Here is a 139,970-nt window from a genome sequence, read left to right as displayed (position 1 = left end):
TACTTTCATAGCTTCATAGCCATCGTTCATCCACCCAGGCCTAATTACATTCTACTCACCAAATTAATCCCTATGATCTTGAAATGCTGTGACAGAGCAAAAAAAACTAACTTAACAAATATAAAACTACGACTCAAACTGGCTGCTGTAACCATCACAGTTTGACCAATTTATTTGCTCAGCCTTGACCAACTGTACTGAATACATTTGTGCATGCACACTGTTGTCCTCCTCAATTAAGGACTATTGTCGACAACTCGGGTGTGCTCACTTCGTCTAATTGCTTGTTTCTTGCCATGTCAGATTTAGTTGTAGCTATAACACCATGTTCACAGATCACACAAATTATTATTCTGATTGAAATTAAGGTCAAAAGTAATAATACCCAGATTTTAGTAACCCAGAATTGAATTTACTGAATTTAGTATATTTTCAATAGCTGCTTCATACTGATAATTGTCACTCTGTGTATACTGTACATGGTCCAGTGGCTTGTTTTCGTGTGCCTTCTCGTGCTCAAAGAACTTGTCCAGTCCGTGGGCCTTAAAAATGCGTTCGGACTCATCAGAGAAGAGGACGGCGTCGCCATCGAATGCAACACGTAGCTGAGTCTCCGACACTTCCTTCATCTTCTCTCGGGTGAACATGGTGGCTGCTGCTATACCTGATTCACACACACAGTACACACACATCTTACACTTTATGTACACTGACAGAGTTTAACCGCTGTTGAAAATCGGTTCCACATCACCAGATCTTAGCAGCACATATCACACACTATAATGGACTTCTGGTGTTACACTCACTAACAGTTTGTTAGTGAAATTTGACTCTGTACTGACCTTCCTCCAGAGCTTCTCGAACCTTTGATGCATCAGCAGACAGGTATAAGTTAGTGTGGTAAGCCTTCAGGTAACCTATGGGACTGTTTCCCCCAGTCATACAGAAGCGCTCGATGAACAACTCTGCAGACAGGAGGAAGCAAAAGTTCAGTCAACAGTCACTATGCATAAAATTGAAAATGCTGAGAAGCCAACTGATCACAGTATTCACACAAAAAGGTCAACTGTTTAGTAAAGATTTGTAAATGGGCCACGTACGTTAGTTATTGTTTAATTTCTTACTTTGTACACCACTCATATTTGCCTAGCCTGTATATTTCTGTATGAATGGCAATGTAAGTTAAAGGACCAGTGTGTAATATTTATCTATTGGCAGAAATTGGAATATAATATTCATGATTATGTTTTCATTGTTACCTAGAATGAGCCTTTTACATCTACATAGGGAGGAGGTCCTCTTCCACAGGTGACACCATGTTGCACCACCTTGTTTCTACAGAGGCCCAGAACAGACAAACCAAACATTGGCTCTAGAGAGGGCCTTTCACAAGTTTTGCGGCAACAATATGTTCTCTCTCATACTTGAAGGGGTGCAGGGGGGATATTCAGTTGGTTGGTCACCGCTAGATGCAACTAAAGCCTACACACTGGTCCTTTGAATGTTGTTCTCACAATTTTCATGAATAACATTTAAGTACCAGGTATTCTTCCATGCTTCCAACCTGAGATAGATAATGTTTCTGCAATTGTGACAACAAGGAATAAAGATTCAGGGGTACCTATTTTTACATTCATTACCATAACATAAAACACTGGTTGCCAGCAATGTGTTTTACTTTATGCAGCAGAGCAGGGAAAGGAACATTGAACCCGGTGTGATGTGAAAGCAAAGAGCCTGAGATCTTGTCTCGGGCAGTGCAGATTTTTCCGCTTGGCTTGACTACATCAGTGGGCGATGGGTGTGGGATCCCCGATTCCCATCACTTCCCCATGGGGGACATTATGTGGGTTGTGGACCATGAGAAAGATCCCATCATGACCAACGGCAGTCCCTGTTCATTGACAGGGAGGAGGATGACCCCTTATATTGAATGGGAATCGGTGGATACGCAGGGCCTCATGAAGGAAATAAACAAAATAGCTTCAGTTGAACCTTCATCACAGAACAAGAGATTCTTAGAGTACAAGCCAGTAAATTTTCCTTTCCTTTTCTCTTGGTCTTTGTCTTCTCTCTTTCTCTCACCGAGTCAACAGAGGATACTGTGATGTCTTGAGTAGATTTCATGTACACTTGCGTGTCTGTGTGACTTGGAGAGGGACACTGGGTCATAAAGTCATTCACAGTGTGGGAATAGATAGGACCAGCTGTACAGAGTCTACAACAGTCCAGCCATCCCTCAGTGTGTTTCTGTGTGTGTCAACACATGGATCTGTGCTTGGTCTTGCACTATGTCAGGAGATCACACAATGAAAACCCACAAGTTTTGTGAAATTGATACCTACAAACTGTCCAAGTAACCACATTAAACACATACAGAATGCTTAAATCCAGTTCAGTTTACAGGCTTGTTATTGATCTAAAAGGAAATAAAAAGGGTCAACCCTGCTGAGTTGATGGTTCGACAGCTTTCACTGAGCAGGTCAGAAAATCAACTGCATCAGCGAAGACTGGTTTAGAGTCCGTGACAAAAAAGGGGAATCACACATGAATGAAGTGTCTAAAATTGACATCTATTGTCAACTTAAGCTAAATAATATTATATTGAATAAATGGAGTGTGCGGATGAGTGTAGTGTGTAATGCATGCAAAGAATTTATGAAACCCTAACCAATCTGGCTTGTGGAGGCCTACAGAGAAGAGAAGAGAAAGACTCTGTTGTCCTCTTCAACTCTGTCTATTGGCTCCTGAGCCAGGATAGCAAAGCAACCACACAAGCAGCAGGCGGAGAGAGAGAGTGACATCACAGAGTAAATAATGCACTGGTTGGGGACTGCTTTCTGCTGTGGATTTGTCACACTAGTGAGTATTTGAATAGTATATGTTGGATTGACTCGCAATAAACTGTGTGCGGGAGCACTGCAGCACACTGCAAGGGGAAAAGTCACCTATGTAACAATGTGGTTCATTCATGTGTTTTTAGTTATTTTGTCTTTAACATATACAATAGTGCTGTATAGCACAGAGAAATAAACTGAATCAGATTTTGGAGTGAACACTTGCTAGTAGAAACAATTAGTTGTTGGTTTTGGTCTTTTCATTGGATATTCTAACAAAAATAAAATTATAGCACCACACTTAAACTTTAAAGCTTACATTATTTGGTATTCAATAACAAATCTCTTTGATCTTTATCCATTGGATATGAGAGATTATTGTAAAGTGATAAAAACATCACCCTTCATTAACAATTTACCAACCATTTATGACTGTAGATATGATGCCTTAATTAAAAGAGTGAGATCTTAAATAAAGAGTCCAGAGTTGCTCAGATTATATACCTTATGCTGAGCAATAATAAATCTCCCAGAGAACAAAAGAGACTGGAACAGACTGTTTGCACAATTAAATGCTGTAAATTAATTGGTGTCCTCCAGTCACCTTTTGTTCTCTGGAGGTCTGCTGTTCTCGAACTGAGAAACACTCAATTCAAAAGCAATTTGCCGGATGACTATGTTTCAACCGCAGTAATAAAGGTTAGTGACCCATTAACCAGGGGTTCTTCCACTACTGTAAAATGTTCCATTAAGTCTGCAGTTTTGTCATTGTCCAATGAAAACCAGACATCTCTAAAATGTGATCGAGAGAGAGCAGTCTTGTTTATTTAGCTTAAAGGTTCTATGTGAAATTCAGAAATTCCCTCTCATTAGTGAAAGCGGTGGCCGTTAAGTGAGCTACAGTCAGCAATAATATTATATTACATGTAAACCTTCAGTTTATCGAGAAAATTGTAAGTGCATGAACACCGTCCATCAAAAACATCTGTATAAGCATGAGTGTTTGTGTGTGTGTGTGTGTGTGTGTGTGTGTGTGTGTGTGTGTGTGTGTGTGTGTGTGTGTGTGTGTGTGTGTGTGTGTGTGTGTGTGTGTGTGTGTGTGTGTGTGTTTGTGTGTGTGTGTGTGTGTGTGTTTTCATCGTCCCTGTGTATCAGTAACTCACGGTGGTGATTAATGGTATTGATGAGTCGCAGGCCAACATATGCGTGGTTATTGGTCATGAGCACCACATCAAAGAGCTCCTCGCTCTCGGGATAAAGCTCCCTCAGTTGAGTGTTCACAGCCTCCAGAGCCTGGGAACAAGTCCAAAACAGATTTGAGCTATAAAAAAGATCATACGGAATCCCTACAGTGTGTTTGTTTGAGTGGGTTGGTGTTTAACATTAATTATCCATCCACCTCCTCCAGAGTCACATCCTAAAACATAACACTGATACCAAGGAATCACTCTAAATTTGGTTTGATGTAGTGTGTATGTGTATGAGTTTTTGAGTGTGTGCTTGGATGTGCTTGTGTATGTTTCTCCACCTCTTCCTCTCTCTGACCTTGACAAAGGAGAAGGCAGGGCCGGGGCTGAGAGGCTCCGTTTCATGTTCCACCTGATACTTGATGTACTCCTCCATGCCTTGCTGCTCGTAAATCTGCTGCTCCTTCTCCATGTTGAAGAGGACTCTCGACGACACAGCGATAGTGATGGCATTCTCCGGCTTAGGCTGGAGGATCAGAGGTTAAATATGTCTCATTTTCATCCAGCTTTGGTTCAATAAGAAGAGTTTATTGTGTCATACAACCAGGTTTCATTGTTGCAACTGTTCTTGAAATTCATTCATACCTTTTTTTACTAAGCAAAACCTTGTGGAGAACATTATTAATGTTCTCAGCAGTTGCATAAGGATAATGAAACTTTTGCTTATTTGCTGACTCTGACAGTTCCCAGTAGACAAGAATAATTGAATAAAGGCTTTATTGCCACTGCCAGCGGGTAATCTGAGTGAGCTGATGTGACAGAATAGAAGTGACAGTGTGATATGAAATACTTTCCTCTCCAAAACTCTGATAGTGCATGCACATACCAGAAATTGCTGACACCTGTTAACTCTTTGGAGGCCCAAAATATAACACAGTAATTATTGTTACTGTAAACATAAACTTTTTGATCATATTTTGACTAATAGCCATAAGAAAAGAGTGCTAACAGTAGTCATTTAGTTATGTTTAATCATTTTAGAAACGAGATTAATCAAAGTTGTCTGCCATTTACAGATGGAATCTGAGTGAAAATAATTATCTGAACATGACCAATTACTTAAATTACTTAAGAAGTATTAAATATTTGTGCTGGACTTACAACAGTGACAACTGTGTGCATCCTGCCAGGGCCTGAATCTGTAGTTGTAGTATTTGTTTTTGTATTTGGATGCATCTTCTTCAGGTAAGAAATCCAATCGAATCTTTAGGGAGAGCTATCCACCTGATCTGAAACAAGATCCCTTTATGCTCTGCTCAGTTTCCAGCTGACCCAATAAAGCCTCACTGAGCCTCTGTATCCTGTTTCTTACAAATAAATTTCCGCCTAACTTTCTGTTCACTAACTAAACTGAAGGTCTGCCACACTCACAATTACACTCTCCTACTGTAATGTGCCAGACCCGGACTCAGATAAAGTTGAAAGGCCAGTGTGTCTGTCTTCTCTCATCTGTCATTTATCACGTGGCATCAGCGGGTTCTGTGAGATAAGCCGCCTCAAATAGTGAACACAAATGTGTGTGTGCAGGGCCAAGAAAGAGCAACACAACCAGCTCCAAAGTGACGACAACAAGATTAAATTCACCCTAGATAAAAAATAAAATAATCATTATTGATTATTCTTGTCCTCATGTCAACACAACAATTTGAATAAAGACAAGAAACAAACTGTGACTGTCAATGGATGCTGCATGAGGCTGTAGGCATACTCACTGGTTTAGGTTTCCTGGTGGGGGTGGAGGGCTTCAAAACTATCCTAGCATCTTCCCAGGGGGCTCGATTGCTGCTCCTGCTGTTGCTGCCATTCCTGGTCAAGTCCTGTCCACCAACGGTCAGAGTTTGTCCGTTATTAAGATTCATCTTACCTCTTCAGCTCACCACTTTCCTAACTCTCCCAGGTCCACACTGAGTCCCAGTGTGTCCCTTGATTGCTCTCTTTATAGTCTCCCCCTCTCTGGCAGGAGTTCCCAACAAAGTCCTTACTCACTCTAGCACATTAGCAATCTGAATTCAGTCCTGGTGCACTCAGGAGACAAGATCAATCTGACTGTATCCGCAGAGCCACTCAGCTAAATGCTCTGAACAAGGCAGAGCAGGCACGAGATGTTGCGGAATAAAAAAGGGATGGAGAGTAATTCAGGGAAAGCACAATTCAAGCTGTTAGTAGTTCTTCTAATCTCTGGCATCCTGCATATTATATTCCTCGATCAGCTCCTCTGTGCTTGTCTTTCTCTGTGCGTCCCTCTCTCATACACACGACCGACTTCAAGCCATTTTGCATCCTCCCCCTTTTTAACCCTTTCTGTGTGCATTTTCCTGGAGCATCAGCAGAGCATGTGATTGAACCTATGTGACAACTGGTCGCTGCACCCTATTGGATAGAACAGGCCGGTATGTCAAAGCGCTACTGTGTCATGATGCTTGTAATGTATTCATGCTTCACTTCTCCTAATATAGAGGTGGAGTCTTACATCTTAGGAGCAACCGTATTTTCTCACACAGTGCAGTAATAGTTAATTTAATAAGAAGATGGTTATTGTTTTTATTTTAAATGTTATAACTACAATAACCGTTTAGGTACATTTTATCCCATCTGATCTCTACTCCCAACATACACTACCACTTTCCTCTTCCTGCTCAGCAGTGTGGGAAATGGAGTCCACCCTTGGTCATTTGCTTCTCACTGTGGCACTAATGATAATGTCTTCTTCCTTGTGTAAACCCCTGCAGGATCTTTCCATGGATTGAATTACAGAGCAGTGGTCCCAGTTGCCAGGCAACGGCCAGGGAGTCAGACTGGCTGGGACGCAAGGATCTGATTGGCTGTTGGGACATGAGACTGCATATAGACCCCTCTAGATATGGCATCAGTCAGAGAGACAGGTGATGCTGTGAGCAAAGATGAAAGTTTAGATCTTGTTTTGAAGGTTAGGGTTAAATATTATTAACTATGCTTTTATCACAACAAATGGGCAATTTACCAACTGCAGATGGTTTCTGGGAAGATGATATTGAGCAGAGATCCATGCAGGGACTCAAGGAACAAAAGGATATTAGAAACTCAGCCTGCTGCAGGATACATCCATTACTGCCATCATCTTTATTTACTTGTCAGCATTACAAAGGTAGCAAATACAAACTATTGACATCAGGCAACACTTTTTTAAATAAAGGTGTTAAATATTTCTCTTCACTACTTTTCAGTGTGATGCTTCATATATTTTCCAGGCACTGAAATCCAAATTGTATTAAATTACAAAGCAGCCAGGGTTGATTATTATCTGTTCAATACCTCTAGAGACAGCACACATGAAACCAACAGTGCAAAGTACCATTTGCAATTGTGCGTGTGTAACCAATATAATATTATAGCTGTCTGGCTGTGACCGCACTCTCCTCCAGTCTCTCCAGAGACCAGGCGCAAAGAGCTTTTATCGATTGACTGGAAGAAAGATTATGTGTCTTTTATTGTCTGTCACTGTACCATCTGAAAAAGCATACAATATACTGTATCTGTTCCCATGATGAGTATTAGATATGTTGGACATAATTAGAAATTAAACATACAAATTAATTAGTGTGTATAAACACTTATGTATGGATAGATTCCTGAATTAAAACCATTTAGATTAAATCTGAAAAACACTTGCTACTTTGCTTGCTTCATCATTTAAAGTCTCTAAGTCTGGTGGTATTAAAAGTACAAACATTTATTGTATTGCATGCTCATGTCCACTAGAGTGTAGTAGAGGATAAGTAAGCCTTTCAACCCTCTAGTGTGGTCACAATGGTTCATTCATTCCTCTGTGTCCTGAAGACAAAGAGGATATGAAAGAGAGACTTCTGCTTGTCTGAGAGAGGAAGTTGTTTTGAAATCCTGAGTGTTTTGTATCTTAACTCGGAATAGTAAAATATACTCCTTTCTACAAGGACTTTTAATGTGTCTGTGAGAATAAATTTGAATTACTGTGAGCCAAAAAACTTAATGTTTCAGTAATAATATAGGGAACATTGTGTTTCATGAAAGAAAAGGTTTTAATGTGTGATAATTAAACGCTTCACGTAATGTACAGAAGTGAAAAGAAGAGTAAAACATTTGCTATTTCTGAGACAAAGCTTGGCTCTGCCTTTGTGTTCTGCTTTCCTGTATGAAGCTCATAGGGGGTTAACAGGACATGGAGACAGTTGGGCCGCACCCACTGAGCTGATTTGAATAATGCCGGCATTTGGCGCGAGGCTCAGAGGAGTCGGCCTTTCTTCATACAGGCTGTGACACCACTCCCCTCCCTGTGCACCCTGGAGTGGCGGGAAATGCTTGACAGAAAGAGAAGCTGAATTATAGAGAAGTATATCTGTACTTGCTGGACTCAAGAAGCTTTTGCACATCTACTCTGTACATGCAGTCATTGGGTTGCCCTGGAAAGGTGTCAGATACAAATGATACCTTAGAAAAGGGACAGAGAAAAAGAAAGGAGGAAGAACAAGCAACACGCCCCCCTCCCTGTTTTGGCGCGAGACGGATAGAGAGATAATGCTCTCTCAGTGGTAGACTGTGGGTGGAGACAAAAGCAGGCATGAGTGGAGTGGGACAGAACAAAGAGGGTAGCAGCCTGGACTACCCCCTACCCCTTATCAAGGCCCCACCCCCCAAACACACAGCCTGAAGGCTCGAAGCAAGACTGATGACTATAACCTTAATCAGTCCTTCAAAGCAACCACTCAGGCTTGTTTGCCATCCCCAAATTCTTTGTTCTTTTGAGGTTCTACTTGATTTTGGCTTGAACCCCTACCCAGTTTCCATGCACATGTATACACACACACACACGCTATTAAACACAAGCAGAGGCCAAATCTTCCTTTTTCTCGTTGGGATAAGAGTTGGCGATTGTCCATGGTAAAGGACTCATATGAAGGTCATTTCATCACAGACCATTAACGGCATCCACACTGCACTCAAGTGACATAATTGGATTTGTTGTTATTGGCTTTCAGAGAGGCAACAGTCTAGATCCATCCCACCCTCCTAAATCTTTAGTGTAAGTGGGTGGCAGCTGACTGAGCACTAGCTTCTTTTCGTCAGCGAGCAGAAAAAGCAGAGCAGTGGTTCCTCTCACTTCCTGCCTCCAATGGCTCGACACAAAAACAGGAAGTGTGTGTTGCCTGTGTATTTCCTTATAACAGTGTCTGTCTGTCTGTCTGTGATTCACACACAGGCACATAGTGTGGTAGAGGGAAGCAGGGCACTGATTATTACATAAGCTCCACAGTGGTGGTCACTCAGGCCTTGACTACAACAGCAGTCACATTCAGAAGCAGGCTGAAAAGAAGGAATTGTAACCATGCAGAACAAACAGAGGCATCTATACACTATACATTCACCATCTGATAACAGACAATCTGATAACTGACTTTGTATGGGTGTGTATGGGTGTTAGTATCTGCATTTTAAGCATTTAAATGTATATTGATGCAAATACACTCTACATATACACTCTTACACTGCAGTAATTGCTCAATAAATTAGCTTTTGATGTGTTTGTGGTGGGGGGTGCTGATTAGTGGGGGCCTGACTGAGGTGGAGACAAAGACCACAAGCAGTAAAGTAGAGAGATCTAGAGGGGGTTATAGTGGTGGTGGGGCGACAACGATGAGGTCTGCAGGGGGTTAAAGGGGACAAGGGAGGGGTAAAGCCCCTCTCTCAGTAGCTTGGGGGGTAGAATGAGGTGGGGGTTGGTGGTTAGTGGAACTCAATGGGACTAAATTCAAAAGATGCAGCAAGTGTCCCAACTTCAACTGAAGCAACCTTACACCGCCGGGCCTAACAATGGAACATCTGCTGGCTGACAAAGCCAGCAGTTCACTGTGAGAGCAGCAGTGGCTGTGTTTTAAACTGCTACTCAGTGGATAAAACCCCCTCAGCACTAGCAACAGGTTTCAACATATTCCTTAGATCATAGATACTTGGCACCGAATTACTTCCCTAGGCACATCTGATTAGATTGCCTCACCTCATTTTGAAAGCATAAAATACTTTTTAAATGTGATGTAGAGTGTAAGTTGATTCTATTCAAAAGTAGTTTGGGATCATGCTGAATTGCATCCCTGTTTGTGCATCATGTCCTGGTTTCAGAAACCTGGATAAGTATTTTTTTCAGTTTTGAGAATGATACTCATCTCAAATAAAAATCTAGGTACTGTGTCATACAAATATCTGATCTTGCTGAAAGTATACATTGACCTGCTCCTCCCTATCGACTCCAGTGACTGTGCCACCCTCATTCTTCTTGACCTCAGTGTGGTGTTCGATACTGTGGATCATGACATTTAAATAGACCTGTACAGGGTTGGTGTTGATGGTACTGCACTGAAATTATTCCTATCCTACCTCAAAAATAGAAGCTTCTCTGTCAACATAGGCAATTTTTCCTCTTCCCTAGCTCATTTCTCCAGTGGAGTCCCAAAAGGTTTCATCCTAGGTCCCATTCTTTTCTTTATATACGTGCTTCCTTATAGTCAAATGATTTAAAAAAAAAAAAAAAAGAGAGAAAAAAAAAGAAAGAAGTAATTTCCTTCCACTGTTATCCCAATGACATTCAGCTTTATCTCCCACTGAAACCAAACAGCCTGTCCAACCTATTCAGCCTCTTGAACTGCCTTGAGGACATAACGTGTTGGATGGAACAAAACTTTATAAATTTGAATGTAGGCAAGTTTGAAGTTGTCCTATTTGGCCCTGCTGATTCCGTCAAAGTGATTATAGACTTGGCAACCTGTCCACCCTTTTGAAACCCCATGAAAAACCTAGGTGTGATATTTGATTCTGCCTTTAAGTTTGACAAGAAAGTTAATGCAGTAGTGAAAGCCATTTTTTCCACCCTCGTACTGTTGCCAGAATGTACGGAGTCCCTCTGGTGACATGGTCAAAAAAAAAATTTGATCGTGGCCACAATATAGCTATAACGTGTTAACGTACGCACGTTATACCTATTTCGTGGCCACGAATTAGTATTTTGTGCGCACGTTATACCTATTTCGTGGCCACGAATTAGTATTTTGTGTGCACGTTATACCTATTTCGTGGCCATGAATTTGTATTTCGTGCGCACGTTATACTTATTTCGTGGCCACGAATTAGTATTTCGTGCACACGTTATAGCTATATTGTGGCCACAATTTAATTTTTTTTTTGACCATGTCACCAGAGGGGCTCCATAAGAATGTGTGTCCAGTGTTCCCCTTGAAGCTTTGTTTTGGCCTCAACCAGCACCTGGGGGTAAAACCAAGCTTTTTAGATGCTAGATACACCACTCTATTTACCAGCATGTTGCTAGCCTTGCCTGTCTACCGTTTACTGACTATAAGAGTTGTGAAAATGGACCAAAACAGAAAAGTTGTGGGCTAAAAAAAACAAAAAAACAAAACAATGAGCTGAAAGTCACAAACATGCTCTGTAGAACTGAGGGGAACTGCAGTCAGTGTTAATTCTTTTGTGATTTTGCCGTCACACAACCCCATTCACATAAAAATGTTCTTTAAAGCAGCTCTAAGAATATTTTACTTGAATTTTATTGCCTGTTGCTCTTGTCTCACAGTACCAGAGAAGCCAAACTCAACAGTGAGATTAATGCAGCAAGTCCAGGCTTCCAGACACCCAAGTGACTTCATCCCCACCAACTGAAGTAAATTAGATGGTACAGAAATGACAATGAGAGGATGAAAACAGGAGTCAAAGACAGGTCTGCAAAGAACCAAACACAAACTGGATACTGTTGAATCACGTATACAGGCATATCAATGTGACCACAATATCCTGAATATAATCAAAACTAGAACACTAGTGTGCGTCTAAACATATATTGCAAGATACTGCCATCTTAAATTGTGCACACTCACCCTTTCTCACACTGTATGTGTGTTAGGAGGGGTGGGGGGGTTGCCAGGATGAGGGCAGCACAACAGTTCTCACTACTGAGGCCCTCTTACCCCCTCTCTCCTCCTGCTTATCCATTAACCAGCACCATGGTTACATCAGCACAGCTAAAGCTCCCTCTTACATCTCCAGTGGCCGAAGACCCTATAGAAACAAATTACTCATGTTTGTTTCTATAGATCCCAACACAAAATGTATGTGCCCTTTTTTCTCTTGTCACCCATTCTTAATTGCCAGCGTTACTATCAGCGGCTCATGTACAGTGTTGGCTGTGTATTCGTTTGTTTATCCAGCAACTGTTGGACAGTCCATCTTTAGCGTGGTTGTGTCATAGGTGCAGGTCAGAGAGTTTAGTGTGAGCCACTGACAGCTCACGCAGTGTGATGGTTTGAAGACCTTTTGATGGGTTCATTATAATCAGAGCTGCAGTGTGTCTGAGCCCAGATGGCAGCAGTGTTTACACTAACGGGATTAGGATTAGCTCCAGATTAGACAGGCGAGTTGAAAGGCCTGCTCCACTGACACGACATGGCAGCCTGGCCCCACGCTACCCCTCCTGAATTTATCTCAGATACTACTAAACAACAACAGACAAGATAGCTGTCAACTGTGGAGGGTAAGGAAGGTGCTGTCAGAAAGTGGCAGCCACAAAAAAAAAAGCCTGGGAGACTGTTGTGCTGCACAACAGGTGCCACACAGGAACTGACACCTAGTGTGTTTATTTGGTTTTAAGGCAGACCAATTTGTTTGACTGGCTGAGGTTTAAAGTAAAGCACTGCTTTTAGCTAGGGCCAGATGTATCCAGAGAGAGAGGAACATATACAGCCTGTTCCCACTGAATCATCACTGTTATGTAACACTGGCCTTAGGATGGGGAGGGTGAGCAACGCAGACAGTGAGAGAAACTGAGCTCAGAAGACTGACCTAGATCAGCAAATGGTGGAGATAAGTACCTGAGGGGAGGGCCAGCAAACCATTCCTGAGGGGGGCTGTCAGGGAAGAGGGGATATAAAGAGAAAGACTGGGAAACATGAAGTTAGTAGCAAAGACAGAGAGAAACAGGTAGACAGGAGGTTTTAAAAAATGTGTCTTGCATGCCAGCGTATTCATGGGTTGTTGTTTTTTTCAGTGGTAGGCTCACAGCCTCATTAGGTTCAGATGGACAGTAGCCGCACAAGCCCGGCTGAGTTCCAGTGACACAATCAGGCTGGAATGTGGGTCAGTAGGCAGAGAGATGGAGGACTGCGATCAGGGAAAGTTTCTGTAAGCTTGTCTGTGTGTATGTATGTGCCCCCACAAGCAGATGTGTGTCCCTCTGTATCTGCATCCCTTTCCGCTTATGTTTTCCACATCTTCCTTGACCGTCAGCTTGAAAATAGAATAAGGGGAAGGGTGTGTGTTGAGTGTTGAGTAAGCCTGGGATGGCAGTGATTGCACTTCTTTTCTCTCCAGCTGACTATACGACTCCCGACGAGCATGTAGCTGCATGAAATATTTTCACACAACCTGAACCAAGTCTCCTAATGGGAGATTATTCAATTCCTCTACAGCTCATTCTTACACAGCAGATCACAAGTTATCATAAGATAAGCCTATTTCTCTTCCGCCTATATTATATGTCCTATATTCATGCACATGTAGGTCAGAGATAAGCAGCCAGTTCAACCATGCTCTTAGAATCACAAACCAGTGCTGTCTGTTTATGGTCCGTTTCCTCCTCTGGCTCACTGTGTAAACATGCAATGTATACACGCCATACAAGTCAGGCCAGTCAGAACCCAACCAGTTAACATGGTGGAAATATTGCTCAATGTGCCTGTGTGTCTGTGTGTTTTTTTCTCTTTTAAAATGCAGAGGTAAGAGATTCATTACAGCGTCAGCGAACGGGATGTTAACAGTTGCGAAAATGTAGCCTCCCTCTTTCCAGTAACACTGATGTACTTTATGAGTTGCTCAATTAAATGCCTGCCAAAGTAAGTTGCAATTCACATCATATTATTCACTTTTCAAACTGCAGATTAACACTTGTTTGACCTGATTGGTGGTTTTTCAGCAAGAAATGCTGGAGGGACGAGTATGACTGGTGGTGTTCCTTTCTTATCTGCTTTCTCCTTTACTGCCAGTGTTAGCAGGTAGTCATTGTTCTGAGGTAATGCAGTGTGTGCCAAAGGTAACACATGCACAAACACACTGATTATACATTCACTCTCATACAAAAATGAGGTCATAGGAATATTATTAGGGTGAAATTAAAGTAAATTAGGGAGGGTTACACACCATCATACATACATTAATGTGTTATTTCCTAGGTTGTCAGTTTTATAGTAGCCTTCCAGGGAACATTCTTCTCTTATCTCACCTAGTTACACATCCCAGATCTACTTTGTTAAACACAATTTGAATAAATTAGCCTATTAATCATAGACGTTAAGTATTCAATTAAAGCATTTCCTGGGTATTATTGTGTGCTAAAGCAGCATGATCCTTTAAATCTAGCAAAGAGTGAGCTATAAGGTCTTCTAACCTTCCCAAGTGTCACAGCCAAGAAAAATATTTTCAGAAAAGGGAAGATCATTCAGATTGCTTTTTACACAAGTGTGTGTGGTGTGTAGACAGAAGTGGTATAATATATATGGCCACCAGCAAAGCTGTCAAATGCTGTCCTGCCGTCTTGGGAATATGTATGACGCAGCAGATCCCCTCTTACACAGCGGATATATGTATATTATAGTGGACAGAAAGGTTGAACTGTTTGGGACTAACTTTATCATGGAAAGGAAATGTAACCCTCAAATGTGGGAAAATAAAAGACATATGGGGTAAAAGAAGACACCCACGCTCTGAATATGTGTGTGAAAGTGATCACACATACACTTCAGGAGTTGATCTGTGTGGGCGTGACGTGAACTTGAGAGCAGACAATCTGGTTGAGCAAGTTTGTGGAGTTTAACCGTCAGTGCAGAGCATCCCACAAGACAAAGAGATCCTCTTACCTCATTGTTTCCTTTGGGAAAAACGTCCCCATTTTTTGAAACATAGAATCATCATAACCACTAAGTGTTTATGGTCAGCATTAGCACACACACAGCTGCTATTGAGAACCTCATACCAGTTTGAGTCATTTTTATCTTATAACTCCAAAAGAACAATCGTAATCTATGAGTCCAGAAAATGATTTGACCATATCTTTAACAATCTCTTTGGGTATTTCAAGCCTGTTTATTTTTTTCAAGCATGTTTACTTTAGTTCCCAAAAAAGTGATAACATGGAGATATGATCTTTCCCCAAACACCAGCAATATTCTCATTTGCATCCCCTGAAACACTCTGTGTACTGAACATTTTGCATATCTTTGTTGTATAATGTTATTGTCATGATTTGAACCAGCAACTAACAATTAATCTTAAGGAGAAAGTCTTTGAACCTCGACTACATTATTAAGTTAATCATTGATTTCCTATTGTGCTGCCTCACTAAAGATGAATTCATAGTTGGTAGGTAACAGGAAACGTATCAGACAAGTTACTCCTATCTGGTCCAGGACCTGATATCTGATTGCATTTTGCTTTCACTTCCTGATGTAGTATACAGTACAAACAGCCCAGCAGCTGCAGCTGAGGCCAGTCAAAGGAGTTGTCTCACTTGTTTACTGTGTCTAGACTTGATCATAAATCCACTAAATCCTGTATACTTGATATGCTGGATAAACTGCTCTCAGTTCACCAAGGGAATGTATATATATATATATATATGACAAAGCACTGAGTTCTGCAGGAATCTTATAAAGATTTCTTAATAAAAATGTACTAAAGTCAAAACTGTTGTGGTCATGTGTTGCTCTCATTATAATCTATTGTAGTTACGATCATCTAACTGAGCCTCCTGAAACAAAAAAGTTGATTTTGTAAAGGAAATATACAACCGTGCCAGGAAATAGTGCCCTCAGGGCTGAAAATGAGGCCCTGAGAGTGAACACAGGCAGGTCAAACACCAACCAATCCCAGCCATAACAAGGACCAGTGAAGTGTGAGACGGTTGGAGTTCAGGGTGTGTCTGACTCCTCTGTCAGGCTGCGCTTGAATGAAATGGTTGTTTGAGTTTATAATATAAATGACTGGAGCTCAAACTTGAATCATCCAGGCATGCAGAGACTCATCAGTGAGGTCATCAATAGGGCAGCATCATGCTCATGCAGGAACTCACTTTCTTATATAAAGAATTGCATATTATGCAAGACGTTAGTACATGCTAGTCCATTTAGTTCAGTTTTATCCAGAGTGAATTCCATAAGGGGAGCAGTGTCTTGCTTACGGACTGAACTCAAAATGCTGTAAAGCCAGGTTAGTGTTAGTTTTAGGGTGTTGGCGTGCCTGTAAAGGTAACCACAGTATACAGTATGTCCATGTGGGGATTTTGACATGACAGTTATAAATTCCACTGGGGCTGAAACAAGGAAATCATACTTTTTTGTACTCTTGGATTACTATTTAAAGTCCCTGTCTGCTAAAAACTGTGCTTTTCTTCTTGTTTCTTCACTTGGATGTTCGACCCTCATTGTCCAGAATGATGCATGTGCAGCATTTGACACTAGATAGGCTGATTTCTCATTCATCTGTTGTGCTCACCTGATATCTGAGGTTAAAGTGTGTACTTTGAAGCATGATTTTGTGACATCACATCCAGGGGGAGCTGCATCTGACCAGCATGAAAACCCACATGGAATACAAAACAAGTAATGTTAGTAAAAGGCATGTCAAATAATAAATACAATGGGGTACAAGGGAAGTCCCATCCAATAATTTAGAAATCGCTAAGGCACTTTCACTTTTTTTCATTTGCAGGCCATTTTACAGCCATGAAGCAGTACTCTTCTGACTGCATACCTGTGTGAATAGCACTGCACTGGATACAAGCAGCAGTCCACACAACCTCTGTCTCCGGACTCAGGGGACTGTTCTAAAGATACCGATTGTACTGTATGTGTGTGTGAGTGTAACCTAATTCAGAGCACATCAGGTGCCCAGCATGCAGCAGCCACTGCAGAGAGGTGGATCTACGACAGTATCACACACTCACACTTCAAGGGCAAGTCTGAAGGACAAGCTTTGTCTAACCTTCTTCAAACCAGCAGCTGGTGCATAAGACACACTAGTTTATACAACAGATACCGCAAAGTGACACAGAGGTGAGAAATTTACCAGTTGGCTAATTTTTTTATGATCTGCCCTCATTCAAAGCTGGTTTGGGGGGGGGGTTCTGGAGAGGCAGTGCCACATCAGCATGTGGTGGATCTTCCCCATGCTGTCAGTGCGAGGAGTGATGGATCAGCGTTATTTGTTACATCTGCCTGGAAACTTTAAATCAGGGTTTCACTTTGGTGTGAATTTCCTTAGTTGGACATAGAAACAAATAGACACTAGTTTTGAGATGAGCTCAAATCCAATCTGATGGCGAGGTCAAACTGTTCTGATGCAGGATTGTCACTTCAAAAAAACAAAAAACAAAACAGAGACTTGTGTTCAACAGTGTAATGTGTTTTATTTAAATAAAACACAAAGAATTCGGGTTTGTATGCAAATGTGGTATAAAATTTAATGTTGCTGTTAGCATGCTTAAAATCAACCAAAATCAGGAGAAGCATTGTAATTACAAAGTGACGTGTGAATAAAGTACAGCAGTGCTATTTATTACTTTTTTTGTGAATTTTTTCTTATTTTCTTAACAAAATAGATGCTCCTCGGTGCCTGCTGGCACGTCATCCAGGAGGAGAAAATTTCGATGCCAACTCTTGATTTTTGTCTCCTTCACCAGGAGTAATAAGCTATAATTTACTCAACATTTTGTACATCAAGCAATCAGCCATTAAACAATAAACAACCCTGTGACTGACTCACTCATTCATATGTACACAGCAAGGCCTTTTTACAATTCATTCCAATGTAAGTGTGCAACGATGAAATGAAGACATTTCAAAGCAACACACACATTCCACACAAATTTCAAAGGCTACAAATTCACTATCACACGGGTAAACTATTAACACGCTCTGCTCTCATTTCCCATCACAGCATACCAGGAAACATCTTGGTCATAGCTATAAAAATCAATTCAATTACCCCCTGTCCATGACTAAGACACTGTGCAACAATAAAAAAAAAACACAGCACACTAACTGCTCCTCCCCAATAACAGGTTCATAGGGCAGCACAGTCAATTCATAGGAAGCCCACAGCATTTTTCCAAACAAAAAAATCACAACTATTTACATGAGGCATATTGTTATATAAAAATGGTAGCTTTTCAAAAGTGACAGATAACTTGAGGGAAAAGTTCTGGTCTGTTTGAAGCAGTTTGTTTTGGAAGCAGCCTCAAGAGCGCTTCAGTTCAGATAACCTGCGGAGAAGCTGCTGCTGTCGGGCTTTGAGGCGTTTCCTCTCCTGGACCTGCCGTTTCTCCCTGGTGTGCAGCTCCGTGAGGTACTCTGTTGCCTGAGTCAGGATGGCCACCTTCGGAGTCTTGGCCGACACCAGACCAGGGATCTGATCCCGCAGGGCGAGGAAGCGGGACCTGAGGTCATTCCTCCTCTTCCTCTCCAGGAAGTTGTGGTTCCTTCTGCGGTCCGTGTCTTCTGTGTCTGAGTTCTGAGGGGACTCTGATGGGGACGATGTCTGGGAGACACAAGCTGATGAGCTCAGACGCTGACTGGACCCTGTGCATGTACGTTTGCTTTGGGGTTCTTCATCATACTCCTCTTCCTCTTCTTCCTCCTCCTCCTCATCATCATCATCATCATCATCATCTTCTTCTTCAGCTTCTGGCTCACTGTCTGGGGAGCGGGCGGCGTAGTTGTGCTGCTGCCGGTGCACAGACATGTGGAAGCGTTTCGGGCAGGGGTCTGCACGGACCGTGATGGTCACTGGTTTTCGGACATTCACCAGCCGCACCCGGTTCTGCTTGCTCTCCACAGTGACAACATCAATTTCCTCTTCATCATCTGTGATCACATAAGGAAAAACAACCATATGCCCATCAATACACATAAAGAGAAACGTGAGCGTTCTCTTACAAATTAAAATTGAACTAAAAACCAGCTATGAGGAAGTGCATTCCACAGTCAAGCATGCAAATTACTATTGCCCAGTCTGAGAAGGGCAGAGCAGGAGCTGAGGTGTTAACAGCAGTGGTCATTCATGCCAAAACTTGCAGGAATTCAAGCTTTTGTCATGGAGTAAAGAGCATTCATCAACAATTTAAATGAGGAGATCTGCGGGCAGGGGGCATTCCCTAATTTGGGTAATCTGAAAGAGTTGCTCTCATGGTGTAGTAGTAATAAATCAGCAGGACTCGGTCACCCCGCCCCTCTACCGCACTCTGACTGTAATGCAGAGCCAGTGGATGATATTGAAAGGGGGAAATTCAAGCAAAAGTGATGGGGGCGCGGTTTTTAAATGACTGCATGAGCTTTCAGAATAAGCATGCCATTGACAAAGCAAGAGTAAAATTGTGCTTTGAGGTGACTTTGCTGCACTTGATAACCTCGCTGCACCAAAGACCAGTTATTATGCAACAGCAGAGCAGCTTTCTAAATTACGCATTGTTAGAGGGCAATATAATCCCGAGGCTGGGGCAGGGTGGGGCAATTTAGAGCATGACTGCTTCCTTACCAGAGGAATCAGAGCGAGACTCGGAGCCAGACGACGCCGGCTTCCTGCAGCTGCTTGCCGGGAAGGTGAGAACAGCTGCGGGGTCGACGCAGTCTGTCGCCGAGGTGGCGAGAGGGCCACCGGGGGGCGAGACGCACTGCGCTTTGCTCTGTCTCACGGAAATGTGTGCCACCGGGGGGACGGCAGTCTGTGCCGCAGCTGACAGTCTCCCGTTGACCTTCTCAAGCTGCTTACTAGCAGAGAAACTACTCCACATGCAGTCCTGGATGATGATGGAACTGAGGTTGCCGAACAGCTCCTCAGTGTCCGGGATGAACTGACCCTCGCACTCCTCGTCCTGTCCCAACACGCTGGACAGCCAGCTCAGCTTATGTCCCGAGGAGAGGTGCAGAGCAGCACCGCTCAGAGTCCGGGTGGGAGACATGGGAGGGGTGGGAAGCAACTCGAACTTTTTCCAAATGTCCTCGCTTGGTGCCGTTGACTTGTAAAAATCCTCCTCAGTGTCAAAATCATCGAGAAAATAGTGCTGATAACAGTCGAACTCCATTTTTCAAGCTGATAAAATCCTCAAGAGTTTATCCCCAAAAATGATCAAATGACACCAATGGCCTCTGAAGAACAACCTGAGGAGAAATATCCAGTAATTAGCCTTGATCTTATTTAATTAGTTTCCACCAGATATGATCACAGTTCTAATATCCATCTAATGGACTATTAGGATAGCCCACCCCCCTCTCTACATTCTACAAATGGGACCACATTAATAATTGATTGCATCTTGCGGATGCTCTCTTTGCAGTGATGGACTGAAACTGCCCAGCCACACAAGGTTATTACATAATGTAGTTATATATAGGCGTCAACTATAATTCATTGAAGAGGAGAGAATATGGGCTGTGTGCAGACTTAGTTTTGCAGGACTATCCTGCGTTAAACTCACATGGCTGCATTTCCTGAAATGTAGACTGCGCTTTGTTCCATGTGAACCGGCAAAGCAGAAAAGTGCTTCACAGTCACAGGGAGGAATCAGCCTCTTACAAAGCCTTCTATTTCCTCAACTGAAACTTTTACAGGAACATACCAGAATAAAACTACTCACCGGCTCTTAGTTAAATCCTAATGCGAAATTCAGGGCATGGAAAATCCCTCGGCAGCCAAAGAGCAAAGTGTCCACGGTGGAGATCAAGCGGATAAAAGCTGTCCGAGTTGTAGCTGGATCCACACATGCAGTGTTTCCACCCAGTCTGTACTTTTGTTTTAGTTTAGCAGTGAGAGCAAAAAAAACATGCCGGGGCTCAAACAACAAGCACTAGTTCAGTTCCGCCCCACAATGTGTAATAGAAAGCCGCACAGTGCGTTTTTCGCGCCAGTGAGATATCCTGTTATAAGGCGATAAAAGTACAGGGAGGAGCCTCGGAAATATCTGCAGCGGTAGATCCGGGTAAGCCCCTTCATTTGCATCAGAGGCAGGGGGAGGCGCACAGCCCCGCACAGCCCCGCCCAGTCTACACCAACAATTATGGTCACATGAACTGATGAGGATCAATAGTATAGTTGTTTTATTAGCAGCAACAGTAGTAGTTATTGAAGAATCAAGCCATTAGTCATGTACACAAGTAATTGTAGCTGCTCTATACTTAAGTAGGTTATTATCATTATGTATTATACTTTAAGGAGCTTATTGTAACTTTTATTCCATTACATTACCTTTCACAGCTTTAGTTGAACAATTACTTTATTACAATTTTTACACACAAAGATACACTTGATATTAAACTGAACATAATAAAAAATAATCAAGCAACAATTCTGATAACTGTTCAAAGGCAACTATCAACAGAAAATGCCAAATATAGTCCCAGCTTCCAAAAAGTAAGGGTTTGCTGGTTTTCTTTTACTATTTTCTGACACTTTATAGATCAAACAATACTTATACTACTATAACAATAATTAAAGAAATTAATCACCAAATGTATCAATATTAAAAATAATTGTTACTTGCGGCTTTTATTATATATGATACTGTACATGTCATATACGTTCTTTGCACAATGAGTACTTTCACTTTTGATACATTAAGCACAGGTGCACATGCGTTTGAATGTAAGACTTTTGCTTGTAATGCAATATTTTTTAAATTGCGTACTTATGTAAAGGATCTGATTACATCCCTGCATTGACAAATGATACTATGCATAGCACTAAATTCATACTTTAATTTATATGCATATATCCATGCATTTGAGATTGGCTTCAGATTCAGCACTCGACAAAATGACTGTGTCCTCAGGTCTTCAGTATTAAGTCTCTGCGCTAAGAGATGTAAAGCTGTCATGCCTTAACCTTGGCGCCAAACATTAGTTTTTAGCTGATCCTCTTTCCCCTAATCCTGTTAAAATCAGCAGACCTATGAGGTTTAAAAGAGGGTCCAAGCCCCCTTTCCCAATAGCTCCAGCTGATAATATGCCCCTTTCTGTTGATTCAGGCTGTTTCTGACTCATTGAAATAGTTACAAATGCTTGCCATGATCTGGCTGTTTTAAAATGTATTAATAATCAGCTGTTGGACATTTTTTAACCAACAGTTTCACAAACTTCTATTGGTATAAAAAGTTGTTGATTTTCAGCAGCATGTCTCCCAATGTGAATGACAAAAGACAGGAATTCACTGCAGATAGACCATCAGTTCCTTGTTCAACATCTTGACATAGAAAAGGTAATGGTAATTTAAGGTTGCTTTGCCATCAGCAACACATTTTCATAGTGACGGGTGTGGTGCATTTTAACACAAAAGAGCACACAACAGTTGAGATTCAGCTGCTGGGATGTCTGCAGGTGTTGCTTAAGTGCGCAATCTTCTTCTTCAGCAGCAAACAAGTTAACTACCTAAACAAACATGAGTGTATTTGGTCTGTTTACAGGCCACAGTAACAGTTTTGCCATAGAAAAAAGGAAGGAAGGACCACCCTTTGGAACCCCAATACACTACCCAGCCTGAAACATTTAATTATTTGAACACTAAAAATGACATAGACATATTGAACCAGGCAATGATTAAGTAGAGACATGATTTGTCTACATATTGTCTGGCATGAACAAATGCTTTATGCTCACTCGCTAGCAAAAGGTCAAAGTTCACCAACATCTCATGGCTAGACAATGCTAGGTCAAAATCGTACACCACCCCTGACCTCAGCCTCTCCCTGTGGAACATATTGATCAGTTTGGTCCATAGCGTGCCCATCATCTCCTTAATTAAGCGTCTCAGTGGACAAGACAAAACCTTTAGCATCCCTGGTTGTATCAGGCCAAGTTGATGACACTGATTAGTGATGGACATCTGTTGTCAGCGACTGGCCTGAGGTCAGACACATGCCCCTGACTGCCTGACCACTCCACATCTGAAGTGTGCTGATGGCAATATCAATCAGTGTATTCAGTATCATATCAGGCATAGCAGAAGATGAAAATAATGAAAATAAAAAGAGTGTGCAGGGGAATCAAGTCTGTCCTGACAGCAACTTTACTCTGGAAGAATTCCACAGTGGCCAATCATATTGCACCAGCAGGAGGGAAATATTAATTTGGCAGCACACTCGAATACAAAAAAACTATCTAACAGCAATGTCCATTCAGTAGCATTTCTCTGGCTTTTGATCATGACACATGGTCTTCTTTTACAGGTAAACATTGCCCAGAAATGTTTACATGGAAATATTAAATGTTCTATTTGTCTTTTAAATTGAAAGTTGGTTTGAAAGTTGAGATTAAAAATCATACTTTCAAAAATAAAAGCTGACAGAACAGTCCGAAACAAAGTCAATGTAGTAGCTGTTTTGGGGCTTTTAAACTGTCTGTCCATTTACAATAAAATTATATATACCCACATTTCCTTTTTTTCCATCTCAAACTATAATCTACATTAAAACACAAACTTAATAAGAACTCAGACTTTTCTTGGAACTTACCTACATTGATCTGGAACTTGGGACTTACTTTTGACATACAAAACATTGATTTCATATCACTTCTAGCAAGATAAAAGTATTAATCATGCAAACCTCGAGGTGTGAAGTTTTAATATGATTTGAAACTGAAATAAATGTAACATTTTTAACAAAGATATATTTCAGCCAACTTCAAACGTCACCAAATGTGAATGTGAGTTCATTCGCTGAAAGAGTGATGATAACAGCCTGTCGATCCTGTAACTTCACAACCTATAATTACACTGTGGACCAACCCTCAATCTGCTATGTTAGGAATATTTCATCTCTGCCAAAGAGAGGAAAGAAAAAATGTTGTTCCCATAAAACTCAGATGAGGGCCCTTCTCCTTCTCCTCTCTTATATGTTCCCTCATTAAAACTCTGAGATCTTTTCCTCAGCAGGGACATTGTTGGGGTAACAATGCTTAACACTAACAATAGCCTGCTCCCCAAGTCTTCTCCCAGCTTAACTTCAAGTACCCGCCATTGTCCTTTATTGCTATAGTAGCATATGTGTGAGAATGGTAAAAGGGGGTGTGGGGGGGTCAGGATCCACCTCTGCAGAGTACTCATGTAGTCTCCAACGCCCACTCAGTCGCCTGAAGAATATTGGACACAATGCAATGAAGGCATTTGGATGGTTTTTGGGGGACTGTTTGTGGAATCGTCCCCATGTGCTATACAAGTGGTGTCCTCCTTTTCCCCACGGCCTTCATGACACAGGAACCCCTAACCCTGATCTCTGACCTTTTTGTCCCATCTAAAAGGGAAAAAAACAATCTGGGGCACGTTTTAAAATGGGACCAGTCAACCAGAGCTCAGAGAAAAGCAATGCAGATTAGAAAGACAACATAAATAATTCACACAAGTGTTATTGCTCCCCAGGGATGTAAAACACCATATTCAGACACCCCCCAAATACCAGGAGACTAAGAATACCAGCAGGGTGCCAGCTTTACCTGCTAACAGTTCACATACCAAACATCTGTATCTGCAGTGCATGCATTACATCAGGCTTTCACTGACAATGTTATCACTTGTCTTTTCATTTCTTCCTCAGGAAAGTCTGCACAACTAAAAAGATTACCAGCTGTGTTGAAAAGTAACTACGTACATTTACTCAAATACAGTGCTTAAGTACAATTTTGTGTTACTTCTATTTGACTTGAGTATTTCCATTTGATGCTACTTTCTACTTCCACACCACTACAGTTATTTTACAGCTTTAGTTACTTTTTAGATGAAGATTTCACTTATTGAAATGGCCACTACCACACATCTTAGATCATGATTAATAAAGGGCATTCACATGCCATACATATATTGGGTACTTACATTAGTGCTATGTTTGCCAATGAAAGTGAATTTTACATCACATTACAGTAGTGTAACTCAAAGCAAGCTGTGATTTTTTAAAGCACGTTTTTAAAAAGTTAGGAGGAGTGAGAACTGAAGTACTGAAACGATTGTAACAGCTGAAGAAATGCCACTGGACGGACAATTGTGTACATCCACTGGTTCATTGCAGCACACATGGGCTGATTTAGGCTGCCACCTGGCGTTTGCTACTTGTAAACGCACATTAACAACTAAGGGATTGCCCAGTGGCTGAAATGCTCAGATTATCTAATTAGGTAAATTACAATGTACAGTAAGTCTTTTATTAAAAATGTTAAGTAAAAGTACTGAAGTATATCAGTAAAATGTAGGCTACTTCTATTATTAAAAGCAAAAACTAATTGTGCGTAGTCATGCTGTGTGAAAACAAACTTTGTGAGAATAATATTATATTATTATATTACTAACCTATTGTTATTTATGTATGTGTAATCTATAAAAATGCAATTTTGTAAGCTTATCATATTTTATTGTAAACAATAAAGTAACTAGTATAGCTGTCTAACAAGGGTAATAGTGTAAAACAGTAAAAAGTATAAAAGTATATTTAAGTACATATAACTCAAAATTGTACTTGAATTAATGTATTAAATTGCTTTCCACCAGTGATTGTGGTCGTATTGGGGATGTCCATGAGGCTGCAAGATAAACTGAGGAGGTCATGAGATGATTAAAAAACATAAGAAAAAAACAAAATATCCGTAATATGAACAGAAAACCGGCCATCATAACTGATATGAATCACAAAGATATTTATCTAACAAGATGTTGAAGTTACAGCCTCACAGTTCATCAGTTGTTGTTTTTTTAAATGCCTACAATGAAATGTTTGGTGATGTTACATAGATGGTGCCAGTAGATGGCGCCATGGTAAAAGTTTTAACATCAGGTTATTTAAAGGTTTCAGACTACAGATATTCTTCGTTTCTGCAAAGTAACTAAGCACATTTACTCAAGTACAATTCTGTATATTTTCGTTACTTTATAATTCTACACTTTTTTACACCACTGGATTCCCTTTTTACACCTCTTAGGGAACAACTGGGGTTAAGGGAAAAAGATGAAAAAATGTGAAGTTGCACACGTGTTTCAGAATGAGGTGATCAGACAAACCAGCATCAACCACATCAAACACTTCATACCAGTATGAAAAGACTGTAAAACATCCAGACTATTACACATAAGTTACTTCTCCCTTCATTACTGTCAGCCTCTTCACTAGGTCATCCACATCATACCCTGTCTACTCTTGGTCATAATATGGTATAAAATAAACATACAGTACCAATCAAAAGTTTGGACACACTTTACCATTCACATCAATGAGAATATTTGTCCAAACTTTTGACTGGTACTGTAAATCACATCCATCCACAATTATCAGTGAAAACAGATACCAGATACCGTCACCATGAAACCAGTGAAGAGTCTGAGGGAATGTTTGACTGCAGCTTGAGAGACACAGCATCCATCCGAGCAACCAACCAAGAGCTGGAAGCCTGGCTAGCTGCAGTGGATAAGTCAGGCCTACCTGGAAAGTTTAAGGCCTGGATATACCAACATGGTATCCTCCATAGATTCTGTGGCCTCTCTTGATCTATGAGATTACGTCTCCACAGTCAAGGGCTTTGAGAAGGTTCCCACAGGCCAGTCCTGTAGGTTCCAACAGGAGTGGCTGGGACTACCTCATAGCCTGAGGGTCTACATTGGAGCCCAGCATTACCTTGTATGGGCAGAACAGCAGGCAGAAGCTCAGCATCAACAGCCTGAATGAAGAATTCATGTTTACCCATACTAGGGAGGTGTTGCAATACTAATACTGAGAGTCCTGTGACCCAAAGTTTCTCAGGCAGGCATCAAGGTCAGGACAGGATGGAAATGGAGGTCAGCAAAGGCAGTGGACGTTGCTGAGTCGTGGCTAGGGCACAGGGTGCTGGTAGGAGCAGTGTCTCATGGAAGGGCTGGCCTGGGTAGAAGCTTAACACCTCACTGACAAAAAGCGCAGGGAAACGAGATTTCCAGAAAGATAGTTCCAAATTCCAGATAGTTATGGCTTGCCAAAGAAGGCAAGCCAGACAGATAGTATGAATGCGGTGGTAGAGTGCAAAGTCTCATGGGCCGAGCTAGGTCCTATTGAATAAAACTCTTAATCCAGGTGGACTGTGACATTATACCAAGCCCATCCAACTTCCAGATAGGGAACCTAGAGCACATCTTCATTTGCTGTTTGAAAGCCCTGAATGACGGGCACTCTTTTGGTACCATATCCTGTAAGCCATAGTGGACGCAATCTGCTGTGCGATTAGCCACAGCAAGCTCCAACACCCAATAAAGAAGTCTGTCTCTATTATCAGGGCCGAGAAGAAGCTAACATCAATTGTCAGGACAACCTATAGAGCTGAAAGATGACCGGGGGAAACAACTGAAGTTCAAGGAAACTATTGCCACAACTATGCTAAGGCCAGACATGGTGCTAGTCTTGGGAGCCTCCAAGCAGGTCATTCTTTTGGAGCTCCCCATTACTTGGGAGGCCAACGAGAGGAAGAGGGCAAAGTACGTTGAGCTAGTAGAAGAATGCCAAAGCCCATTGAAGTTAAATGCAGAGGATTTGCAGGCCAGTGCCTCTGCAGGGCCTACAACACACTGGGCATCACAACAGGCCAAGTGACATCAAGTTGGCCACCCAAACAGCAGAAGTTGTGCGAAGGTGATGTGGAACAGGGAGGAGAGCAATGGGTGGGGTGATGCTACGTGGACACAAGCAACCCTGGCTTGATCAACCCTGGCTGGGTCTCATGAACCCAGGTTCGAATCCCGGTCAGAGGTCCTTTGCTGCATGTCACACCCCCCCTTTCTCTCCCATGTTTCCTGTCTAAAAAATCTAAAAATAAAAAATAAAAAAAATGCATCTAACTCAACTGTGTTACATACTAGTGTATCAGCCCCCTGCTTGAATTTGAACAAATATCAAAATTTAAATGTAATGAAAGTCAAAGTTATCCATAGGAGGGCTTCTTGTGTCTTGTGATTCAACTGTAAAAGGATGAAAGGGTCCAAGATAAAACTAGATTTTAATTTTAATTTATTTATTTATTTATTTAATGTCTTAATAATTTGGTACAATTTGGTATAATATGTACTTGGTCACTTTGCTTCGAAAACAACCTCAAACTCTTGAAGAAGGAGAAGAATCTTTTACTAATGTATTTGAAGATGTTGTTCAGGATCAGTCCAGACAGATGGTGACTGAGATGGCGAAGAGAGGAAAGTATAAAAAGAAATGATCACTTTTGATGCACTCATATGGTTTCATGCCTTGTGACACTTGTGGAGTGTTGAGTCACTTATTCTCAAAGGCTTCTCCTTGATCAACTGTGGCTTGGATTGGTCCTCATGATAACAGCAAATTAGTAAATGTAAATCTTGTTTTATGAAAACTCATTACCCTCACTCACTGTAAGATGTTTTTGTGCAAATAATTAGATGGTGTTTGTGTATATATGTAAAGTGGAAAAAACAATGAATCATATTTAGAAAGGAGGCAACAAACAAATTGAATAAAAAAGCAGTGAACAGCCAGGTGATACAAGGCTCCATGTTTAAGCTAAGAGACAAGATAATATGAGAAATGCTCCATCACCACATTTTACTGGAAAAGAAATAAAGGTGGTACTGTACCAGTAAACATTACAGTGGTATTAAACATTGTGCAACTTAAAGACTGAATTCCTATTTAACCTCCTTACATTCACTGCTTTCAGTCCAGTGTCCAAAGTGAAACACAGCTTTATTGAAATCTGTCATTACATAAAATGCTTTAATGTGACCTGTTTTTAAGCATCGCAGAAGTGAATATGTAAGCAAACAGGTGGCATCTGGTTTCAGGAAAAGCTCCCAGGTTGCACACACAAAATGTCAACTACAAGAATAGACCCAAGCCTTCTCTCTGGACTTGACTTGTTGTTGTATAATATCTGTATTGTGATATACTGAAATCACAGAAGCATGAGAAGACTTCACTGTCAACATGTGATACTTATACTGCTTTTACTACTTACCTGCAACATTGCTAAATTTGGTTATGAAGGCAGAGATAGCGTTGACACATCAGTCTTCCAATAGGAAAAATTCCATTTTGTGTCTCTTGTTTGATAACATGACTGTAGCAGATATAATAGGTTTTATTTCACTGCTGGACCACAGCAACAAGTTGCAAAATAAGGAAACCAAAGAGGAATGTTTTTTAATAGCAGGTTTTCATGCATTACGAAAAAACTGTGGATGTTAAAACTGATTTTGTGGATGCAGTTGACCATAAGCAGCACAATCTCAGCACTCTGTTTAGGAATTCTACTGCCAGAAGGAGAAAAATCCTCAGGGAAACGTTATCGTGTTTCAGAAACATTTATGTCTATCATACAGATGAATTGGCTTGTTTACAGTATTCTGCATTGTGATAATGTGTATGTACGGTGAGAAACCACTGACAGCATTACATTATCAAAGAGGACAAAGATAGCAGGACTAACAACCCCCCCCCCCCCCCCCCCTCCACAATTTGAAGTTATATCAAGGAGAACTCATGCGTGCTTCGTAATCGCCAAAGGAAGCTTATGATCTCTCATATTGCTCTTAAAAGGCCTTGAGAGTGAAAAGTAGACCATTTTTGACACAAAATTAAAACACACTCTCAACTCTGGATTTACTGGATTCTTTCTGGAACTGTCAACCATATCACTTTACCATTTTTTTCAGTTCCTAATATCAGGATAAAGTTATGTAGAAATGTGTTTTGTGGACCACCAGTCTATTGCCCACCACATTAAAAAAATCCTAAAAATAAAAGAAATCTCTCTCCACTAACTTTCAATAAAAGCAAACATTTAAAGGGAAACCTAGCTCAAACTAGATTGGTGGCTATTGGTTTGGAAGGAAGGTTGTCTTAATTTTGAGTGCACAAGTGAATGTCCAGTTTTGACATTGCATATTTTTTTCAGTCTTACAATATTGTCAATATCTTTACTTTAAATGAAAAAAAACCAAATATGTAAAACAAGGAAAATATATTAAAATACATGTTATTTATACTAAGATTTTAAACAAACTTCCTGTTTGCTGCTGTCTTAAAACAACAGTCAGGCGCCCATATGACTGTTGAAACATGTTTTGTTCTATGTAATCATTCCTTCTATTGATATTAACAATCAGAGGATCCTCTTCAAATGTGCTTACAATTATGGGGCACAAAATCTGCAGTCCTCGCTTTGAGCAAAAATGTATGAAAAAAATCGAAATATAATATGAAGTGGATATCTTCCATAGCTACAGTGAAAAAAAAGAAAAGAAAAAAAGAATCCTTTTCCGTGGACAGCATTGTCCTGTTCAGCTGCATTGACAGAGCAGTAAAAAAACAGGGAATTTAGCACTTAAAAGACTGTACTGTACTGTGAAAAAGATTAATTTGATTTGACTAATTTGACAGGCCAAAGCATCACATTAGTTTCAGATTAACTTTTAAAAGCATCTCTTAAGAACCAGTATGAACAGGAGGAATGATTACAGCAAGTACTCTGTTTCAGTTTTCATATAGGAACCTGAATTGTTTCAGGACAGACATGAAAACTGTGAATTTATCCATTAAGAGCTACTGTAGGTCCTTTTTTCTTACCTTTTCCAGTACAAAAACAACCATATGACATCCTCTTCCAGGTAAACATGGACCTACAACAGATGTATATTTGATGGGTGATGATTATTTTACAAAATCTGTGACTATACGCCTTAGCAGCATGAATTTGTTTTGAATTATTTAGTTATTAGTGTTTAAGAGTTCACTGTAAAACTTCCAATCAAGGTGATTTTAACATTGATGCCCACTGTTTAATAACACCCTCGGATCTGCCAGCAGCTCGATCCTCCTGGCCTCAAGTCAAGCCTACTAAGCTCCACACCATGCAGGGAATGAACCTACCTAACCATCTAAGGGCAGCACGGACCCTAGTCTTTTCTTTCTTTTTTTTTTAAAAGGCCTTTAAAAAAATCTATTCAGGGAGGTTATTTCATCTTAATTCTTATTGTCTTTATGTTGTGTGTTCTTTGTTATTGATAGCCGAGTTTCACTATGAATAAAAGTTTGGTTCAAATATATATGTGTCCACCATCATGGACAACACCTTCCATCCCCTGCATCAGACTGTCAGACAGCTCCATCAGCGACAGACTCATACACCCCAAATGTAAGAAGTAGCGCTTCCTCAGGTCCTTCATTCTTACTGCAGTCAGACTGTACAATGCTGCACTATATTGCACTTTAAGGTTCTTCTATAGTTTTTAATTGCATTGTTGTTGTATAGGCTATGTTTTTATTTATTGTTTTTCTCATATCCCTATCTTTTTGAGCTGCTGTAGCGGTGGATTTTCCCCACTGTGGGATCAATAAAAAGTTGATCTTATCTTATCTATTTCTCTTCATTTTATTCCCACCACATGGTTCATTATATTGTTCGGTATCATAAAGTCGTGCGGCTCATGAGCCGCATGAAGAGGAACACGCCATTGACACGTCATGATGATGACGTAGGGTTCGTAGTAGAATGAATGAGCCAAAGACAGAGCACGGACTGAGTGTTGAACCTGACAAGCACAGCACGACACAGCTGGACAATGCGAAGCGGGCTTTCTTCTGGCACTGAATAATACTGCTGACATTGATTTAAAAAATAAAAAGGAAAATACACTAAACTTCATCATCTTGAAAGCAAAATGGCACGAGGAGAGGGCAGCGAGCAGTACTCCGCGACTCTGTTATCAGTAAAACCTATAAATACAGAGATAAAGACAGCACCGGTGAGTGAAAGAATGTACTTATCTAATTTTTATCGAGCTCATTCTATTAAGCTGTGTTCATTTATTGCTACCGTTTACTCAGGAGAGTGTCACGTTAGACAAAATGGGTTACTTCCTTTCGATAACTCTCTGTCCTCGAGATTTGAATTTCACCCGGCTGTCCGAGCAGCTGCTGCTGAGGCCAACACACCGGGTTTAAAGAGGCCACATCTAAATGAAAGCGGTCACTTTAACTGGGCAGTAGGTTCAAATATCTAGCAGCCTTAATGCTGGCAGAAATGCTACTGCAGAAAGGAGCCGTGTTGGAGCTGCTTCAGAGATGCATTATACATTTGATTTGGGAGTCAGGAGGTTTATTTTCGTCAGTGGGGTTGGTTATGTTTAAAAGCATCTCAGCCAGCTTCTTGGAGTTGGTGTGCAGTGACTTTTATGTGCATCAGAGCGTTATCACGATTTAAGTTGGCAACTGTGTGTGTCTAATAATCAGCAGATCATCACTAGCTGTTAAAGTTTTACATGAAAAACAGTTCTAATATTTTTTTGTTTGTTTGTTTCATAAAAGAGAAGGGACTCTACATTTTACACATCTACTGCTGAAAATACATCCCTTGTCATCTCTACATCTCTGATTATAGATCACATGTATTCATCAATTTTAATAAAAACATGTTTTATTCATCATTACCGTCATATTTCAAGCAAAAGTCACAGAGTCCAGTTTCTTTACTGTGAGAATTTGAAGCTTTTCCTTTGTCGTTTTCTGTCAATTTAAGCAAACTGTATGTATTGTGGTTTTGGACAAGGGTTTGAATACATGACCTTGGGCTATGGAATTTTTCAACATCTCTCAATATATCTCATTTCTCAATTTTGTGACATTTACACAAAATATCTAATCTAGTCAGGAGACTCATCAATAATGAAAATGTTTTCCAGTTGCAGCCCTAAATATCTCTTTTTCAAAAATATCCCCTTGAAGTTGCCTGTGAGTTTTTCCTTGAATCTTGAGTCATATTGTTACTGACTTTGTCAGTTCACTGTTGTAGAATCCATTTTCAATGGATGGAGTTTCCTCACCACAGGCTGTATTCTTTCATGTAGCTTTACTGTTTTTTTTGTTTTAGTTTAAGTATAATGCCTGATTTGTGACAAGACAGCATTTTGCTCCTGGCGTCAGGTGATGCTGCTTTTATGTCTGTGGCGGATGTGAATCGGGGTCTTTAAACCCCTGCTGGCTGACATCATCAGACAGGTGTTTAGCTGCAGCCACAGGATGGGATAGTACCGCAGTCTATCATAGTCCGCAGACTATTGGCTACTCAGCATGAAATGTCACACTACCTCTAACATCCTATTGCTAGAGCCAATGGCTGCGCTGCATTCTTCATGGAGTGGCGTGTGTGTGAACTAGAGTAACCTCACAGTTTCACATCACTTTTAGACTGCAGTGTATAGGCTCAGACTACATCATTATTGGGGATTTATCTCTAATCTGACATTCTGAGCGGTGGGGTGAGGGAATTTAGCCAATCTTAGTTCCTCACAGTAACAGGTTGTTTAACACGACATATTTCCTGCCAAGAGTTTTGAACAGAAGAAAACAGTGATTAAAGAAACTCCATAGTACAGAAGAGAGCTTTAGTTATCATGTTACACACAACTACACACATCACTTTACCTTAATTCACATCGCCACCAGCAATATGAGCATTTCATTGTTTACACAGACAGATTCACAACCTGTTTTAAGGTCAAACTAACTGCATGTCCTCCTCTCACCTTTACCTTCCAGCGGACGCACCAGAGAAATCGCTTGTCTGTGCTCAGCAAACTGTGCTATGCGATCGGTGGGGCTCCCTACCAGATCACAGGCAGCGCTCTCGGCTTCTTCCTCCAGATCTACCTGCTGGAAGTTGCCCAGGTGATAAACCCAAGCTATACACATGTTACACAAAAGACACACTTTGGCCTCTCATTTGTCAGAGCCAGAAAACATGATGTTCTTTGTATTTTTGATTCACTAACAAAAAAGATATATTGTATATCAAGAAAACTGCTCTTTCAACGTTTATCTGTGAATTCTGCGAGATAGTTGTAAAGTTGTTTCCTTATCTCTGCATTTTTGTATTAGCGCACATTGATAAGCTTCAAGGCCAAAGCTTGTATTCACTCAGCTAAGTATCAGTTTAACAGTCTCCATCCTGCAGAAGCTGGTCAAGCGCATTAACCTGAACTCCTACTGCTTTGCTTTGTTACTCAATTAACAAATTAGAGATTTCCACTGTACACAGCAAGAACTTAAATAAAGGCTATTCAGCCTAGGGTATGAGATCATTAACATGGCAATGAATGCTACTTTGTTCTTAACAATGTTGTATAGTCCACTGCTGTTGTACTCTAAGCAGTTACAAAGCCCCAAAATGTCCCCTTAACATACTTGCAGTTGTGGCTCTTTTGAACGATTCACTGAAGCCAGTCAGCAGTACCATATGAGGTAGTGCTTGGCATCCTCTTTATTTTGGTTTCATGTCTCACTCTTTTTCCTATTTCTCCTTTTAGTTGGATCCCTTCTATGCCTCTATCATCCTCTTTGTGGGCCGCGCATGGGATGGGGTCACAGACCCAACAGTGGGTTTCCTTGTGAGCCGAAGTAGATGGACCAGCGTTGGCCGCATGATGCCCTGGTAGGAGTCTAAGTCACACATGAGCAGCATATGTATTTCAGGACAGGCTCAAAGATGAAATTAAGCAATAATAAGAAAATCCTGAAAACAAGTGGAGCTTATTGAGTGGAAAGAGAATTGTGAGGGAACTTGAGCCGTCAGCAGTAACCGTGGCAACAAGGTTGAAGTGGCTACTGAAGAAAATGGTGCATTTAATATGTGCGTCAGATATCCCTATGGCACATACTATAGCCACAGCAGAGACCTTTCTAATGCACAGTAGTTGAAGCATGCTTGATGGAGTTTGTTTTCACTTCTTCCTGGTTGCTGATGTAAGGTGAAATCTACCTGCTGTTTTAACCTTTAGTCATGACTTACTATTCACTCTATGAAATGGGCTCAGGCATATTTTAAAGGTGCCTTGTGGAGTTTTCTTTGTAAGTAATTGTAAGTTCATTTACAATAAGTGTTACTCACCAAATCTCATTATGGCCTCAGCATATCGGCAGGTCTAGAAAAGTCTTAAAAAAGCAAAAGTTTTAACCAAAACCATCCATCTATTTTACGCTGCTTGTCTGAGTACAGATAAATATTTAATTATATAATTATAATTAGGAATTGTTGTTATATACGTCAATTATTGCCACAATGTTCTGCTATTTAATGTATGTAACTTGCCATAAACAGTATATCAAAAATATTTCTGCTGACAAATTCCCATTGTCCCACATTATACAATGTATTGTCAGTCTAATGTAGACCGTGTATAAATGTGCCACTGACTAAGAGGCTCAACATGAAGCAGGGAGACGTGCAGGTTGTATGGTTGTAAAATTGAAATGGTGTGCAACTAAATTTAGACACCCAGGATGACATTGCTATGTAGTGCAAAGGCTACAGATTATAAAGCAGTATAAAAGTATAAAAACTAGCTCTCTCCATGGCGCTCTCCATGGTGAAGACGGGTGACCTTGATATTCTGCTTGCAGGTTGAGCTGGGGTGCAGCTTCCTGTGTGTGTGTGTGTGTGTGTGTGTGTGTGTGTGTGTGTGTGTGTGTGTGTGTGTGTGTGTGTGTGTGTGTGTGTGTGTGTGTGTGTGTGTGTGTGTGTGTGTGTGTGTGTGTGTGTGTGTGTGTGTGTGTGTGTGTGTGTGTGTGTGTGTGTGTGTGTGTGTGTGTGTGTGTGTGTGTGTGTGTGTGTGTGTGTGTGTGTGTGTGTGTGTGTGTGTGTGTGTGTGTGTGAGAAAATCGGGCTCAGAAACTGTTAGTTAAAGCCACACTATCCTATGCACAAGAACAGATCTGAATATTTTACAGGCGTTTTTGTAACATGATGTCACAGAGATATCTTGAGCGTCGTGGGTATTCAAAACAGAAATGCCGGCTGTGCACGTTGTGGGGGAGGGGGGTTTTACCGGCTTCTGCTGTGATTGGTCCAACCCACAACACACCATCAGCTCAAAACCAATAGGGGTGTGTCTGTGTGTGTGTGTGTATTTGATTTCCCCAACTGTTTCGGGGGGGGGGGGGAGCAGAGAGAGGTTACCTTGGGTCAAGAGGCACACACGATTGAAATAATGGAAGTCATTCTTATGAAGGCAACATGTACATGATCCTCACTGGCCTTATAAGCGTCTCAAATGGAAGTGAAGCACATCATTAAACAGATGTCTATTCATGCTGAAACTATTTCACATGAAAATATTGTTACTGGGTTTTTTTTGTGCAAATGTATTTTTATTTGAAACAGAAACATGCTAACAGTTCTTTTGTGAATGCACTGTTAATTTCTTCTTGATATATGTGCTATATACATACATACAACATGTTAGTCAATGTTATTTCCTGTGTGTAACTGACCTCTAAACGTGATACATACAGAGTCTGTTGTCTGTGTTCAATTGTCCATGTTAGTGTGCAAAACAGTCAGTCAAAATGCTCTCTGAGTTCTACGTTTAAATTATCTTTCATTAACCTAGTTCAGACAGTCAGACATTAGAAGGAACCAGGAGGGGATTTCTTATGTTCCACGTGTCTGTGTGTGTCACACAAGAAGGCGGTTGAGGTAGGGTTAGGTTTCGTATAACTAAGCATGAGTGAAAAAGTCCCCCGTTAAACAAAGAAACATCTCTCTGTGTTTAGTGATGTGGCAATCAGGGACAGTCAGTATGTATCTCTACTGTGTAATGACTCAAAAACAAAGTAAAGGCAAAAATATTGATTTAGACATTGTATTTTTATTTCACAGCACTGCAACTAGTATTTTCTCAATTTATCGTTTTATCCATTAAATATCGGGAAACAGTTTTAAAAAGTGACACATTTCCACAGTTAGATTAAACCTAGAGGGCATCTTTTCGAATGTTTGCTTTGTTCGACCAACAGTCCAAAACCTAAAGATATTCAGTTGACTCTCATTCAAGAAGCGACACAGCAAACCCTCAAATTTGAGAGGCTGGACCCAGAGAATGTGAGGCATTTTTTTTTGTTGGAAAAATTACTGAAATTATTAATTAATCACCAAAACAGTTGCAGATAAATTTGCTATTGCCTACTCGGTTAATGTACAAGTTGTTTGAGCTCAACTATCTTGTCATAGGTCAGCTAGAGGGCATACAAAAGTGAGGAAAAAGCTTTTGAGACCCAGCCACAGCGGCTGTGACTGTGAGTGGGGTGAGAGTGTGGTGGGCCAGAGTGGCCCCACCAGCCCACCCTCATCTCCTTATGCAGCCCTTTCTCCATACACGAGCTCTAACAAGGCAGGATTAGGGGGATTATTCACAAAGCGGCAGGGATAGAGAGAAAAAGAAGTGACTGCAAGGAAAGAAAAATATAGGGGGTGGGTGGGGGTCAGAGGGTAAAGCTACAGTAACAGTTGGCAGAATTCAAACAACACATTTGTAGTGGCGTGAAACAGCAGGCAGAATGAAAGGTCAACCTCCCTTTAGTGACCTAAATGAGAAAAAAACATATTTACTTTTTGTTTTAGAATGCTGCAAATTGTAAATTCTTCTTTTAAACAATCCTCCACCCCTTTCTTCCCAGGATCCTTGTCTCTACACCATTTGCTGTGTTGACTTACCTCCTGATCTGGTACGTGCCTCCTTTTGAAGAAGGGAAGGTCATCTGGTTCCTGATCTTTTACTGCCTCTTCCAGACAATGCAGACGGTTAGTACCTCAAGTTGACTATTTCCCAGCACTTTTTCCCCCCTTGGTCCCATTATGTACACTAGTCTAACTGTGTGTTTGTGCACCCTTTCCAGTGCTTCCATGTGCCCTACTCAGCCCTCACCATGTTCATCAGCAACGAGCAGAAAGAACGAGATTCTGCTACCGCTTACCGTACGCCACCTCCCCTATGTGATCAAATAGTTTGACATGGCTTATGTTGTCCATGCGATGACACTCAGTTCCTCTGTTGCTCTCAGGTATGATGGTGGAGGTGCTAGGCTCAGTTTTGGGCACTGCCATCCAGGGACAGATAGTAGGTGGAGCCCGAGTTTGCCCCACTGAGTCTGATGCACCAGACAGCAGCAACTCCACCCAAATCAACATATCCAGAGTTTCTTTGGATGAGACGGTGAGACTTTTTTGGTCTTGCATATTGTGTCAGGCAAATGATATTGTCAGGCAAATGATATTGATATTGATAACTGTTTCATACAGTGTACATGAGTGTTAGTCCAAGCTAATGTTTTCTCTTCTGTCCTCAGAAACAAGCTTACCTGATTGCTTCAGGGGTGATATGCATCATCTACGTCTTCTGTGCCGCAGTCTTGTTTTTGGGTGTGAAAGAGAAAAAAGGTATGAACCCATTAGATGCGTTTTCATTTGTCAAATGTGACTGTGGGATATTTATAATATTCGAAGTAGAGCTGTGTACTCAAGATACATGGCATCATAAATCCAATGATTTCAGAGCCGACTTAAAGTTTACCTTGTGAAGCTGGATTCACAAGATCACAACATCATGATCACACAAATCTATCTTGCCAGGCTTCAAGTTATGTACTTGTGTCTGAGCCTCTGGTATTTCAAACCAATCAGCATTGTTAATCCAGCTGCCTTGCAAGATAAGACATGATAGACAGTGACAGACCAGGATAGGCTGATGGTTCATCCATTCACCTGTCCAGTATTTTTTTTAAGTGCCTGCCCTTTCCTAAACAGTTTCCAGGTCTGTTTCCATGACTTCTCAGATGGTTCTGTGTAACAAACATCTGACACGTCACGCTAACTTAAAGCTGCATTGTGTAGAATTTAGTGGCATCTAGTGGAAGGGTCTTGGCAGAAATGGAATATAGTATTCATAAGTATGTTTTAATCACAGTATAATCTCCTAAAAATACGAATTTTTGTCTTTTTTTCTTTTACCTTAGGATGAGTCATTTATATCTGCATAGGCACTGCAGTGGCATATTATCATTAAACAATAATTAATCAAAAAACTGTAATCTAAAATATACATTTTTATGTGTGGTACAAGACATAGTGGTTAAGGTCACTTTATTTAGAGTGATTTGATTGGCTGTAGTTCTTCTCATTGTTTTAAGAGTTTTGATTCGCTGAAGGCCTCTTGATTGCTTTTCTCACTCTAATGATGGAACATGATTGTCTAATCACCATCAGATGTGTTACTAGGGTCTAGCCTACATAACATATCAGTGACTGCCTGTGTCCTATTATTATTGTTGATCTTGAAGAAGGTCTGATGGCTGAAATGTCATCAAATAAAAGAAATGCATATAGAGCTAGCAACACCTTTTTCCTACTTACAAATGAGACAAAGACGAGAACATCAGTGGCTCAGTTTTGTGCATTAAATTCCTCATAGCAGAGCTTTTCAGATGTTTTAATTGTGTCCTCTTCTTTTTATCGGGTTGTAGACACCGGGCGGAAAAAAACGGAGCCCCTCGGCTTCTGTCAGGGCCTGAGGGTGGTGATGAGTCACGGACCGTATGTCAAACTGGTCACTGGCTTCCTCTTCACCTCTCTTGCCTTCATGGTAATACTTCATTTCATTATTTACTTCATATATGATGCAGAGGTTTTGTATTAATTTGTACTAATTAACGCCAACTGTCTTCATTTGTCTTTTACAGCTACTGGAGGGAAACTTTGCCCTTTTCATCACACATGCCCTTGGCCATCGGAACGACTATCAGAATATTCTCTTGGTAATAATGGTGAGTGTTGCTATTTTCCTCTGAGGGGCTCTTTACCTGCTTGTAAAAATCAATCAGTATGAGATTTGGAGGACATCTGCACAATCTGCGGGCGATACTTTCTGAGTTGAGGACAGGCATGGCATCGGGGCCGAGAGGGCAGATTTTCAGGGTGAGAGGAGTTGTTGTTTGGGTCCATGGGAACCTGTCTCCCAGTCACATACTCGCTCCGCGTTAGCAGCAGATCAAGGGCGAGACACGCACACAGTGGAGCTTTTGTTGCCTTGACGATCCTTCACTGCCACCATGGGAACTGTCACCATTGCTTGCACACTTCCATCCTCCTCCCGCTCTTCTCTGGTGCCTTTCCCTTTGATCAGGAGTGGAAACATTTTTGGGCACCATGTATCATATTTTGGGGGCGGTGGGAGTTGAGTGGGTGAAAGGAATTATTTTCCACTGTATTTGCTCACAGTTGATGCTCATGTCCTTTCTCAGGCTGCTGAGGTTTCAGTAGAAAGCTTGTTCTTGTGTGGTCATTAGGCCAAGAGGTCAAAGATCCCCCCTGCAAGGGCAAGTCAAGACCCCATGTAGCACATTGTGCCCTTGTCCCTTGAACTCCTCCTCCAGTCTACACTTCTATGTTTTCTAGTTCCCACATTTATTACAATCTTGAATGAAATTTCAACAGCTTCATTACGTCAATATAGAATATGTTTCTTTAGGAGTAAACATTTCATGCAATTGCTTTACATTAATGTTAATTATGACAAGCATATTTTGTTTGTTTTTTTGTTTTTTCCCCCATTTGTGATGTAACTGAAATATTACCAAGAAGATAGATACATGGGGACAAAGAAAGCAGGCTTAAAAAAAAAAAGTTTATAGAATTTAACATCCCTACCCTCTGACTTTTAAATAATAGCATATAATAGTTACAAACACACTAAAGTCACATCTGAACATTGTTAGTCTTAAGTTGTATCTGATTGATCTATTCCAGATTAATCAGATGTTTTTATTGTAATAATCAATCCTCAATTAACTGTGTAACCCCTTGTTCTTTAGCTCCTCTGGACGCTTACATAAGCAAATTTAATAGAATAATAATACTGATAATTCTGTCACATTTTTCCAGGTATCTGGCACTCTAACCATCCCGTGGTGGCAGTGGTTCCTGACGCGGTATGGGAAGAAGACAGCCGCTTTTGTCGGCACATCGGTTAGTACAGGATGCTATTGATGTGTGATGCCTGAACTGATGTTTTAAAAGTGTTTGTTTTTGTCCAACCAACAGCCAAAATACATTGTGTTCTTATGGAATAATTATTCTGTCTCTCTATAGTGGGCAGTACCCTTCATGATCCTGATCATCTCCGTTGAGAGCCATCTGATAATTTCCTACTTGGTCTCAGTGGCAGCAGGTGTGAGCGTGGCAGCAGCTTTCCTCCTGCCATGGTGAGCATGAGTTTATCCACATGAGTCCTTCCCTGAATCCCTGAATGCAGACGTATCACTGGTGGAGTTTTGTTGACTGTGTCAAATTTTTTCCTTCCAAATGTTTTGTATGTGCTCACAGGTCAATGCTTCCTGATGTTGTGGATGACTTTAAGATCAAGAACCCAGACATTCATGGTCATGAAGCCCTCTTCTACTCCTTCTATGTCTTCTTCCTCAAGTTTGCCTCTGGAATATCACTGGGTATCTCGACCCTCAGTTTAAAGTAAGTTAATCTCTTTTTTTTTCACCATCCATATTGTGTTCTTTTTTCTTTTCACCCTCACCTGTCATCCTTAAAATGTTGTTAATACTCTAGTCTGCTGTGATCTTAGAGCATAAGACTGGAATTTTAAGACTATCTTAATCTAACACTATTTGAGATTAGCTCAACATTCATTCATCAGTCCACTGGTCATGTGGTCAACAATCACATAATCCTTCCACTAACAGTCTTGCCAAACTGTATTCGCATCAGCTCAACATTTCTCCCTCTTTCTGCATTTTTTTGCAGATTTGCAGGCTACGTGACTGGGGAGTGTTCACAACCTGAAACGGTCAGTACAACCCTAAAGGTGCTGGTCTCTCCTGTGCCAGTGGTTCTTATCGCTGTGGGGTTGTTAATACTATGGACCTACCCTATTGATGAGGAAAAGAGGCAGGGCAACCGAAAACTACTGCAAGAAATGCTGTAAGTGAGAGTAAAACACACGCACAACTACTAAATAACATAGAGGTTTAAACTTGACCAACTCACCGTGATGCAGGACTCTTGCGTGACCACAGTAAAAAAACAAATGCTTCACAATGAGATGCTAAATTCAGCTTTGTTCTGTTAACCTAAGCTAAATTCAAATGAAACATTGAAAAAAAACTGTTTTGCCCCAGTGTTGGCATATATTATGCATTTTGTCGATTCAGTAGCCTAATGGGCTAAAACACATTTCTCTGCAGTGCGGCAGTACAGTACATTATGACCAAGAAAATATGAGCACTTTGACATAACTACCCTGCTGTCTGCTATATATATTGATTGTATTGTCTTTGCTTGCTGTCTTGTTGTTTGTGTTTGCTTTTATCTTGTGGTTTATTAAGTGTTATACTAGAGGATGGCAATGGAAATAAGCCTTTGGGCTTTTTCTGTGAATTCATCCTCTGTGATATTAGCATATGTAATGACTGCAGTGCAGTGGTTTTTAAATAATCTAATTCATTAATTAATTCAGTTTGGACAAGCTGTCCTCTGTGTGTGACTTCTGGCTGTTTTCTATTCTTTAACAGAGACTCTGAAGCAGATTCTGAGTCTGAAACTTCAGCACTTGGGAGCAGCGTGTAGCCGCAGCGGCATCGTTGCTTTCCATGTTTGTACAGGCTGTGAAGAGGGACAGGACCACCAGCTATCTGGACCAACAGAGGAACCACAGACCACACTGCTGCCTTGCTGAGCCCACACATCGGCCTTGGATCACGCAAGTGTATTTCTCCCTCTAGTGGCCATCAAGTGTCATCTCATGTGAGATTGAAGTATTTTCTGTTGTCCTCTCTCTCCAGTTGTGTCCCAGTTAAACTGTATTTCCTAAGTATACATGATATACAAATCTTCACAACCCCAAAGTCCCAAGCTAGATTTTTTTCTTGCTTTCAGTTCCTTTTTTTCCAACAGAAGTTTTCTTCTTTCATTGTTCCCTCTGAAAAGCTAAAACACAGTATATATATAGTAGATCCCAGATCTGTCCATAGATTAACTTAAATGAACTGGACAGTAAAATTTGTTCACCTCAATAATCTAACAAAGAAAAACATGCTTTTTGTTTGTATGTTCAAATACTACAACTCCTGCAATCCCAGCGCAAAGACTTATGGGAGCTGTAGTCGACGTGGAAACTCAACAAAGAAAGCAAATTGTTTTCCAAAGATTTATCACTTTTTAAAAAAAGAAAAAAGGTCCTTGAACTGTCTACAAGCAGCCCCTCTATTTTGTGGATTATAATGTGAGACAATGGAGTGAATCAATAACGTGATTGCGCTTCATACTCAAAACCAGATTAGAATAGGCTGCAAGTGGAACACAGCTTTTGACTTACTGTATTGTCTGTAAAGTGTTTATTGCTGGTTTGCAAGATCAGACCTTCCACTCATGCTGACCTGAGTGTGATGTTATCTTTGATGTTTACCATGTGTAGGTCAACTGTGTTTGACCTTCCATTCAGACTGTGCTCTGAGGAAGGTATACAGTAGTAGCCCTTATTTATAAAGGGCATACCAGCACTATTCCACTAATCAGAGTTGTATGGAGCCATGCTTTCTACATTTCTACATTTCTTTGGGGGCTGCTGTTTCCTACAGATCACTTTATGAAGTCAAATAACTTTAAATGTACTTGAATTTTCTGAAGGGGAAAGGCACTTCATGGCATCATGTAGCCTGCTGTATGTAGGTTATCTGAAGTACTGCCTTACAAACACAGCTTGTATTTATATTATTTGCAAGGAGATTTTCCGTTAAACTCTTGGTCACACCTTTTGTGCTTTAACATTTCAACCAGTCTCCATCAGGTTACATACATTTCTGAATGTGCTTTACAGTGAAGTCAGCTCCAGTGTGAAGTCATTTCACCTTGCATATTCTCACTTCCCAAAGGAGGAAAAATGCTTTATTTAACTATTTATTTAAACAAAACTATTTAAGGGATTCTTATGAAATAATTTATTAACAGTACAGATTGGTGTATGGTTATTGGTGGCTGTGACGAGTGATTTTTCAAGTCCTATGGAAAGCATTTTGAACATGAAAATGAAAGATTTTATACACCACAATGTGCTGTAATGTGAAAGATGAGCTGCATTTACAGTATTATGCAGGAGACATTAGTCCTCACTATAGATGACTTTATATAATCTTAAATGATTTCACATCCTTACTGGTCATTAAGATTTCAATTATGATTTCTACATCTTAATACCAGTGTATTTCTGCATAGTTTTCATCTTTAGGGCTTTGAAATTGCACTAAATACACTGAATGAAGCACACTGACTCTCTACTTGTTTATATGCTGCTGTATGTATAAAGTGTAAATACTGTTTTTCTAAGTTTGACCATGATGAGCAATATACATAAATCAGTGAAGAAATGATGTTCTGTAAATTTGTAATTATATGTCGTTGAATAAAGTTTGTCAAAATGGAAAAAAACTGTTTCATTGTTCTTTGTAAGATACCAACAGACGCTGTAAAAACCTCCACCTCAGCACTTATTTCCAGATATATTTTGCAGCATTAAATTCATGCAAGTTGATGTAACGGTCAGCTTTCTACCAGTATACTAAAATTGTTACAAAGTCCTTAATAAACCATATTACTATATATTATAATTTATCATTCAACTTTATTTTCTTCATTTTATTTAATTTAATATGAAAGTTATGACTGAAACCATTTGTGCGTTTCTTAAAGTCAGCTTGTTTCCAGAATGTAGCCTACTTAATAATCATTATATCAAGTTATTGTGTCATATTTACACAAAGACATCTGTAGCCAAGGAAAGCTATCCTTTAGAGAATGAAATCAACTGAAACGAGGCTTAACTTCGCCAGTTTGACAGCAGGCTGCCAATTTATCATCGCCACTAATTACCTCCAGCTGTGGCTGAGTGGTGGTTTTACGCGAAGATCGATAAGGAAAGATAGAAGGATAGAAATCTGTTGCGATGAAAACAAAGTGGCATCTCTATATTATGTGGAGTGTTTTATCACTTGGCCTTCTCAGCTGTGCAGCGGACACTAATGAATCTGCATCTGCACTTAGAAGGAAAAAGATTGTCAAACTGGGCACTACGAAATCCATACCCGACGCAATCAAACTGTCAGTAACAGGCGAGAGAAAATCCGGCCAGAGGGTACTTACCGGCTCCTCTCCATTGTTTCAAATTAGCTCCCAAACGTCACCTGTAACGCCTCGATTCGTGCGTCCAGAAAAGCCTGAAGCAAAGATCCGGTCGGACTTTGCTGCACTTCCAGACGTTTCTGTGACCTGCTCCACGTCTGATTTTGTCGTGCGAGTCAAACCAGCTTTCTACGGGCTGGGTGCTGAAGCTACGGAGCTGAAATTGGGTAGCACCTGCAAAAGCAACGGGGTTCTTAGACCATACGGCGACCTGCTCTTCACATATCCTCTGACAGCGTGCGAGTCACAGCGTGAGGTATTGTGTCCAAGACTGTTACTTGTTCCCAGCGTAAACCTACTTTTTAAAGTTTTAAATCTCAATTTACAATCCCTCCTGACAGCTGCCCCATGGTTATCTGGTCTACAAATTCGTGCTCCATTATGAGCCATCGCCAAAACGATTCCCAAGCAGAGCGCATCGGGTGGATGTCGAGATTGAATGTCGTTATCAAAGGTCGGACTTGTTCCTCTATGTTCAGTATTTTGTGTGTCATGTCTTGGCCCACTAATTACAACTTTCAAAACCTCCATCCTGCTCAGGAACCATCATGTCTACCAACTGGCTGTTCAGCCCACCTGGCAAACTGCTGTTGTGCGTAAAAGGCTGAAAGGACGTCCTAATGACTTCCAAATTGAACTGATGGATGGTATGCATAAAGAATTATTCGTAGCATATTAGGATGTAAAATTTTTGACAAATGTCAATCAAATGGCTCCATGTGATGTGATTCCCTTTTCACAAACTCTTAGATTCATGGAGCAGACCAGCCATGTCTCAGGTGTACCAGCTTGGGCAGACAGTTAATTTCCAAGTTACTGCTTCTCAACTTCCCACTGGATGGAAACTGTACATCAATACCTGCTATGCTGCTCCATCCAGTGGCTCTAAATCGTCCCTCAAATACACAATCATTGACAATTTTGGGTATGTATTGTAGACCGATGTATTGATTTTGCCCTTGGTGCTCTGACTTGCAATCAGCTGAGATCAGTGTGATCTTGTTGCCATCCATAGCTGTATGCTGGACAGCAAGAGGGACCCAGGGGCCTCTCAGTTCATCTCTCGCACAGACAAGACCCTGAGATTCTCCATGAATGCCTTCCAGTTCATATCTGACCCTGACACTGAGGCGAGTGTCAAGTAGCTTTAGGATTCCCTGAATTCAAATCATTTTGACTACAGCTTAATCCTGTCTTCATTTTCAGGTCGACCTTCACTGCAAATTATTTGTTACATCAGAGGAACTGGGTCCTGCTCATAAATCATGCACCTACAGAGGCAATAGGTGAATTTTAACACTAAATTAATTTGCTTACCAGGACTATGAGCAGAATTTGACCAGACTGAGCATATTTGTACATCTGTGTTGATACTAGGTGGGAGGCCCTAGCTGGTGACGACTCTATATGTGAATGCTGTAACTCACAATGTGTGACCTCTAAGCCCCGGAGAGCCATGATGGAAGGTCTGTGAATTTTTTTTTTTTTTTTAGCTTTTATTAGATTTTTATTTACCGATGCCTAGTCAGATTGGATGTTTAGTGGTTGTTTTAACTACATGCAATATGACTTCAGGTGTCAGCCAAAAAATGAGGTGCATTACTGCAAAGTGATTTCAAAATCTTCATCATAAAAAATGACATCTGACATCTAATCTTTCCAAGGCTCTGCCAGCAGTGGGTCAATGTCGGTCTCTGATCAGCCATACACAACAGAAGATGGCTTTCTCCCAGTCAGTCCCTCCCGAATCACCATGACAAGAGAGGGAGAGACCACAACTGCGCAAGAAAACCTGTGGGAAAATGTGGATGTACTCCAGTATCACGATGGAGAAGAGCAAGGCTCCACAGAAGAAGAGGAGGAGGAGGAGGAGCTTGAAGATGATGAAGAAGAAGAAAGCAGAAGAGGGCTTATCCTTGAAGTGATGACAGAACCTGAGCCAGAGACATTTGTTTTCAGGGACAGGGTCTTAGTGGAGGAGGGGAAAAAGTCTGAAGAGAAGGATTCAAGTGGGTTAAGAGAGGCTGGATCAGGGTATGAAGCAGAAGAGAATTTTTTAGAGAGTGGAGAGGAGGAAGGATTTGAGGGATGGGAAGGTGAGCAATTTGTCCACTTGAAACATCAGAAGGAAGGTGAAGTGTTGCGTAATTGGGCGCAGTTAGAGCAATTGTTATCACATGATGACTTACAGAGAGAGGTACAGCCGTTGAACTCTAAAGGTGAGGAAGAACGTAGGAAGTACACAGGTAGAAGTGAAGAGGCTGAGAGCACAAGAGCCTCTGAAGTGGAGAGGGGGAATGATGATCTGGCAGATGTTGTGGATGATGAGCAGCTGACTTGGTATTTCACATGGAGGTAGTATTGGTTTAATGAATCAATGCTGTTCTAACTCTCCATAACATAAGGCTTGTGTGACTAACTTCAATAAAAAGAAACATGAAAATGCAGTTAATGGACTTTGGTGGCATAACTTGATATCAAACTATGTCTAAAATGTTTAAGTGTATGAATTGATTGATTCAAAGATTGCCAATAGTAGCTATAACATTATTGTGCAAGAGATATTAGTGACTCCAATACAGACATGGGAAGAAATTTCAGGAAAACTGCAACATTGGAACACAAGATCTTGCTCAGTCACTGACCCAATTTCATCTCTCCATAGATCTTTATTCTTTTATAAATCATTTATTACATTAGTCTCTGAAACCAGTTTGAAATATATTAAACTGAAACACAGAAATATACCATTGTTGGAGCAACAACTATGAGGAAAGGCAAAGCCCCCCCATTATCAGTAACTAAAAGCAGCAGAAAACATGCTCCAAAATAATTATTTTTAATATAACTTGACATGAATGCTCTTTTTCTGTGAAAATGATTTACATTAATGGTTGTGTTCATGCAAAGTCTTGAAACAAAGAATGACGTGGGATTTTCCAGAAAACAACATGAATTTATATCAACTGATTAATGACAGACATCAATGTCTGTTGAGACCATCCTCTGAGCATGACAGAAAAATAACTTAAGATCATTATACTTTGATAATTATTTATAAATGGTGCAGAAACTCCTTTGGGAAAACATAGAGCAGAACTCATCATTACTATTGAATTTACAAATGTATGCTATATTTACAGATGAGTCCCCAAAAGTCCCATTGTCAAGATCATTGACTACAAGCTCTGATTCAGCAGGGCGTAAGTGGTACAATCATTTTTAGACACTAGAGGGCAGTATATTCCCATCTTTTGCAACAGTAAAGCTCAGAGGACCATCTGGCAAAAATATACTGTATTTACGCTTAGTAAAATGCAAAATACATACTTGAGAAAATTAATACCCACACCATAAACATCAGATTTAAACTTTTCAAAATGCCATTTCTGAAATAATCCAGTTTCTTGTCTCTCACGTGAACACCAACTTGCAGCAAAGTCAGTGTTACTGGTAGGTCCTTCCCAGGTCATTGTCTTCAGTCAATACCATCATGTGGCTCCTCCTTCAACAGAACCTGCTGCTGTCATGTTTGTTTTATCTGAAGTATGGAAGTATAGAGGTTGGAAAATATAGGCAAAGTTAGTTTGATGGAGTGTAGAAAGAACTGTACAATATTTTTGTAATAATGATAATGTCGGTCCACAGGCTGCTACGTTGGTCCAGATTGAAATATCTTAAAAACTATTGGATGGATTGCTGTGAAATAACTTTGGTTATAAACCAAAGTACAGCAAATAAAAACATTTGGACCACATCATCAAACACCTGCTTAACAAATTCCCATCAGCCTCAGCTGTACTTTGTGTTTGTTGCCAATTAGAAAATTGTTAGCATGTTAACACTCTAAACAAACATGGTGCACGTGGTAATCATTATACTAGACGAATGGCAACAAGCATGTTAACACTGTGCTAATGTTAGCGTGTTGACATCAGCTCTATGGACTGCTGTGCCCAAGTACAACCTCACAGAGCTGCTAATGTGGCTATAGACTCTTAGCCTTTTTCATACTCTTGTTTCAATCAAAAAAAACATCACATCATTATAGTCTAAGTCTCATGTGTATTAATTACAGTTGGTTATCTCTCTTACCCCCAACACTCTCTGGCTGTGCTTCCTGTCCTGCAGTTTGCTCTGCCTCTTCATTGGTCTCCATCTCTTTGGCCTTTGTTTTGGGTTTTTTTGCAACAGGTGGTGGCATCTTGACTTCCTTTGTTACAGAGGAAACATCTGGGTTGTTCTGTGAGGTTTCTGTCGCCTCCACTGTAGGCTTGGTCTCTATCACCGCCTTGTTGCTGCTCTTAGAGAAGATAAAGCTGGCTGTGCTGGAGGGGGACTTTCGGGAGTCTACTGGTGATGTAGGTGAGTGCAGGCTGAGGCGAGATGCAGGGCTGTCTTTTGATCTGGCTGCTGTCCTCAGGCGGATGGCCTCCTGTAGGTTCATGGAAGGCGAGGTCGTCATGGCAGTAGGAGGCTTTTTGGGCATAGGTGAGAGGACTGTGGCTGAAGATGCGATTGAGATCACAGCAGACTGGGACTTGGGCAGAGTTGGTTCTGATGGGATTGTGACAGGTGGAGAAGTGGATGTGGGAGATGTCAAGATCAGAGATCGTCTTATGGGCTTCTGAGGAGCCTCACCATTGGCAGATGGACCTGGCACCTGATTGTTGGGCTGCTCGGTCATCATGGTGACCTGGGCCTGTTCCTGAACTTTGGGAGGCTCAGGACTGCTATTGACAGACCGCAGCTTAACCAACTGAAGAAGGGAAGGGGTGACAATGGGAGTGGGTTCCTCTTGTACAACAGGGGCAGAGAGCAGCTCTGGGCTTTGGTTTTCTGTACCTGGTGGGCTAAGCTCGATGCTGGCAAGATCCTGCGCAGGAAGAGGTGGAGGTGAAGGAATGTTTGCCAGTGGAGGAGGAGTGGTTTCAAGAGCTGGTGGGATGGAGGCTTCATCTGGTAATGAAGGGGAGGCCTCCTGGGTTGCTGGACCAACAGTGTTCTGGGATGGAACCTGAGATTGAGGGAGAAACTCTGAGGGAGGCGGAGGTGGAATACTCTGAGGGGGAGTGAGAATACTGGTACAGGAAACAGGGTTCGTTTCAGATTCAGATGGGATGCTCTCAAATGGAACATCAATTTTTTGCTCTGTTGACTGGGGTTGTGACTGAAGGGAAGTCACAGGTTCAGTGGGAAGTGGAGGTGAAATACTTTGTGGTTGAGGAAGTTTGCTTTCAGGTGATGCTTCTTCCAAAGTTTGAGGTACATTTTTTTGACAAGATGTAGGAGCAAATTCTTCAGCAGGCAAAACGGAGTCCTTGATAACCAGAGGAGGAGAGACCTCTTTAACTGGTGGAGGAGATACCACGTTAACCAATGTGGGGGAGACACCCGTAACAGGAGGAGGAATGACTTGTTCCAAGGGAGAAGGAGACTCTTTAGGCATCCCAGGAGAAACCTTCATGGGTGGTGGAGGAGATTTTTCTTCAGGTGGCACAGGATAAACCTCTTTAGGTGGCAGAGGAGAGACTTTTCCAGGTGGCACAGGAGAAACCTGTTTAGGTGGCAGAGGAGAGACTTCTCCAGGTGGCAGAGGAGAAACCTCTTTAGGTAGCAGAGGAGAGACTTCTTCAGGGGGCGGAGGACAAACCTCTTTAGGTGGTAGAGGAGCGATTTCATCAGGTGGCGGAGGAGAAAACTCTTTAGGTGGGGAAAGATTGACCTCTTTACTCTTGGGAGGAGAGACTTCTTTACCTGGTGGAGGGGGAGCTGTATAGGGTGGTGGAGGAGGGATATTAAGGGGTGGTGGTGCAATCCCCTGGGATGAACTAGTCTTCAGTGTTTCAGCCTCTGTGGTCACATTAACACAATCTGTTTTCACAACTGGTACAACAGACGTAGTTGTGCAAGCAGAGTTAACCTGCTCAGTGTTTGCTGTACCAGGAATGGACTTCTCTGGTGGCACCTGCATAGGCATAACTAACCTTTCCTCATAAAATAACGGGGGAGGTGGACAAGGGAAATCTATGTCATCAGGCCCATTAAGTAATGGACCCACTTGGTCTATTGCTGGAGGTGGTGGGGGCCAGGATGACTCAGGGGACGCAACAGCTTGCACTGGAGGCGAAGAGGGAGATGGAGAAATGCGTACTAATGAAATGGTGGGTAATGTATCAGTGTTAGTCTTTCCTTCTGTTGCTTGTGTAGATGTCTTCTTCGATTCTTCTTCCTTCATTGCTGCCAGCTTTTCTCCACGTTTCTCTACAGCCTTAGCTAACATGCCATTTAATCTCTCACTAACTCTTACTGTTTCATCTTTTTCTGTCACTTTGCTACTTCCTTTCAAATCATTCTGCTCAACCAGTCTTTCATTGTTCTCTTTGAGAATCTCTACATTCAAAAACCCACTTTCTTGAACTTTCTTTGTTTTCACAGAGCCCTCTGCAGATGCAGAGGGAGACTGCCTTTGTTGTCTCCTGTCCTTAGGATTCTTCTTTATGATGGCGTAAGTGTTATCAGGTGCTGGGGGTCCCAGCAGCAACTCAAAGGTACGCTTATTGTGAGCCCATACCTCTGGGGGAGGGGGAGGAGGTGCATGGACTTTAGGTGGCGGAGGGATATTAAAGAGCTCTTTCAACGCCCGTACAGAGGGGCTGACACTGACAGTGTCAACTGAAGCATCAGCAGTGGATTTTGTGTTTTCAGAGGCCTCTGGCTCTGTGAGAGGGGATGGAGCTGAACCAGCATGAGTGGATCCAGGAAATAACCTTTGAAGCTTGGCTAAAATGCCTCTCTTGTGCCTTGGAGATGAGCTGTGGGGAGGTTTAGAAAGCTGTGGGGATGTGCAATCTTGACTTGAGTAGCCACTGGACGGGGAGATCATTTTGCTTAGCTTATTCTCCTGAAGTGGTTCCTGCTTCTCTTTTGTAGCATCTTTAGATTCTTCTACTTTTGCAGCTTCTTCTGTCTTCACTGCCTGCAGCTGGGATTTAAATGGACTGAATGACCCAGAGCCTGTAGAGTCATCCAGAGAGCTAGTGTCAGCATTGTAGTCTGGACTGTCCATGATCCTCAAAGACACAGGAGAAGGTCCAGGTTTGTTTTTTTCATTTTCCTCACCTGAGACTGAGACGTTATGGAGAGAGGATTCCCCTGAATTGGTCCTAACTTCAGCCAGATCCCGTGAGCGTCGCTTCAGCTTATTGTGAAGGGAATAGGAGCGGTTTGGAGGAGGAGGAGCCCGCTTGGGCTTCATGACAGAGAGGCTACGCACAAAGGGCCCCTCATTCTTAGTCTTGCCTCCCTTACTAATGAGCTTGCCATTAGAGGTGCATGTTGAAGCCTTGCTGATGGAGGAGTGAACACTGACTTTGTCTTCCTTACCAGAGGCATCTCCATCTTGCGACCTCTTCTGTCTAGGGGTGCTGCTACTGGAGATGGTTGATGAGTCAGATACCAAGGTCTCTGAGGACTCAGAGTTGCTCCAACAAGAGCTATCAGACAGATGGGAGGCATTGTATTGAGAAGCGGAGGTGATGTTCGAGGCTCTTGAGGAAGTGGATCTGGTGGAAGCACGGGAGGGAGCCGGGCTGGACAGCAGCAGGCTGGTCTTGCTGACAGTGCGGACGCTGCTGCGGCTCCGCCCACGACTGATTTCCACCACCTCGATGGAGGGTGGCAACACAGCATTGGGAATTATTTTGGACATGTAAGCAGCCTGGGGAGACATTGACATGACGGGGCTGGGCGGCTCCGGCTGGAGGCTGTTGGCAGTAGTCATCCAGGGAACAGCCAAGGACCGAGGCCTCTGCCCACCTGACAAGTCAGGGCCCAAGCGATGCAGCAGGGCCAAGTCATCCCTATGACTAGCATGGGTGGCAAAAAGCTGCTGATCTTGGTGTTTTCTGATGGGCTGGATGACTCTTGTAGCCCGAAAGCTGGGACTGGCTTCTTTTTGGGACTCTGCTGCCAGCTGTGGCTCATCAGTGGTCATGCTGTCATCAGTCTCACCATTATAAAGCTGTTCCTCTTCTAACTTCGAAGACGCTGTCCAGCCCACTCTGTCCAGACCTGACGGAAGACAAAAGGATTAATTAATACAACTTCATATTAAAAGTTAAGGGAATGGACTTGTAATGGACACTGTGTAGGGTAACAGGGGTAAAACAATCACAATAAGACAAAAATGTAACAACAGAAGACATTAACTAATTTGATACCATTATATTTTTGAATATAGAATGTTCTCCAGTCATATAATTGAATCCACAAACAGATTTCTTTTGTAAGGCATACACTTAAAAGATAAGCTACATACCCAGCTCTCTCTGGACATGCTGTGGGATACCCCCAACAGTCTTCCTGTGTCGTCTTCTTGTCTTGGCCTTTTCTGACTTTTTCCCAGAGTTTAAGGGCCTGAATGTTGATCCTTGGCAAACACAGGCAGGGGAGAAACGATGATATTAGCTACAGACACAATCCTTTCGTAAATCCTTAAAGCGCAACATTTTTAACTAAATCCAAACCTGTTCATATGACACTTCAAATCAGTAAGTTTATGTGTGTACATCACCAGATGTTCCATAATGACCAAGAGTGGATATGAACAGCATTTTGCTTGTGATGAAGTTACCTTGCCTGGTGAGTCCAGAGCGGGATGATCTTGTGGACACAGATGATTGTACCGAGACAACCGAAGATGTATCAGCAATGGTGCTGTCTGTCATAAACCCTTCACCATCACCTTCTGTTTGGACTGTCATTGCGGACTGGCAGAAGCAGAAATACAATTATCTGTTAATCCCTTTGGAAGGAAAAAAAAATCACCTGAACTGTGCATTTGTAGTGTGTGCAAACAGCAATTCTGGGTGTGATGTGTCACTTACAATTGTGCTTTCGTTATCTTGGTACACCACTCCATTATTGGTTTCTGCAAAGAGAGCAATATTTAACTCTGCAGATTTACAATGCCATTTAAAATTCTTAGTAGTGTTTATACCCTCAGGTACACACCCTCTTAAAAAAACAATCAGCAAACAGTTATCAACATGTTGGCACAGGACACCTCTAATTTACTGCTGAGCTGTAAGATTGCATCACTTGTGTTTTGTACCTTCTTGCTGCATCATTTTCAATCCTTCCAGGGCCTCCGTGTGGAGGTCCTCCAAGTACTTTGGCCTGCTGGCCTCAATGAACACGTTCTCCTGCAGCAATGGGGGTGCAGGGGTCTTGTCATCATCATTTCGCTTTGGGACGGCTAGAAGTAGAGAGAGAGCGGAGAGGGGATCAGCATGGATAAACTCAAAGCTCTGGTTTACTGTAACAGTAGATAAAGAAGCCATATGGACAGGACAAGAGCATTCAGGTCTCTGCTGGACACATTTAAGCCTAGAAACAATAAATAATGTTTCAGAGTTAATGAGATGTATAAAGAAAAACAAAATTAAGGGTTGAAACCCCATGATTAAATGCTGGGGACTTTGACAACAACTTCTAAGAAGGCGTTATATAAAAACCCAGAAATGTTTGCTCAGTTTTACCCCTTTTACCAGCCAACAGTGAGAAGGAAATTAATAAAACTGGTGTCAGTTCTACTTGCAATGCAGGGCTAGACTAGAGTTAGAACTGTATCAATTCTATCTCTAGTTAATTATTTTTAAAAAAAAAACCCATAGTAACATGTCAGAACCATTGGCACCAGCCAAAAAAAAACACATTTGCTTTGTGATACAAATTACACTCAGTCACATGAACTTTAAACATGACAAAAAACCTGACAAACCTCTTCTAATGCCTTACTGTCATACAAAGTGAAGTGGATTTACTGGTTTCAATATTGCTGTGTACTTAGAACATACAAAACTCAGAATGAATTACTGCATACTGACTACATTTCAAAAAAAACTTAATCATTTCAAATAGGAAACTCAATAAAAGCCTGATAAAATTCAATAAAAAGAGTAGTTGGCTACATTTTTTGTGGACAGCTAACCACCTGACATGTGATGCAACTGTGTAATACAGGTTGTGTCCTCACATTTCCAGGCCACAGTGTGGGATCATTGGGCTAACAACCTGCTAAGACACATTTATGTAATGGAGGCAGCTGCTCTACATTTAGCCACCTACTGTTCTCTAGTGTCCACACTGTCACTGTAAGACCATGCTGGAATTAGCCTTGACAGCCATGTGCTCAGTGATCGCTACTAATTATTACCACTGTCGCTTCTGTAACAGCATTAGAAGTGCTCCAGTATAGAAAATTCCAATAATCAATTATCTATAAATGTGCAAAATTCTAATTATTTTTTATTACCCTTAAAGAACAGGTGTAATGTGAATCACAGCACAATATGCATCAGCAGAGTAAACATTATAAGCTGACAGTGGGTTTTTTTTTCATGGTCTACACTTAAATTACTTTACTGCTTGTCTTAGGAGAGCTAGTTGACCCAGCCTGTCCTGGTCATAGTTGAATAGCAAATACATTTCAACAATCAGGGCAGGTGTAATTGGTTTGGGTCATAAACCAATCAGGTCTGTTGATTATTACAATCAGACATTTACTGCTTTCACTCACCTTTCTTTTTGAAGACTGCTGGAAAGCAGTAGACATTAGAATTGAGGTCATTAATCAGAAGCACCACCATGACTTCGCTTATATCTCTTCAAATAATCCAAAAGTGCACCAAAAACTATGACAAAGTTGTTTTAAAGGAAGTGGAAGAAAATCAAAGTCTTGTCAGATGTACAGCTATGGTTTATCAGTTTGCCATCAGTTTCAAAAAAACATCCCAGAAGATGAAGAAAGGATGATAATCTTGCTTGTTTTTTAGATTAAGTTGTTTTTGTCAGTTCAGGTCCATGCGGAGAGGAGAAGTTCTCAACAGCCAATACACATTCAGAGCTCAGACACTAATCCTCTACAGCCTAATTCCTGCCATCCCTCTCGTTCCCCATCTGCAAATACGCTTGCTCTGGGATTGGTCAGTCAGCACACAGATCAAACTGAGATCATACATATAAACACAGAGGAGAAAGCTGTTGTCAAGGATTTCAGGGCATCACAGGTGGCTCCCTCTTGAGCCGCAGCTTGAGTTGTGTTCATAACTATTATACTACTTTGTTACATCCTATGGCATTATCACTATAGAAATCCAACATAGCAAATGTATTTACTTCCCCACATTCATTTATTAAGAGATAGACTAGTTTTATCATGTAGCCACAAGGGGGAGTAAGTGAATTGAACTAATTCATTCCTTAAACAAGATTAAAAACATGTTTAAAAAGAGGCCTGCAGCTCCACAGCACATGGTCACACATGTGAAATATGTTCCCCATTGTTTCCAGCAGCAGTACGTTAGGATTGTAATATGTTAAGAATACAGACAACAACAGTGGATTTATTTCTCAATTCATGGAGAACTGAAAACTAGAAATGTATTTTCTGAACTATAAAAGCATCAAACTTTTATTAAACTTGTTCTTGAGTCAAATTTCTTATGTTATGTTGGGACAAATACTTTGTTGTAATTATTTCTTCTCCTTTTCACTTTCTATTTAGGACACCTCAAGCTCATCTGCAGTGAATCGGCTTTATTCACTTCCTGGTGTGCTGAGCAGACATGACATGGAATGTATGACATCTGAACAAGTGGAAAACATTCCCATGGTTGTGATCCTACTGAGTGACTCAAACGAAAGCGGTTTACAAGGAAAAGAGCAGAAATTAATCACATGTGTTACCAGTACCTAGTAACGCATAGAAATACTGTAGATCACTACTAAAGTGGATAGCTTTGCCTGTAGATAAACAGAAAGTTGATATGTGTGTGTAGGGTAAAGTCAGTCTAGGACAACACTAACAGTATCCAGTTACCATGACTGAACACGCCTTACTGGAGAGGCATGGAGTGGTGGCTGGGACACGGCTACACGTTAATGAGGGGCTCAAATTATCACTGGTTCTGTGATCACATTGTAATTGTGTCCATATTAATCACTGACATATTAAAGACGCCATCTGTCACTGGTGGATTGCTGGCGACATTAATGGGCTGGAAGTGATTATGTATGAACCCCAAACTGATGTTTACATCTCGGATTTGGATAAACACACTAAATCTAATGTTTCTGTGTGACCAATTTATTCAAGTTGCAGCCCCCAGAGAGGAAAAACAATGTGTGGAAGAAAATCCTCTGGAGGAATTATGCTTACATTTAATCAGATTTGCTGTAAATAATAGTGGCTTTAAAGGAGAATGTATTAAATGAGTAAACAGCTGTTGGGAAGTTTTGTTTTGATAAAATATGGATTCTCTGGAAATAGACAGAGAAAGAAGAAAACATGTTACTACTGTAAAGAGCCAAACAGACAGCAGTGAGGAGTGTTTGTTATTTGCAACCATGGAGATACTAAGTAACTTGAAGCTATGACTACCCATTTTAGATGAGCAATACTGTTCTGTGACTGATTAAGATGTTAAAAAAGAGACAGAAACGGAAAGGCAGAGTCACCACTGACATGTATAGAAGTCGTAGATTGAGATCAGGGGTCTCCAGTTACCTTCCTTGGAGCCAGATCTGTCCCATAAGACAAGAAGAGCCATCATGTGTTTGAATTTATTGTTGAATCTAGCCCATTGTGGTTTTTACCACATTTAGATTTTTACTTTAATCATTTTTTTTCTATCAAGGCCACAAATCAGAGTATACATTTTGGCTTTTTATCTCAAATGTGACTTTAACTAGCTGTGACTAACTGTGCAACCAATCTACATTAACACTGATTTTACCACAGCACATCTTACACCAGGACTGCAGCCAGGATGGAAAAATATCTTAATTGTTTGGATTTTAGTTATTATTAGTGTTAGCTTAGTTCAGTCTAAAGAAACACTGGAATCAGACTACAAAACACCAACGTATGTACCTCAATTTTAATTGTAGAAAGTTAACCCCCAGATGCATATACCCACTCGATTTAACTGTTAGCCTGTTGACTAGGTGTAATCATCACACATCTGTCCCAAACATATGTGCTAGTAGAGGCCTACAAACCCTATAGTGGGTTCAGGAGGCTGTTATCACCCATTTATTTCAGTGAGCCAGTGTTGCTGGAGCCCAGCAGGCGCAGAAAGCTTGTTATCAGGCATGTGACTGTCACATGATTGTCAAGTTTATCTGCAAAAACAAACAAAACGGCAGACATTCCTTTTATTCTCAGTGGAAAGTGTAATATTTTAACAGAATTTCGGCATTAAAATTTGTTTTGATGACACTTCTGGCAGATATTGAATTTTCAGTGAACGTATATGATGCTTAGTTTGCCATTTAGTATGAAGATTTTTTCAGATTAAGATTAACTGAATTTGGTATTCAGAGTTTGAAGCTTTGCGATTGGCTGAATGGTTAAAGTTTTCTTTTAATGATATTTTAAAGATTTCTCCAAAAAAAAAAAAAAGTCCTTGCGAACTCGATAGGTTAATGCTGAAGCCATCAGTTTTTATTATGTCTCCTTGTATTCTGAGAAATAAAGGGTTTATTTGCCAAAACGGAAACTGGAAGAACCACCAACCCAAAACCCCATTTCTAGAATACTAGCTAAAATATCTGATATAAACCAACATCTTTACTTTCCTTCATATATATCTTCTGGATGCACTGTATTACTAGATAGGCCGTAGATATTTGATATACTCAGTAGATATATCTTTTGATGACCCTGTTTTACAACCCTACTTTGCAAACCGGAAGAACTACAACTGTGGTGCTGATTTGTATCAGGCTGCATGGCACAGCTCTATGGCATTGTAGTTTTTAAAAAATATTAATGTTTTTCATAGAATTGGAAGTTGTAAATACTGAATTGAGAGGTCAATCAGTATTTCTAAGCGGGAGCCGGGTAGAATCTTTATACGGACATATTTTACTCGCCAGGTTGGGACTTTCCAACAATGTATTTGGTTTAGCTCTACAACAAAGTTTTAATTTGCTCATTTCCTTGACACAAGCCATCACAGGTCTTTGTGTGCAAGCATTCAAAGAATGTGTCTTGGTGTTTGCTCCCAAAAAGCAAAGCACAGAAGAATTAAAATAAACAAAATAATAATAAAAATAATGAAGTTGAATTTTAAATAAATTGACATTTTAAAATCTATTTACAGAATGTAATAGTAATGAAATGGTATATAAAACTCTAAATTAAAATATTGACTCTATAAAAGGAAATATGGACAAAAATGATTTGAATGAAATATGTGAAGGTGACAAGAGCTGCAATTAAATGTGACATGTGCATAAATAATAAAATGAATGCAATGCACTGCATGAAGTCCAGAAAGTCCAGTTTGACAACCCCATCTTCATCCTGTTTATATGGTCACGGGACTTTCTCACACACACACACACACACACACACACACACACACACACACACACACACACACACACACACACACACACACACACACACACACACACACACACACACACACACACACACACACACACACACACACACACACACACACACACACACACACACACAGATCAAATAGTTACATAGAATAATATATACATATACAAATAACCTAATAGCTCAGATAACTACACTATGCAAAGAGACTCATTAAAACAACATTCAACTACATGGTTTCAGTGACAGCAGCATCCATAGCAACCACCACAGCAATAATAGAAAGCCTGAAAAAATCTATGTCATCACTGAAAAACTAAACATTATTATGCATTCACTGAATGAATATTCCAAACATAAAATGCACATTACTCATTAGAAATGTAATCAAAATGCATCTTTATGCCGAAACTATCTTAAAATATTGCACTTTCCACTGAGAATAAAAGCAATGTCAGCCATTGTGTTTGTTTTCACAGAGAAACGTGACAGTCACATGCTTAATAACAGGCCTTCTGTGCCTACTGGGCTCCACCAACACTGGCTCATTGAAATAAATTGGTAGTAACAGCCTCCTGAACCTACTAGTACATTACATATTTGAGACAGATGTGGGATGACAACCCCTATTCAATAGGCTGATAACAGTCAAATCAGGTGCAATATCCCACACACACCTCATGTCCCTGCCCTAACTTGCCCCTCTCTTTTGTTTTGCAGCACCAGGCAGACAGCCATGCAGAAACATTCTCTCCAGCTCTGAGGGTGCTGTCTGCCAGGTGCTTAAGCCTCTCTAATCAGCACAAAACCAACTGAACACAGTGCGATGACAGTGGGAAAGAGCTGCTGGCTCGCTGTGTCTCTGTGAGTCCAAGTACATGTACAGTGTGGCGATGCATCCTGGTCAAAGCTTGTGTGCTCCATTGACTATTTTCACACTCTTGCATTTTAATTAATTAAACATCAACATCAAAGCAGAACAAAAAAGGAAGGAAGAAATGTTGATAACAATCCAGGTAACAGACATTGACCTGCATCAACTGGCCCGCAGGGTTACACTCTAATTCACTGTCAGACAACACAATCTGTATGCCAGCAAATCAGTATTCATCAGACACATCTAAAAATATTTCCAGGATGCACACAAATAAATGCATATCAGGATCGTCACTGTTGGCACCAGAGTCATTATACTAATTTAAGTCCTGAATATTAAATCAACAGCCTTTATCTGTCATTTCACACTTTAGAGGAGTGAGAAAACTCAGAGACATCAGTACCAGCTTCACAGCGATATGGCTCTCTGGACAGACTTAGCCATAAGCAACAAATCAAATCCCATTTAAAAGCTGTGCAGGAGAATGTAAAGTATTCAGGGCTGCTAGTGTCTGTTTAATGTAAGCACAACTTTGCTACAGGTGTTTACTGTATGTTATTACAGACAATACAACTGTGTTATGTGTGATCTAACTGTCCATCTAACACTTAATGAAACTTTTAACTTGTCCAGTGAGACATCTCCATCAGCCTCCATCAGTTTAGTGGTTATCAGCATGCTAACACACTGAACTAAAATGGCGAACAGAGAAAACATACCTACTAAACAAAAGTATGTTTTTAAAGGCTTTTTAACATTATGACATTTAACTCAAAGTGCCCCTCTGTGCTTTAGTACCTCTGACAATGATGCTAGTGTGGCTGTAGACTCTTCTTTAGCATTAATTCTACACCTTTTGAATAAATTAAATGATAGATCACCACCCTAACACCACTGGGCACTAAAACAGAATGTTTTACTGATTTAAAGTTCCTCTAATATATACAAGGGGCGCTTATCACTGCATGTTCCAGTCCTTGTACAGAAAGTACAGTGTGTTCTGGGACAGGAAAACTACATTAACAACAAGCACTGTGACCACCTTTGTTACTGAAAGTTCCTTTGGAGTACAAACTTATCTTATATATATATATATATGATGAGTATATGATATATATATGTTGTTGTACATATAATATTCTGTTGCTCCAAAACCAGCATTGTTTGACTACAAAAGTACTGACTGGTGACTCACGAAACTTTCCAAGCACATATTTATCAGTCTCTCTGTAGACTTGCCGCAGTGTGTTGGCAAACATTTTCCTTTCGTGACAATAGTGTGTGCAGTTGGTGCAAAGCCACTGTAACATATCTGCATATCTTGACAATGAAACAATGTATGATTTCACAAGTTGTTGCTTCTGGCTGTCCTGACACCAAACATTAGAAGATTGCTATGAAGAAAAAGGAACTTGATGATATGAAACTGGAACACATTATTCAAATGGGACCAGAGGGCAAACTGGCACTTAGTAAACCTCTCTTACAGTTTGAGTGACCTGAATATGATCTCCTCTGCCATTTGGGTGTGGTGACTCTTCACCTATTGAAACAAAATCCTCCTAAATGCCCATAAAACCCTGTTATTATAAACAAGCATTTGTGCAACTACTTAATATACAGTTCTCAACTATAAAAATTCCCATGATCTTGATTCTTACCCTAACAAAACACACAACAGTCTGTACCTGCATTTATTATGAACATGCTTGTGAAAGATTTCAGCCTGAACCCATCTTTTAGAGAATTTACATGTAAAATGACAAAGCTCGCAATCATCTCCTCAATACCCCAAACACGTACCTCATCCTTTACTTCCATCTCCACAAAGGCCTTCTAATTCGCAAAAAAGAATAAGATAGAATCAACATTGTGATTTTCATGTAAAGGCGAAATAATGAGGTCATCTCTCAGAGGAATAATCCTCCCTGTAGTGGTGTATAAAAAGGCAGTTGATTACTTCCCGCCATGAGAACAAGAAAGTGAAACTCCATTTTTATTGTCATTTATCTCAAACCTGTTCTCCTGCCCTTCATTGTTGTTGTGTCATCATCACAACACAATAACAATAAGACATCTTGTGTCCCATAAAAGCAAAGAGTTTTAACAGTATTAAAGGTAATTTTTAAATACTTTTAGCAGCAATATATTTACAATTCATTAGGTTCATTTGTTAAAGAACCACAACTAAGGTAAACAATATTTTTGGCCTCAGAAACTGGTTTCCAATGAGCCCCAAAGTTCCTTTGTAAAGGATGCTGTAACTTGTGCCTCATACCCCTTCATGATGGTAATGTGATTTTTCTTTTCTTTCACCTTCCTAAATTTGGCTAATGTAGTGGCGCTTTTCCACTACACCGTTCCAGCACGACTCTAAGTTATTTTTATCTCCCATCCCAAAGTGAAAAACGTGCCATAAAAAACACACCTCCTTCCTACAATGCATTCTGCCGTTGGGCCTTGATTGCAATCGAGCAGATTTGATACAAAAACAAACCTGGTGATGAACCTGATGAAACTTGCATCTGTAACACGTAGCCACTCTAACCGACACAGCTTTACACCACATGATACATAGACAGAAAGTACACAAAACAACCGATACACACACTCAGGATTAACAATCCTGCATATCTGTGACAAAATGTTCAACAAAGGTCATCAAATGAAATGACTCATATGATCTGAACCTGGCATGCATGCCAAAAACACACTCACACATACAAAGGGTCCCTATCTTCCTCTAAGAAATATATTTATAATGCTCAGGAATTTGAGGAATCTCAGAGGGAGTGTTTCGAGCAAACAGGTGACCTTTCTGAAGGTACCTTGTTAGGACTGCATGACCTAATCAGTCTTCCTTTCACCTTATTTCCATTTAACACAGGATCACGCAAACTGACAGCACAGCAAGGACATAAATTACTGTCAGACAGTTACGCATAGGCTCATGTTAACTGCTAATGGTATGAGATCCATGAAACTAAATCAACATGTAAAGACAAGATTACCTCTGTTGTTTTGGCTCACAATATCGCCATTATCAGAGACAACAATACACAGTTAGTAGGACAGTGGGTCCATAAGGCCAGAGTTAATCGCTACAAAGCTGCTACCGTGCAGCTTTCCTTCTGGTCAAACTCCATAAGCCTTGTTTACAAAATTACTACAAAACGAGCAAAGAGCAAAGGTTAAGGTACATCTATACAGGGTTTAGATGCAGAATCCAGATTTAATCCCTAAATGAAATTGAAAAGACACCACATGAAGAGATTAAATTATCTTATGTGTTATTAGCAGGTAACTGTGTTTGTTTTGTTATACGATTGAAGACCTCTCATATCAATCTGTGGGTATATTTGTGAGGCTTATTATTATTTGACTACTACAACTGATAACAAAACAATACTCGATTACCTTACTTTGGTAATTATGAAAACTAGATTACGACCGATATATCGATCAGCCAATATTATAGGCCGTTATTGGCCTATCACACATATATCGGTATTGGTGTATATGTTGTCTGATATGCACCAATACTTTTTATTTTTGTAAGTTATGTAAGCAGCATTTTATGTATATTTGATCCTTTTTCTTAATTAAAGTTAAATATATACATAAGGTTGTTTTGTTGTGTTGTTATTTATTTATAGTTATTTATAATTATTAAATTCAAGTTTACTGTTTCAGACTACTGATGTCATTTTATACATTAAAGTTTATTGTTAAGGTGTAAAATATCATGCCTCAACAAATGATTGATAACCACATTTGAGAGATCACCGCAAAAAATGTGTGTTAATGTTTATATTCTTTATATTATCCGCTGATATATCGCAATCAGAATTTATTTTTACCCCCTAAAATCTGTATTGGCATCAGCCCCAAAAATCCAATATTGGTTGGGCCCTAATGAAAATGGTTTACAACTAATAATCTCCTAGCTGCTGACTCAGGTAACTGCTCTGTCATTGTGCTCCTAGATCTAACTGCAGTTTTTGACACAGTAGATAATTTAATTCTTATTCACGGGTTAAATCAATTTTTTCTTCCTTAAACTGGTTCTCCTCATATTTGGCCAACAGATCTTTCGGTGCCTTTATTAAAAACTAATTTCTTCCTCAGCCCCCATGTCCTGTGGTGTATTGCAAGGCTCCATACTGGGTCCAGTCCTTTTTTCCATCTATTTGCTTCAGCTAGGCCACATTATTCAAAAACACTACACAGATCTAAATCCCCCAAGAGCCTAATCACTACAAACAAAATTATCTCAATAACTGTCTTCGATCCAGGATGGCTGCAAATATTCTCCAGCTCAATAAGAATGAAGTTATTTTATTTGGACCACAGCCTTTGACCAACATTATTTTCCTAATCTTGGCCCAGTAGCCCCCTCTTTTATATCACATATAAAAAATCATGGAATCATATTTGATTCAGGATTGAAGTTTGAATTGTATTAAAGCTCTCCCTTGTCTGCAACTCGCTGTGTATCTCTCAATGTTAGAGTTTGTTACATTTCAGATAAGTATTGAGGTTCAATACTAAGGCCTTCATACTAGTCAGATAAATGGAAGAGGAGGAGGAGGAACAATGTGAGCAGAGGGGTCAGGAAAAACAGAACCCCTTGTTCCTCCTGCACTGTAACAGTCCTGGCATGGCTTTTAATTAACTGGCACTGTGCCTGCCATACCAGGCATTTAGTGGGCAGGAGGCCCCTCTGGCATCAATACAGATCATCATCAGGGGCTCAGTTGGAGGTATTCAATTTTCTGGGCAAGTGTGTTACACAGCATCGTGTCCCACTCCTGCATTAAACCACCTCTGATTGCATTTTGGGGATACCTGAACTCCTTCCTAAATCAGAGGAAGCGTCTGGTAAAGAGTTTGCTATGATTATTGCCAGCACCAACAATCTGCCTGTCGTACACAGCACAATTATTGCTGAGAACTCAATAGCAGCACATTAATAACTGGCACATAAATCACACTGAATAGTTGACAGTGATTTCTGTAACCTCAAGGCCTATTTTGGAAATTCATATACCATTAACAACAACTTTTATTGTGGTTGCCATCACAACCATATTCAAAAGTCGCTCCCAACTTTATAAAAATCCATAAATGTACAGGTTGCAGTATTTCTAGTAGAGTGGACAAAAAAGTGAAAAAGAGGAATTCATGGCCCCTGCCTGATGTGGGAGGTAGCCTCTCAATTGACCTTGGTAGGAGAGAAATACCTTATCTCTCTTCACAGTTTACTTTCTCTTACAAAACTCTCAGCTTCACCAATGTTGTAACTAACCATGGGTAGCACAATATACGGCAAAGATTGGGTAATGCAGTCTACATACATATGTAACAGCCAATCTTGACACACTGTTTATGCGTTCATCATCTACCAAAGCTGCAGATTTGACTGGGAACATGTTTCTACATATTCACCTTCTGTTGTGTGTATAGTTTGTCTGTGTGAAACTGAATGTGTTTGAATCGTGTGGAAATCCCCACAATACTGTTCCTGCTAAACTACAAGCTCTGGGCTTCCACTTGGAGAAATGGCAGCAAGAGAAACAGGCGGAGTCTCCTCTGTCTGTAAAGCAATTAGCCAAGACTGCACAAGCACTGCCAGACAAACACACATAAAACAATCCTAACCAAATGCTGTTGCCACTTTTGTGTTATTGCATGACCCGTCTCTGTAGGACAAGGTTTTCCTGTTCCAGTTCTGACTGCATCGCTAAGAAGAAGGTGCTATTAATGAGGGTATAAAACTAAAGTTTGTTCTCACAATTCACGCTGAAAACTGAACAAAACTAAAAGTTCTGTTCACTCAACTTGTTGCACAGGGTGCAAAGAGGAAAACCGGATTGGGATAGTGCAGCGTGCTGACATGTGAGTGCACATGTGCAAGCTCCAACAAGATTTGCTGAGCACAACTCTGGGAAAAGTCAGTGTTCTGCAAATTTCTTGCAATTTCTTTCTGGAAGAATGTGAATACGTTTTTATGAGTTCACAATGTGTGTGAGTTGTTTTTTTTGTTTCAGTGTTTATAGTGTGTGTGACGACACATTAAGATCCACTTTGTGTATGTCCCGTGTGGATGGCAGCCGCAGTGCAGCCTTTCACCCTCCATGTAACCTGAAGACCAGGTAAGTAAGGTATGGTATCACAGAACAGGACAGACAGAGATTTTTCACAGCAAACAAAGAGAGCTGAGGGTCAGAGGGTGAGTGGGAAGTCTGTCTGTTCAAACATCCCTCCAGTGAACAAACACACATGCCTGGGAGCTAAGGAGCAGGATCTTCAACTAGTTCCCAGCAACTTATTTCTTCTCTTAGATGCCAGGTTATTAAACTAAACTGCTCTCTATGGAAATTCATTTTAATGTGCCTCCAAAGAGTTCATTACTATGATACGTTACAGAATTACACTGGTGGGTTTTATACTGTTAGCAACAAATTTCTTCACTTGGCAATTTTATAAAGCTGATTATATTTTCCAAGTTGGGACCATATTCTGATCTCCCTGTGGTGATGCAATTCAAGGGGGCTTTGTCGTTCAAAAATGAAACTACATGACCGAGTTGTGTTATTGGAGGAAACATTATTTCATTAAGAAGTTTAAATACATTTGGTCAAACCAGTTTTAAATGAACAGAGTTTTCCACAGCATCAACATATCTGACAAAAAAGAGAGGATCGGCTATCTCAAGCAGCTTTTAAGACCCTGAAATGAAAACTAACAACTTCCTGGAAGGCAGGAAATAAATATTGGTACTCCATCAATGGCTTGGTTTGGGAAATTATTATTTTATATGCAAAAAAAGTTAATAGTTAAAATGGTATACTGTTTTAACATTGTGGAGGCATCATTTCATTTAATATTTTGGAAATAGTCTAGGCCAGTCTTTGACTATGGATAACTACACCACAACTAAGAGGATGGAAACACCCTCATAAAATATTAAAGGGGATTAAATGGCCGTTGAGCATCCTGTGGGTTCTTACCATGACTGTTTCCGTGTGGATGGCTCTGCTTTCCTGACTTCTGTCCCCCCTTGTGTCCACCCTGATGCCCAGCAGGGTGCCCATCCAAGGCCAAGTCAAGCGCAGGACCTAGGCCCAGGCTCTGCCCATTAACACGAAGATCCTTCCTCTTCCTGCCTTTCAGCCAGCCTAGAGCCCTGCCCAGGGAGTGACTGCGCTTCTTCCGACCCCTTTTGCTGTGCTTCTCCTGGGCAAAAATCTCAACCACATCCTGGGGAATCAGGTCCCCAAACCCCAGTGAGTCACGGTTTGACATGCCACTTCACCCTGGAGTTACACCCTGAAAAGAGAGAGGGAAAAAGAAATACAAATTTCAGTCATCATCATCCAAGAACCACATGTGCTGGCACTTGAAGAAAGGTAATAACTGTGGTTGACTAAAGGATCATAACAGATTTGTTTGATTAATTTCTATCGTTACGGTCACCCACTGGTTTCAATTAATGCCAGTGCGGTACTAAACTCAACTTGCACAAACGTATTAAGGCTGGCTTTAGGTGGTCCATCATGGTGAAAAGTGACAAAAAAGAGAAGCTGAAGCTATTGCTTTGATTGTATTACTTGCGATTAGTTATCCTGTCATTGTGTGCAGCTGCAAGCAGGGGCTGGTATGAAAACCAAGTTTGCTGTAATTTTAAAGGAAATCACAACATCCGAAATTTGAGATTTGATGGCTGCAAAGGAACCTTTAAAATTCTGTTGCCAAATTTGGTCGCCTTACAAGAATTTTCATAACTGCTTACGTATGCTTTTCTGTAGTTGCTGGACGTTAGAGCAAGAAAAGCAGCAAGGTCTCAGTGATGGATTATATATGCCAAACAAGTTTGAGGTCTTGGCAAGGTGACTTTCGTCTTGAATGAAATTAGTCTTAAAGGTTTCAAATTAAGTTAAAATTCAGTAAGACAAACACTGTACTATAAACACAGCATTGGACGTGCCCATAGTTACATTGGACTGCTTATTCTATAGATCCCTCCACTTGGTATGTGTGTGTATTTGTGTCTGCGTGTCTCCGTGGGTACCGCTCATTCAGCCCACACGTTCAGCCTACACTGACCCCCCCTCCCGCCTCTAAACCAAACTTCACAGTTCTGCAAAGAAAGACCTGGCACCGCTCCCTTCATTCCACAACATGGAGTCATAATTCACAAAGCCGCACCCGTAAACTCATGCACTTCTACACACAGGAGCAACAGCACAAATCAGGAAGAGGTAAAGAACAGAAAAATAAACAGTCCCAAATGTGCACTGAGGCTCTTTCAACATATGGTGTCCTTTCATATCAGAGTAGTTTCTGTTTCATGTCCCTTGTTATGTTTAATTGTCTTCCATTATTGTGTTTTTTTTGTGGTAAGTGCAATGAGCTCATCGCCTTCCTTCTGATTACTTCCTCTGTCCTCCACCTTGCTCAACTTTTCTCTGAGACAGATTTCCCAGCCTTGCTCATGTGGATCTGTGGCTTACACTCAGTGTCTTCCAGCTGCGTACTTTATGAGATACTTATCTCCAAATCACAGGCTAAAAGAAGGAGCCCGCTCTTAGAATGACAGGAGTAAAAGCCAGTAAATAAGTAGCCGAAGTCGGAAGGAAGGTGGGAGTTTGGGAATTCTGATTTCTATTGAGAAAAGTTCATGAAAAGTTTTTGGCTACTATGATGCTTCACAGTCATGCGTGAAAAACACTGCCGAGAAGTTTTAACACATGCAAGGTGTGAGCAAACAAACCAAACATCTTTTTAGTAAAAGAGTCTCTAGGAATACGTGACTGCCCCAGACGAGAGTATGAAACTAAACCACAGAAACCAGTCATGTTCTCTCTGAGGATTACAAATGTGACTTTTCCAAATAGGAGGGATGAGAAATAAGAAGACACTGGTTGGGTATCGATGATATCATATGGAAAATGTCCAGGCAGATGTACACTTTTCAAAGCCAGGCGCCTGACATACATTAGCCATAAATTAACCTTTTATCAGTCTAATCTTGACAACGTCAGAATCTCAACACTGGAATTTGCAGAGCATCATTTCAAAAGCAGGCACTGAGTACATTAAGTAAAGTGAAATATGGTTCTACCTTCTGCAGAAAGGGTGGTTTGCATCCAATCACATGTAAGAAAGACTTAAGATGAGTACTTGAAGTACTTGAATACTTTTATAAACTTTATACAAATGTGGGAATTTTTAAAGTAGTTTGTTATATTCATGTAGCCAAGCTGTACTTGTTATTCACTGCAGCACATCCTAAGTGGCACATCTTGTACAGAGTAGATGCACTACGAGGAGTGAGTTGTAGTGAAAGGCCTTTAACAAGATGGAGCATCCATCTTCTCTAGAGAAAAGCGTCAGGCCTCTCCCTGCACTAAGCCCTGTGTTTCTCCTGCTGGAAATTACAGTCATTTGGGCATGACTAAGATCCGTGCATCTGTATTGGCAACAGTCGCCAATAATCAGACGCCTCTCTTGGGAAAAGGGGGCTGGTTCATTCATTTATAGCCCGTGGGCTGCTGAGAGTAAAATAACTCCCTGTATTATTTCCACCAAATAGGGACCAGAGTAATGCTAAAAACTCTGTAAGAGAGCAGAGGACCACCCAGTGAACTGCCCTCTACTCCGGTCACAAGGAGTTGACTCACACTACCACTTCCATGGTTACACATAGCAACCTGCAATTTTCAGTTTTGCAAACAAATTTAATGGTGTGACGCATGCAGCAGAGTGCCCTTTTATTTACAATTTGTCCAAAGGTTTACTTGAGTACACTTCACATCTCTTAGGTTTCTTTACAGTAAAAAGTTAAACATTTCAAAGTTAAAACATCAACATCTTAATTACAGACTTGCAGACTTTCATTGTCCCCGCAATTACTTAACCCCCAACCACACCTCTCAATTCATAAAAGTTGATGCACAAAAGAATTTCAAATCTGATCTTTTTTGAAGATTTGTAGCACAATCCTGACCAAAACCCCCAGTGACATCTACACCATGTCACATCAGAGTCTATCATATTATCATAAAGGACATAACCTAGTCATGTGCTCTCAGCCGATTTACAAACAAAAAAGTTGTACGTGTTTCTCACACACACTATACCCGCTGTGGTTTTTCAGCCCAGCCCCAGTCCTGCTGGAGCAGGCATGTGTTCCAACATGCTGTTTACTTATCCTTTACAAAAGACGTCAGGCTCTCACATTGGACAGGAGGTACTGCTTGAACACAGGTAACCTCAATGCAGTGTCAATACCTGCAGCAATGACTGATTATCTGACATTGACAGCAGTGTGTACACATCAGCTTGAAGCAAACTGGAACTGATAATAGTTTACACACTGTCAAGAAATAGACAGTGAGACTCAGAAAATGGCAGGTATTGATTGTGTACTTTTGACAGCTTTACTGTATATTGCAGAGCTCGGGGACATACATTCCAGAGCAAATCTGGGTCCCCTCTCCATATTTATGCAGGCAGGTCAACAGAGTTAAAGCAATGCAGAGCACTGACACCTGCTTGCCTCAAGCGAAGCACAGAATCATACGTTACTGTGCAGACTAAGCCAGAGCCCAAATCCAGGATTAAAAACCACAACCATCTTGATCTGACACTGGGTTGTCTGAATCTTTCTTTAACAAACTGGTGTGTGAATGAAAAGATGGAAATCCAGTTCTTGTTATACTTGAAAACTACATTAAATCCATGACTTAAGTGTCCACACCCTGAACATACCTTTGCCAAAGATGAACTGCTAATATATTGTCTGTCATTAAACAGAATGCCTTTAAGGTGGGATTTACACCACCGTATAATTCAGAGAACTGTCCTGAAGTTAAAAATAGATTCTCACCCCTTCCATTGTTTTATGTAACACACTGCACCCACGTCGCCAGAAAGTAGGTTCGAATGATGCATAAAACACCATCTGACCCTTATTCAGAGTTTGACAGCATAAAAAAACAGTGGACTCTCACAATACTCGTTTTGAAGCAGAAGTGTAATCACACCCTAGTTGACACCGACAAATATGGACAATGTGAATTTCACAGGCACAAGTGGGAAGGGGTGGGGTCTCCAGGAACTGAATCTTTGACTGCACAGAGGGAAGCTGACAGAGCAGACTCCACTGCTTCTGGATAAGGCAAAGCCAAGAGGGAGTGGCAGTGATACAGGCAGCCACATTTGTTTGAATTAGGACTGGCTCAGTTTAACCAGGAGGCCGTTCACATCTACGTACGTCTGAACAGCAGAGTTTGACATGGCATGACCTAGCCGTCAGTGGGCCAGGTTAAGGTCGGGCTGAATACAGCTAGTCTTCACAAGCAGGAAATAATAGATTAGCAAGGTTAAAATTTTCATTTCCAGAGTGTAAAATGGGATGTTTTGGATCTGTTCCAGTCTTCCTGCAGAAACTAGCAAAAAAATAACAGCTTGTTTGGGCAATAACAGTTTTTAAACTACTCTTAAAATGAGTAAATGACAAGTGTTTAAGCAGTGTGAAAACTGGTGTTACTGTGCAGCACCTGCAGGCATCAATCAGGGCGTTGCCCGTCTTCTCTGGGCATTATCAAACAAAGGAGAGCACTGCTACCAAAGAGCAGACTTAAGTAACCCTGTCTGGGGTAGAACTCCTCGCACTCCTTACAAACACTTAGAAAAACTTGTGATGGACAATGAGCCCACCAAGACATAAACTGTAAATGCCTGAGAAGCTTTAACAATGAAAAACGGTGACTCTTGAGCTCAGCTGGAGTCAGGCATCAATGAAAGATTTCCGATCTTAAGCGAAGTGGCCTCCTCTTTCACAGTTGACTTATTTTTGTATTGACAGGGAAGATAATGATGCCAAATAGCTAAAATAAAAATGTTATCTCAAGAGCCAGAGTCCAGGTTGGCCACAAGTTTCCTACAATTTGATTCTAAACCAACATATCATCATAAATACACAGGACTTCGACTGAAAGACAACCCCTTACTGACATTATGTGGTCCCTTTGTTTGGTGCAGAGAGGATAAAGTTTCAGAAAAAGACCATGTAGGTAATGACAGTTATAAAAATAAACACTGCATAAACACAACAACGCAGTAAGATAATAATGACACAAATAAAGCAAAGCGCTATGTAACTGAAGTCACAGGGGTTCAGAACAGTGTGTGTGCGTGCAGTGGTAGCGTGCAGAGATCTGTGGACAGGGTAATGCAGTTGGCGTGCTGCGAGGCCACTGAAGCCATGCAGCAGCTTGTCTGGTAAGAGCAGTGGCTGCATTCCTGAGAGATTGATAATTACCAACTGAGGAACTCTTCTCTCCAAATCTGCTTTCACCCACCCACCATCACCTCCGCCTCCATCCCCTCCTCTTGTTCCCCTTTTCGCCACCCCTTCCCACCTCCCCCTGCCACACATCCCTAATTCAGTGGCCTATGAGACCGAGCCATGAAAGAAAACAGATAATGGCTGGCGCATGAGAGTCATTTTGAGATAACATTATAATACGTGGTTGTGTGCACTGGCTTGCCATTATTGTTCACTGTGTATCCTTTTCAGAGGGCAGTCACAAATATTTGAGCTCTGTGGAAATTATGTGCACACAAAATATGAAAAATTATAGATTTTCATATATAAAAAGAGTTTTTATATTATTATATTTGAGTGGCTAGCTCATATTTTGACTATTTTGTTACATACTGTACCTAAAATGAATTCATAAGTAGATGGCAGAGAAAGTTGTGTTTGTGTTGCAACTACGTCTCAAACTAATTGTGATTTCATTATCCTAATTTATCAACTAATTGATTGGTATATAAAATATGAGAATAAAACAGTTAATATAATAGTCAAAATAGTCAATTTCCTGAAGCCCAGAGTGAGGGAAACTGGAACGATTGACAATTTTTTAAATTTCAGATCTACTATGATGAGTAGCTGACATGCTATAGTGTCAGATATGTACAGATATATGATCTATATGTGCAAACACATTTTGTTTAAAATGTCTATTACAATATCTTAAATATATATTCTGAAATAAAGGCAATATAATATGTGCAGTCAGGACCCTCAGATCATACAATGTTTTTGATTCAGTCTCTAGTATCTTAGTTTCCATTGTTTACTTCTTTGTTTATTTCCAAAAACAGGACATAAACATTGTGGAAATATAAATGTTCTCCGGCAGTATTCAGAAATGGAAGCCAACAGAGACTTTGCACAGTTGTTAGCTTTGCTCCCAGAGGTTGCCAGGAGTCTAGGCCTGGACCGCAGCCTCTGTGGAGCTTAAGACCTCTGAACTGACAGGTCAGACAGTGGTAAAAAAGCAACTGTTATGCGGCAGCAGTGACCATCTTACAATGAAGGCAAACACAGCTGGACGCTGCAGTTTAAAAATACATCCTGGCATCTCAGTGTCTCTGCTCAGCCCCAGTCAAAACAGAAACTCTGCAGCCGCATTGAAATTCTTTCAGTCTGAAGCTCACTCAGTCTGAAAGCCGACTAAATGGACAGCAGTCAAAGAAAGATTAAGCGCGGGGGGAAAAAATTTGGATCAGAACTCTCAGAAGGACAAGAAGAGCAAAAATCTGGGTGTTATTGTGACATTGTGAAATTGGTATGTCTGTTTGCTTTCACACTAAAGCCCATTACAGATATTGATTGCATTTTTAGAAGAGATAAGTACTCACTGATGAGTTACTCATAAACTAATCTTGCTGATCAACAGCCCACTCATCAGCCAGGTGTGTACCCCCCCCTCCCTTCCCCCTCTCCCAAGCCTGCATGACACATAGACACACACATCATTTAGCAAACTCTACGTAATCATGAGTCTTTAACTGTTACAACATCAATTATACTTCCTGTTAGTCTTTCTTGACCAGCAGCTTTCACCTTTCATCCACTGAACTGGCACTTCATCAATGACAACAAACACAGCAAACATGTTCTGCAGCTGTGACTTTCAAAAAGTTTTAAAACTCTTTTACTTACCTGCTTGTCTCAAGTATCAGACCTACTGCACCATATCCTAGAAGCAGTCCTATTTCCAGTGAAATCTTTATCCTGTTATATCCCTCATCTCTCACAACCTCTGTGTTCTTGTCCCATCTCTACCCTGATGTCTACCTTGATCTCTGAATCTCAGGCATCTACCAGGTTCTGCTGTGCCTTTGGTGCTTACATAACACACCTGTAATCTCCATGGGTACAAGCCCTGGCATGGCAGGCTGGTGAAGACAGAGCACCAGTATGAAACACACCCTTTCTAAACAAATGGCTCTGTCTCAGCCTCACCTACTAGAAGGTATAAGAGATAAACTTGAAGCAAAAGGGCTGAAAAACAACAGCCAATAACTGTTGATTGTTGGAAGCACAGTTTTCAGTAAAGTTTGGACCCCATTTCTGATTCCATAGTCCAGGAGAAGCAGCGGACAAAGAAAAGAAAAGAAAAACAAAACAAAAAAGGGGGGGGGGCACAGAAGGTCATGTTATCAGGTTAATCAACATGTAGTGTGTCTAGCATTATGGAGGGCACATCAACTGTCATTGATTGGAATAGATTAAACCATTAAACCAGAGTACCATGCTGTCAAGCAGTCACTTGCAGGGTCAGTGATGGAAATAACACAATAGTCTTGATTGTCATGGGTTCCACAGACGAGCACTACAGGTCTTAAATTACATTCACTTAGGATCCCTCAAGGCCAAGCTAAGCAAATCTCCCACACCTAGTTTTTCATGAATGCTGATACTCATGCCATCCACTGGCAGCTCAGTTTATTTAATCAGGGTTGGACTTTACCATCAGGCAAGGTAGGCAACTGCCTGGGGCCCCAAACCTCTACAGGTTTCTTATTATATTTAGATATGACAAATATTTAATTATACTATTCAAACTCAATGTATACGAAGTACCTTTATTTCACTGTATTCATAGTTTTTCTTTTAGAAAAAAAAGTTTTCTGTTGTTCTTTTGCCTGAGTTTCAATACCAACATTTAATTATAGAAAAGGTGAAAATAAAGCGAGACAGAGTTTGCCTGGGGCCCCAAAATCACTATATCCGCCCCTGTATACTTGATACTGCTGGTTAAGACATGAGCAACTGGTACATTGATCACACAATACACGAATTAAAAATGTACTTTCTGAAATTGTTTAAAAGATGATTAATTCGACTCTAGTGTCATTTTAAGATTATTTAATCTTTTTTGTAAGAACATTAAACTATATTTCAACCATTTAACATGCCTATATATAGTTTAAGAGGGTGTTAAGAGGAAATGACACAAGACATGTTAGACATTGACACTTGAAAAACTTTACAAAACGAAAAAAAAATCTAAACAACTGATGATCATACCTTGATTAACTTTAATGATCCAGATGGGCTGATTTAACTCCAGCCTCTCTCCATTTGAAGCGTCTCCCTTCTGCGTCCTTCCTCTCCAACTCCAAACTTTCACCGTCCGAAGGAAAACTTCAGGTGAACCATTTCCGTGACAAAAACACTTGAGGAAGCGACTGGAGTCTGGATTTGTTCGTACCCGGCCGGTACAGATCCGGATGCTAGCTAGACTTCCCCGCCGTCTATGTAGTTTGTCTGCGGGCGCTCCAGTGGAGCACACGGGGGGAAATGAAGAGAAGTTGCGCTGCTGTCGACCTGTAGCTCCCACCTGGAGGCTGGGCGAGCGCTCAGGTGCGAGACGTGTGCTCTGCTGCGGTCAGTGCTGTGAGGACATCTAGTGGCAGGATGCAGGAATAACACCTTACATCTGAACAAGGGAGAGAGATGGTCATTTTCTTTTTCCACGCTTAGTTTGCATGTTACAGCGTGACGTCAAAAAATGTTCTGCTAAGACAATGTTTTTACTTTTAAATGAAGGTTGAAAATCACGATTCCTAATTTTTTTGTACATGCACTTTTACAAACACAGTATATTATGAATAATAATATCTAACAATCAATAGACAAGATTTACATTCATGTTAATTCCAATTTGAATGTTAAATCAAAATGTAATTCTTAGATCTCACCAGTTTTGTTTAGTTTTTTGTCTTTTTGTTTGTTTTTATTTCATCATTATTATTATTAGTATTATATTAGTATTAGTATTATTTTTTTTACATTTGATCATTTTATTGATCCCATGCAGGGGGACAAATTATTCCTCCATGCACAGTGACAAATAAAATATGCACAAGTCAGACAAGTCACAGCAGATCATATAAATACTGCCAAACAGTCATTTAAACCCTTTGTACAGTACAAAATCATGCAAAATACAGAAGACACACAGTTAATATGCACCATACACATTACTTTCTGTCCTGTGGAAACCATGTCTTTAGAACAACAACTTCATAAAAAACAAAGTTCATGAAATATAATAATAATTTAAGTTTAAGTTAATAAGGCCTGTTTGATTTCCACTTATTTTAAAATATAACTGTGTAGAATTTTCTCACATAGTCCTTTGCATACATTTGAATAAACTATGAGGTTTAGCTAAATGGGTGACAAGGGGACAATGTTGCCATGGACTGATGCAGTCATGTTGTCATAAAGGCAGTTTACATAAACATACAGTGCCCATTTATGACAGGGCCATCATTGTTTTCATACGTTATTTAGTTTTATTGTATTTCTAATGGAAAATATGGGATATTATACAAAAATTAGTACAACCCTTCACCTTGTCTCCTTCATTACATTCCCTCTTCGTCGTTTTATATGTTACCATTTGTATTTGGGAAATGCAAAGCACTACAAACAAATACTGTATATAAACCATGCAAACTTTATGGACAGCTGACCTTAATACTTCAGGAAGCTATTAAAAGAAAAGCCTGCATGGGCCTGCTAATAAACCTCTGCCTGTAGTCTGCGGGAAAATGTTCAAGGTAGGAATTTGAGGAAAGTTAATTCTCAAACCATTTTCAACAATGATGTCACATAAAAACAGGCTGTGAAGCTATATAAATATAACTCTTGCTAGCACCCAGGCTGGTCAAGACATGTGTTAACTGGTGCATTCAGAGCATGTGGGCCTGTCTGCTCCGAACACTGACACAGTTAGTGCTCCCATGTGGGGACATGTGAGTCCTCCGACAAACCCAGAGATAGTATTTCTACCGCGACTCCAGTTGTTATTAATAAACACAAAGTGTGCCTCTGTTTTCCTGGAGACATACACACTGCAGAGAGATCCTTAAAGCTGAAAGCAAATTGGGTTCACAGCCGGCTGTACCTCTTGGAGCTGAGTGAGTAGAAATAGGCCCTATGTGTTAATATGTATCATTATTGATGAATGTATGACTGAGAGATGTTAAGATCCTCCTGTGTGTGATCTTTGGATGTCCTTTTTAGGGTTTACAGCAATCACAATTGTAAACAGCTACATTAAGTTTATCTGTTATGCAAAATAATTTGAAATGAATGACCTGATTACAGGGATTTTAACACCCTAATCAATTATTGATGTTGGCCTTTTGATTAATGGCAGCCCTCTTGTTTTAAGTTTCTCTTTCCTTCCTCCTTGTTAGCAGGTCATGGACAATCAAAGACTAACAGATGATAGGACTGACATGTTATCAACTGAAGACTCAAACATGGAATTCAGATTTGCTGAAGATGTCACAGAAAGCAGCCATATTGACTCTGATGTGGACACAATCATCACCCCAGAGGAGCGCACACAGCTCTCCATGATACAAATAGACCAGGGGGACTTGGACAGCTTAGGACAACTTTTTGAGTGCTGCATCCAGCATGTGACTCAACTAGAGCTGCAGAGGGACGAGCTGATACAGGAGCTCCTGCAAATACAGGAACCCATGCTGCGAGTTGTGGAGCATCTGAGAGGAAAGCTAGTAGACACACGGAGGCTGGTCACTCTGGCTCAGCTGGATTATATCGCTGTTTATGAGGAAGTACAGCAGGTGAAGAGGAAAATGTTTGCCACGGCCAGAGAGTGCATTCAGAACCAGGTGACACTGTCTGCACATGAGTACGAGGTGGCTCAGTCTGCTGTTACACAGGTAGCCTTCACAATAATTTAATTCTTTGTTTTGATGTGGTTGTAATTCAGGTTTTATCCTGACCTGCCCCAAGTGGACACTTAATTTTGCAGCTAATACTAAAGCCAGTATTACATAAAACATCATGTTAATGCAGATCATCCTCATAAAATCATGATTAACAATCACCCTCACTTTATTTGCAAGTTTCTGTAAAAGTAACTTCCATAGCTTATCTCAATAATGCCACTGAGTATTATTTGTGTTTCTTTAAAATCAGTTTTATACCTATCCACAGGAGGAGCTCAGGGCCCATATTCAAAGTCTGATCCAGGAGTTGTCTCAGCTCCGAGAGGCTCACCAGAATGAGCTCAACTCCTTAAAGGACCAGGCCAGTAAGCCCTGCAGACCAAGAGCCATGAGTGACGTCAGCCAGTGCCGGCAGGCTTCTGTCAGACTGCAACGGCGGCTCAGCGGCAGCGTGCAGGCACTGGAAGGATGGTACGAACCCCGGCTCATGGTGTTGCTGAAGAGGAGGCAGTTTGGGGAGGACACCGTGAGAATAAGCAGGGAGCAGGCAATGGACCTGAGGGTCAGATTGAGGCCACTGAGAGAGGATAAACAGAGGCTGGAGATGGAGAGGTCCTGTCTGGAGCAGAGGTTCCACCTGATGGAAAGGGAGAGGGAGGAGAGTATTGCACAACATAAGGTACAGTGGTTTTAGTCAGGTAGTGTAACAGATACAGAAGGTGTTTGGTAAAACTGTTCCAACTCAGACATGTATCCACTTCAGGAGACTGTGGAGACATTAAAAGAGACTCTGAGAGAGCTACAAGTGGAATTTGAAGTTCAAAGAAAATCTAAGAATAATTTAGAGGAGCTTAAGGACGGCCTTTTGAGAGAGCTGAGATTTCTCAGGTAGGTTTCTTTTTAACTGTTTGACTATAGACTACAAGCATCAGGATAAAAACTGAAATGACTATCTTGTTTTATAGAGGCTGTGATGAAACCAGTGAAGTCACTGCAGAGGATCCCTAACTTTGTTTTCAGTGGATACTCTTAAACCAGGATCCCCACCAGACCAAAGTACAGCATTGCATGTGTATTTAATGTCAAAGATAAGATCTAATATGTTGCACATCTTAAACCTGGTATTCATTAATTTAATTTTTAATCAATTCATGTTGTATTTGAAATTACTCTTTTGTACAATTTAACGTCTAACATGCTGTGCCAAGAAATCAAGCAAACAGATTTACTGTAAATATTTTATTATGAATATACTTAAGTACACAAGAGTTCAGATGCAGCACAGAAAAACACAAAAAATGCAGAGAAAAACACATACAAGACAAACAACAAACAATCTGGAAAATTCATCCTATGTGAATCAAGCAAATAAAGTAAAATCTACGTTATGTACAATTTTAATAAAAATGGATCTTGGTATAAATGTTTTGAGGGAAGAAATAAAACCATACAAAAGGCAAATCTGAATGATGAAGGGCACATCTTTCAGGTTTGATTACAGATGAGAGTCAGAGTTGAGTACTGGAAGTTTGAAAAACTAAAAAGACCTAAAAATCCAACTGATAGACTTGTTTTAAATACTTTAACATTATGACAGCTCAGCAATTTATTCTTTCGTTTTCTACAAAAACACTGCTGCCCAAAATGTTAATTAAAAAGACATTACTGCTAACGCACCCAGCAGTGGAAAATATATCAATTTTTAACAAGCAGGTCAAAGGAAGAGATGTGGAGACGGGAATCATGCCTGGACCTCTGAATCTGTAGCACCTTCTGGGTCCTCGTCGTTGTAGATGTTTTCAGCCTGTAGAAGAAACGGTTTTAAAGTATGTCTTATCCTTCTGTCGGCTTTAGCTTTTACAAAAATGATATAACCACATAATTAAATGAAAACAATGTAGCAAACAAAGTTCATACCATCTGCCAGACTTCCATAATATTGTCCTCTGATACAGAACAGATGACCCATGGCTCGTTGGGGTTCCAGGAGAAGTCTGAGATCTTAGCTGTGTGTCCGCCATGGATGAACTAAAGAGGAAGAGAAAACAGGATTTGTATGACACTTAATATTCATAAAATGCTTAATTTAAAAATACACTAGGGGTGCAACTAACAAGTATTTAATCAGTCAATTATTTTAGTTCCATTAGGTCCATAAAATATCAGAAAATGGGGAAAGATTTCTTGTTTTGTCCGGACCAACAGTCCACAACCCAAAGATATTCAGATTATCATCATGAAAGACTAAATGATCACATTAGAGAAGCTGGAAATAGAAAATGTGGACTTTTTTCTTTACACAAATTAATGACTCAAAACAATGAATCAATTATCAAAATAGTCCGTAAACAACTCACCAGCAGCTCAGGAGGGCCGTCCTCAGCATCTTCAGGAGACTGCTCCTCTCCGATCTTACTGAGGTCCCAGACGTTGAGCCGCCTGTCTGTGCCGCTGGAGGCCAGGATTGTTTCATTATGAGGAGACCACTGAACCTGTTCGGGAGAGATGGGCCAGATGTTACATTTCTGCCACAGCATTCTTCATAAACATAAAACTAAACATAAATAACCACCATCATAAAGACTAACATCTGTAGCTTGTTCTGTGGATTCATGACTACACTACTGAATCTGATAATATGGATAACAAGTATAGTATGCTGAGTTTACTATTGCCAACTAACCATCGGTTTCCCCCCTTTTACATTTCAACAGTCAGCATTTTCCAGATTGGCCAAGAAATAATCATGCAACAAACTTAATTTAAGTAACTAACTGAACTGAGGTTCACTTCTTACCTGGAAGATTTCGTCTTTATGTGACTCAAAAGAGTGCAGCTTCAGTTTCAGGTTCCTCAAGTCCCACAGAGCCACAGTCTTAAAAAAAAAAAAAGTAGTCAGCTTCCACTGATTAAACTCATTACACAAACAAGACAAAAATGAGAGCAGATACTTGGACAGTAATGTGCTGTGTAATAAGAGAGCGACCCACTTTATCTGCAGAGCCAGTGGCCAGTATGAACTCGCTGTAGGGATTGAAGGACAGGCAGTTGACCTCAGCGGTGTGGGCGTCCACTGCATGGCTGGGCTTGGAGGTGTTGTTGGACCGTGTGTCCCAACTGTTCCAAAACAAAGGCCCCATTGTTCAAGAAAAAGTCGAAACCGAGCAACAACTTTGTTTCTCACAAGTCGTCTGTGAGGTGAGCAAGTATTGTTGTCAAGTTGGAAACAGCTTACATCATGAGTTTCTGGTCATCAGCAACAGATCCAAAGAGTGACTCATGGAGCAGGTGCCAGGAGACGTCCTCGACCACAGCAGTGTGGCCTGTGAAGATTGTCTTGGCGTCAACAATTTTTCCTTCTTTGGGCACAGTGCTAATGTCCCACAAGCAAATAGTCTGTAAAGAAAGCAGAGAGAGGTAAGATACAAATCACTTTAAGGCATAAAAACAAGTCTTTAATGTACCACTTTGAAAAAAAAAAAAAAAGACATGTCAACACATTAGTTAAATAAGTGAAGTAAAATAGTAACAAGCAGGTTAATTGTAATATAAGCAAAGTCAAATAAAACACTATTCAAACAGGATCAGAAACATGGGACAGAAAATTCAGGTCTGCTTTAAAATGTTGCTCACATGGTCATCAGAAGCACTGAGGAGGCAGCCGCTGAGGTTTGGGTTCCAGGAGAGGCCGTAGCCTTCTTTCTGGTGACCTCTCAACCGCAGGTCAGGGGTACATTCTCCAGAGGGGTCTAGAATGAAAAAGTAGCCATCAATGCTATAAAATGGTGCAGAAATAGCACATGTCATAGGCACAACAGAGGCATAGCATTAAACCCACCTGGTTTGGAGGGATGCTTTGTGTAATCAAAGACCAACACGTCACTAGTGGGGGTCTTGGTGGCGATGATGCAGGGATTCTGGGGCATGTAGCGGGCTCTGTTCACCTCTCCCTCATGGTTGATTTTGATCTCAATCTCAATTTTACCACTTACTGATCCAAATCCTCCAAACTCTGAAACAATACACAAGAAAAACATAACATGGCAATTACAATTACCCTGTAATTGATCTTTCTCTCATTAAGTAAAACTTTTATACTGCATTTTATTCTCCTAAAATGTAACCATAATGAAAACCTTGTCTTACAGCATTTAACATCTAATTCTGTGAGAGATTTTGCTCCAATTTAAGTTTTAGTATAGGTTAACTACAATATGTCAACTTTGTGTTGATATGCATGCACTGAATTATCAAGCCTTTGCTCTTGCAATGTGAAATTGTTGCAGTTGTGATGAAAAATGTTATACTGACAACATACTTTATCCATTGATTCATGTATTTTGTGTAAAACTTTAAACATAAAGGTGCTTAAAATGCATATAAAAATCTCTCACCTCCTTTTTCACTGTCATAATGTGAGGCGTCAAACTGGGCATCATCATTTGGGAGCTGAACACTGGCTATAACAAGGTGATTTTGCTCATCGGACGTGTGTGTCCCCAGAACCAGCCGGTGCACACTATAGTCTTTTCCCTCTGGTCTGTGAAGAGGAACAAAACAAAAACATTTTCATTCAATTTTCATTCATTCGCTCATTCCAGGAAGAAAAACGTAGGCTGCCAGGCATGTTTCGAGCGCGTGTCAAGGCACAGAAGTTCTCCTACCTGGTGACATCTGGCAGCCACTGGGCGGTGAGACTGGGCCACTCCAGGGCATGAGTCATGACCAGGTCGTAGAGGAAAGGGGTGTTCTTCTTCCAGATCTTGTACTCCTCATTGATCACCCTTTCCTCCACAGCGTCATCAAATGCAGCTGCACAAGTAATATTCAAAACACACCGTTGTCTTATAATGATAGTAAGAACTATGTCATGCAGCACCTAATTCAACCTGGACTGAACAGCATGTGTTTAAGGTGACATAAAAGTTATACTCCATCCAGCAAAGTCTTCTTGTTTACTTGCACTTTGGTTTGTCCTCCTGCATTACTGCATATTGCCAGAGTTAACACAAGAATCATAATCAAAACCTCATCCTATGTTGAACAGTAAGTTAACCAGCACAGGTAAATTAAGTCGGGCTGTCTAGCAGCTAACATTAGCTAAAAGCTAGCTGGCGACAATGATAGGAGGTGCTGCCTGGCGCGCCAACACACACCGGTCCATCCTCACTTGTAATGTATATGTTTGTGGACAACACACAAACTATTTGAACCACCCAATTCAGACAGGTGAACGCTCTTACCTTCTTTGTCAGTCATTGTGTCGCCGTTAAACAGCTGATACCGGTGGAAAAGGGGATTAATTTGGGGGAGACCGCTCTGGAAACCGCACGGCACGAGAGGCTCGCAATGGCGCCAACTCCGTCGGAGAGCGAGCAGCCAATCAGCGTCGACCGAAGCCGACAGGAAATCGTAACGCTACATCCGCCCACCCCCCTTTCTTCTTCTTTAGTGTTTATTTAGCACACGCGGAACTTCTTCCTCATATTTTCACCGTGTTGTAACCAAACAGCAACATGCTAAAGTTGAGTTTTCTTCACTTTTTAAAACGATAAACAAACTCACAGCTCTAATGGATGACCGTGAGCTGGACCTGACAGAGGCGCAGAAAGCTATAAAGTCAAAATATCCGCCAATAAACAAGAAATATGAATGTGAGTCTGAGATATTGTAGGTAGCTTAGCTATTTTGTTATCTTTTCACAATCAAGTTACCTATAAGTCACCCTAGTTTACTCTTGAAATAAATGAAACTGTATCTAACTTGAACGACATATGCAATATACAGACTCATCATTTCTGCTTTGGTCTAATACGGCATGTGTTTGATTATCATTACAGACTTGGATCATACAGCAGATGTACAGTGAGTGTGGTAAAAGTGTCTTATCAGATGTCATGTTTCTCTGTTATTCAGTAGGGATAACATGTATTAACCTCTGATGTGGTTTCTCTCACAAGAATCCACTCGTGGGGAGGCTCTCTGGAGGAAGCCTTTGAGCAGTGTGCCATGGGCATGTTTGGCTACATGACGGACACAGAGACTGTGGAGCCCATAGATACTGTTGAAGTGGAGTCAGAGGGTGAGAGCGCAGATTATGTGCCGCTGTCACTTCACCACAAGCCTCAACTATACCTATTCATATCATGCTGTCACCAAATCACTCAAACTTTACTCCGTCTCTAAAGGTGAAGACATGGAGTCGCTTCTTTTCCACTTTCTAGATGACTGGTTATACAAGTTTAGTGCAGAGCTCTTCTTTGTTCCCAGGGTGAGTATATTGGCCACCAGGGTTGGGAAGATTACTTTGGAAATGTAATAAGTTACATATTACATAAGTAATGTTACTATTTCAATGACTTAATGACTTAATCAAAGTAATGTAACTTATTAAATTTGATTACTTTTCTAATTTTCTAACAAATGTTTTTATCTGTTAGGGTAAGTGTACCCATTAAGCACCAAAAAAAAAAATGTTCAGGTGTTTTTCCACAGATACTGACATGATTTATAAGGGAGATCATCTCTTTTAAACAAGATTGGTCTCTTATTTGAAAATGTATTCATTAGTTTATGTAGATTGTGGAATATAAAATAAAGAAATTTTATGGAAAAAGTCTGGAAGGGGCTGTGACACCATATAAGCCCATGTGTGCTCCAAATAAGCCCACGTTATGATTTATTTACAAAATATAAAAAAGACTGAAAGAAGGAAATATAATCAAAGAATTAAAAACAGCAATATATGTATTCAGTTACATGTTATATATTTTTAAAAACGTTATATTTAAAAAAAAAAAAAAAAAAATGTTATATTTTTTCCTAACACTGAATTGCCACAAATCAGTTATGCAGTGCTGATCATATCATGCATTTAAAATCATTTACAAGAGATATGATCAGTCAGACTCAAGGCATGTGCTATATACATCCAAACATAACACAAGTTATTTTACACTGCAATGTAAATATTGCTTAAAATTTGTAATAGATGCTTGTTTGATGCAGATTGTGTGTAGACCGTCATTACATACTGTATGTCTAAATTATTAAGTGATGATTTATTTTCTAATGATATTCTGTTTTCAGGAAGTGAAAGTTGTGCACATAGACAGAATGCACTTCAAGATCCGCTCCATTGGGTAATTTTGGGTACCTCTTACTTTTACATGAAAATTATTATTCATATATGAAGTGGAATTGTGGAAAAGTGGAATTTTTAATACAGAAAATGTCATTTCCATTAGGTGTTTACACAGTTTCTTTGTCTTCATGACATTTTTTGTGAGAATGTTGAATCCGTATATATATTGTTATTCCAAAATGTCTCAGATCCTTGTAAAACAAATAATAATAAAAAATCTTATTCTCTTGTTTGTTGAAGTTGGGGTGAAGAATTCTCTCTGGAAAAGCATCCACAGGTAAGTCAGTTCAGGAAGTCTATTTATGCAGCATGCACAATAAGGATCTTACTTAAAGATTTCTCAGAATATAATGCTGTAAAGAATTCAATTTAAAATAAAATTGTAGAAATCATATGTTTTCTAATTGAAGACTAACCTGAATTAATAATCAAAGATAAACTCCTAACTGTTATGCACTGTGTTGTCATTCTAGGGTACAGAAGTGAAAGCCATTACATACTCCGCAATGCAGATCCACGATATAGAAAAACCGGAGATATTTGCCATAATTGATATCTGACAACACCTTAAGAGTTGTGGTTCGATGGAACTGAGGCACTGATTATTGAATTAGTTTTGTACCAACAATATAATTTCTCAGCATTTCTAGTGATAATAAACATGATGCAATGAGTAAGTTCCCTGGCAGATTACACATCAGTTATATGAAATTTACATAATTTACTTGATTTCAGAAGGCTTCGAATGTGTTAATATTTAGGGAAAACGATTGCATGTAAATAACGTTTTTTCTTTCTGATTTAGAATAATGTGATTGATTTTACCCAGGTTTACTTGAAATGGTTTAGCAAATTCTTATTCCTACTGTATTTATCACAAATTTGAAATTGTGTTGATGCCTTATTTGTAAACTAATCAATTTACTGTTTTTCCTTGGTATTGATTTAATGGTCACTAGTACTTTAATAAAGAATTTTCTCTGTTGAATATTTTCAGTAGATGTGGTGACTTTAGGAAAAAAAACCCAGCAAACATCATATACAAATGAATTCATAATTAACACATTTTTGTAGGTGCAACATAGTAGAAACTGACACATATTGACATCAGATTTTTAATCTTTAATTAATACAATACGGTACAGTACAAGCTTTAACAAAATTATGTACTATTTTTTTCATATAGAATTATCAAGGTATCTTGTAGCTGTTAAACATACAATGAAAGCTAAACATACACTGTGTACTTCATGGTGCAGGCCCACGCCTGTTCAAAGGATTGTAATTTGAGAATATGTGACATTAAAATGAAGAATGCCTCCAGTCACTGGAGGCAGACGGTTCTCTTATAATACCTGGTGCTCAGTCCTCTGGTCCGTGTGTCCCAGGTGGATTTAGGTTTTATTGTGGCTTGTAGGTCTCATGAATTCATGAATATACCACTAATACCCAACGTTTCTTACTGCATGATGTCACAGTCCATGTGATCATCAGTCTAGAGGTCAGGGGTGAACTTGGAGCTCATCATGTCAAGCTGCCCGTCAAACCACATGTACTAGTTTAGCTGGAGTGATCATGTCAAAGACATCCAGTGAAAAACAATGAAACTTGACAAACATGATCAAAGCAGATTACAGCAAATCCTGCTGTGATGTGTGAGCCATCAAACAAAAGAGGAGCAGATTCTACAAAACACGTTTGTGCACCATAGAATAAAGGAAGAACATGTCTGGGCTTGGGCCTTTAAAAACAACATTTCAACAAAGTTTTCTCAGACTTCTCAAAGTTGTTCTGAGTGAATAGCTCAGATTATGGAACATAATACAATTAAACAGCACAAACAACTAAATTTAAGACAATGACATAAAAGAAATGTGCAGCAGTGTATATTATTTTGATAATAGTTATGGCTAAAGCAGTATTTTCACAGTAAATAACAGATTATATTGACTATCTTTATTGTCATTGATTTATTACATGTACAAAGCACTGCGTATCAGGACACAGTGTAAAGTGACAGCAGCTCTACAGCTCTTCAGCAAATATAGACACTGTGCTGTGATTACTGGATTTTTAGCTTCTCTTGTGTGTACATACAATGCTCCACCCAGAATGAGAGCTGTACAGTCTCACTGATGTTTGAAGGTTCATGTGCTTGATGGTGGTGATAACAGAAAATCTAATTCAGTTTTGAGAAAATGTCTCCATCATAGCTCTAACAAATACAACTGTTATGTAATTGGAGGCACTGGATAAACCTGGAGATATTGTCATGATCTAAACTTACTCAATATGATAATTGAGCATAGTCTTTTAATCGTATAACCGACAGCGCCATCATCTGGATTATCATAGTAACAAATAACATCCTTGAGATTTAAAGATTATTATATTAAATACTTTCTTATTTCTCCACATGATATGTCCAAAGTGAACCATGTGATTGTGAACACACACTTTTTTACTTTATTGTTATTATAAAGTGCATAACAACTTTCCCAAAAGGCAAAAACTTTTCCAGATCCCTCAGCCACAGATCAGGGATTGTGTGCAGTCTTGCTGAGTCCACATGTTGCTTTGGCTATTGGGCACTGACTGAAATCACAAGGACAATTTTGGCAAAATAAGAAAGTTGAAAAAGTGCAGTCAATATCAATAAATAATACAAATCATCTTGTCTACAGTAGAGATAGTAGAACAGTAGAGCAGTTATGGCCAGTCAAAACGTCACCGGGTCATTAAATATGAAAAGAAAATCAAACCATTTTCTCATCCCTTTTGTAATGACCAAAATATACACAGACCAATAAGTAATTACACAGGTAAATCTCATTCATCATTTTAAAATGAACCTCTTTAGAGCTGGAAAGGAGACATAACTGGTTCTTATCTTAACTATGACATTACTGGTGTATTCCTGTAGCATGTTTCCTCTTTAAGGGTGATGGAAAACAGATTGAAGTGAGAGCAGTCAATAATTTATTATTGTATTTTCTTATCAAGAAAGCTACATCCATCTATAACTAATGAAGACATCTGTGGAATAACCTCTGAGTAAGTCAGCATGCCGTTAACCCTTACATACTGTTCAGGGTCAGCATTCAAATATGTTGTTGTATTCATCATCAACATAATGACATGAATGTGAATTGGTGTAGAGACTAATTATGAGTCAGAATACAAACAGTGTTTAAGGGTTAATTAGAAGAATCATTTCTTGAAAGTTTGCCTTCATCAGTACTATGTTATATTGTCTAGTAGTGCAAGCAAGGTTGTTGTTTATCAATGAAAACATTGTAGGTTAAGAAATGACCATAATTATCTAATAAAAGTACAATAAACCAGATACCTTTCTCCATCCATTCTTTAGATTTAAAGAGTAGACAGCGTCAGCAGCAGATCTAGAGAAATTCTACATCTGTCAAACATGTTTGAAATATCTAACAATCAAAAAATAAGTGATAAAGTGTCTATATTATTATTACAACATATACAGTTAATATTAGTAAATATAGCAATAATTGCTCAGTATTTAGTCCGCCCTGGTAGTGACGTCACGGTCTCCTCTTGCGTGTCTTCCTCTCTGCGCTCAAATACAGCTGCGCCATCCCTCCTTTGTCCATTGAGGAGAGCTCGACGGCTTGCAGCGTAAAGATACAGGGGTGTTTCTCTGCAACTCTGCTCGTTTACCACGCTACTCTCCTCGGGAAACTTCTGTTATTTAACTAGTTGCAGTTTCGCTCAGGCAGAAGCTGTAATTGAATCTGGCCGTGCCCTTGCATTATGAGCCAGACGGATGCTAGCAAGAGCAAACCAGAATACACCATAGAGTCGAGCCCAGCGCAGAAGAAAAGCAAAATGGAAGACACTAAATACCTCCCGGAGCTCCTGGCTGAGAAGGACAGCCTGGATTCATCGTTCACCCACGCCATGAAACTTATCTCTGCAGGTATTGTGATTATTTGCTAGCTTATCTAAGCTAACACAGGCTAGCGAGCCGTAACCGGCGTGAGGCCTAGTGTCTTTTTTCTGCTCCTTGTGCGAGTCTTCAGCGGCACACTGAGGCCTGAACAATGGCCATCAAACACGTGGTTGTTAAGAGATGTGGGTCAAACCCTCCTGCTCATATATGCATCAGGTTTTTTTCATTTAACTCACCAGGTAGACGAGTTATTATATAGGATGCGTAAATATTGTAGACTTATGAATAATCAGTTTTGTTGCATAACGCTCAAGTTAATTGAAAGGCTCGGCCGAGACGATGACTCACTTCACTCCTTAAATACAGGAGTGCACGGGGTCTATATGGCGGGAAATGGTTAAGATGCTCGAAATCCAGTTGGAAATATGAACATAAAGCATTGTTTTGGCTCTCTGCAGATTCCAGTTAGATAACCTTAAATATGCCCTGTTCTCAATGACATTGCAAGTGTTGTTTGTTTGTTACTGCATGTGTCTATGCCAAACAAGCTCTCAAATATTATCTTTTTTCTTTCTTGCCTGCAGAGATTGAGAGGATCCAGAAAGGTGAAACCAAGAAAGAACCAGAGAAAGAGACATATCTCGACCTGTTTGCCACCAAGAATCTCAAACTCAAGGAGCGAGTACTCATTCCTACAAAGCAGTACCCGAGGGTAAGTGTTTTCCCCCTTTTACTTCTTCTCTTTATCACATGGGTCTGATCACAGTATAAGTATGTACCTCGTATGCTGGGTCACCTTGGCAAATCAGGTCAATGTAAACGGCATGTTGTAATATTTTTTTGTGTAGCTGTTTGAAGCACCCTATCTTCTGCCAGCTTTACTGTTCCAGAGTTAAATCATGTGTCCAGTGCCTCACTAAGCTTGTTTCTGCTTGAGGAAGTCTGCAGTAGTGAAAAATGCAGTGTAGGATGATGATTGGCTATGGCATCTACTGTGGAGTCAAGGAGGGAAATTGTGGTTAATGTTACTGCCATAATCTGGTTTCATGTATGAGCAGACATACCTAAATTGACTGTATTTATTCTGCTTCACTTCTGCAAAGGCAATGGAAAGAAGCAATACAATACTGACTCTTTTTTTTCACTTCTTCCCACAGGTCAACTTTGTTGGTAAGCTCCTGGGACCTCAGGGCAGCACAATCAAGAGACTCCAAGAGGAGACGGGTGCAAAGATTTCAGTCCTCGGTAAAGGCTCCATGAGAGACAAGAATAAGGTATGTGAGGAGGAGTTTGCACATCTGTGCTGTTCAAAGGATGCTACCCTGTATAGTAGAATATTAATTATTTGCATTTCATGTTCTTCAGGAGGAAGAGCTGAGGAAAGGTGGTGAAGCTAAATATGCTCACCTTGCAATGGAGCTGCATGTGTTCATTGAGGTGACAGCACCCATCCCAGAAGCATACCTGCGCATGGCTCATGCAATGGAGGAAGTCAAGAAGTTCCTTATCCCAGTATGTGTCCATTACACTTATTTATGCACAAATAGTGTATTTCTAACATAACATTTGCTAAGTTGATATTGAAGCAGTTTCTTCTCTGGCCACCCAAGGATAACCCACACTTAACAGACTGTTTTTGTTTCTGTTTAAAGGAACCTGGTGAGCAGGACCAGTACATGGATCCTCACTTCCTGAATGGATCCCAGGATGGTTCAGGCAGAGGACGTGGCGGTCATTTAGGAAGAGGCAGGGGTCTACCACCTGGTGCTGGAGGACCAAGGTAGGGCTCTTACTGGTTGTGAGTTGCATATTAATGCTGACTTTAAGATTAACATCTGCCTCAGTACAATGTATGAACTTTATAAATGTAGTACTCTTCATTATTCTCCTGTAGCAAATTGCCCACATTACACAATCACCCTATGTTACTAATCTGTTTTCTATGATTCCTTGCACTTTATAACTTGGCTGATTTTTCCCACAGGGGACGAGGAATGCCACGTGGGGCCCCTCGCGGAGCAATGCGTGGTGGAGCTCCACGGGGAGGAATGGGACGGGGCAACGCTCCCAGAGGTGCACCCTCTGGTAGAGGTGGACCACCTGCAGTGCCTAACCGAGGTGGTTCTGCTTCCCGTTCTAGACCCCCTTCAGGAGGTGCACCAAGGATGCTCCCCTCCTCTGCCCTTTCCCACCAGCAGCTCCAGGTTCCCCCCTCATCATCGCAACCTAAAGTTGATGGCTATGATGATTATGTAAGTTTTTGTGTGCCCTTGTTTATTCATAAAACATGTTTTGTCTCTCACTAAAGTGATAGTGGCAGTAATTTCTTGCAGAGTGCGGTGTAGTTTTGTTTTTTCACGCTACTTATCCCCCCCCCTTTCAGCCTCCATATGAAGAATCCTACGCAGAGCCTGCCTATGAGGGATATGATAGCTACTACAGCCAGCAATCTGCACCTGCGTAAGTCAAAATGGATTTGTATTTCCAGAGTAACTTATCCTCTGCTTACTTTTCATACATGGAAAAGGTGCTGTGTTGACATTTCTTTACAATCTATCCTCAGGGACACTGAATATTATGATTACGGACACGGAGAGGCTCAGGATTCTTCATATGTACCATACGGTAAGATCTTTAATTTTACACCCTTTTTCATTGGTTTGTTTTTTAAATAATGAACACACTATCTGAGGAGTCTTGAGAGGCAATGATAAGGACGCATGTCTGCTTCACACTATGAATGATGACTGTTTGTGTTTTTAGCTCAAGATGATTGGGACAACTCATGGTCCGGCTCCGGGGCTGGAGGCAAATCCGCTCCAGCCAGGCAGGCGAAGGGGTCCTACAGAGAGCATCCCTATGGAAGATACTGAACGGCTACTGGTAGAGAGTTGCTATGGCAACTGTCTCCGATTGTAACTCACTTAACTTTTCAAAAGTAATTCCCGTCACGCTTAAACTCAAATTTTTTTTTATGCTTGATTTTATTTTATTTTTGTTTTTTAAAACTCAGTAGAGACGTTTTGTTGGATGTATCATAGTGCCAGAGGAGAAACTTGAATGCAAGGTTTTTCATTGTTTATCTGTTTCCATTTAATGTTTGTTTTCAGTTGCATAGTTGGCAGACAAGGTCCTAGTGACATAAACCTAACTAAGAAACAACAGTGATATTTTAGTGATATTTGATGGTTATCTTTTCAGTTAGCTGTTCCTATACAAAATGTGATTGTGGCGATAAATTCTTCTCACGTAGGCTGCATTAAAAGTCCTTCATCACTGGACAAAAATTATTCATAATGCCTCAATGTAACCTCACTATAACTAGAATAGATTTAGTTGCAAACTCGGATACAGCCCTGAACTGTTTTGAAAAACAAAAAGTATGTCTTATACTTATTTATACTATAATACAAATCTAGTCTTGTGTGAAGTTATAGAATCTCAAAATACTATTGACATCCATTTGACAAAGAAAAATGCCTCTATTTTTGCCACCTTTGCAATTGGTATATTTTGATCTTGGTGGTACAATTACTTGCAAAATCATCATTGATGATCGACTAATTGTTGTAAATGTTGAAGGATTAACAATTCTTACTGTGTGTAAGCAGGGCTGCAGCCAACTCAATATTTTGTACATAACCGTAGGACAACTGTGTTTGCTTTTAAGCCGTGCCGTCTCAAAAATGCATAATGCTTGTGTACCTTTTGGCTAAATAGGATACTAAATATATCCCAAAATGTTTTTCTGCAGTGCGTTGTTTCAATAAAGTTTCTAGTTTCTTTTTAATCAGTCTAAACATGGTATTTTGCCTTTGTTGTACCAAAGGAATGCCTTCAGTTTGTGAAAGTTGTCCTCAGTGTTTCTCAAAGCTGAAAAAGCTGTATGTATAAGTCAGCCTTTATTTAAAAAAAAAAAAAAACAGAAAAAACTGTTTTGACAAAGAGCTCATCCTCTACGTCTGTTTTCAAAACGTTTCTAAATTACACTTGTAATGTCACCTTCCAAAAAAAAAAAAAATAAAGCTCATCATTCCTTGACGTAATGTGCTGCCAAATACATGTTTGACTGGAAAATGATATAGTGCTTGAACATGTATTGTCATCAACCTTTAGTTAGTGTATCTCTTCAAGCTCTCAAGAGAGCAATGTATCTTCAGCCGCTTGAAATAACTGAATTTCAACAGTATTTCAAATCAAGCTTGCAGGGATCTTACTTGACTTTGATGCAAAGTCATGCTGGCTGGTTTTTATAAAAGAAAAAAATCGCAGAGGAGAGGATTCTAAAAGCCTAAAGATCGCCACAAGAAGGTAAAACTAACCCAACACTCATTTGTTAGAATTTTTTTGTTTTGTTTCTTTTATGTGAAAAACATCAAGTAATACAAGTCATCCAAAACATCCAAAACATTGAAGTACAAAATATGCTATCAGTAGTTATTCCGAGCAAAATAAGCCGTACAAAACAATCAGAAATGGTTGTGATGCAACTCTTGCTCAAATAAAAACAATGGTTCATCCATTTCACTCAATACTTAACCAATTTCCATCTTGATAATTTCTGTAGACTGTAGATAACTGAAAATTAGTAGATGCACTCAAAGCGTTAAAACATCCCATTGGTGGACAAAAATCCTTCAGCTTGAGTTGCATGATACTTTTGTAGTTTATTGTTAGTTTTGCATGTGTGTTGTCCACTGTGTGCATGCAGGCTCTGGTGTGTCAGAGATCTCATTTCTTTCTCTCTTCTTAGGTTGTCACAGAGTTGTGTAGGTGCAGTTGAGACAATGAACTCCAGCTCACCAGGCCTTTTACGGTTAGTAAACACATTTGAGATAATCGCTTGCAATTCTTCTGCGGAGCTTTTCTGACTGTATGAAGTGTATAGTCTCAAATGACCACATGAACAAATACCAAAAAATATTATCCTAAAATATTTTTAATCAGCCATTAATTGGAACATGAATTGAGTTTTATTTTATTTATTGTTTTTAATTTTTTTTTTTAAAGTGACACAAACCTTGAGTTTTGCTTTTAACATGAACTCTTGTATTTTTTTTGACAGGTAATGTCCACTGAAAGTCCCTGGACAGAGCAGAGGCCTTGCAGTGTCTGAGACTGATGGCTTCTTGATCAATACTGATCTCTCAAGTCTGACCAAAAGAGTGGAGAGGGATCTTTCTCCATCACAGCTGAGAAAATGCTCTGCTCTTCTGAAATATTGCTGTAGCGATAAAAGTATATATTTTTTTAAGAGGATGTTTTGTATGATTATTAATCTTTTTTTTATTTATTTTTTTATTGAATGTGTTTATTTTATTTATTTATTTTTTTACAAGAAAACACATTTAAAGCTGCAGTTGGTAAGTCTTATAAAAGTAACTTTTTGTCATATTTGCTAAGACTGTCACTATGTAAAGACAGCATTACATGAAACTAGTAATCAGTAAAAAACAAAAAACAACCCAAAAACAGGCTCATTTAGCCCCACCTACTGCAAATTGCCAGAATCCACCTCGACCGGACAAAAAGAACCAATCAGATCCAGGATGGTGTCTGATGGAGTGTCTGACAGCTGTCAATCACTGCTCACGCACACAGCCCCCTTCCTCCTCAGCTGGTCCAGCTCAAATCAGCCTCCTCTGGGGGAGGGACTTTGGAGACAGGGCAGGAGTGCAGCGGAGAGGGGGGGGGGGGAGGATCTGAAAGTAGTTCTTCAAAAGTCCTCTCTCTCCTCAAAGTTACCAACTGCAGCATTAACCATACCTTTTTTATGAAATTGAAAATAAAGTTTTTTTTAATCTAAATTGTGTATTTATTTATTTTTAAATCGAAGATATAAGAAGTTTGTGTGAACAAGATAGATTGATGGAATTTACAGAACCATTTGTCTGATCTTAATTTCCAAATTCCTTTCTAGTTCAATCTGTGTAGATCAAATCATTCCACGTTTGAATTACCATTGTCTTGTTTACTTATTTTTGTTGCTATTCATATGCAACAATATGTTTGAAATTGCCAGAGACAGACTACATCAGACCTGCGGCTCAATAACATGCTGTTTGTTAATCTGGGATAAGCAGGTTCTGTACAGCAGCTGATTTCACTGAGAGACATACAGTACAGCTGTTCAGGGCTCCGTACCTTCCCGTCTGTAGGCCACATTTACATGGCAGATCTCGATACCCTCTTATATATTTTTGCCTCCATTTGATGTTGACTATTTTCTACCTGAGCCTGCAGAGGATGCAGGATTTGGAATCTGGGTCTCTAGTGTCAGCCAGGTCTGTGAAAAGGCCTTGAGTTGGGGCACTACAAGCAGCAGTGTGTTACAGTGTAAAGTGTAAGAACTGTATTTTTTGCATTTGCAAAACTGTTGATGTATTTCCACATTTGAATGCAGCCAAACTATAAATGCATGTCCCCAATTTGTACATGTTTAAGTCAAACATATGTTGTTAACCAGCATTTATCCAATTTGCTGTGGTTTGTATAATGTAACTTTAACATGTAAATATCACAGACATACACAAAGCAACTTTAAAATGTCAATTATTTTTTATACAGTGTGGATCCTGTTAGGTAAGAAAACACATTAAGACCAAAGAATCCTTCAGTACTACTAAAAAGCCTGGTGCTTTTTAGTATATGTTACAACTAAGCAGGACAATTGCAGAGCTTGGCAAAAAGGTATATAGGACTGCAACTGATGATTATACTCATAATTGATTAATCTGTTAATTATTTTCTCAAACTATTTGGTCCATAAAATGTTGGCTGATGGTTCAAAAGGCCCAAGATGCAGCCACAAAATGTCTCGTTTTGTGTCGAACAGTAGTATACAAATTAAAGATAATCAGTTTACTATCATAGAGAATTAAAACCAAAATATTCACTTAAATTTGTTAGGAAAATCACGATACTCCCAAATAAAAAAACATTTCTAGTAAACAGGTTGCACCGCAGCTGGTTTGGCATACACTACAAGCATTATAAACAGACAATATACATAATTACCTGAATTACCTGTAATCAGGTCATGATTACAATGAAACGCTTCATGACAGTAATATCTGCGAAATGCCCCTTTAAATGCCTCTCGTCCCACAGCACGTTGACGTGACCGCGCCCCTCGGTGGAGGTAATGTACCTCTAAACTGGTTTGCCAGCCGCCAATAAAAACCAGAGAAGAAGAGGAGTATCCGCGCCCCTAGCAGCGGCTAGTTTCACATCAACAATGACTGTCTCCGTTTGTTTCAATGTAAACCCCGCCAGCATTTCACTCACTGCTCTCATATTGTATTATGTTTAAAGGATTATCTATGCAGCAGAGCAGCATCTGACATCCACACACAGCAGACACTGGCGCTGGTAAGATCAACAACTTCTTGTCTAACCTGTTTGGTAGGTTGATTGGGAGCTAATTTAGCTAGCTAACAAGAGTAGCGTAAGCTAGGCCTCAATCTTTGTATTTAATCGAGCGTGGTCTTGGCAGACAGCTTGGGGTCCTTCCCCCATTGTGCAGCTCCCCGTTGTTTTCCCCCCCAGCTGCCTCATGGCTCTAACACACACGGCACAAATATTTGTTTGCGGTAGAGATGAAACGACGTAGCTACCAAGCTAGCTTGCAATGTCAGCTTCCGCAAAAACATGCACCATATTAAGGTGATGCTAAGCTGCGAGAGCAAACTTGTATTGTGATGCATATGTAGAGGGAGAATCAATGCGTGTCACTGGACAAGATTTATTTGGCATTGCACTTATTTTGACTGGCAGTGACAACACGAGATTGTTTATTTTTGCTGTGTTTGTTTTGACTCCTTTCACTATCTACACAGTGTCTCACCATAATCCAATCACTGAACAACACGTCTCTATGCTGTGCTTGTAAACTCTACCCTATCTGATACATACTGCAGCTTGATTTAAATGATTGACACCCATTTCTCAAGCAATATTATTACATGTGTACTAAATGTATCAGATCAGTGGTGTCTGATCAGCTCCTTTCATGTAAACAGGTCCAAGAATAAGGAGAGACGTCATAAAACTTGACACGCAGCTTAGAGAAGTGAGCCGTGGGTGTGTCTGCAATGGCTGGTGGAAGAAGAGGGGCGAACCGTACCACGTACTGCAGACCTCCACTAAGCAATGAGCCGGGCTCTGTCAGCAATGGTAACCACTCGACCAGCTCCCCGGTCACTGGGGTGCGATCTCGTACAAGGTAAGAGAGTTGTCCTGCACCATATGAAAGCAATATACACTATAATAAACGGTTTGAAAAGAGTTTTTTCTGTATAAGCACCATCTTCTGCCTTGTCTGCAGGAATGGTTCAGGGACATGCATGTCCAGCCCACCACTGGCTGCGCAGACGGTGGTCCCTCTGAAACACTGTAAGATCCCTGAGTTGTCTGTGGACCGCAATGTGCTGTTTGAGCTCCATCTTTTCTTCTGCCACCTCATTGCCCTCTTTGTGCACTATGTGAACATCTACAAGACTGTATGGTGGTACCCCCCGTCACACCCTCCTTCACACACATCACTGGTGAGTACTCGGTGATCAGCTAGTACCTGGTGATCATGTCAGATTCAATGTCTTAACTGTCTTGTTTATGAGTTTCAGTCTCTTGCTTTGTGGATATCTTACTGTCAAACTATCTGCTTATTTATGTTGGCAAAATAATATAAGGTGACACATTTTAATGTACTGTTGATTTAGTTTGTTTGGTGAAATTTTAAATCATTATCATTCACAGAACTTTCACCTCATCGATTATAACATGCTACTGTTCACAATCATCATACTGGCAAGGAGGTTAATTGCAGCAATTGTTAAAGAGGTAAGAATTCTATTTTTGACTTCTACACTTTTCTAATTATTTAATTCCATAAAGCTCTCAGAATACTCTTGCATGTTTTTTTTTTTTTTTTACACCATCCATAATATAATCAAAACTAAAAGCAGATACAGGACAAGACAGGTCTTGTACTTGTATTCATATGCCACAAGAACCATCCCTTTGAATCTTCCTGTCTGCCTCTCTCTTGTCTCCTGCAGGCATCACAGAGTGGGAAACTCTCCTTCCCTCATTCGATCTTCTTAGTGATGGCAAGATTTGCAGTGCTTACACTGACAGGCTGGAGCCTGTGCCGCTCCCTCATTTACCTTTTCAGAACATATTCTGTTCTCAGTCTGCTCTTCCTCTGCTACCCGTAAGTATCCTTGGGGGAAACAAGGAGGGTTGCATTCGTAACAGCTGCACGCATTGCAGCCAAAGTCTTGTTTCACTGATTTTCTTGGCTACCTTAACTCATGAGCCTGTTCTTCAAATCCACTTAAAAGATATTTTCGATGTTGTTTGTTATTGAATTTCCAGTGTGTTTTGTTTATCTGTGTTACATCACTGCAGCTTTTTTGGTTTTTGCTGGCATGTCTTATCTTGTGCTTTCTCCATTGCTTAGCTGGATATCAAAAATGTTTTGAAAACAGTTGATGCCAAAGGATATTGTCAGCAAGAACTTTGCTCTTACTGAGAACTTGTCTGAACCAATTTTTCACACTGAAGCATTGCTCAGTTGTAAAAGAGCTCACTCAAATCTTATTTACTCATTATGTTTGGTGTTTGTTTGCGTTGTAGAGCAGTGCTTCAAACACTATTTTGTAACATTTGGTCCATTAAATATTTATAATTTAATGAGGTTTGAAATTGGACTCACTTATTTAGTTATGACACACATCATTTCCTGGTTTGCATTTTGCTTGGATACTGTTTTCCCAAGTGTCTATGTTTGCAAACACCTTCAGCATGGTTGGCCACAGTGGTAACACCTAGCAAGCAGTTGACAGACAGTAAATTGCAGACTGTGGTCAGGTTGAATGTTGACATATGAGCATCACTGAGAATATGTGCTTGGCTGTCTTGGCAATGTTCAGAGTTTAGGTCTAGCAAAATATGAACTCTGCCCTTCTTTTCCACAGATTTGGGATGTATATTCCGTTCTTTCGACTGAGCTGTGACTTCCGGCGAGCAGGTCCGCTCTCCCCGATTGCCAGCATCGGCTCCAAAGAGGTGGGTAGCGTCAGCCGGGGAAGGGACTATCTCACTGTGCTGAAGGAGACGTGGAAGCAGCACACCAGCCAGCTGTATGGCATCCAGGCCATGCCAACGCACGCCTGCTGCCTCTCCCCGGACCTCATCCGTAAAGAGGTGGAGTACCTGAAGATGGACTTCAACTGGAGGATGAAGGAGGTGCTGGTCAGCTCGATGCTCAGTGCTTACTATGTGGCCTTTGTGCCTGTGTGGTTTGTCAAGGTGAGAAACTGTTTGACTTTGGTTGCCTCACTGTGGAATCACTAGTTTCTCTTCTTTTTTTAAATATGAAAAGAATTTCTTCATCACCTCAATGCTTGCCAACATCTAAACTTCTATATATTCCTTCAGAGTACACAGTACGTGGACAAACGCTGGTCCTGTGAGCTGTTCATCCTTGTGTCAGTCAGTACGTCAGTCATCCTCATGAGGCACTTATTGCCACCTCGGTACTGTGACCTGCTTCACAAAGCTGCGGCGCACCTCGGCTGCTGGCAGAAAGTCGACCCATCGCTCTGCTCCAACGTTCTTCAGCACATGTACGTACCGCTCACAGCTCATTACTAGCATCAGGTGAAAGAAATTAGTCGCGTCACATGTTTTCCAACAAAATCAAATCAGATGAGTAACACATTTAGACCATTTTAGTCAAATCTTCACCTCGCTCTGCTGCCTCTTTTTTTCACAGATGGACAGAAGAGTACATGTGGCCACAGGGAGTCTTGGTCAAACATAATAAGAACGTCTACAAAGCCATGGGTCACTACAATGTTGCGGTGCCATCAGATGTGTCCCATTATCGCTTCTATGTAAGTATTCCTTGTTAAGTAAGTCGTGTTGCTATGTGATTGAAATAAGGAATAAGGACGTTGTTCTTTCTTTTCTCTTTCCATCCCCTAGTTCTTCTTCAACAAGCCTTTACGAATATTGAACATACTCATCATCCTGGAAGGTGCCATGATATTCTACCAGCTGTACTCGTTGATATGCTCAGAAAAGTGGCATCAGACGATATCGTTGGCTTTGATTCTCTTCAGCAACTACTATGCCTTCTTCAAGCTTCTAAGAGACAGAATAGTACTAGGAAAGGCATACTCGTACTCGAACAGCTCATCAGACCAGAAAGTCAGTTAGACCAAAGTTATTATTGGTCACACTCACTTTAGAACAAGACAAACGTCTAAGAGCTCTGTATTTTTTCTACAAACTGCATTTTGTGTCACATTTTTGTTCTGATCTGCCATAATAAAAAATAAATATTTTTGTATTACTTTAAAGGTTTGCTTTCATTGGGTTCTAAATATGTGTCCTGTCTGACTATGAGACCTCTAATAAGTCATTTCATATATTGCATTATTAAAGTAGCTATTTAGAAGCTATTTAGTGTTGCACTTCCATGAAGTGTAAAAGACAGATTTAAAAAAACAAAACAAAACAATGGTCAAAACTGATGCAGAAATAAAAAATTGTATTATTGATTATGGCCAGAAATGATTTAGCTGAATGTCAGCTAGAGTTTGACATTTAAAGTAATTAAACACAAGATTAATAAATAAAGGGGTATATTGTACCTGCAGAGAACTCTTAACCATCACGACCAACTCTGCGACCGTGTGGCTATTTTGAGTTGTGTACTGAGATGATGTTTTGTTTTTGGATTTGGGAATCTTCCCCACTATCCCACATCATTTGATCGGGGCATTAGACTATTAGAATCCCAGCTTGGAAATGTCTCTGTCTTTCAAACTCCATGTGTTAAGTACCACTTTCTGATAAGACACACTTTATAAAGGGATTATAGACAGGCTTATTCTTTAATACCTTTATTAATGGTTAATGACAACCAAAGTTAGAATTCAATCAATAAAATAATTAAATCAGGCGTTTTCAAAGTGGGGAGGTTTTATTATTATTTTATTTAAATTAATGACTTATTCAATATACCTGTTATTAAACATGTTCTAAGTCATGCAGTGATATTTAATAAGTCATTAATGAGCAGATCATTGTCATTTGTAAAATCAGAAGAACCCTAACCATAATCATGTGTACCATCCAATAAACAGGCAATCACATGGACACATTTTGAGATATCAGTGAACTGGTTTTGGAGATCATCGGCGACACCGTGTGGTCTGTTTGCAGTATCGCCAGCTCCTGTGTAACTAAGTGTAATAGCAATCCTTCAACAACAGGACTTAAAAGAATAGCCTCATACAAAAAGGAAGTCTGAAAGAAGCATCCAGACAATAGTGCTGACTGAGCAGCACCCAGCATCTCTGTGTGTGCAGCTGTAGTAAACAGGCAGTGGCAGGCAGCAGACTCTCTGCAGGGCTGCTGCTGCCCGTCACATAAAGGGGCGGACTGGCCCTTTAAGGGGGGATAAAGACAACAGCTCCGCACAAGCCGAGCGCATCGGTGCCGCGCTTTATATCTCATCAGGCATTTACACCGGTTCTTCAGGGATAATTCAACATCTTCGTGCTTTCTAAAGGTGGATCCCTCTAAAGTCAAACGTGTTTAAATCCCGGCAGGAGAAATATGACGCTGCGCCCGGCGGTGCGTAATTGATTCGGTAAGTCTTATTTGTGTCATCTGTAGACGATAAATCTGTTTACACGCCTTTTCTACCAGTACATTTAAACATACGGTAAAACAAACTCACTGCTTGAATAGCGCCCTTAAATTGGAGCTTCAGCAGTTTTGATCAAATCCAGGAAAAGACCGATTTTAGCTTATAAAGTTGGTATTGTGTACGTCTAGTGGCCATCTTTGGATCGTACTTTGAACGGAGGCTGGCGCAGTGTTGAGGAGGTTATAGCTGTTTTTACAGTCCTGTCATCTATTATAATAGGATAAAGCGTTATAGGCCCGGTGCCCGAGATGATAATTGTATTAATGTGCTCACTTGGTTCAATAATAACACGATTTAATCATAAACAACCACTCCACTGCTGTCATAGTTTGAAGGCAGCAGCATCACTGCAAAACTGCACTCCTTACTGTAAGACTGTAGTCTACAATACCAAGTAGGCTGTACACAGGTGGTGAAAACAGAAACTGTAATGCAGTTTAATACTATTACTTTGTGACATTAATTCCATGTTAAGTTAGTATTTAAGCACCACTGTTCAACTGCATTGCATCACACAAGTGTTTTTGTAATGTAAACAGATATGAGAAGGTCTTTAAACCCCTCTATCCTGCCACAGAGAAGTCTCAGTAGGAATGCAGTGTATTGATTTTCTCATTCAGCCATTTGTCTGAGTGGTAAACATTAGGTCCATCTGTATGACATACTGTAGGCTTTTCTGAGAGCATATTGGTGCAGTCAAATGTATATGCATTTCACTTCTTCATGCAGTAAGAGATGAAAATAAAATCCATATGTGATGTAGTTTTTGGGATTTCTTGGAATTTTTTACATAATTGTTTTGTTTGGAGAGAAACCGTCAATCCACATTTCTCCAGTTCACCCTAATTTTTCTCCTCTTTTGGGCTAGTCTAAAAATATTCTGTCAAGGTTACTGTTTCACTTAAAAAAACACTTCCATTAAAATCTTTCCTCTGGGTGCTGTCCTATTAAATTAGATTAATGGTGCACTCTTTCCTTTTTGTTACTTGTTACTAACATGTACAAACACTGGATATTTGTTGCAGGTGTTGAGTTTGGGGATGCTGTTAAATGATTGAAATTGTCAGTAAATGTTTATCTTTCTGCAGAGTGGACAATCCTGAGCTGCAGCATTTATATTGGCACAGTCCGAATCCTGCAGAGCCCTTCTCTGAAGGAGCTGCTGGTTTTAAACTTCCTACCTTTGTTGTTTCAGGATATCCTGGCCATCAGAAAAGGCTGCGCCCTCTCATCTTACCCCAGAGAGCTTCACTCAAAGAAAACATCCAATTAAATAATCATGGAAGACAAACGCAAGAAGCGGAGCCCAAAGGTTTCTCTTCCTCAGCCCCCTCCTCCCCCCATCAACCCCCGCAAACTCTCCGTCCTGCCTGCCAGCAAAAGTGCCACCTTTACTCTGGGCCTGCCGCAGCCTCCCTCCCCTAAGAACAGAGGCAAGTACAAAAGGTCCATAGGAGCACCAGGGCAGCCCAAAGAGGTGTTCACCGCTGTTGTAGCTCCACCAAAGACCACCAGGTTTGTGTTTTAAAATAACAGGAAAATGCTACAGGGACGCTGTATGCATTTTTTATTTGTTCCATCTAATTATTTTTTAACTTATTTCTAATTTTGATGCAGATAACTGGCCAAATAAGATAATGTGAGATCACACATTGTACTCAGTTATATGTGAATACATTTTTGGAGTACCTCAGGATCAAAGACACTACACTCACCATATTGCACTGACTTTTTTATGTTTGTTAGAAGCCTTTCTAGCAAGTTTTGAAAAGTATATCAGTAGTAAATGAGGCTGTTTGCACTCCACCTTAAAATGTAATTACAAAAATAAACACTAATCACTGATATTGACGTACTTTGTATGCGTGTGATGAAAAGATTAAAGGTTGGACTGTTTTTTTAGTATTTGTCAGTGAGTTACAACAGCAGGTCAACAGGTTCCTAATGTTTTCTGCCTATTTTTTATATGTCAGGCCCCACAAGGAGAAGCCCCGGGCCCCCCAGCCAGCAGGGCCCAGTAAAGTAGTCCAGTCTTCCCCCCTGCAGCACTCCTTTCTCACAGATGTCTCAGATGTGAGAGAGATGGAGGGAGGGCTCTTAAACCTCCTCAACGACTTCCACTCAGGCAAACTGCAGGCTTTCGGTAAGACAACCTTGTTTAGGCCACCGAGGGAATATTCTGTTACGGACTGAAAAAAAAGCTAGGTGAAAAGTGGCTTTGTTACATGAAACAGGCTGTATTAAAATTACTGTGGTGCTATTTTGGCACATCCGCTGCAATGAAAATACTTTTGACTTTGGTACTACACTTTGTACCGTAGGAAACTCACAAACAGCTGTCTGGTTTAACCCCTGTATTCTAGGGAAGGTGTGCTCCTTCGAGCAGCTGGAGCACGTGCGTGAGATGCAGGAGAAGCTTGCGCGACTGCATTTCAGCCTTGACAGCCATGTGGAGGAGCTTTCAGAGGACCAGAGGAAATGTGCCTCCGACCACAACCTGGAGCACCTCCTCTGCAATGTAAGCACAGTCCTGGTTTGTCTTTTATATAGTAAGAAAAAAATTCTAAAAAAAATGTTTCTTACAAAAAAAACACTAAAACTGTAGTTGCTTAGTTCGTTACAGCAGAATGAGGCAGGTTTCACTGTAGATTTCACTGAAGCTGTGAAGTAAAATACTTCCACACAACACTGACATTGTTTCACCACTGAGACACTTTTAAGAAGATTTAACAATATGCCCTAAAATAACAGTCAGGTGCCTAAATGAAGACTGATAAAATGTATTTCAAAAAAGGAACATTATGCATATTATGTTTACCGTGCATGCCACATAATGACAGCATCCCTGGTTTGATTCCGGCAAGGTACCTTTGCTGCAGGTCACATTCCCCTATCTCTTTCCCTGTTTCCTGTCGCCCTTTATTCCACCTACTATCAAAATAAAGTCAAAAAGCCTAAAAACAAATCTATAAAAAAAAGAAAAGAATGCATTTCCAGCTTGTTACACACACTGATTGCATTCAGTTTTCCTTATGTTTATCCACAGCATGTTCAGCTCTGGCTCAAGAACTTTAAAAATATTAACATTTTTAAAACGAACATAAAATCAGGAGGAAATAAAATGAATGGGTCAGTAGTGAAATACTACAGTGTACATTTAATTTGATCTTTAATGGGTCAAGCTCATGACCTACAACATATTCAGAGCATGTGTCCACTTTTCCCTCAGTTTCACTCTTAGCTGTGATGAAATAATATAAATACAACACTGTATAATGAAGACTGTTTGAGATTAGATTAAACATACGTGTGTTAAAATTGTTATGAGGTGCTGAGGTGCTAGCATGTTAAAATGTTAATATTATCCAGCACAAACAGTGATCCATGAATGCCTTGAAACTGTTTCTATTGTTGGCATGTTGTGTGGCTCCTAGTTACCCACGCCTGAGGCTGGTATGCTGGCTGTGGAAATTACAGTGCTACAGTATGTGTGAGGGAGGCGAGAAAAAGCTTTCAGCTCATTACTGACATTGGAGCTGCCAGGAATACTTGCGAGCTGTAGCAGCGATGGGTAATTCTGACACAGAGCAGACGAGCTGTGAAGTGACTTCCCTTTGTGTGGATATGAAGGGACGTTGAGAATTTGCCTTTGTAAACACTGTAGTCAGACGATGGGAGCTGAATTCAAATATTGACCGAACAAGCACTAACACACACACACACACACACACACACACACACACACACACACACACACACACACACACACACACACACACACACACACACACACACACACACACACACACACACACACACACACACACACACAGGCTGTTATGTAATGTGATGACATTTACTGATTAGGCCCTTGTAGTACCACAGCATTTTCTATTTCTGACTGTTTCTATTTTCAACACGTCTCATGCAACTGTGTCTTTCATTTGTTCCTGCAGCTGGAGGAGCTCAGCACCTCAATGTATCCTTTTCTAATCGAATGACTGTTTGTTTACTGGAGAACACCGGATTTGAATAATGTTTCCAGTTCAAAGTCCTTTTTGTGTGAATCCTTAATGTGTCTGCGCTCAGACAAAAGCTCCACTTGGCTGAGAACCAGGACCTGCCCAAGACATCTGGCCCCTGACAAAGTGAGGTATGGAGGACGGCAACCGCACACACTCATCTTCTCACAACATCTAACCAGTCCAGGTTGCCATGGCATTGATCCAGCTGCCTTAGTAACAGAACGGAAAGATCCACAGGAGGAGGGGTTATTTTTTCCATTTGGTCAGCGAAGCCGAGGGAACAATACAGTGACTCAAAAGCAGCAAAGCATTAAATGAACACGCCAACCAAAATCATAAACCCCCTCATTCATAGCACAAGAAATGACCGGCGGGTTTACCGAACAGTTGTGTTGAAAGGAAAACATTGTGTCAAAGTTTGGAAATGTTGTCGTCCTCTAACTTGGCTTCAGTTAGTTGTTACATCACTGGGTAACAAATATCTGAATCCAGGTGAGTATAATTTTCAGTCCTTTAGTTTCCATTACAAAAAGCACATCTCATGAAAGTTTAAAAACTTATATTGTGTTTTCTTATTTTATATTATGTTTGGTCTTTTAAGTTACCATGTTACATGCTGTTAGGAAAGATCAAGGAAACATAGGCATATTTAAGGTAGCAACCATATTTGACAACACTGTGGTTTTAACCTACATGTTTTAAGGGAATTTTCACTTTTGCTATTATTCTGAATGCACTCTCTCATTTTTATATCTTTGGTAAAAGTTTAATACTGGAAGAAACTGGATTTAATAAAAGCTGGTGACCCTTTCTTTATAACTGCATTTAAAGGGACTATGTGGGAAGACCTAATGTACAAAGTATTTGATTAAATTCAATGTAAAATGGTTGATATGACGCTTTGCCAATGTGCAGCTCAGCTACTGTATTTGATGGTTGAATATGTAACTATAGTTGGAAGATTTTATCAGTGCTTCTTCAGGACTGCCTTCATTTATATGAATGAGGGCAGCAGCAGCAGCAGCATCCCTCCAAGCACAAGCTAGTCCACCCTGCTACTGAAATGCTGTAAAATCACCTACTGTAACATGTAGGTCATCTCCAGTCTGACATCCACTCGTCTCACATGACATTGTGTTGAATAGCACATTCATACAGCAAAGCAGCAGGCATTCATCTCTGTACAGTTCAATTTCAAAATGGCAGCTACTTTCATGATTAAATGTTCAGGTGGTAAGATAATGATTTGCATTTCATTGACTTCCAGACTTGGCCATAACATGTAATCCCAGACAAGCCCATTAAAGTGACATTACTGTTGAATCAGAGGAATGAAGGCGTGTAATTTCTCAAAGCATCTTACATCCAGTTTTCAAAAATGTAATAACTTTTTTGTTGTTTTGTACAGCTTGCTAAGCCTACCTCTTTTCCAAGGCCTAGGCCTGGATAGCCTCTATAGTGACAAGCTACATTTCATGATGTCACTATATTAAAAAAAGGTCCTAGACAGCTATTTTCTGTTTTTTTACACGTTAGAAGACAATTTGCCAGAAGATGAGTTTAGACGGCATGCCATATGAATTAGGCACTACTGAAAGAGAAACTGTGAAGAATCTCTCATGTGTATCATTGACTGTACCCATCAATAAATGTAAATTTGGCAACTTAAAAGACAATACGTGTTTCAGTGACAGAATTTAATGCCCCTTTCAGGTTGACAAGCAACATAATGTAACTCATTATTAAAAGGGGAGTTTCAACAATTTTTACACATGCAGTGGTTTATGTATCATATGGTGTACTACACAGCCTGTCAACATGATTGTGTAATGTTTTCTGTGGCTCTGGAATGTTTGAAAAACTCATGGAGTCATCAGGGTTATCTCAGTTTGGGCTTTTTAGCAGAAAGCTTACTTTCCAATATGCTGATTAAATATGCTGTTGAACTTTATTAAAAGGTCAAAAACCCCTCTACCCCAATCCCATTATATTTTGAAAGAGACACTCACACAAGCTAGTTTTACAGAAATAAAACACTTTATTATATATCAATCTGTCTTTGCTCTTGTTCACAAACAAGTTTAATATAATTTAACAATAGATGAGTTAAAGGCTACTTGAAGACTGGCACTATACTGAGACAGAATCATTGATCTGGGCCTTTAATGTTTCTCAGGCAACCACAGGAGTAAAGCTGAACTCCTTTTCCTTTTGAAACCAACCTCGATCTAGGCATCAGTGTACATAGATAGATATATTTATTTAACAAAAATATAAACAATTTTGATCCTGCCAGTAAATTTTGGTCATGCAAAAAAGAAAAAGAAAAAGACAGAACAAACTCAGCACATCATTAACAGGATTTTAAACCATTACACAATAGATAAATTAACTGTACCATCATACAGCATATGATTACAGACCAGGCTAATACTGTGCAAATACACATTTGAGCTGTACAAAAGTATTTTGTACTATTCTTGTTAATCTCAATTTACAAATCTTTAAAACTACATAAGACATCTTAAAAATATCACATCACATTTGATGAAACAGCAAAAATATACACCTTTCAGGTCCCTGTCTTCTTCCTTGTTTTTGTGCATTTAGATTTTACATTCTGCAATAGTCTTTCTGATTTGTCTACAGTACATGTTTAGATTATGAAAAAAAGGGATGACAATCATATGATGGTAAAATGTAAAATTCATGATGTCTTATCATGATAATAAGCTACCTTTTCAAAGTGCAAAGAGAGCAGGTTGAGTATGTGTAAGACCTGATGTCAGTATGTTACAATTATCCATGCTTCTGTACCAGAGGAAATCTCACTGAGATAAGAATAAGAGCTCCTAATCTTTAAGGACTTTCTCTTTATTGATATAAAAGTGCAGGCACTGTAAGAAATGTAGAACATCTCTGTCTTCAAGTAAGGTCAGTGTTGTGTCAATGCTCTTCTCTTCCAACATTTGGTAGTGTTTGGATTCTGCTTTACCTTTAGGACAAGGTCCTCAGGACCTCATTTAAACCTTTGTGGACATTGGCAGGTTGGGAGGCAGCAAACTCAATCAGGCTGGGCCCCATCTGGACATAAAGGGCTTGGCACAGGTTGGCAGTAGCACCGCGCACGCTGCCGCCCCGGCCATGAATGGTCCCACTGTGGGTAGAGGTGCCCAGGAGGTGCCACAGCAAGGGCAGCACTTTCTGCTCCACCATCTGAGGCTTGCGAGGATACAGCTCTGTCACAAGATCTGGATATAAAAAGTGGGAATTCACAGAGGTGCTTAGACATACAAACCAGTTGAAAAGCTCAGAGTAAAACTTACTACATCAGTCCGAGTGATTACAACAGACATACCTGCAACCTTTTCAATAAGATCCACCTTTGCTTTGCCGCTTAAAAACTGAGCCTTGGTGCAGAAAGGCTGGAGAAGGAGTATGTTATCTGCCAAGGAAAGAAAACAAAAAAAAATATCACATACAATTTCTCAAATCAGACTGAACCTCAAAATTCACCTATACCAAAAGTGTCTGAATCCTAGAAATTAGTACCAATATTTAAGATTAGTGCATCAATAACTCCAATAGCAGCAGAGTAGATAGCGTTGTTCTTGGAGTTGAGGTGATTGTCCACGATTGCTGGGACTAGGATGTTGACCACTTGGGACAAGTTTTCCTTCATCGAGTGGATGATTTTCTGTAGTGACTCGAGCGCATACAGATTGACCTTGCTGTTGGATTCCTGCAGCCTGGCCTTGAAGGCATCAAACACCTGAAAGAAGGGAGAATAGAGAGAGAAGAACAAAGGGTAAAAGTGGAAGAGTTGAGTGATGTTTTCCCAATGACTTTTATGATGATTAAAATTAAGAACCATGATAAGGGACATAAAAGAAACACTGATGAAATTAGAATGAAATCTCTACTAACTGGGAATATACTATTGATGACCATGTTGGGGTTGTGCTGGCAGTCCGTCACTAGCTGGTCGATTCCCTTGATCCTCTCTCTGAAGTCCTTTGAACTCAGAAGACCTGAGATCTGCTTGATGTATTCAGTTTTGTCTGCAATACTCTGTGTCTGAGATCTACAGCTGTAATTGCTATTGGACTCCCTGTAAAAAAGAAGAAAATAGTACATTTTATATCTTTATAAACCTGTGAATTAAATATTAGTAATTTACTTTTCATATGTATTTATGCAGTTTTTGTTACACCTCTATCTCAGAGGCTGAATTCAGTGCTTACAGGTCTCTCCACTGTACTGTTTGATAGTTACACACACCTGTTGGTCTGATTGAGTGGCTCTCTAGTGAGAGATGAGGCCCTCACTGTGCCACTGCCTGGAAGGGAGCGTCTGCCTCTGGCTGATTGGGTATCTTGAGGCATCTCACCAAGACCCTAAAATTACCCACAGTCTCAACGTAAGATGACAGTATTTGACCTCTAGCAAAAACACCAACACCGTATTTACATGCAGGAGCAAACATTGCACCTTTGTCTTGAGAGTGAAGACAGTGTCTCTGACAGTTGGCAGGTCTTTGGTGGGGATATATTTCTCCAAGATCTTGTCAAAGTCTGGGTGGGACGACAAGGACAGCAACATTCGACGCCCATAGTACCTGTGAGTTACACCAGAGTAATAATAAACAACAAGACCAATGATATCAAGACAGTGAATTATTGCTTGTCAGCAGTGTTGCTGTTTTGGATTCATTTAGGCAGTCAGTGTACTTCCTAAAAGACTTTTTTGCTGCATTTTTCCTTAATTAATAGGAGTTGAAGGAGATGACATGCACCAAAGGTCTGGGGTGTTGTGGTTATGTGATATGATTTAACCACTAAGCTACCAGTATGTACCCTGTGTATTTTATGACGAAGTCTCATAACAAGCAAATCCCTTGGCTATTTTTCTTTTAATGTAGACTGATGGGGAATATTTCAAGTACTAAATCTTGTGGGATCATCTGTATTTCAAATATATTTTAATGGATTAATAAAGCAGATTTCATGGTACCAACTAATCATCCAACATTTTGTTAATCAGAAGATATTAATAAATATAAAGTTCTTAATTTGTGTAAAACACATACATATAAATTAAATCAGTGCATACAAGATTTGTAAAAATGTCAATGAAACTCTCTACATACCTGGCCTCCTGTGAGGAGTCTTGTGCGAGCTTGGTGACTGCAGGCAAGATTCTGTCAGTGAGATCTTTTCCTCCAGAAAGGAGACGGGCAGCACCAACCCTGTCCACCAGGTTGGCCAGATGCTGGGCAGTGCACTTCCTGACCACTGCATTAAGATGACTAACAGCAGAGGGAAAACCCATTCAGCATTTAATGATTAAAAATGTTTAACAATTCAGTTTTAGGATAATGTGAAAGATAAAGAGATTTATCACTAAATTTAGTGAAATAGCCCTTTACTGTGTGTGAATGTGATCAGTGCATACTGACCTGAGCCCCCCAGAGAGAAGAGCATTGATGCCACGAGTGGGGGTGCAGTGCTGCACCATGCAGTCCAGTGCAGCATCAACATCCTGCCTAATAAAGGCATTAGTCTCCCCGGCTTTCTGCAGTAAGGCTTTAACTGTGCCCTCCAGCTCCTGGTCCATTGCCTTCTGTAGGTGGCTGTACAGGTCACTCAGTGTACACACTGCAACCCTGGACACACCTGACCGCAAGTTCTTCACCTGAATAAGAAGGATGTTATTGATGTGTAATTGGCAGCAGCATACTTTCAGCAACAAACAACAGAAAAGAAAAACAATTAACAAAAACAGTTAGTTGTGTAGTAAGGGCACTGCATAGACACAAGACACTGACAAATGAAATTGATCTGCAAAATCAGATATCACATACGTAAATGAGAAAAAAGCAGTTCAATTTCAGAGTAATATGTATCAAAAATGACGTGGGATGGTTACACAACAAGAATAGCTACCTCTTGAATGAGAGACAAACAGACATCATGAAGCCTGCCCTGGAGTGTGTCTGAGTGGTAGTGGGCCAAAGAACGCAGGAACGTCAGACCTTCTATCTTCTTCTCCCTTAAAAAAAAACAAAAAAACAAGGTAGGTAATTAGCTCATCCAAATCAGCTAAATACTTTTTCTCATTCTAGATTCTATAAACTTCCATAGGACCCTTGGATTTGAGTTCAGTATGAGGATCAAAAACTATTCTCGTCTGAAGCAGTAAAACTGGGGTCCTGTAACATTGCGAGTGTTTCTCACCAGTCCTCTGAGCTCAGCAGGTTGAAGCTCTGGGTCAGTGCCAGCTCGGGCTTGGAAAATGGACACAGCTCAGGAGGCTCCGAGAGATTTTTCTTGTGGCCCACAGCACCAGGAGACAGCTCATCTACAGTAAATGGCCCATCAGACACCACACAACACGCAGACACACAGATTCAGTCTCATGTTACATCTCTATCAGTCGGAAAACAAGCAGTGTGTGTGGGTGGCGGTGCTTTAACAGTAGGTTGTCAAAACAAAGCATTGTTGCACATTATCCAAAGCAAACATCTTATTCACCCATGCTCTGATGGCTTTGACAGTCTAATTAATGTTCCAACATTTTCTATTTCTATAAACAAAGACCTGTTAAATCACTGGTTTATCTATTTGTAATGCAGTGGAATATTGCTTAATTGCAAAACAGTGTCAAAACTGAGAGAAGACATGGAGCAACATGCACAGATACAGAGCGACATGCTTTGGTTGTTTAAAAAGTAGAAAATGACTCATGACATTTTGTGGGGCATGTAGATGAAACATGGGGCTTTCAGATCCACTGACCGGAGCTGTGGGACAGCGAGGGTCGGGTCCTGCTGAGGCTAGGAGCCCTCCTGAGACGGGACAGGTTTTTGGGGTTGGGGGGCACTGTTGGGGGGCTTGGCTGGTGGGGCGGAGTGAAGCACTTGATGGGGCTTTGGGGGCCGGGTGGGCTGACAGGACTGGTGGGGCTGATGGGCGACTCGTCAGAGGGAGGGTCTGCTTTAGTGGAAATCAGTGTGCTGCCATTCAGATGTAGATCTACAGCAGAGAAGATAATCATTTCAAGTCTGTGGCTACAAACGCTGAAAGATCATCTTTCATTTCTTTAAAGATAATGACAAAAAACTAAATATATAAATACAAATACAGTAAAAAAAAAACAAATTTAAACATTTTTGTAAATTAAAAGTGTTTTTTCTTTTGCTATTAAGTGTCTGAACATTTTACATATGGGTAACTATTATAAATAACTATTATGTGTTTTGAGACACAAATTTATTGCATTTGTTAAATACAAAGATTAAAATATTTATTTATTTCATCATGAGGAGCTAAGAGGATCCTTGGAATAAATATTTCCAACCATCAGTAAAAATTTAAAAAAAGGGGAAAAATTGACTACAATTTCAACTTTAAATTAAGGTCCACATTATGAGGAAATATGAATGTATGCATAAATTAAAACAACTGATTAGGTTTTACAACTTCTCTTGCCTTTGATGAATAATTCTTTGATCTCCTCTGTAGGTGAGTCTGACAGCATCTGTCTGACACGGTGGCGAATCTTGTCTCGTGTGTTGTCCCCTTGACAAAACTGCCCCTCTGACTGATCCTGACGCTGCAGCCGCATTTTATCCCGGCTAAACCTCGCATTCTTCACCCTCTCCTGTGCATGCAACTGTAGAAAAACACACAAAGTATTACTTTGGTAACTGGAAACTTTTTATCATGTAATATGATTTACCATCAGACAAAGTGTGACTAACCGTAACCTCATCTGGACGAGGGCTGTCATCACTGTCTCGGTGACTTGCAGACATAGCATGGCTGTAGATGCCTCCTGAGGGATCAGTGGGAGGTTTGGCCACTGAATCACCCTGCTCAAGTGTCAAGGCCACTCCTGGACGACTGGAGGACACCCCAGTGTCAAACATGCCTACGAAACATGAGGGTGGTGTTTGCAGATAATTTGAATATATGACCAGAGAGGTAGACACCAAGCTGTCTCAACTGCTGAATGAATTAGTAATAACCTCTACTTAAAATTTTAAGAGTGCACAGTTTAACTGTGATCATGATGGGAAGAATGTGTTTATATTCAAGACCATTACTACCCGAGGGTCATTACCAACTGTATTTTGTAGTGTTTCTTTGAAACTCAAACAGGACTTTGGGAAGCTTTTCCTTTCAGTCTGTTGCAAAACAACACTGAAATAAAATACTAGTTCAGCCACAGAGCAAACTATTGGATAAATAATTACTCATGACCACACTGACCTCTTCCGATGACTCCTTCAGGCATGTCCATGGCTGGTGAGTTTCTGCTGTTGTGGTTCTGAGACCCTAAAGGTAAAAGATGACTCATTTAATTATTAAAGCACAAAAAATAAAATCACAAGATAATTCTAGGAGAAATCTTTTTTCTGTTCGATATCACTGCTGACTTACCTTTAGCAGGTTTCAAAGCTCTGACTGATTCCCGGCAGGCTGATTTGACCAACGGAGGGGAGGGTCCTGTTGTCTCTTCCTCAGCTTTGATTTTTCCGTTGGAGTAAGTGACTCTCTGCCCAACAACACCAACCTCAGATGACAGTTCATTTCTCTGAGACAATCCTTTACAGAACAAAAACAAAAACAAGAATTAGACGTAAACCAATTCAACACAACAACCAATACTTTTTCAATCCCTTTTATACCTTGGAGGCTGCTATAGTCCATGGACACAGAAGATCTCAGTTTTGCAGAAGGATCTCTTGCAATGCGAGGCTTAACTCTTGAAGAGGTAGAGTTTCCAGGACTGTTGACAGATGTGACAAGTGAGAAATTAAGCTGGATAACTGCCTGGCACTGTTCAACACGTGGTCATCCAACACCAGATGGTTACTACTGGTTAACATTGGCACTAAGTCTATGATAATATTTACTCTAACTGAAACATAACAACAGGCTTGTGCTGACGAATGCCCCAACATATGGTGGTCCTTATTACAAATGAAACATAACCAAGTTTAACTAACCAAAAATAACGGATCCTTTACCTGGTTTTGATGCCATTGAAACCGGAGTTGGCAACTGAGCTCAGACTGAAAAGACCACTCTCACTGGTTGAACTGGTAAGCATGGGAGAGGTGTGCGATGGTGAGTCCAGACCCAGGTCTAACCTCACAGCTGAGTCAGGGCTGTCTGGGTCTGAACTGCTAAGGCTCACTTTGGCCCTCTTCTTGGCAGCACTGTTGCGCAATGAGCGCAGTGAGTTCAGCATCTGTAAGCAACAAACATAGTGGAGAATTCTTATTGATGAAACTAAACTGTGACACCCTAGAATAGCAGACATGGCCCTCTCATTACATTATTGCTAATAAACAAATATACAGGCAGTTTGCTGACCTCCTGCATATCCAGAGGATCATCCTCTTGTGGATCTTGCGCTGTATTGATGCTAACAGGGTCTAGGTGAAGGTCCCTTTCTAGTTGCTGATTTTGAGGGCTGCCTGGAGCATTAGACCTCTGGCCATTATGAGAATAGGCCTGTTCTGCTGGAGGGACGACTGGTGAGATAGAGAGGGTTGCCCTGGTGCTGCTCAGAGCCCGACGGAACGACGAGGTGGAAGGAGAACTCACAAGGGAGGCGCGAAGAGGCCGGGGAGAGCATCTGCTAGAGAAGTCTACTGGAGGGGGCAGGGCAGGAAAGAAAGAACTGATGAAGTGAACTAATGACATAAAACAAAAACATTTCCACATGCAGCGGACAATCACATATTGGCTGACAATGTTTTTACTAGATTACCCTTAGCTGTGCCTGCTGTGTCTCTCCAGGGGCTGGTGTCTCGCTGGTGAGGGGTGTTGTCTTTCTTGTTGGGCCAGGTATTGGACATAGAGAGGGAAGAGTCAGCATGATGGCGGGACAGTGTTGGAGTAAGCATGCCTCCCGGGAGTGTAGCCAGTGGGTAGGAGGGCAGTAGGAAGGAGCCCGGTGTGGTTGGGTTAGAGGGGAGAGAAAATGTGCGCTCAACACTGGGGTTCCTTGGAAGCACACGCCCCTTAGAGGCCACTGTGAGAAAAAGGTGTTCACACATCAGGCTGAATGTTTAAAGCTGCCCATTCAATTTCCACATACATGTTATACCATCCAGAATACATTTCTAAAATATTTTTGAAAAATTAGCAAATCATTTTGGGGTGATAACTCCTTACCGTTATCCGAGTCAGTGAAGTTGGTGGTCTTAAAGATGTCAGGGTCTAAGTTTAGGCTTCCACTTCTTCTGATGCGTGCAGGGGACTCCCTCCTTGTGGAGGATTGTGGCTTCTGTGGCTCTGCTGAACCTATATGGAAATTATATTTTTGCAATGCTAACAGGGTTGCACAATAGTCAACTAACATGGCAGTAACACAACCCCCCAGTCAACCCGTGGTTAAAAAAGCCGTATTGTATTGTCAGTCCTTTGTTACAATACATTTAATGACAAAAGAGAACAAACTGCACTATAGACTGCTCCAATGAATAAAGGAATTAAAGTAATTTGGAGATTGTACTTTATCTGGTAGTATCACAGGAAATTAATTTTGAATTGTTAAAATAATTCTTCTTGTGGTCAGTTCTACTGTTTCCGGGGTGTCCGAGTTAAACAAATTAGAGTTGAAGTCAGTTTAAGCCAGCTGCTCGTTTGACAGCACTGACAGGCTGCTATAAACCTACAACCCCTTTCTATAGTTACAGCAAAAGTAACACTGCACATTTCTAGCCCTAATGAAGCCTATCAAACACATTCATTTGAGCAGTGGACAAATAACTTGAGAATAAAGGAAAATGTCACATCATGTTTGTAATATGCACGCTGCTGTCTTACTCTTTGTAATGTTAACAGATGCAAAAACAGCAATGTCAGGTAAAATCTTAAAGAGTTTGGAGATAAACTTCTGGGAGTGCTCCCACTATCAGGCCACAATTTAGATAACTAAACAGCTGGTGAGTGGTGTAAGGTGGTATGGTGTAATGGTCTCTTCTGGTATGACACTCATCTGCCAAGTAGCCTTTCAACCGCGCTCATGTCTCAGGGCTTCTGGTGACATGTGGCAGTGTGACTCCTATGACTCAGCAAGATAATCCAATTCAAAACTGCTCTAATCTGAGTCTGGCTAAGGTTGACCGAGGCAACCATTCAACTGCACTTGTCACCTCATGTGGGATTAATATGAGTGTCAGAGAAGGAATGTATTGGCACTTACTAAAACTGGGTATGTATGTCTCTGGACTCAGCTTCCTGGACAGGGGAAGGAAATCCTCATTGGCCACCTATGAGTAGACAGAAAATGATCTCATTCAATAGCAACAATAATAAAGGATGAAGTTCAAATAACTTGAAACATATCAGATAGGTCAGACCAGAGAGGTGGATGTTCTGCTACTGTAAACAACCTTAACTCAATGACTGTTCTCACCAGTTTTATCGTCACAATGCAACATGTGAAACCTTGGTCTAAAATAAATAAATGAAGCACTGAGAGAGTAATGAGAGATTTTTTTTTCATCCGTGCTTACATCTCTGTGAGAGTCTGTGGCTGAGGTTAGTCCCACTGCCTCCAATCTGATCAACACTCACTGTGCAGCACTCGGTGTGATTGCAATCAACACTTGAGCTGTAAATAAGCCATGTTTTACAAGCATAACCTGGAGATATTAGCAATTATGTTTCACGCCCCCTACAACAAGTATGCCATGTGGTAATGGGGTTGCTGGGAAACATACGCTGCTGTAAACAGAAGGTTTTCAAATGGAAAGGTCTAAGCTGGGTAATTGTTCCCAAAACAAAATATGGTGAATTAATACTTCCTGAAACAAAGCCACTCATTATTATTAGAACAGGGCTGACAGGAGCTTCATTTGAATTATTCTCAGTCATTAGCTGATAAAATATAATATAGTTTGTGTTCCACATTGCACACTTTAACCCTAAAAATGGTAGGCTGGCCTGGTGTTTAAATACAAAGGCTTATCCTTACAGCCAAAGTGTCGCTGTTCAAGAAAATGAGTCACCTACTGTGTTTCTTCCAGGAATAGCATCAGTGATCTATGAGTGCTCTGAAATGTTACCCATCTATCTTTCTCTCTTTTTAAAGGAGTTCAGAGCCGCATATCCACTGATACAACATATCATAGTGTTACTCTGCCAAAAGATACTCATTTATTTCAAAATAATGTAAAAAAATGTTATCAAGCATTATGGGTTGTTGAGACAAAAAGAGATGAAAAGATGCTTTGATGTAAATCATACATACGAGACAGCGATTAATTTAAGAGGACACCCCTGAACTCTGAACACCTGGCATTAAAATGCATCTTTTGGATCTCAAGAGGATCAAAGTGGATGTGAATGCATCTAAGACACTGAGATCTGATCGCTCAGACTGAGCATAACTCGGGTCTACCCCTTAAGGTCGCCAGCCTAACTGTCAATCGCTACCACCTTAAGGTGGACTGATCTTTATGGTGGGCCGACTATTCTCATTTAGTGACAATCTCAGCCAACCCTAAACAGATAACAGAATAACGTTGGCTGCTGATTCTCCAGAGTGAAGCCAAAATGATTTCCATTACGGCTAAAGGGTAATGACAAAAAAAATAAAAAAATAAAACACATTCTTAGCACACAAAAATAATGTATGTGCTTATTTGCATATAACGCTGAGGAGTGATCAAGTTCCCTCCACAATAAGGGAATGCCCCACATACTCTTCTTTTAAAGGACAACTAAAAAAATGGCTCAAATCTAATCAAAAGTGCGACCACTAACTGGACTTGAGACTAACTGAACATTACTTGCATTACATTGTTATATCCTGTATGGATCTGGTATCCTTTTGATTGTGTATTGTATTGTGCTGTGTGTGTTGTCTCTTCTATTTGTATTTTATCTATTTATTTGTTGTCTCTTCGATTTGTATTCCTTTTATTTATTTACTAGGGACAACGGATGCAAATGAGCAGCTTTGCTATAATCCGGCATGTTTACAGACATGTTTAAATATCGATGTTCATCAATGTGCATTGTCCCTATCCAAAAATAAAGTATTATTATTATTATTATTATTATCATCACTCAGACGCATGTGCAGACACTTTCTTAAGCCAGGTGTGAACTGGAATTTTTAGAGCTGTTAACATGTGTCTACCCAAGACAAATGTTCATGGCAGGTGTGAACAGGGCCTCTGATACAATTGTTCCTCTCTGCTGTGCGGTATCCATACTGCGTCAGGCGAGAAATAGTTATATTTAGGTTCCCACAACACCAAAACTGTCTCAAAGGAAAGTGTCTCTGTCGTCTCCTCTGGCTGGTGCCTTTGGGTGTGACTCAGCTTGTTCAAAACGCAGGTATAAAAAGGCAAATAGTCAAGACCCCAGATTTATTCAAATGAATCAATTCTTACTGTGGTTTAGCTTTATCATTTTCTCAGAGGATAGAGCGAGAGTAAAAGGAAGCAAGCGCAACCACAAATAACCACTTTTCATTCTCTCTTCTTCAGTTCCTTTGTGATGACTGCACTCGCTGAGTGATTGGGAGCAAATCAACAGAGCTGCCTGGCCACCGAAATACACCGTAATTTCAAAGTCATTGTGAATAACACTGGTGCACCTAGAACCGCTGTGCAGGCAGTTAACAAATGACTGATTAAGCTCTAATTGCCTTGGATTTCAAAGAGTATTTTTAGATGCCCTTTCAAAAAAAACAGAGAACACAGCTTGTTGAGTCAAAAGCTGCTTCATTAATGGTCATCAATGACAACAAAAAGGACAACATTTCCATTCATTATTTCGGGTAACCTAACCTTTATCAGAATATCCCTCTAAGATGTATGTCTTACTTTGACTGAGAATCATAAAGCTAGTGAAATCATACATTGAATCCAGGAATTTTCCCAAATGGCATAATTAGCATAAGAAAGAAGTGAGAATATAGTGAGTGGTGATAGACCCCACCTGTTTAGAGTACTTTCCATTGGGTGTACTGCATTGCTGGTCATTTTCAGTGGATGAGAAGCTTGACATCTCCCAGGGTAGTTTGTTCTTCCCTTTACCCGCACTGACAATCCTCCTTTGAAGTGGAGGGTCATCAGTAAGGGAGCCTAAGCTGCCATATCCATACAACCGCTCACAGTCTGGTTCAGTTCTGTGGCTCCTGGCACTGCTAACCCGCCCTCCGTTCATCACCCAGTCCAGATCAGCTCCTGAACCATATTGTGGGTAGCACCGCTGCCCTGGTTTGGGCACCACCAGGCCATACTCCACTACCCCCTCCGAGGAGAGTTTTGGGAGGATGTGCCTTGCTCGCCTCGCCTGTACAGCTGCCATAAGACCATCAGCATCCTCGTTGAGTTCAACCATGTCCAAAGCCTTCATTAGAGGCTGTTTTTTCCCTGTGTCAAGGCAATAGTCAAAAACAGCAAACAGCTCAAGAGCTGCGTGGCGGACCTTCTTTTTGCTGTCTGCCAGATATGGTGCAACCTCAAAACAAAGTTTGGGGATGTTGAAATCTTTCCTGGGATGAGTGAGCATAGCTGCAATAATAATGTTAAGGACATCTTCCCGGACCCTAGAATTTTTGTGTTTCAAGTTGCCGATGACAAGATCTAATACTTGTTGTGGAGAAACAGTTTTCATGATCTGTCGAAACACATTCATATATTCATTCCTGGTGAGGGTGCGAGTGTCCCCTAGGGCTTTGAGAGCCACTAAAACTATCTGTTTGATATATTTGTCTGCGTTTGTATCTAACTTCTGAATGAGTAAGTTTAAAACTTGTAAGGTACCATACAACACTTTAAAATTACTGTCATCCAGAAGTCGTGGGAGAAAATGTATGAACTCTTCAATACTGTCAGATGGGACTGATTTCATGTCCACTTCTGAGAGGATGTGTTTGAGCTCTTCCACCCCATTTGTGCGATTCTGGTAATTTTTCAGGTCCAGAAGCTGTTGGTGTAACTCCTGGGAGATTAATCCAAGTATCATTATTGATGGCCTTATGGATGTGGTCAAATTTGAGAATTCAAAGAAGCAAACACAATCCAGTGAGGACAGTAATATTCCTCTTCTTTCCTATGTGCTTTCATCCTGAGCAGGTTGGTGATGGAGAACCGCTCTCCTGTTAGACTGTAAAAGCAAAACACAGAAAATTAACACAACATACAGGACTGATTATTGCTGTTTGCTAACAGCGAAGCAAAAAGTGCATCATAACAGTTTCACTAACAATGCATTTAAACATGTTACAACAACATGCAACATGAGTGCATTTACATGTGCATTAGTATCCTGGTTTTGAGCCTTATCCTGGTTTTGTTTATATTGGGGGGGGGGGGGGGGGGGGGGGGTGGTAGTTCATTTCTCTGTAACATTATCATAACAGTATCCAGGCTCCTGATCATCTGCCTGCAGGTGAGTCTTGATTTCTGGCCATCTCAGCCGGTCTATAGCCAGATTTCTCAAATCGAGATAAGGTCTTATTCAGGTTTCTGAAACTGGAGTGAGCTGAAAACCCAAATCATATGCAGGTTACTATTGCGCATGTAATCGCACTCATCTGTTCCCCAGCATCACGACAAATCACCATTATCTACCTTATATAGGAGCGTATGGATGTTCAACCACTTGTGGCTCCCTGCCACTCTAGTTATCTCCAGTGTGGGTCAGATAACATCTACTGCTGTACGTAATTCCCTGCGAATGTAACATTACTTACTATTAAATAACTATCAGAAATGTCGGTTGTAGTCGTAACCAGTTATATGATAGTATAATGCCTGCAATGGGCTTACAATCAATCCCTTGCTACTAGTTACCGTTAAGAAGCCTAATTGGTTAACCTAGCTACCAAGAACATTTAGCAGCTATTATCGTTTAAACGTTGCTAAGCTAACTCCGCTAATTGCCAGTGGTTAGTGCTGGCTGACTGAGCTAGCAAAGTTAGAAAAACAGCAAGAAAATAGACCTTGCATTTCCCCTGGTCCTCTTCGGCGACGCTCGACGAGTCTATGTAATGTTAACGTCGTCCAAGTTTCCATGTCCTTCTGCGGCAGTCGCTATTCTCCGAGTGCAGACATTTTTCCTGGTTGTTTAAGCTGGTGTCTGGAGTGTTGAATGTTTGGACGCTACAGAGGTATTCACATCGAGAGGCGCCCACACATACACACCATACTCAGACACACACACATACACACACATCGAGGCAGCAAAATGGCGAATACATGTCGCAAACTGAAGAGCGCTTCCATGGCGACGCTCCTGCAGGCGGCATCATCACCACAGAGCTGCAGTGCAGTGTAGACTCTGAGGGAAAGTGAAGGAGAAGCAGTGGGCAAATTATAATGTAACACGCCTTAAACTACATGTAATATACATATTATGTTCCATTTGTGCACTGCTGTCTGGGTTACAAATCTGCATATGTATAATATATCATAAATATAATTCAAAATGTATAGTTATCTGTTTGTTAATAGTGCTTTCCCGGGTATCTAATGTAGAAAAGTCAATATTTGCTCAAATAGGCTATATTCTAGTAGAGTACTGTATACTGCTACTATGTTCTAGTAATACAATTATTAATATTTAAAGATCCCCTCCAGACATGTTTTAAGATGCATATAAAACTGTACTTTGAATAACAATTTGTTTAATGGTTTTCCCACAAAACAAGTTCAATTATCATTAAAATTATATCTTCTCCCTCTACCTCATTAAAAATCCCAGAATCTATAAATATGCAAATATGTTTATTTAGTATAAGTAAAATTTCTAAGTTTAATTGCTGGACAAAATATTTCTTCTCCTTCACTGCAGGGTCATTTGTCCACCAGCCAAATGACTAGTGAATGTTTGAATTTTACCAGCCACTCAGTATATTGCGATTGTTTTGATTTTTTCACTGGTGAGTGAAGCAAATCTACAAGCCACTTGTATATTTACCTGCATTTGGCTGGTGGCGGGTGCTAATTCTGTACCCTGCTACATTTTAGAGTCCATTCTCAGTGTATGTGCACTGAAGGCTTTACGTTTCCACATCACACTTGTGTAAATTGTATACTGGACCAGGATTGGCTTCTTGCTGTCACAGCAATGTCACAGATCAAGCTTGTAGGCCCATCCCTTATACGACTAGTGTGTTACATGTAGGGGGATATATTGGCAGAAATATTGGCAGAAATTGAATATGATATTCATGAGTATGTTTTAATTAGTGTATAATCACCTGAAAAGAACAATTGTTGGGTTTTCGTTATCTTATAATGGGCCCTTCAACATAGGGAGTGAGTCCTCTTCCACGGAGTCCGTTGTGTTGCACCGCTGTGTTTCTACAGTATTCCATAACGGACAAACCAAACACTGGCTCTAGAGAGAGACTTTGCGTTTTTAGCAAGTTTTTCAGATACTGTTCTCCTACATGCTTAGAGGGGGAGGGTTACTCAGATTGGAAACCTCACTGCTATTTCCCACCAAATCTTTTACACTGATCCTTTAGAATCTGATCTTTAATGAGCAAAAAGAAACTTTCCACTTCCAGCACATGAATGTGACAACAGCTTATTAGAGTCAAACTATACATGGACATCATTCTCTTAGTGAAGCTCAAACATTCAAATGTTAGAACAAGAAGAAGAATATATTTTTGAGTGGTGGGAGAGTTACATAATTCTATCCAGGATTGCACCCATGGATTCTCTTGGTTGTATATATATATATTAATAAACCAGTCATACAAATTAAGCACTTTAGCTCCAGCTCTGTATTTAAGTGCACTTTTGATGTACTTGTACTTTCAATTTATGCAACTTTATACTTCTATTAAACTGCATTTCAGAGGCATTTTTTTAAACTATACTATATTTATTTGACAGATGTAGTTGCCAGTTACTTTATAGATTAAGATTGTACATACAATATTCACGACAAGCTTATAAAATATGATATACCATTAATAGTTAAACCCAACAGTCTATATTGTTAAAATAAGCTCCACCTGAACAAGCTACAGTAAAATTCAGGTGACACATTAATGCATTAGTAAAAATTAACTATAAAACTGCAATCAATCTCTGTCACAGACACACAGAAAAATAGAGAAATATGTCTTACACATAGTAAGACACACATCCTAGCCCTAGCCTCTATATTTTGCTGATATTACTTTTGCCCTTTAACTGAAGCTAAGTTATTTATGCAGGACTTTTACTTGAACTGGGGTATGTTTATATTTTTGTATTGCTTTACTTAATAAAATGATATGGATATTTTCCACCAGTGTAATCAACTATTGATAAGAGTAAGACTTACATTTTCATATTTTTTATACAAGTAAGATGTAAATAAGGGTTTGTATTGGTAATTTTAGATTGAATTTGATTTTGACGAATTTGATTTAATTGTTGTTTGCTTGTTGTTGTACAGATCTATAAGGCAAAGATTTGAATTTGGTCTAAAAAAATACTGGTTAAGTTTGCTATCATTTACATTTCATTGGGCTGTTGCTAATTGACATGAACATAGCATGACTCTTCTGACTCAATCAGAGAGCCCCCAGAACCAGGACTACCCAACACCTTCACAGCTTCTTTCCCTAGGCATTTTTAACAAGGACAGTAAACATATACCACTTCACCTCCATATCTCTTTCAAATTCATGTTATACTATGTCTGTGTCCTTCACTCTGTAGATTGTTAAAGAAAATCAGTCCTCGTTCAAAGTTTGCTGAGGTGTTGGATGTTTATTGATACCCCGGACTATCAGTGAGCACACTGACACAGAGTGGGTCTGGGACAGTATAAAACACCTTTTTTTCGAGTTTCACATGTCTTTATACCTCTATTTATATTTTTTCTTTTTTCTAAAATCATGTCAACATGTTTGCACATAGTCCACAGAATATTTGTAAATGACTGCCCCTCTCCTTCTTACACAGCTATATTTGTGTTTATTGTTTCATGTTCATGTTTCCTGCTTTATTTCTGTTGACATCTTGACCGAATTGAATTTCTTGTACTTGCTACTTGGCGAACAAATGTGACTCTTCCTAGTAAACAGTAGTGAAAACCCTCTCGCTTTGACGACAGCGGACGTGGGTGTGCTGCTGCTGCTCTGTGCTTTATAAGAGCTCATCTGTAGCTCTGTGGCTGGCTTTGGTTGGCACTAGGTTGTTTTCCTGATAGCCGCCCGGGGTTCCCACTCGTCTCCTGCTGAACTCCGCCACTGCAAAATTACTCATTACAGCAGCACACCAGACGGACCATACGTTACAGGTTTGTTTTCCACGTTTGAAGGTATAAATATGGTATCTGAAAGCAAGCTATAGCGTCACGTTTCGTACCTGTCAGCCATGTTACTGTATATCAATCAATGATGCAGCTAGCCACAGTAACCGTGTTTATTTTTAGCAGCTAACCTGCGCTTGACTGCAGTGCAATGACACAGAAATAGGTGGTGAGTATTTCCTGGAAAACGTGGATAGTTTGACGATACAACGGTGTCTTGTATGTTAGGATAGATGTTAATGCGAATAGGTTGATGAGCGGAGAGGATGTTTATAGGAAATTCATCCGTTGGTAGGTATTACAGTGTGCTAGCTAGCACAGTAGCTATCTGCTGATGTGAAGCTAAAGAGGTAGCTAGCGAGTTCTGATCTGGCCATTTCCTCCGTTCACAAATCAATCCGAGGCCCCTGTCAACATACTAACAGTGATTGTTATTGTGACTGAATGTCAAAAAAGCACAACCGCGCAGCAGCTTTTTGGGCAATTAGCTTGAGGCTAACCTTAAGATGTGTATGCTTTCTAGCCAGTATGGTTGGTTAACTTGATGCAGCGTTAGCAGTGGATTAAGAAGATCATGCTTCTGTAGCTTGCCGTGTAGTAGACTGCTAACAGAACGGCTCTGCATAATTGCTGGATTACACCAAAATAGCCTTTAACCCACTACTACTGCCCAGGCATATGTCCGTACGCTTCCTGTGTTTACGTAATGTTGCACAGACCTACTGCATGTGTAGTTTACTTTACTGGCTTGTTGTTTCATAGTTAAGATGACAGGTCTTTTATTTCCTGGATTTATAGTATTTCCATTGGTTGTTGGTCACATGTCAGTTAATAAGAGACTTTGACTGATGCTGCAGCATTTACAAAATGTCAACATTGCACTAATATGTGGATTCCTGCTCTCAGATGGACCAGCAGGGCCAGTCCTATATGTTTGCCAGTCTCACACGGCCTCACTCTGAGCAGCTGCTGCAAGGCCTCCAGCTCTTGCGGCAGGATCACGAACTATGTGACATTGTCCTTCGTGTGGGTGATGCCAAGATCCATGCCCACAAAGTAGTGCTGGCCAGCATCAGTCCATACTTCAAGGCCATGTTCACAGGTAACCTCTCAGAAAAAGAGACCTCCGAGGTTGAATTCCAGTGTATCGACGAAACTGCCTTGCAGGTAAGGCATTGAGCCAGCAGACATTAAGTATACTGATTAACTGCTGTACCATAGTTTTTGTTCATATGACACTTCTACTTTCTCTCCTCTAGGCCATCGTTGAATATGCCTACACTGGCACAGTATTTATTTCCCAGGAAACGGTGGAATCTCTGTTACCAGCTGCCAACTTACTCCAGGTCAAGTTAGTACTCAAGGAGTGCTGTTCCTTCTTAGAGAGCCAGCTGGATGCTGGGAACTGTATAGGCATCTCCCGCTTTGCAGAGACATATGGCTGTCATGACCTGTGCCTGGCTGCAACCAAGTTCATCTGTGAGAACTTTGAGGAAGTTTGTCAGACAGAGGAGTTTTTTGAACTAACAAGGGCTGAGTTGGATGAAATTGTGTCCAATGACTGCCTTAAGGTGGTCACAGAGGAGACTGTATTTTACGCCCTGGAGTCATGGATCAAATATGATGTAACTGAGAGACAGCAACATCTAGCGCAGCTGCTGCACTGTGTACGCCTTCCACTTCTCAGCGTCAAATTTCTCACTCGCCTATATGAAGCAAACCACCTTATACGAGATGACCATGCGTGCAAGCACCTGCTCAACGAGGCCCTCAAATATCATTTTATGCCTGAGCACCGGCTCTCTTATCAGACTGTGTTGTCTGCACGGCCCAGGTGTGCCCCAAAGGTGCTGCTTGCAGTAGGAGGCAAGGCTGGACTCTTTGCCACATTAGAAAGGTAATACTAAAATTAAATTGATAATAGTTTAAAGAAACATTCCAAACTACTGTATTGTCTTGATCTTTTTTCATGCTCTGTATTTTTTTGAAAACAACCATATTTATTCATCTCATTCCTCTTTGTCTTGCAGCATGGAAATGTATTTCCCTCAGACAGATTCGTGGATAGGACTGGCCCCGCTCAGTGTACCCAGATATGAGTTTGGAGTGGCGGTGCTGGACCATAAGGTGTATGTGGTGGGAGGCATTGCTACACACATGAGACAAGGCATTAGCTACAGGAGACACGAGAGCACAGTGGAGAGCTGGGACCCGGAAAGCAACACCTGGTCCTCAGTGGAGCGTATGGCAGAGTGCCGCAGCACACTTGGGGTGGTGGTCTTGGCTGGAGAGCTGTACGCCCTGGGAGGCTATGACGGCCAGTATTACCTCCAGTCGGTGGAGAAATACGTCCCCAAGTTGAAGGAGTGGCAGCCTGTGGCACCAATGACAAAGTCCCGCAGTTGCTTTGCCACTGCTGTGCTGGATGGAATGGTGTACGCTATTGGAGGCTATGGCCCAGCCCATATGAACAGGTACTACAACTGAGTGGTTAGGATCTTTACTGTTGAATATGTGGATATCTATTATCTGTTTTTGTAATAGGAGGCACCCAAAATTAGACATGGGTCATTTTTCCAGCACTAATTTAACTACAATACTAATGGCCTTGTATGAAAGTGCCAAAACTTAAAGGACTTGATTTGACACTATTTTTGAAAATCAATTTCGATTTGAAATTATGAAACAGAGAAAACATACATCTCAAACATACATTAAACATTGAATGCTGTTGAGTTTATGACCTGATAATTAACTAATCATTGATCACTCGTATACCTCCTTTATAGCTGTTCCTTTGATTGTTGATGTATGTTATGGTACTCCTCTTTTACCTCAACTGTAACCACTCCCTCTTATGTTTCTCTATAACGTGAGACTACAGAAAGCAACATAGGATCAAAACATGCACCTAACCTTTCTTTGTTCCTACAGATGACATTTGACATCAGTAACATGACGTTCTGGTGCTCTACCACACCTTTTTTTATATAAAAAAATCCCACTGAAAAGCTTCTAGCCCTAACCAGAAAGTGTCTTTCAAGGTTCTGTTAGTTATTTAATAGAACTGGCAATCGAGTGAAGGATATCAAGTGTTGCTGAGAAAATGGCCAGTGGCCTGTTAATGAGTGAAGAGGAGTCATAATGGAAGTGGTAGCTGAAGTTTCAGAGAGAGTGAGAGAGAGAGAGTGCCTGTATGCTGCTGGTTAAGACCTCTGTTGTTGCTGTGGATCTCTGGAGAGCATCGTCTCTGTTGCTTGTTTCCTTGACTCCCAAAACCCCTCAGGAGAATGTGTTTGGACAGAGAATCTTCAGGGACTGATCCCCCCCAGTGGCTTATGGCTCATTTGTCCTTGCGTACTGCAAAACAAATTGCCGGTGTTCCAGTGACTGTTAGTAGTTTCATTTGACCTGTTTTACAGCAGGATTTCCATCATGAAATTGATATATTGAAGGAGCTCACAGGTGGTTTTGGATGTTGTACCCTATTAACAATTTGAATACACTACTTCTGAAATTGAATACTTCTGAAATTTTCTAGACAGACATTGGTTTCAGTATACTTTTTTATAAAAATCTACTTTTAGAGGCTTGAAATTGAATATTGTGTTAAGATCGAGGTTCGCCAAGGGATTGCAGTCTAAAGTACTTTACTATTAAACTGGTAGTGAACAGGCAGCACTACTTAATCACCTCCCAAACATTTTAGTCTGGCAGCAGTAAGGTAGCTGCTTGATTATCATATCCATGAGATAGGATATGTTCATACTCTGACTGTAAAATGGATGGCTAGAATATGGACATGGTTTTTTTTTGGCATGTGGTAATGCAATTGTGAGAAGGAACTATTTAAATAAGCAACAAATATTGTCAGGATTTTGTACAACCAGTGTTGAGATTATTGAGTTTTGTAATTTATTTTTATTTATATATTTATTAAGCCTTGCTAGCGACATGGCCCCATGGATGGCAGTGTTGGCCTGTCGTTTGGTACACCACTTTGGAATATCTCAACAATTTATGATGATGGATTGCCATAAAATCCTGTACAGACATTCATGGTCCCCAAAATAGGAATGCTAATGTCAATGGTGATCCCCTGAATTTTCCTGTAGTGTCAGCATGAGGTTCACATTTATGGTTTAATAGCGATTGTCTCAAAATCTTCTGAATAGATATGTAATTTGGCGCACACACATTCATGTCTCCTTCAGGATGAATTGTTATCACTTTGGTGACTCCTTAACTTTTCATCTAGTTCCACCATCAGATCAACATTTTAACTTGTCCAATACTTTGATTTATAAATAATATAACTAATTATATTCCCATCAACCTGTGCTGTACTTTTTCTTTATTGCTAATTGGTAAATGTTATTATGCTAACACACTGTTTGATGAACATAAAGTACATTATACCTGCCTAACGGAAGCAATTGTCATTGATAGCATGTTGACGTTTAGCATTTAGCATGTATAGCTGTGTCTGAAGTACAGTTGCACAGAGCTGCTAACATGGCAAGTCTTGTTAACTTTTATGTGTTTTATGTAAATTGTGCTGTTTCTGCTCCCCACAGTGTGGAGCGGTACGACCCCAGCAAGGATGCCTGGGAAATGGTAGCCCCCATGGCAGATAAGAGGATCAACTTTGGAGTCGGTGTCATGCTCGGCTTCATATTTGTGGTGGGTGGACATAACGGAGTTTCTCACCTCTCCAGCATTGAGAGGTATGATCCGCATCAGAACCAGTGGACAGCTTGTCGACCAATGAACGAACCGCGCACTGGTGAGTTTACATCACGCCTATTTATGTGAAAAATGATGGCAGAACACCTTATTCCATAATGACGGTGTGTTAAAACTACTGATGTGGCCCATAATTGCTGTAAAATCCAAAGTACTTGAGCAGTGAACAATGATTAGGGCTGAGTATCGGTACTCGTACCTTTTTTAAGGTATCAACCGAAATAAATTGTTAACAAGTTGTATCCAAGCATCTCCTGTCAAACGATACCTGAAACCGTTCCTTTTTGCACCCAGAGCTAGAAAATATGACTATTTGTATGGACTTTCTCACAGCCAATCAACACAAGTCTTCTTCAATTAATAAATGTTGATCATTTGAAGACTTTCAAAATGCATTTGTGAAAAAATCAAATAATTTAGACGTGGAGGAGTGGTGGAATTTTATGCAATTTAATGCTTCTATTCACATGATAGGTATTGAATGAAGTACTCAATTGATATCTGTAACACTTTAAGGGTACTTGGATTGGTACTGGTATCATATTTTTTTAAATGATACCCAGCCCTAATAATGATCAATCTATTAATGTTAATCTGCCCACCAAATTCAGTCCATTAGTCGTTTATTTTTTCCTTCATCTCACAGCTGCACAACATACTGAGGCTACAGTAACATTTATTTAAAATACAATAACATTAAATGAGTTTGACAACAGAGTAGCTCTGCTTTAAGAAAACAAACTGCATCTCATATAATATTTAGTATATTGTGCTGTGTTACGTAGTATAAATAACATGTCTCAACCATTGTCTCGTACTCCCATCCAAGCTCAGGATAGCCAGTCAAAAGGGCAGCTGTCGAACAACTGGTTGTGGTTTTCAGTGTTCGCTTTTTATATTGCAGGAGTCACAATTCATTCCAACTGGGGAGTTAGCTAGCTCACTGGCACAGTACACAGTGCCAAGCAATTACATTTTCATCTATGGAGAGCAGTGGAGAGGGATGCTTGTTTTTTCCATGTGTGCAGTCCTCAGAGGGGGTGAACACACACATCTGTAAGTCCATCATTAATCAGAGACCCCACCTAGTGATGTAACCCAGTACTACACCCAAACCACAGTACATGTATGGACAGTTTACATCACAGGCCCCTCATCTCCTGTGTTGTCAGTTAATAATTCTTAATCTATTTAATAATTTAACAGTGGTTATCTATTAATCACTGACACTTTTTGACACTATTATTTGAACTTGTTGTTATTGCGTCTAACAAAAAAACAAAAGTTAGTTAAGCTTGTAACTGGTTGGTCACATGACTGTGATACATTTGTCTTACAGGTGTGGGCTCTGCCATTGTGGACAACTACCTCTACGTGGTGGGAGGTCACTCTGGGTCATCCTACCTGAACACTGTCCAGCGCTATGACCCTATCTCAGACAGCTGGTTGGACTCGAGTGGCATGATGTATTGCCGTTGTAATTTTGGTCTGACTGCCCTTTGACCTTTGGCCCCGCCAGCTAGGACCCAATAAGAGAACTTAAGACACAAAGACTTTTCTTTTTTGTTGTCTCCTCCTCCCTCACATTCATCCTCCAGGTGCAAAGGAGCGCTGCACACCGACGCGAACACCAGAGGAGAAGTAGCCTGCTGGGTGGATGGATGTGCCGGGCTAGCTGGCAGGCAGAGGGGGACCACAGACATGGCTGCAGAGATGAAGAAGAGCTGCGTTTTTGCGCAGAAAAGAGAGGAAGATGGTTGGACAGCTGTTGTCACAGGCACGAAGAGACGACCGCTCTACTGCTGCTGGACCACAATGAGGACTCTGAGCCATTTCCCAGAGGATTGTGGGAGAAAATTGTCACTTTTGTTTCAAAAATCTGTGTTATGTTAGCAGACATAGTTTTGTTTTCCTTCATGCCATTAATTGTGTTTAACACTTAAATCTTTTTTTAATTTCCCTGCTGCAACTAGAACCGTGTTCAAATTTTGTAGAACACTGCAGTTTGCTTGTGTATTTGTATGAAAATGTGGTTGTTGGCCATGTAGTGTGTATGTCCGTGTGTATGCTCGAGAGGTACGTGCATGTCGAATAGGATTGTTTGTTTTGTTTCGTGTCTGCGTGCAGAACTGACGCTCGGGCTCAGCGACACAGGAGTTCTGCATCAAAATCAGTGCTTCACAAAAAAGAGAAAAGTTGGAATCTTTATATTTTCTCAAAAAGGGCTGCCTTTTTCTCTCTTGTAAATAGTCTAAAAGAAATATATAGATATGAATATATCTTGTAGTGCATTGCCTGTAAATGTTTTACTGCACTGGGTCACTAGTGTGTGTGTGTGCGCGTGTGCGTGTATGCGGATGTGGATGTGTGTGTAGTTTGATTCCAAGGGACAACATAGAGGGGAATGACAAATTCTCCTGAGATTGTTTGCCACTAGTCTCTGCTTCATTCTAGGAGCCATTTAAAAAAACATGTTATAGCTTCTGTTACATCTACCTAAGGTCAGGTCATGCACTTGCTACTCTTCACAATTGTTGAAATTGACCGTGGCCCTCTTTTCACCCTTTGGTCTGTATACAATACCAACTGGTGCTATATTTAGGATTCAGGATTCGGCTGTTTGTCTGTGTTGCCTCACACAATTAGGTCAACCTCTGTTTAGCCTCTGCTACATTACCGCGTTAGATGTTAGTTGTTTGATTTATGTGAAGTAAAATTGCCCCAACCCCCACCACTTTGCAATAAAACAAAGTCCTACTGAGAGGGAATTCTGTGGTTGGACAACCACAAACATCTGTCCACATAATTTCGTGAAAGGCTAGATTAGTAGTCTGCTTGGTTTTAAGTTAATTTCCCCTTTCCTAAGAGATGCAACAAGCACTGGCTCCTCTGACACACTGGCCCTGTTGCAGGTATGCTTTGTCATTGTCTCAGTGCCTGTTGCCCCCTACAGTGTCACTCTTGGCTATGAACAAGTGTGTCTGACACTCGCTCTTTGGCTCACCAACTCACCAACAAACATTTAATCCTCATGTGGCCAAGGTCTTGTTTGCATGATCAGGTGAACTGTTCACATCTTGTGAAGTGCCAAAACATCACCCCCACTCCCCCTCCCACAGTGCTAGAAACAGCATCGCTCTTGTGCCACAGTTTAAAGATTCTCTTCTCATCCTTATTGCTAATGGACGAGCATTACATTCTTCCATGCTTTCGTATGGAGATGGATGATAAAGCACTAAGGGCTCGTCTAGCCAACTCAGGCCAAGTTGCCACTGTCACCAGTCCTGTGTCCTGAGACAGAAACCAGACCTACATACTCTTGAGTGCTCCCCTGGGTGTGTTTGACTCCAGGATGGGTGAGGGTATCTGCCGCCTGGGACTAAACAACGCACAGCAGTAGAGGGGCCACTAGACTAGGAAAGGCTAGGTGTGTTGCGTCTGGTTGAATCACTGTTCATGTTCCAAGTCTAGTTTGAGCTGCTTTGTGTGCTGATGTTTGCACACAAGTGGGAACTTTAACCAAGCTCTGCATTGACGTTACCAAACTATTTGATACATATTGTAAGTTGTACATATATTTTAATTTAGGCTAATAGCATTTAGATAACGCAATAAGACGTACGTTCCCTCTGTGGATTACTGTTTTGTGTTTGTCTCTTTAAAAAGCCAAGGCATTTCATATTGCCGTAACAGAACCCCACATGGCATGTCTGTTGATTCACACTGAAACATCAAATGGTACCATTGACTTTGCCTCATTCTACAAGGTATCTTGTGTTGTCATGTTGTTGTGCATGTCACGTTTGTTTTTACAGAGCATATGTTTAATTAGGGCAAATTTAAATGGATGGCTCACAATTTACTCAAGAATGGCCAAATTTGAACTGTACCGTTTTTCACCACATAGAAGTCTTGTACTTTAAAACACTAGACATTTCCTTTGTACTTAAAGCTTGATGTGTTTGTAAAATGATTACTGAGCATTACTTCTCCCGAACCATTACTATAGATGAGAACTTTAATAACATTTGCCTTGCTAATTGGTCAGGGTGTCACTGGTGAGACATCATTTGTTGCACATTGTTTGCATCAACATCCTGATTGATTTCCTGTTCATTTTGAATGAGTAACACAAATGATATGAACTCAAAGCGATTCTGCAAATATGTATTTTATTTTCGAAAGATGTGAATGAGTTTTTTTGTATTTATAAGTCTAATTTGTATTCTTCATGTTCTTTAACCTTGTCAGATTTTTGTTGTTTGTTGGCTAGTTCCTGTTTTCTGTTTTGAGTCTATCGTGATACATTTTGTTGGTCACTTTATTACAGCCACAGCACAAATCACGCAGGCGTGATTATGTGCTGCTGGCATGTTTCACCTAGCACCAATGTTATGTACAATGTCATGATTTCTGATGTGTATACTAACTACTACTTTAATTAATTTTGGAGAGAGGCTGATGAAAATCTGCAAACGTGAAACCTGCAAAAAGAAGGGATGTTAAAACTGAGTTTGTACGCATTTTTATTATGGCCTAAACAATGTCATGTTTTTGCCAACACTCTCACCAAAGTGCTTGTTCAAAGAAAGCTGATGGCTGACTACCACCTGGTCTGGAATGGACTGCCACTCTAATGTTTGTGTCTGAAAGAAAATCCTTTGAAACTGATGTCAATGTTAGCCAAATTACCACTCTGCTTCTTTTACATTTCCCATCGTGTGTCTGGAGTGAGGTAATGATCTTGAATTTTATATCTTGTGGAATAATACTGGAAGTACAAGATAACCTTAGGTGTAGAAACAGTAGCTTTTCACATTTATCATGTTTTGATTGAAGACATTTTACATACATTTTAGTCAGTTTGTGTGGTGCAGTTGTACCCAGTTTAAAATAAATGCCTGCCTTAAAAGGTACCGTCTGCTCTTATGTGACTCTTGTTATACTCGTCCATGCAATGCACAAGTGCAACAAAATAAATCAGTACAAGTGTACTCCAAAATGTATTTGTATTTGCATTTAAAGACAGTGTCTGCATAAAAAAACAGCAATTGGAAACGTGATCAAGGACTCAACAGGATTCACTTTCAAACTCTCCTTGGCAGAGGTGATATTCTTTGACTTAAAAACTATTACAACATAACTTGTAAGTTTACACATTTCCTCTGTTGGATTATGATGTTATAAATGCTTGAATTTGTCAGTTTGGAAGTTTACCAAACAGGTAATATTTATACTGTTTGTGTAAGAAAAGACATATCCCACACTGCCTTGAACATTTATATAATTTAAGGATTTTGAATTTTAACATTGACTCATTAGATTAAATGATTGCTTACAATTTAACAAAGAAAAAGGACTGACATTGTATAGTTGGATCTCATCCTCAAACCACAGTGTAAATAGAAAAAGCACCAGTTCAATTTCAGGAAAGGGTTGATATGCAGAAATGTTTTTGATTTGGACAGAAATGTCACAGTCAATTTTAACCCCATCACCCATTTGTAAAAGGCTGCTCTATAGCAAATGCACCAGCTGTTTATGCTTATACTGAGAGTGATCCACTGGTATTGTCATCTATGCATATCAACCCAGAACTATTATAGTCCATTATATTCTTGGATTCCAAGCATGCCCAGAAATAAGTAATTTTCATTTTGCACAGTAAGCTTTTCTGCAAGCGTTCAAGTGGAATGGAGCGTGTCACTCAGCAATCTTAAAGCTAACAAAAAGACTCAACTGCTGATGCAAATGAATTAAAAATCCTAATAGGAAGAGAAACATGATTACATTAAGTAATGCCACATGGTCGTGAAAAAATAATCAGAGGAAGGAAAAGATTGATACTTTCACTCTTGTGTTTTTTGTGACTCTAGTTCATCAGTATGTCCAGTTAAGATAAGACAAGTTCACTTGTCGGAGGCACGGATGTAGACCAGAGAGGACAGCAGCAGGAGCTCCGGCGGCTTATGTAACAGGATCAGATTGTCACTTCTCAGACCGTCATAGTGCATCCAGCAGCCGTCTATCTGGAAGGCTGCAGAGTAGTGATGCTCCTCCCTGTTGAAGAGTGTGGCACCCTCTAGTAAGTACCTGTGGGGAAGAAAGTTATTAATACCATTTTCTTTATGCTGTTAGTGTAAATACTAGTGAGAAAAACATTTTATATTAAAATAAAATTAATCATTAACAGTTACTTTGCTGCTAATTGAATTTAGGTTTTGTTTTTTTTTTGTTTTTTTTTACAGCATAATGAATAAAAAACTGTTCACTACATCATGTTGGTGGTGTAAAGTCAGCAGCAAAAAACTGCTATCTCATTTCCCTTGACTGATATGGAGAAAGTCATCCTGCTTTTATTTTGTATCACTTTAACTACCAACACTGTTTTCCTGCCTCAGTTATGTCTCTATTATCCAATTTGTACACACATAACACAGCAGCTGAGACCAAGAAAAACAGAAGCACTTTTAGTAGTCTTATAAAGGCTGTTTGACTTAAAAACCAGGCCAAACTTCACTTGTGCGTTTTTCTCTAGAGAATTTTTCATTACGTTTTAATATAATGACCATACACAAAGCCATAATACTGCTGGTCAGTGCAGAGGAAATATGATTGGGACTTGCACCCCCGTGTGACCAAAGCCTGCTACTGTGTGCCAAACCAAAGAAAACATACTGGGGGCATCTCAGTTCCCTTCATTGCATCCATGTTTCCCTCACTTGCATCTTGTGTTCATCCCACTAAAGATACAAGGAGAGACAAGGAAAAGACGCAAGTGAGGGAAACGGTTAAACGTCTTTTCCTGTGAAGGGTCATGTGTAGAGATGTCTGTTTCTGGTGAGGGCAGTGCTTATCACAGCTGGATCAGCTCTCAGTCAGCTTAAACAGTTGTAATGACTTTTGACGAGTTTCATGCACATGTGCACAGTGCTAATAAAAAGGTGCACAGTTATCACTGACAGACAGACTGACACTTCTCTCTGCCTGTTTGGCAAATCTCTGGCCATAAATAAAAACTTGCATTCTGTATTTATACTGCTCAGAGGCACATGAACCTTGTCTACTGGCAGGACTACATTTCAACTCCTCCACTTCCTGCATTCCTATAAATAACCCCCAACCCTCTCATCCTTTTCCACTCTTGTATTTAATTTCCTAGGAGTATAATAATGGTGTCTTTTGAACACCGGAAATTATTTATTACATTATATGTTCTTCTACCCTCCATTAGTTTAATTTTATCCATAAAGAAAGTTAGTGGGGGAAATAACAGATCATGAAAATAGAAAAAGCTTATTCTAAATGAAGCCAGTTTTTTTCTGGTTAAATATACTGTACATTCAATATATGGGTACAATTAACACAGATGCACTGTGTTTAACCAAGAGATGAATCAGAAAACAAAATATAAAACTTGGGGGTGATACACTTGAGTTTAATCCGTTATCTGTCCATCCACTCCAATACAAAACTGCAATGTTGTGATGAATCAGAGCAGTCTGATCTCCAATCTGACTGCTGACTATCCAATAAGGGGGCATGTCAGCCAGTGAAAGACTTCCACAAAGGCTGCTTTTATGTATCCTCTCTCATGGCTCTTCAGAGCAAAAATAAGTGCAGTGAGACAGCCTCAATGATTGTGGACTGGAACGACTTCCAGTTTGAGCAAGGAAAAATCAAATGAAGGAATTGGGATGTATCCACTGTGGAAGCTTCTCACCTGTGCTGGCAGAGGGCTAGATGGTAAGGGACATAGGACAGTTCCTCTGACTTCCACTGCTGCATGTTGAGAATGACAAAGGGTGGGGGTCCGTTGCAGAAAACCCTCTGAGAGAACTCTCTTAGGCCATCACACCTGTTACAAAAATAATTCATTTGTCAAGGAAGTGGAATGACACTGAACTAAATTAATCATTGATGAACATCCTTTTTACGACTTACCCCAGTTCTGTGCAGAGTAGGAGTTTGGGGGAGAAGAACCCATCCACAGCTGACTGAATAGGGTCTCTGTGAGGCAGCTCATGAGGAGGGCTGGAGAGAAAGGGTTAGGGTTAGGGTTAGGGGTTAGAGGGAAGACATGGTAAAATAAGTCCACTTGTTTTAACAATTGGTTTAAAAAAAAAAGAGGAATGGTATTCTTACAGCGCAGTACAAAACTGGAATATACTAGCTAAAGACATCTGTAAGTTATCATGATACTTTGCTAATGTTGACATGGTGAAACAGGATATTACACGGCTTGGGTGCAGTGTACCTGATGTTTATTGTACTCTTGATGAATGCTTGGAAGCGGGATGGACAGCTCCAGTTGGTGCACAGACTCTCCTGTATGGAGGACATGAGGTTCTCCAGGTTCTCTGTGAAGTTTTCATGCTCATTGCCAAACAGGTCAATCTCCAGTGCTGCCTGGCAGATCGCAGAGCGGTACTGGCGTTTAGACATCCTGCTCCAGATCCACAGCATCTTCACTGTGGTGTAGTCACATGAGTCCATCAGGTAGAGGAAATGCTCCACAAAGTGCTTGCCTAGAAAGACAGCTAACTCCTGGGGAAAGCCCTGGTTGTCCCGCAGGATCACATACAGGATCATGAGAAAGCCATCGATGGTGCAGGTGTTTTTCAGGTTGATTTTAACGTACAGAGGCGTGCATGATATAGCCTTCCGTCCTGCCTTGATGGTAAAGACGCCACCCCATGGAAGCACAGGCCTCCAAAAGGAGCGGTCCTCTTCGTCATTGTTGTTGATGGAGGCACGGATTTCCTCAAACAGTGTCTTAGACCTGAAGAGACATGCATAAGTCAGTCAAGGACTAGACTGAGTTGATCTGAGTGTGAGTGAGGTTTAGGATTTGGACTGGACTCCTGTGTACATCCAGTTTGAGAGACTGTTACTTTAGCACTACGTTAACAGAGGCTATTCAAATGCCTGTGAGTTAGCTTAGAGGAGCAAATCAAGCCACGCAAAATGACGCAAACGGTATAAATATTCTCCAGGGAATAGACAGAGCACCAAATGCCTGCTAGCTTCATACGGTAAATAAGCACCTGGTATTCATTTACCTGTCGAAGTGGAAATTGTTCTTAGTGTTTGAGAGTTGCGTTTGGAGGTCTTCAGTGTCGTTCAAAACGCAGAATCTACTCTCCATTGCTCTCTGTGTTTCTTCATGTCAACGGACTCAAAGCTAACTACTAATAATAGTATTTTCTGGCACTTTCTGGCGAATTTGTAAATGATAGCGTAAACAAGTTGAGCCCATCTGGGCACTGCTGTTATTTATTTGTTGACAGAGAAGCTAAGATGTGCGTACGTGCTGCCACCTACTGACTCATAGCGTAATTACGTCAACTGAAGACCTCTTGTGGGTGTCGAAGAAGAGCGGGGATTCTATTGGTGGAGAGATTCTTCCAGCGTGATACAGCAGGTATATGATTGGTTGTCAGGGCTGACAGTTTGCTGATAGCCCCACCCTTCTCCGTCGTAATGCCCACTCGCGAGGCTACGTTCTACATCTGTAGCTATTCCTGAAAGTTAACACGACATTT

The 139,970-nt window shown here is 40.4% G+C and overlaps 14 protein-coding genes across 14 annotated transcripts in view; 8 read left to right on the top strand and 6 right to left on the bottom strand.

The window, feature by feature from the left end:
• LOC134000976 (cytosolic 5'-nucleotidase 1A-like) overlaps positions 1-5,943 on the bottom strand; it is a 6,494-nt gene extending 551 nt beyond the window's left edge. The window contains exons 1-5 of the mRNA XM_062440505.1: positions 5,797-5,943; positions 4,383-4,550; positions 4,001-4,130; positions 843-965; positions 480-664 (exon numbers count right to left, since the gene is read on the bottom strand). Of these exons, the coding sequence (XP_062296489.1) occupies positions 480-664; positions 843-965; positions 4,001-4,130; positions 4,383-4,550; positions 5,797-5,943 (753 nt within the window). The remainder of the gene's footprint in view (positions 1-479; positions 665-842; positions 966-4,000; positions 4,131-4,382; positions 4,551-5,796) is intronic.
• An 11,590-nt stretch (positions 5,944-17,533) lies between these two features.
• On the bottom strand, positions 17,534-20,985 carry LOC134000928 (protein L-Myc-1b-like). The gene is made up of 3 exons (XM_062440447.1): positions 20,778-20,985; positions 19,679-20,301; positions 17,534-19,008 (listed from the first exon to the last, which is right to left on the bottom strand). The coding sequence occupies exons 2-3, from the start codon at positions 20,223-20,225 to the stop codon at positions 18,383-18,385; spliced, it is 1,173 nt and encodes a 390-aa protein (XP_062296431.1). The 5' UTR covers positions 20,226-20,301; positions 20,778-20,985; the 3' UTR covers positions 17,534-18,382.
• A 10,786-nt stretch (positions 20,986-31,771) lies between these two features.
• Positions 31,772-44,421, top strand: LOC134000623 (sodium-dependent lysophosphatidylcholine symporter 1-B-like). Its single transcript, XM_062440027.1, has 14 exons — positions 31,772-31,909; positions 33,702-33,830; positions 34,469-34,593; positions 37,617-37,740; positions 37,836-37,914; positions 38,001-38,152; positions 38,286-38,376; positions 39,459-39,577; positions 39,675-39,758; positions 40,876-40,959; positions 41,083-41,195; positions 41,317-41,460; positions 41,749-41,925; positions 42,516-44,421. Exons 1-14 carry the CDS (start codon positions 31,826-31,828, stop codon positions 42,568-42,570), a joined length of 1,560 nt encoding a protein of 519 aa, XP_062296011.1. The 5' UTR covers positions 31,772-31,825; the 3' UTR covers positions 42,571-44,421.
• A 520-nt stretch (positions 44,422-44,941) lies between these two features.
• Positions 44,942-47,536, top strand: LOC134000443 (zona pellucida sperm-binding protein 3-like). Its single transcript, XM_062439783.1, has 9 exons — positions 44,942-45,433; positions 45,519-45,631; positions 45,718-45,824; positions 45,928-46,102; positions 46,193-46,307; positions 46,384-46,463; positions 46,555-46,643; positions 46,842-46,987; positions 47,369-47,536. The coding sequence occupies exons 1-9, from the start codon at positions 44,942-44,944 to the stop codon at positions 47,534-47,536; spliced, it is 1,485 nt and encodes a 494-aa protein (XP_062295767.1).
• Positions 47,537-47,822: 286 nt separating this feature from the next.
• On the bottom strand, positions 47,823-76,178 carry LOC134000614 (uncharacterized protein KIAA1522 homolog). The gene is made up of 8 exons (XM_062440005.1): positions 75,874-76,178; positions 67,490-67,808; positions 54,293-54,436; positions 54,066-54,109; positions 53,813-53,948; positions 53,498-53,608; positions 49,273-53,250; positions 47,823-48,718 (listed from the first exon to the last, which is right to left on the bottom strand). The coding sequence occupies exons 2-8, from the start codon at positions 67,782-67,784 to the stop codon at positions 48,669-48,671; spliced, it is 4,758 nt and encodes a 1,585-aa protein (XP_062295989.1). The 5' UTR covers positions 67,785-67,808; positions 75,874-76,178; the 3' UTR covers positions 47,823-48,668.
• A 1,922-nt stretch (positions 76,179-78,100) lies between these two features.
• On the top strand, positions 78,101-79,568 carry sync (syncoilin, intermediate filament protein). The gene is made up of 4 exons (XM_062439782.1): positions 78,101-78,551; positions 78,829-79,239; positions 79,324-79,448; positions 79,526-79,568. The coding sequence occupies exons 1-4, from the start codon at positions 78,123-78,125 to the stop codon at positions 79,566-79,568; spliced, it is 1,008 nt and encodes a 335-aa protein (XP_062295766.1). The 5' UTR covers positions 78,101-78,122.
• Positions 79,569-79,783: 215 nt separating this feature from the next.
• Positions 79,784-83,907, bottom strand: LOC134000608 (histone-binding protein RBBP4). The gene is made up of 11 exons (XM_062440000.1): positions 83,804-83,907; positions 83,225-83,372; positions 82,955-83,100; positions 82,399-82,572; positions 82,194-82,309; positions 81,796-81,956; positions 81,551-81,677; positions 81,358-81,435; positions 80,918-81,052; positions 80,478-80,588; positions 79,784-80,364 (listed from the first exon to the last, which is right to left on the bottom strand). The coding sequence occupies exons 1-11, from the start codon at positions 83,817-83,819 to the stop codon at positions 80,302-80,304; spliced, it is 1,275 nt and encodes a 424-aa protein (XP_062295984.1). The 5' UTR covers positions 83,820-83,907; the 3' UTR covers positions 79,784-80,301.
• Positions 83,908-84,036: 129 nt separating this feature from the next.
• Positions 84,037-86,677, top strand: zbtb8os (zinc finger and BTB domain containing 8 opposite strand). Its single transcript, XM_062439834.1, has 7 exons — positions 84,037-84,214; positions 84,401-84,425; positions 84,521-84,642; positions 84,749-84,831; positions 85,650-85,702; positions 85,945-85,981; positions 86,178-86,677. The coding sequence occupies exons 1-7, from the start codon at positions 84,133-84,135 to the stop codon at positions 86,262-86,264; spliced, it is 489 nt and encodes a 162-aa protein (XP_062295818.1). The 5' UTR covers positions 84,037-84,132; the 3' UTR covers positions 86,265-86,677.
• Positions 86,678-89,304: 2,627 nt separating this feature from the next.
• On the top strand, positions 89,305-93,416 carry LOC134000813 (KH domain-containing, RNA-binding, signal transduction-associated protein 1-like). Its single transcript, XM_062440298.1, has 9 exons — positions 89,305-89,653; positions 90,211-90,338; positions 90,784-90,900; positions 90,992-91,138; positions 91,279-91,406; positions 91,611-91,878; positions 92,010-92,086; positions 92,190-92,251; positions 92,390-93,416. The coding sequence occupies exons 1-9, from the start codon at positions 89,488-89,490 to the stop codon at positions 92,497-92,499; spliced, it is 1,203 nt and encodes a 400-aa protein (XP_062296282.1). The 5' UTR covers positions 89,305-89,487; the 3' UTR covers positions 92,500-93,416.
• A 3,414-nt stretch (positions 93,417-96,830) lies between these two features.
• tmem39b (transmembrane protein 39B) lies at positions 96,831-100,976 on the top strand. The gene is made up of 9 exons (XM_062440245.1): positions 96,831-96,997; positions 97,648-97,850; positions 97,953-98,172; positions 98,384-98,467; positions 98,686-98,840; positions 99,607-99,940; positions 100,070-100,257; positions 100,407-100,527; positions 100,619-100,976. Exons 2-9 carry the CDS (start codon positions 97,720-97,722, stop codon positions 100,850-100,852), a joined length of 1,467 nt encoding a protein of 488 aa, XP_062296229.1. The 5' UTR covers positions 96,831-96,997; positions 97,648-97,719; the 3' UTR covers positions 100,853-100,976.
• A 1,140-nt stretch (positions 100,977-102,116) lies between these two features.
• ccdc28b (coiled-coil domain containing 28B) lies at positions 102,117-108,004 on the top strand. Its single transcript, XM_062440259.1, has 6 exons — positions 102,117-102,293; positions 103,549-103,868; positions 104,327-104,496; positions 104,717-104,871; positions 106,310-106,332; positions 106,443-108,004. Exons 2-6 carry the CDS (start codon positions 103,633-103,635, stop codon positions 106,495-106,497), a joined length of 639 nt encoding a protein of 212 aa, XP_062296243.1. The 5' UTR covers positions 102,117-102,293; positions 103,549-103,632; the 3' UTR covers positions 106,498-108,004.
• A 437-nt stretch (positions 108,005-108,441) lies between these two features.
• On the bottom strand, positions 108,442-122,574 carry LOC134001167 (TOG array regulator of axonemal microtubules protein 1). The gene is made up of 23 exons (XM_062440733.1): positions 122,363-122,574; positions 120,352-121,524; positions 117,602-117,668; positions 116,569-116,697; positions 116,162-116,425; positions 115,762-116,042; positions 115,413-115,636; positions 115,071-115,171; positions 114,823-114,987; positions 114,652-114,717; positions 114,141-114,310; positions 113,869-114,052; positions 113,176-113,412; positions 112,615-112,738; positions 112,324-112,429; positions 111,837-112,072; positions 111,528-111,686; positions 110,870-110,996; positions 110,660-110,775; positions 110,306-110,489; positions 109,931-110,150; positions 109,737-109,823; positions 108,442-109,629 (listed from the first exon to the last, which is right to left on the bottom strand). The coding sequence occupies exons 2-23, from the start codon at positions 121,381-121,383 to the stop codon at positions 109,376-109,378; spliced, it is 4,533 nt and encodes a 1,510-aa protein (XP_062296717.1). The 5' UTR covers positions 121,384-121,524; positions 122,363-122,574; the 3' UTR covers positions 108,442-109,375.
• A 2,987-nt stretch (positions 122,575-125,561) lies between these two features.
• On the top strand, positions 125,562-131,939 carry LOC134000809 (kelch-like protein 28). Its single transcript, XM_062440295.1, has 6 exons — positions 125,562-125,667; positions 126,586-126,846; positions 126,939-127,576; positions 127,710-128,153; positions 130,257-130,465; positions 131,765-131,939. The coding sequence occupies exons 2-6, from the start codon at positions 126,586-126,588 to the stop codon at positions 131,926-131,928; spliced, it is 1,716 nt and encodes a 571-aa protein (XP_062296279.1). The 5' UTR covers positions 125,562-125,667; the 3' UTR covers positions 131,929-131,939.
• Positions 131,940-136,334: 4,395 nt separating this feature from the next.
• Positions 136,335-139,668, bottom strand: c19h14orf28 (chromosome 19 C14orf28 homolog). Its single transcript, XM_062440296.1, has 5 exons — positions 139,488-139,668; positions 138,683-139,207; positions 138,370-138,459; positions 138,149-138,283; positions 136,335-136,518 (listed from the first exon to the last, which is right to left on the bottom strand). The coding sequence occupies exons 1-5, from the start codon at positions 139,571-139,573 to the stop codon at positions 136,335-136,337; spliced, it is 1,020 nt and encodes a 339-aa protein (XP_062296280.1). The 5' UTR covers positions 139,574-139,668.
• Positions 139,669-139,970: the final 302 nt, after the last annotated feature.

This window comes from Scomber scombrus, chromosome 19 (assembly GCF_963691925.1).
Source record: "Scomber scombrus chromosome 19, fScoSco1.1, whole genome shotgun sequence".
NCBI lineage: Eukaryota > Metazoa > Chordata > Actinopteri > Scombriformes > Scombridae > Scomber > Scomber scombrus.
This window is presented reverse-complemented; position numbering and strand designations above follow the sequence as displayed.

Excerpts from the sequence above, each read along its gene's own strand:
- LOC134000928 (XM_062440447.1), bottom strand. The coding sequence starts at position 20,225 with ATGGAGTTCGACTGTTATCAGCACTATTTTCTCGATGATTTTGACACT. Across the intron at positions 19,009-19,678 it reads GTCTCGCTCTGATTCCTCTG|ATGATGAAGAGGAAATTGAT; the intron begins GTAAGGAAGCAG and ends ATGTGATCACAG.
- ccdc28b (XM_062440259.1), top strand. The coding sequence starts at position 103,633 with ATGGAAGACAAACGCAAGAAGCGGAGCCCAAAGGTTTCTCTTCCTCAG. Across the intron at positions 103,869-104,326 it reads GCTCCACCAAAGACCACCAG|GCCCCACAAGGAGAAGCCCC; the intron begins GTTTGTGTTTTA and ends TTTATATGTCAG. Across the intron at positions 104,497-104,716 it reads AGGCAAACTGCAGGCTTTCG|GGAAGGTGTGCTCCTTCGAG; the intron begins GTAAGACAACCT and ends CCTGTATTCTAG.
- zbtb8os (XM_062439834.1), top strand. The coding sequence starts at position 84,133 with ATGGATGACCGTGAGCTGGACCTGACAGAGGCGCAGAAAGCTATAAAG. Across the intron at positions 84,643-84,748 it reads TGTTGAAGTGGAGTCAGAGG|GTGAAGACATGGAGTCGCTT; the intron begins GTGAGAGCGCAG and ends CCGTCTCTAAAG. Across the intron at positions 85,703-85,944 it reads TTCAAGATCCGCTCCATTGG|TTGGGGTGAAGAATTCTCTC; the intron begins GTAATTTTGGGT and ends TGTTTGTTGAAG.
- LOC134000614 (XM_062440005.1), bottom strand. The coding sequence starts at position 67,784 with ATGTCAAACCGTGACTCACTGGGGTTTGGGGACCTGATTCCCCAGGAT. Across the intron at positions 53,609-53,812 it reads CTCTGGACTCACCAGGCAAG|GATCAACATTCAGGCCCTTA; the intron begins GTAACTTCATCA and ends GTGTTTGCCAAG. Across the intron at positions 53,251-53,497 it reads GCATGTCCAGAGAGAGCTGG|GTCTGGACAGAGTGGGCTGG; the intron begins GTATGTAGCTTA and ends GTCTTCCGTCAG.
- LOC134000813 (XM_062440298.1), top strand. The coding sequence starts at position 89,488 with ATGAGCCAGACGGATGCTAGCAAGAGCAAACCAGAATACACCATAGAG. Across the intron at positions 90,901-90,991 it reads CCATGAGAGACAAGAATAAG|GAGGAAGAGCTGAGGAAAGG; the intron begins GTATGTGAGGAG and ends CATGTTCTTCAG. Across the intron at positions 91,407-91,610 it reads CCTGGTGCTGGAGGACCAAG|GGGACGAGGAATGCCACGTG; the intron begins GTAGGGCTCTTA and ends TTTTTCCCACAG.
- c19h14orf28 (XM_062440296.1), bottom strand. The coding sequence starts at position 139,573 with ATGGAGAGTAGATTCTGCGTTTTGAACGACACTGAAGACCTCCAAACG. Across the intron at positions 139,208-139,487 it reads AACAATTTCCACTTCGACAG|GTCTAAGACACTGTTTGAGG; the intron begins GTAAATGAATAC and ends ATGTCTCTTCAG. Across the intron at positions 138,460-138,682 it reads AAGAGTACAATAAACATCAG|CCCTCCTCATGAGCTGCCTC; the intron begins GTACACTGCACC and ends CTTTCTCTCCAG.
- LOC134000608 (XM_062440000.1), bottom strand. Across the intron at positions 82,310-82,398 it reads AAAGCATCCCTCCAAACCAG|ACCCCTCTGGAGAATGTACC; the intron begins GTGGGTTTAATG and ends TTTTCATTCTAG. Across the intron at positions 80,365-80,477 it reads TTATGGAAGTCTGGCAGATG|GCTGAAAACATCTACAACGA; the intron begins GTATGAACTTTG and ends TTTCTTCTACAG.
- LOC134000623 (XM_062440027.1), top strand. The coding sequence starts at position 31,826 with ATGGCACGAGGAGAGGGCAGCGAGCAGTACTCCGCGACTCTGTTATCA. Across the intron at positions 34,594-37,616 it reads GTTGGCCGCATGATGCCCTG|GATCCTTGTCTCTACACCAT; the intron begins GTAGGAGTCTAA and ends CTTTCTTCCCAG. Across the intron at positions 39,578-39,674 it reads TCACCTCTCTTGCCTTCATG|CTACTGGAGGGAAACTTTGC; the intron begins GTAATACTTCAT and ends TGTCTTTTACAG.
- LOC134001167 (XM_062440733.1), bottom strand. The coding sequence starts at position 121,383 with ATGATACTTGGATTAATCTCCCAGGAGTTACACCAACAGCTTCTGGAC. Across the intron at positions 116,426-116,568 it reads CTTCACTGACTCGGATAACG|TGGCCTCTAAGGGGCGTGTG; the intron begins GTAAGGAGTTAT and ends TTTTTCTCACAG. Across the intron at positions 110,151-110,305 it reads TCATCAATAGTATATTCCCA|GTGTTTGATGCCTTCAAGGC; the intron begins GTTAGTAGAGAT and ends CCCTTCTTTCAG.
- LOC134000443 (XM_062439783.1), top strand. The coding sequence starts at position 44,942 with ATGAAAACAAAGTGGCATCTCTATATTATGTGGAGTGTTTTATCACTT. Across the intron at positions 46,644-46,841 it reads CCGGAGAGCCATGATGGAAG|GCTCTGCCAGCAGTGGGTCA; the intron begins GTCTGTGAATTT and ends AATCTTTCCAAG. Across the intron at positions 46,988-47,368 it reads ACCTGTGGGAAAATGTGGAT|AGAGAGGTACAGCCGTTGAA; the intron begins GTACTCCAGTAT and ends GATGACTTACAG.
- LOC134000809 (XM_062440295.1), top strand. The coding sequence starts at position 126,586 with ATGGACCAGCAGGGCCAGTCCTATATGTTTGCCAGTCTCACACGGCCT. Across the intron at positions 126,847-126,938 it reads TCGACGAAACTGCCTTGCAG|GCCATCGTTGAATATGCCTA; the intron begins GTAAGGCATTGA and ends TCTCTCCTCTAG. Across the intron at positions 127,577-127,709 it reads CTCTTTGCCACATTAGAAAG|CATGGAAATGTATTTCCCTC; the intron begins GTAATACTAAAA and ends TTTGTCTTGCAG.
- tmem39b (XM_062440245.1), top strand. The coding sequence starts at position 97,720 with ATGGCTGGTGGAAGAAGAGGGGCGAACCGTACCACGTACTGCAGACCT. Across the intron at positions 98,468-98,685 it reads TTGCAGCAATTGTTAAAGAG|GCATCACAGAGTGGGAAACT; the intron begins GTAAGAATTCTA and ends TGTCTCCTGCAG. Across the intron at positions 100,258-100,406 it reads TCCAACGTTCTTCAGCACAT|ATGGACAGAAGAGTACATGT; the intron begins GTACGTACCGCT and ends TTTTTTTCACAG.
- sync (XM_062439782.1), top strand. The coding sequence starts at position 78,123 with ATGGAATTCAGATTTGCTGAAGATGTCACAGAAAGCAGCCATATTGAC. Across the intron at positions 78,552-78,828 it reads CTCAGTCTGCTGTTACACAG|GAGGAGCTCAGGGCCCATAT; the intron begins GTAGCCTTCACA and ends ACCTATCCACAG. Across the intron at positions 79,240-79,323 it reads AGAGTATTGCACAACATAAG|GAGACTGTGGAGACATTAAA; the intron begins GTACAGTGGTTT and ends TATCCACTTCAG.